Source organism: Bicyclus anynana, chromosome 27 (genome assembly GCF_947172395.1).
Source record: "Bicyclus anynana chromosome 27, ilBicAnyn1.1, whole genome shotgun sequence".
NCBI lineage: Eukaryota > Metazoa > Arthropoda > Insecta > Lepidoptera > Nymphalidae > Bicyclus > Bicyclus anynana.
This window is the reverse complement of record NC_069109.1, coordinates 6,732,600-6,845,228: the sequence shown is the minus strand read 5'-3', so window position 1 is coordinate 6,845,228 and position 112,629 is coordinate 6,732,600. Positions and strand designations below refer to the sequence as shown.

Here is a 112,629-nt window from a genome sequence, read left to right as displayed (position 1 = left end):
GAGCCACTTCCTGAGCCACTTCCTGAGCCACTTCCAGAGCCACCTCCAGAGCCACCTCCTGAGCCACCTCCTCCGCCACCTCCTCTGCCACCTCCTCCGCCACCTCCGTTTCCACCTCCTCCGCCACCTCCTTTTCCACCTCCATTGCCACCTCCTGCTCCACCTCCTGAGCCACTTCCTGAGCCACCTCCAGAGCCGCCTCCTGAGCCACCTCCTCTGCCACCTCCTGAGCCACCTCCGTTTCCACCTCCTCCACCACCTCCTTTTCCACCTCCATTGCCACCTCCTGCCCCACCTCCTGCCCCACCTCCTGCCCCACTTCCTGAGCCACTTCCTGAGCCACCTCCAGAGCCACCTCCTGAGCCACTTCCTCCGCCACCTCCTTCTCCACCTCCTCCGCCACCTCCATTTCCACCTCCATTGCCACCTCCTGCCCCACCTCCTGCCCCACTTCCTGAGCCACTTCCTGAGCCACTTCCTGAGCCACCTCCTCCGCCACCTCCTTCTCCACCTCCTCCGCCACCTCCATTTCCACCTCCATTGCCACCTCCTGCCCCACCTCCTGCCCCACTTCCTGAGCCTCTTCCTGAGCCACTTCCTGAGCCACTTCCTGAACCACCTCCAGAGCCACCTCCTGAGCCACCTCCTCCGCCACCTCCTTCGCCACCTCCTCCGCCACCTCCATTGCCACCTCCTGCCTCACTTCCTAAGCCACTTCCTGAGCCACTTCCTGAGCCACTTCCTGAGCCACTTCCTGAGCCACCTCCAGAGCCACCTCCTGAGCCACCTTCTTCGCCACCTCCTGAGCCACCTCCTCCGCCACCTCCTTCTCCACCTCCTCCGCCACCTCCATATCCACCTTCATTGCCACCTCCCGCCCCACCTCCTGCCCCACTTCCTGAGCCACTTCCTGAGCCACTTCCTGAGCCACTTCCAGAGCCACCTCCAGAGCCACCTCCTGAGCCACCTCCTCCGCCACCTCCTCTGCCACCTCCTCCGCCACCTCCGTTTCCACCTCCTCCGCCACCTCCTTTTCCACCTCCATTGCCACCTCCTGCTCCACCTCCTGAGCCACTTCCTGAGCCACCTCCAGAGCCACCTCCAGAGCCACCTCCTGAGCCACTTCCTCCGCCACCTCCTTTTCCACCTCCTCCGCCACCTCCATTTCCACCTCCATTGCCACCTCCTGCCCCACCTCCTGCCCCACTTCCTGAGCCACTTCCTGAACCACCTCCAGAGCCACCTCCTGAGCCACCTCCTCCGCCACCTCCTTCGCCACCTCCTCCGCCACCTCCATTTCCACCTCCATTGCCACCTCCTGCCCCACCTCCTGCCCCACTTCCTGAGCCACTTCCTGAGCCACTTCCTGAGCCACCTCCTCCGCCACCTCCTTCTCCACCTCCTCCGCCACCTCCATTTCCACCTCCATTGCCACCTCCTGCCCCACCTCCTGCCCCACTTCCTGAGCCACTTCCTGAGCCACTTCCTGAGCCACTTCCTGAACCACCTCCAGAGCCACCTCCTGAGCCACCTCCTCCGCCACCTCCTTCGCCACCTCCTCCGCCACCTCCATTGCCACCTCCTGCCTCACTTCCTAAGCCACTTCCTGAGCCACTTCCTGAGCCACTTCCTGAGCCACTTCCTGAGCCACCTCCAGAGCCACCTCCTGAGCCACCTTCTTCGCCACCTCCTGAGCCACCTCCTCCGCCACCTCCTTCTCCACCTCCTCCGCCACCTCCATATCCACCTTCATTGCCACCTCCCGCCCCACCTCCTGCCCCACTTCCTGAGCCACTTCCTGAGCCACTTCCTGAGCCACTTCCAGAGCCACCTCCAGAGCCACCTCCTGAGCCACCTCCTCCGCCACCTCCTCTGCCACCTCCTCCGCCACCTCCGTTTCCACCTCCTCCGCCACCTCCTTTTCCACCTCCATTGCCACCTCCTGCTCCACCTCCTGAGCCACTTCCTGAGCCACCTCCAGAGCCACCTCCAGAGCCACCTCCTGAGCCACTTCCTCCGCCACCTCCTTTTCCACCTCCTCCGCCACCTCCATTTCCACCTCCATTGCCACCTCCTGCCCCACCTCCTGCCCCACTTCCTGAGCCACTTCCTGAACCACCTCCAGAGCCACCTCCTGAGCCACCTCCTCCGCCACCTCCTTCGCCACCTCCTCCGCCACCTCCATTGCCACCTCCTGCCTCACTTCCTAAGCCACTTCCTGAGCCACTTCCTGAGCCACTTCCTGAGCCACCTCCAGAGCCACCTCCTTCGCCACCTCCTGAGCCACCTCCTCCGCCACCTCCTTCTCCACCTCCTCCGCCACCTCCATATCCACCTTCATTGCCCCCTCCTGCCCCACTTCCTGAGCCACTTCCTGAGCCACTTCCTGAGCCACTTCCTGAGCCACCTCCAGAGCCACCTCCTGAGCCACCTCCTCCGCCACCTCCTCTGCCACCTCCTCCGCCACCTCCGTTTCCACCTCCTCCGCCACCTCCTTTTCCACCTCCATTGCCACCTCCTGCTCCACCTCCTGAGCCACTTCCTGAGCCACCTCCAGAGCCGCCTCCTGAGCCACTTCCTGAGCCACCTCCAGAGCCACCTCCTCCGCCACCTCCTTTTCCACCTCCTCCGCCACCTCCGTTTCCACCTCCTCCGCCACCTCCTTTTCCACCTCCATTGCCACCTCCTGCTCCACCTCCTGAGCCACTTCCTGAGCCACCTCCAGAGCCACCTCCAGAGCCACCTCCTCCGCCACCTCCTTTTCCACCTCCTCCGCCACCTCCATTTCCACCTCCATTGCCACCTCCTGCCCCACCTCCTGCCCCACTTCCTGAGCCACTTCCTGAGCCACTTCCTAAGCCACTTCCTGAGCCACCTCCAGAGCCACCTCCTGAGCCACCTCCTGCGCCACCTTCGCTTCCGTGTCCAATTCCTTCACCAGCTCCTCCGCTTCTTGCACAGCCACCTACATGATGGGCGTATTTATGGTCGTGACCACATCCTTTTTCATGGTTGTTGCTTCCATGCCCGCATCCCTTGTTGTGGTCATGAGTGTGGCTGCATCCCTTATCATGATTTTTTCCGTGGCCATATATTTTATCGTGGCTATGTTTACCGCCCTGATAAAAATAGAGTTTATTGTTAAGTATTCTATATTCTCGCATATTCTATATAGCAGCTAGAAAGTAAGTTTTGTTAAGAAACATAGGCTACAATTTTGCTTGATGGAAGTCAGTAATGCAGGCTAAGTTGGAGCGCGCTTGCCTAGTCGATACCTATTCACTTTTCCCTTGACATTTATAACTTGGCATAGTGTGCCTCGGAGGGGTCCTGTATCAAACGTAGTTGGAGTTCAAATGGATTTCTTACACGAGTAATTTTTGACATAAAAATGGAACCGACTTCAAAGACGTATTTCAGTTATTTGATTTTAGAACAAAATTACTGCACTAATTCTCATGAAACTGAAATGGGACAAACCTGGATGTATACTCTTCCAAACAAAAAAAGTATTTTCAAAATAGAACCCCTAAAATCATCAAAGTTAGTCCCCCAGTGTAAAAAATGTCAAACTTATGGACATACGCAAAAATACTGCGCTTGGTAACCTAGATGCGTAAAATGCACTGGGAAGCACTTAACTAAAGACTGCAAAAAACAGTAGATAAAAATCCTAAATGTGTTCTATGCGGTGAACCACATCCAGCGAACTATAGAGGTTGTATGGTGAAAGAGATACTAAACCTCAAGAAAAACAATGTTAATAGAACAGTTGTATCTAACAAACAGCAACAGACTACCGACAAAAAACCATCACACTTAGTTACTAATAACAAAGGCGGCTTGAGCCGAAAAGGAAAAAGTATCAAAATACTTGGACATTGCTCACGAGATTACCGCCATGTGGAATGTTGAGTCAACTATTACTGTTCCGATAGTTGTTTCAGTCAATGGTCTTATAGCGAAAAGCTTCGACCAACACCTTAAGAAGCTTTCGCTAAACTGCTGGATCAAGAGTCGGATACAAAAGGCAGTGATCCTTGAGACGGCGCGTATTGTGAGGAGGTTCCTCACTCTGGAGCCCTGACCACCGGTTGCTTGGACACTCAAATGTCCCGCAGCGGGAGGGTGAATTTTTTTTATAAATTTTTAAAAATGTTTTGTATTTTATACTTATATTGTTAAAAATTTAAAAAAAAACGAATAAATAAATGAGAGATAATAATAAAAAGGCGGCTTGAGTAATTCAGCTACTAATAAAGCCACATATGCTGAATCTGTTTCAGGCAAACCTGAAGTTAACATGGTAAATACAAATGTTAGCTTTGAATCGAAATTAGATTCAATACTTGAATACATGTCTTCATTTGACGATTGACTAAAAAAGCTTGAAGGTGGCACCAAAAAACACAGGAAAATCGAAACAATGAATAACAAACTAAAAATCTTGGCATGGAATTCTAATGGACTAATTCAACACGGGCATGAACTGGAAGTAGACCTTAATATAGAAAATATTGATATTTGTCTAATTTCTGAGACACATTTAACTAACTGTCATACATCTACATCTATCATACATTAAATTCAAAGGATTAAAGTATACCATGCACTATATCCTAATAATACAGAGGTGGTTGTGCCATTAATTATAATTAAAGAAAACCTCAACCATCATGAACAAAGAAAGTGTATAGGACGAGATGGCCAAATAAAATCCGGTATCTTGAACTTAACTTTATTGGTGGTAATTACATATAAGTAACAAACAGAGACGCGTCTAATCGTGCCCAGTTAATAGGCCAGAATAAAACTATCAATTTATGACTTGCAAAAAATACTAATAACCCCTGTCCAGAGACTTTACGCTGACGTGCAACTGCGTGATTGCTCCATTATTTAAAACAGGCGTTTCGGTCGTAGACATGCCCCCGGGCGTTGATGTCTTGACATTCAACCAACTCAAACACTGTCACTGATCACGAGTGAAGATCACGAGACTCAAGCTATATCAGTATGTGTTAGAACAAAATTATATCCAATAATAATAGTAGCAATTTATTGTCCCCCAAGATACTTACTAAACAAACACTGATATCTCAGCTTATTACAGCAATATGGAAATAGATTTAAGAGCGCGCAGCGCGTCGGTACGATATGGATAAAATTCGAAGCGCAAGCGAGACGCCGAATTATGACTTACACGTGAGTGAAAAGCACGGAGCGATTGACGCGCGACGCAAATTTTATGACGTGAGCGCCAAAACCATTTTTACCTAATTGCAAGTAAATTAAACAACATAACGAAAAACAAAATGACCATGTTCAAGATATATACCTAATTTTCTATACAAAACAAAAATTTAAGAAAATAAGTTTGCTTTTCCAGAGATTGAAAGCAAAATGTGAGCAAAACATGTATTTTTCAAAAAAATAAACTATCGAGAAAAGTTTCACAAATTGTGTATTTTGTATAGTCATAACGAAGCTAACACTTTGAAATATCATTTACCCAAACATCAGGCTCCTAACTTTTCCAGAATCTGAGATCCAGAACCATTTGTAACCACCAAATTACATATTGCACACTCTTAATTAAATTAAATTATAAATAATAAAGACCCATTTTGGGACATGTTCTATATACAGATGAAACTTACTTTTGCCAGCAGACCATGAGGTTTTTTCTTTACTTTCAGCAAATGCGGCAATCCAGCCGCTACCACGACCTGGGTTGTCAGATAAATAAATTAAAAAAACCGGCCAAGTGCGTGTCGGGTCACGCGCAGTGTGGGGTTCCTTAGATTAAATGAATACTTTAAACCTTTTTACTGCAAAAATACCGATAGCCATACAAGACCATCACACTCTATGGTATAGACAAGACAAGACAAGATATATGGTTTTGACGGCCTCCGTGGCGCAGTGGTATGCGCGGTGGATTTACTAAACGGAGGTCCTGGGTTCGATCCCCGGCTAGGTAGATTGAGATTTTCATAATTAGTCCAGGTCTGACTGGTGGGAGGCTTCGGCCGTGGCTAGTTACCACCCTACCGGCAAAGACGTACCTCCAAACGATTAAGCGTTCCGGTACGATGTCGTGTAGAAACCGAAACGGGTGTGGATTTTCATCCTCCTAACAAGTTAACACGCTACCATCTTAGACTGCATTATCACTTACCATTAGGTGAGATTGTAGTCAAGGGCTAACTTGTAAAGATTTAAAAAATAAAGAAATAAATTATCCTCACCAAACATGGTTCTGCATTTATTCTAGGTATAGATGAATTTATATAGTTTTAGCTTGTATTCGGATCCCATACCTATCACAAATATATTCATAAGATTTCTACTATAGAAGGTCTGATAGAAGGGGATGAAATAAGGGTTGAAAAGGAAGTCACGTGTCCGCTAGTAAATTAATAAATAAATAGTAATAATTGGAAAATACTCACAAAAGCTGCCAGCACTAAAAGCTTCGTCGAAACCATTATCCACTTCGTACAGTTAAACTGTGATGTCGAAAATGCATTTTCAGATCGTTTTTATACTTTGCAATCACAAAACAATTTCAGTTATGAATAGAAACTTATGAATAGTTTGAACAAGTGCTTCTGAAGTTTTGATATTGTCTCGCAGTTAGATGCTAGCGACCTAACGTTCATTAGCAGTTCATAACATTGAAAATACTGGACAAGTGTGAGTCGGTCTCGATCACTGAGAGTTTTGTAGAGTCTTTTTTATGAAATAAGTCCTGCGGCTAAAACCTGAACTATAATTGACAGCACCTTACACAAATGAGATAAAAGTTGGAGGCCATTGGATCAGCTTCCACCTTCACACAAAAAGTAAAACTATAAGAAATTGTAATGATGTCATCAATTGTAAATAGGGATGATAAATTGTATATAAATTAAGAGTACGCTAATAGTAAAGCAATTTTGTAAAAGTAACAGGGTATCTGCGATCATTACTTTCGGAGCTACAGGGATTTAAAGGGTCAGATTTGCGGCGCTGCCGCGGATCCCTGAAAAACGACCCATATTTAGTGACGTCGTTGGCTCGCTGATCGTTAGGTTTGTATGGGCGTTCAAACAAGATTACTAATATCTTTGTTATTTGTGCGTTTATGTTTATAGTTCATATATTAAAAAAATGTCACATTTAATGTAAGGAAGCTAAAATTGTATGAATTTTCATCTAATTACGATAGAAGATTTTTAATAGATTTTGAAATTTTATTATCTCTTTTATTTTACAAATATCCAGACAATCTTTGCTTTTTATGTATAAATTAGTTAGCCTTATTTACCAGAATGTATTATAAAAATCAATATATTCAAACCTAGTCATCATCCCCATTGTAAATTATAATACTGTATGATTTTTTTAAAAGAGCAACTGTGACTTTAACAGATACTGTGCTCGCCTATTGCTGGTCGACCGGTCGTCCATTTAGGAGTCAAATGGCTAGCGCGTCGAAAGTATATATATATATATATATATATATACTTATATATTTTTTTTTAGATTAATCTATATACAGATGGAGCGCACGGAACACGACGGTGTCGTAGCCGTTCCAAATACGAAATTCAAAAATGAATACATTGTCGAGTCAGTACGACACGAACCGTCGCATCAGTAACTTTTAATAAAACAATATTATTCAATATTTTTTTTAATATTATTAAATGTCATTCAAGATTTTTTAATATTCTACCCCTAAATGGTTAAAAAGGGATTCTAGTTTTTTTAATATAAATATTTCATGTTTTGGGTTATAGGTTTGTAGCGCTTGGAGGCCATTGGATCAGCTTCCACCTTCACACAGGAAATAAAACTATAAGAAATTGTAATTGTTATCAATTGTAAATTATAATACTGTATGACTTTTTCATTTCAAAAGAGCAACTGTTGAGTTTCTTGCCGGTATCTTCTCAGCAGAACCTGCCTTCCGAACCGGTGGTAGAATCTTTACAAATAGTCAACTGACGTGTCAAAAGTGCTTGTAAACTGACTACTTGAAATAAATGATTTTTGATTTGATTTGATTTGATGTGAAAATATAAATAGAAGGGGGTGAAATAGGGGTTAAAAGTTTACAACAATTTCCACGCGTCTGCTATTAATAACTATTATTGCAGTAATACAATTGAATAAATATAAATCAAAAGTAATTTGCACAGCTGCTTAGTATTTGTATTTACGTATGTACGTGCTTTAACAAATGAAACAATAAAAATAAATAAATAGTTGATTGTTGACGACTTTGTCTACGTTGTTAAAGCTTTTGTTTTTTTTATTCTTTAAAAGTTAGCCCTTGACTACAATCTCACCTGATGGTAAGTGATGATGCAATCTAAAATGGAAGCGGGCTAACATGTTAGGAGGATGAAAATCTACACCCCTTTCGGTTTCTACACGACATCGTACTGGAACTAGTCTTTGTCGGTAGGGTGGTAACTAGCCACGGCCGAAGCCTCCAGCCAAAACACACAGATCTGTTGTGTATCAAATGCTTGTTTATTTCATTAATGAGGCTTCTCTGTTTGTTTTATGAGACTCATGTTAAAGTGTTGCTAGGCCCACCAACCCGCATTGAATCAGCGTGGAGGGTCCAATAATCCTCTCCTACAAGGATTGGCTCCTTGTTTATAGACCATTTAATTAGGCTGATAACGATTATAAAGAATATATTTTGTAAAACACGCAGAGAATTAAGAAAAATCTCTGGTATGCAGGTTTCCTTACGATGTTTTTCCTTCACCATTTAAAAAAAGTTAATTTTTTTTTAAATGCACATGAACGAGGTTCTAGGTGCATGCCACTGACCGGATTCGAATCTATGCCCATCTATCTAGGATTGTTTTAATATTGTGTTAATAGCTGTAGGTAAACACTTGTAAAAATACATTTATTTTCGAATCACGGACAGTTACTTCAATTTTATTTACATATATATGTATTGATAGTAAGTGTGATTGGATTAAAGACAATACATAATAAGTTAGTAACTTATTGAACATATACATAATAACTCTTTAAGTTCACTGTACTTGTTATTTACGTAAATGCAATAAATAATGGAGAGAAACAAGGTGTTATATAAATGAAAGTTTATATTTATTTGTTATGTTGATTGTTGACGATATATGACATACCATGATACAATACTAGAGCTGTGATAGCCCAATGGATACGACCTCTGCCTCTGATTCCGGAGGGTGTGGGTTCGAATCCGATACGAAGCATGCACCTCCAACTTTTCAGTTGTGTGCATTTTAAGAAATTAAATATCACGTGTCTCAAACGGTGAAGGAAAACATCGTGAGGAAACCTGCACACCAGAGAATTTTCTCAATTCTCTGCGTGTGTGAAGTCTGCCAATCCGCATTGGGCCAGCGTGGTGGACTATTGGCCTAACCCCTTTAATTGTAAGAGGAGACTCGAGCTCAGTAGTGAGCCGAATATGGGTTGATAATGATGATGATGATGATGATACAATACATAATAATGGGTGTTTTTTTTTCCTTAGGCTCCTTTTAATGGGTCCTTACCAGTACCACTGGGAGTTTTGGGAGAGTAAAGTCTTCGAACAGTGCGTGTTGCCAGTGATGACCTATGGTTCCGAGACTTGGTCGCTAACTATGGGCCTCATAAGAAGGCTCAGAGACACACAGCGGGCGATGGAACGAGCTATGTTAGGAGTATCTCTGCGTGATCGAATCAGAAATGAGGAGATCCGCAGAAGAACCAAAGTCACCGACATAGCTCAACAAGTTGCGAAGCTGAAGTGGCAATGGGCGGGCCATATAGTTCGAATAGCCGATGGCCGTTGAGGTACCAAGGTGCTGGAATGGCGACCCCGCAATACAAAGCGCAGTGTTGGTCGATCGGTTGGTTGGTGGTTGTAGTGTGGGGTCGCCAGACGAAGATTTCAGCACCTTGGGACGTCGGGGTCCCAAAGTCCACCACGCTGGCCCAATGCGGATTGGCAGACTAAATTCTCAGGAAATAAATAAATTCTCAGGAAGAGAATAAATTCTCAGATAAGCAGAGAATAAATTCTCAGGTAAGCAGGAGAATAAATTCTCAGGTAAGCAGGTTTCTCTTTCTTTTATTACTTTTTACCATTATATAATTTTTTAATAATATTAATAGCATAATTATAATTTTCTAACTATAAACACTACGATTTTGTTTACAATAGTATTATTTAGAATAGTACTTATATATTTAGGACGACTAAATCATTTGGTAGTCCAAGGCAGACTTCCGACTAACCGTCATGTCGTTAGTTAGCCGAGCCTGTGTCCATTGACTACATAGGCACCGCCGCCGCCGCCTAGTTCCGGACTTCGTATCTAGTGTTATTAGATTGATAGTGACAGAAATGTCATTATTTTAAGAAAGTAAGAATTGAATTTCGTAAGTAAATTACTTTTATATTATATGATTTGTGCAAATTTTGATATCATAATTACATTTTGTACATTTATTTATTTTCTTATACATGATTGTAATTTTTTTATCGATTTTAATCGAATCATTATCGTTAGGAAAGCAATATTCTTTAAAAGCTGGTCACATTATATTTACGTTTGACGTTTCTAATTGTCATTTTAGTCTCTGCATTATAAAAATAGACTTTAGTGTGCTTTAGTTGACAAATTAAGTGTATACGTAAAAATGTCATCCGGATAATGGATATCTATTAGTAGGTAGATGATATTTTGACATTTTGTTTGAAAGGTTGCGTCATGAGTGTAGGGATGAGCCAGTAACTTGCTTCTGTCACAGTAAGGACGAGGGTCCTTACAGACTATAAATAAAATTCAATATTTTTGTAATACACAATTTATTTGGAAACACATCGAGGTACGGTTGAGCTGGAGTAGTCTCAGATGAATCGACCGGAGTGTGTAGAGTGGTGGGGAGGTATAGTCTCGGGTTCGGTGCTTGCTGAAGTAACCTGAAATAATTATCATCATTTGCAGTAGAAGATGCGTATTAGAACAAGGACATTTTATAATATACGTAGACTAGAGAGACGAATATCTTAGCATTCCATGCTAATAAGCAGAGAACGGGGAGTGTTGATCGATCGTCAAGGAATTCCTTAACCCTACATCCAGTAGTCACAAGTCCGGGACTCTGCTCGGAGTACTTCTCTCTACCACGGACCCGGCATCAGCACAGTGAATCCATGGAATGCTAAGATATTCGTCTCTCTATAAATAGTTTTCATTGTAACAAACCTCGTGATCTTGATGCAGAGGGGTATGCTTCCCGGGATTCCCCCCAAAGGGCATGCGGGTAGAGACGGGCAGAGTGTCCCCTGGGGACATGTTCTGCAGCATGGAGTGGATAGCACGCCTGGTAGACGGATTAAAAAACAAAAGGTCCATTTCAGGTCCACTCAGACACAGGATTTTATTAAAATTTATTAAAGTGAATAAATCTAACTAAATAAAAAGAAATAAAATCCCAACTTTTAAAGTTATATCAAGATGGCGCACATAGAGCGACCATGACATGACAATTGACAGCAAACGTCAAATCGATTGTTGCATTGAAAACGTCATCTATCCGCCATTATTACCTATATTAATGTTGCAATACTTGGGAGATAATGAATATTATTTCGAAAGAATTGAAGTAAATTCGTAGATCTGTATAATCAAAAGTAGTTAAAAAAATATCTTCTTATATTTCCGCTAGGGTACAATCCTGGGCTCCATACAATTTTGAACCATCTCCTTTAACGAAATTTAAAAGGACGGGTTCGGCAGATTAAAAAAAAATAACCGACTTAAAAAAAAGGAAGAGGATCTCAATTGGACGAGTATGTTTTTTGTTTGTTACCTTATAATTTCGTCAATTATTGACCAATCTTGAAAATAATTTTTTTATTTGGAAAAGTGTACTTCCAAATTGGCTTCATTTAATTTTTACAAAAATCGGTTTAGTAATTTGGTGTTAAAATCAAAATAACTGAAATACGAATGTCCATACTGTAGCGTTCACGGTCAATAAGTTGGGATAAATATAAACAGAAAAATAAAATCTTTTTGACAAAAAAATTTAACCAACTTCAAAAATGCAAAAATGCATTTGTCTACAAAGTGACAAATAACATCGTGCTCTTTCTATAGATCAATTTGAAGGCGGTGCCGAAAATCAAAATGAGCTTTAAGAGCCTATTGGCCTTATAATGATATAAATTGATTTGAAATTTTGAGTTTTTCAATTATTTAGAATTTACAATTTATGAATTTAGAATGTTTGAAAAGTAATTGAAATACTGCCCAATGGGGATGATGACTAGGTTTGAATATACCGATTTTTATGATACATTCGGGTAAATAAGGTCAAAGTTAACTAATATATACATAAAAAGCAAAGATTGTCTGGATATTTGCAAAATATCCAGACAAAATATCCAGAAAAATTAGATGAAAATTCAAACAGTTTTAGCTTCCTCACATTAAATGTGACATTTTTTAATACATGAACTATAAACATAAACGCACAAATATCAAAGATATTAGTAATTTTGTTTGAACGCACATACAAATCTAATGATCATTACATTACCTACGACGTCATTAGTTCGTGCCATTTTGTATGGGGCGTTTTTCAGGGATCCGCGGCAGCGCCGCAAATCTGACCCTTTAAATCCCTGTAGCTCCGAAAGTAATGATCGCAGATACCCTGTTACTTTTACAAAATTGCTTTACTATTAGCATACTCTTAATTTAAATACAATTTAAAAAACTGTCATCATCCCTATTCTGTTTACTCGTACATACCCAATATATTCGTACCCCAGGTCCACCATTCGGTTCCTCTCCTCTAGAGTGAGAGGGGAACGCAGTTTTTTGTATTTGTCCAGCAGGTTGGGCGGCGAGATCTTGTCATCCTCACGAAGTTTCAACACCATGTGCTTCGGTCTTCTGAATATTCCCCTGAAAATGTATCTACTAGATACTAGCAGATCTACATAGGTTTACCCGCGTAGTTTCTAATTCCGTGAGGGTATAAGGCTATAATATACCTTATTTACTCTACAGAGCAAGTACACTTACTTCACAGAGCAAGTACACTTACTCTGTAGAGCAAGTATACACTTATTTTGTAGAACAAGTATACACTTACTCTGCAGAGTAAGTATACTTACTCTGCAGAGTAAGTACTACCTGTGCTTACTCAACACTTACTCTAGTCTGTAGCGATGCGTTCCCGCGCGAGCACTCGTCTGGTTGAGCCCTAGCTCGCTCACGACTCGATCGTACAGTTTCAGAGTGAATACATACACTGTGTGATCTTTCACTGACGTCAGTCGATTGCGCATTCCTGCTAGCTGCAAGAAATAGTACATTTATACTAACATTATAAAGCTGAAGAGTTTGTTTGATTGAACGCGCTAATCTCAGGAACTATTGGTCCGATTTGAAAAATTCTTTCAGTGATGGATAGCCAATTTATCGAGGAAGGCTATAGGATATATTTTATCCCCATATTCCTACGGGAACGGGAACCACGCGGGTGTAACCGCGCGGCGTCAGCTAGTCTATACTAATATTATAAAGCTGAAGAGTTTGTTTGTTTGTTTGATTGAACGCGCTAATCTCAGGAACTATTGGTCCGATTTGAAAAATACTTTCAGTGATGGATAGCCCATTTATCGAGGAAGGCTATAGGCTATATTGTATTTTCAAAAAAAAATTGGGATCCTTCCTGAAACTCCAATAATGTAACCCAAGGTGTACAAAAGTTTTGTTTTTATGGCGTGCGCTGCAAAAACTATTGTTGTTAGAATAAAATAATGTACTACAACTTTTCAGAACACATAATTTTCTACAAATGTGTCGCGACAGCATATATCTATCTTCTATATTTTAGCAGATATAGTACCTTTTGTACTTTAATAAATTATTAAAATCATATACTAAGGTTTACATCATGATTTACTCAACTAAACTTAAATCCTTATCAAAATAAATTACTTAATAATCAAGAGGATATTACAGAGATAAGATTTGCCTTTTACAGTATGTTGTATGAATGTATTAGTCATATAAAAGACCCAAAAATGCCGCTAGGGTAATTTAGGATTAGAGTAGGGTAGGGGTATGGTAGGGTAGGGTAGGGGTAGGGTAGGGGTACTTGAAAGTTTACATTGACTTTCACGCGGACGAAGTCGCGGGCGTCCTCTAGTTATGATATAAGTACAGTAAGTACAGTAAAATTACAGCCGAGGCGATATTGCAAGCTCGAGCCGTAGGCGAGAGCTATAGTCAGGAAGCAGAGGCTGTTATTATCAAAGCGCACGTAAATATGTCATACGATGTTTTAGACTAAACACATTTAAAAAGTACCATCCGTTTTTAGACGGATGATAAACGTTTTAAATAACATTACAGTCATAGAGGAATTAGAAAATGGAGATGCATCGCATTTAAATTCACGAACAAAATTGTCTGTCGTTTTTTAAGGGGGACGAGGTAAACTCACACATCGAAAATATTTAACACCATTAAAAATATTCTATGTCCATACACTACACACAACTACATAATTGACTCGCACCTACACACACGTGTAATTTTTACGCATACTAACAAACACATTGCTTAGACTATCCACAGATAAATTCATAAAATATTCGATTACTGATCGACGATGCTGTTTCGTCAAAAGAATCGATTCTTTTTATAAATTGTTTTTATTAATAATTTGATAAAATTAAGGTTTAAATACTTTCAAATGAAACATTACTCTATCTTTTACTAAACTGCACGTTTTTGACCGTTTTTATGCCATTTAACTACACAAACCGGCATTTTTAGGGAGCTGTTTACACGACGAAAACGATTACAACAATGAAACATCGATTCTATAGCAACAGTTTTTATAAACGCGTTAGATCATAGATTTTTGATCTTTGCCAGAGGGGTAACGGTTAGCGAGGCAGGTCCTGTTATTTAAATGGTCTAAGATTACAGCACATGTGCGTTTTACTTTACATTACGGCACATATGCGTAATGAAATACATTACAATAATGAAATTCGACCCCCCACCAGGTGGACTGACGACATCAAGCGAGTCGCAGACATTCGCTGGCTGCAGGCGGCTCAGTATCGTGATGTTTGGAAGTGCCTAAGGACTATGTCCTGCAGTGGACGTCCATCGGCTGATATGATGAAGGGTTTACTTGATCGTTCAATATAGTGAGGTATTCCGGAGTTCTCCGGAACCTCTGCAGCAGTAAGTGAAGGTCCTCTCCGTACAACTCTTGGGCCTGTTGAGCCACGTCATACTTCCGGCAGCGGGAGACAGTTAGAGCTGGAAACAAGTGATTCCTGATATAGGCAATGACGTGCAAAGGGTTTTTCATGATACCTACGAATTATACGATCTGGAAAGGAGATCGACCATTTTTTATACATTGTTGGGTGGACCCTTAAATGTGATTTGATGAACGTCTAAAATAGTGTCATTTATTAAAAACTAGCGGACGCCCGCGACTTTGTCCGCGTGGAATTCAGTTTTTCACAAAACCCGCGGGAACCATAGATTTTTCCGGGATGAAAAGTGTGTGTTAATCCAGAGTAAAATCTGTTTTCATTCCAAATTTCAGCTAAATCGCTTCTAAAGAGGAACGAACATACTTACACACTTACACACTTTCACAGATACACACAAACTTTCGCCTTTATAATATTAGTGTGTTAATCTAATTCTTAGGGGTATTAATGGCGGATAGATGACGTTTTCAATGCATTAATCGATTTGACGTTTGCTGTCAACTGTCATGTCATAGTTGCTCTATGCGCGCCATCTTGATATAACTCAAAAACTTGGGTTTTTATTTTATTTATTTCTTTTTAGTTAGTTACATTTATTCACTTTAATAAATTTTAATAAAATCCTTGTATTTTTTTAATTTTAATGATACGGGGTACAAGAGTGGACCTGATATGGACCAGCTCCTTTCAAAATTTTTCGATTTTGATTTATTATAAAATAAAGTATATTAAGTAATTTTTTATGTAATGTGCGTGTGCGTGGCCCAAAATAGTCGGTTTGCTTTTTATTTTTTTACTAAGGACTTTCAAAGCGTCGTTGTAGGCCAGTCAAATAAGGATTGTGTTATGCATATTTGCAAGTGTTACTTTGCTATAGGCGATTGGTTTCCACTTACGATCAAGAGTACCTGTATTTTTCATGTTATATAAAAAATGTATATATTAAAATAATGTATATATAAAAAATACTCACCTAATAAAATGCAAAAAGGGTATAATATCACATATTTATTTTTTGACATAGCTGCCTTCATACAAAATATGTAAAATATTCTTGCTTGTCGTAAAGCTGCAGTTAAAATGAAATTCAATACCTTATTTTATTTTGTTTTTATTCTTTACAAGTTACCCCTTGACTACAATCTCACCTGATAGTAATTGATGATGCAATCTAAGATGGAAGCGGGCTAACTTGTTAGGAGGAGGACGAAAATCCACACCCCTTTCGGTTTCTACACGACATCGTATCGCAATTACTTAGCGGTACGTCTTTGTCGGTAGGGTGGTTACTAGCCTCCCACCAGCCAGACTTGGACCAATTAAGAACCCCAGCCGGGGATCGAACCCAGAGGCTATAAGTCCAATATTTGCTTGGTACATGCAACACAATGCTGAGCTGGAACCTTTTTCAAGGTTGTGCCAAATATGACATAGTGATGTTCTAATGCTTACACTACTTTTGGTTTTTGACTTGCCTAAGTGGTCTGGGTAAGAAATGTTAAGAAATTAAATATAACGTGTCTCAAACGGTGAAGGAAAACATCGTGAGGAAACCTGCATACCAGAGAATTATCTTAATTCTCTGCGTGTGTGAAGTCTGCCAATCCACATTGGGCTAGCGTGGTGGACTATTAGCTTAAAACCTCTCATACTGAGAGGAGAACAGTGTATAATATTCCCGTATATGGGTTGATAACGATGAGGATTGTGTAAGAAACTAAATACATAATTAAAGTACAAAGAAAAACAGACAGACATCTTTATTCATCTTCATATATTCCTTTCTTCCCAACATAAGGTATCGAAGTGCGCGCATAAAGTGATAAACCCTTCTCTTCTTTATTTACTTTAGGGTTCCTGTAAACTATAGGTTTAAACTTTGGTTTGTCATTTACAATTTTTCTTTTATAATACTCTTTAGTTGTGTATTTATTAGTTTCTTTACTTTTCAATTCTTTGGTTCTTTTGATTTCATTCATAATTTCAAATTTACCATCACTCCTATCGAAATTATTAAATTTTTTTATCAAATTTTAGATTTTTTATTTCTTTTCTGATTTCAAATTTACTATCACTTTTATCGTAATCATCAATTTCTTTATCGAATTTATCATTTTTATCGTATTTATCAGTTTTAGCGTTTAAATGTTTGAGAGATTTCTTTTCAGATCCGATATTATCAGCATTTTCGTGTAGTTTTGAGTCGTAGTCTACGTTTTTCTCATACCGTTCGTTTTTCTCATCCCAATCTATTTCTCTTCTGAAGTCATTCGCTCGTATGTTATGCACTTTCTCATTATGTATTTCCAACGAATCTTTCGGGAGTTTGATTTTGGTCAGCGGTTCATCGTCAATTTCTGAAACAATTTTAATAGTTATTGGCCTGTAGGCCTTATAAGAAGGCTCAAAGTCACACAGCGGGCGATTGAACGAGCTATGTTAGTAGTATCTCTGCGTGATCGAATCAGAAATGAGGAGATCCGCAGAAGTACTAAAGTCACCGACATAGCTCAACGAGTTGCGAAGCTGAAGTGTCAATGGTCGGGGCACATAGTTCGAAGAGCCGGTGGAGGTTGGGGTCCCAAAGTGTTAGAACGGCGACCACACACTAGTAAGCGCAGTGTTGGTCGACCCCCCACCAGGTGGACTGACGACATCAAGCGAGTCGCAGGGATTCGCTGGATGCAGGTGGCTCAGTATCGTGATGTTTGGAAGTCCCTACAAAAGGCCTATGTCCTGCAGTGGACTCCATCGACTGATATGATGATGATGATGATGATGAATACCTGTGTGAGCTTCATCATCATCATCATCATTAACAACCCATATTGGTCTCACTGTTGATCACGAGTCTCACGAGAATTTAAGGTTTTATATGGTTTAGGAATAGGTAAAGAATATGGAGTTTAAACGCTGGCGCAACCAGTAGACAATAATAGGTATTATTTGTTAAAATCTTACAATGCGACTAAATAAAATTAAGACAATTAGCCACATTGTCCGCCTCAGTTTCGACGCGCTAGTGGCATATTTGATAGTATAAAATCTTTGGTTATTAAAATAAAGTAAATAAAAGGAAAACCTTCAGCGCTGAAGACAACCTTTCTTCTGAGTTCTTGCAGCCTGTTTTTGATGTTCCGTTTTATTGAGTCGTGACTGTTAAAAAACATAAATACTGAAAAATTATTACACTTTGGCAATCGATGACCTGATATAGTGCTAGTCGATCGGTCAGTGCGTCGTGCAATAATTGTTGATATTACTGTTCCACATGACGATAATCTGGTTAAAGCCGAGAAGGAACAAGTATCAAAATACTTGGACCTTGCTCACGAGATTACCGCCATGTGGAATGTTAAATCAACTATTATTGTTCCAATAGTTGTTTCAGTCTTATAGCGAAAAGCTTCGACCAACACCTTAAGAAGCTTTCGCTTAACTGTTGGATCAAGAGTCGGATACAGAAGGCAGTGACTCTTGAGACGGCGCGTATTGTGAGGAGGTTCCTCACTCTGGAGCCCTGACCACCGGTTGCTTGGGCACTCAAATGTCCCGCACTGGAAGAGTTGATTTTCTTTTTAATTTTTAATAGTGCTTTAGATTATAAAGAGCATTGCTCTGAAACTACTGAACCGATTTGGAAAATTCTTTCACTGTTGGGAAGCTACATATCCCCAAATGTTATATGCTATATTTCATCCCCGTGTTCCTACGGGAACGGGAACTACGCGGATTAAACCGCGCGCTATCTGCTAGTTTGTTAGTAAAACATGCATACCTTTTCTTCTCCTTTATATAATTTTTATATTCTTCTATAGCGTCAGGGTTCTGTATGAAGTACAGTCGAGCGCCGGCGTGCGAAGGGTTCCGCAGTAAATTGTAATGTTTCTTTGCGTTGTAGTTTTGTTTAATCAGTCTTAATATTTCTCGGAGTTTCTTTTCTTTCTCCAAGTCGCTTAATTCGCTTTCATCTAGCAATAAAAAGTGACTTATTGTCATTACGAGCCTGTTTAACGCCTATTTTACTACAGAACCACCAGCAATTTTGCCGGCTTTTATATTCACAAAAAAATATATATATTAGGCACTAGGAGATAGTGTAAACAAATGTCAACAGTAAAATAATTTTTCAAATCGGTTCAGTAGTTTCGGAATCTATTCAATGCAAACAAACAAACAATCAAATTTTTCCCCTTTGTAATAATATTATAGATTAGTTACGTACCGTCAGAAATCATTTCATTTTTATTTTTATCATTTTCGTGTAAACTATTCAAAGTTTTTATTATTTTTATCAAATCTTGTTTCTCCTTAACAACTTGTTGAGAAGGCAGAAAATCCTTTGCAGACACATTACAAAATGAAACAACTATAAAAATATACATTATTAATAACATAAAATTGATATTTTTGAAAAACCCCGAAGGTTTTAATTATACTATCGATCAAGTCATCAATATTCTCTTTCAGTGCGCTTTCATTTGAGACCCCACTCGAGTATATTTGCATACATTGTGTTGTTCATCCCCACTTTCACCCCCCACAACTTTTAAACCGATTTTCATCAAACATCAAACATGTTATGCCATATTTTTTAATGGTCATATTTAAGCTCAATCGAAAGGACATAGGTCGTTATCACTTTTCGGCTCACTGTTGAGCTCGAGTCTCCTCTCAGAATGAGTAGGTTTAGGCCAATAGTCCACCACGCTGGCCCAATGCGGATTGGCAGACTTCACACACGCAGAGAATTGAGAAAATTCTCTGGTATGCAGGTTTCCTCACTAAGTTTTCCTTCACCGTTTGAGACACGTGATATTTAATTTCTTAAAATGCACACAACTGAAAAGTTGGAGGTGCATGCTCCGGACCGGATTCGAACCCACACCCTCCGGAATCGGAGGCACATAGGTACGATGTTATTATTCGCTATTTTAGTGTAATGCATCATTGAAGTTAAATTATTTTGTAAAAAATGAAAAACTTCAATTTTTTTGTTAAAAATGTTTTGGTTTTCTGTTTTTTTTGTTTTATTTTTCTGTTCTGACCGTAAACGCCACAGTATGAGCAATTTCGTACTCTTATTTCAGTTTTTTCGATTTTAACACAAAATTACTGAACCGATTTTTGTGACATTTATATGGGACCAATATGGATCGTAGATAAAGCATATATTTCTAATAATCATTTACTTCAAATAACTATGCCCAAGAATTTCCAATGTCAAAATGTGAATTTACAATCCCATATAAAGTACCATTACATATTATTAACTATAATTATAAAAAAAAAACAAATTATGAATGTCCAGTGAGTAAAATAATAATTTGGGAATAAATCAAAAAATCTTACCGAATATAAATATACATTCGTAATAGAAAAACATTTTAGAATATTATCGAAGGCACATTCTAAGACCAATATTATATGTTTCTAGGCTAGGTTTTATTGCACGTAATAAAATTGTGATTACATTTTGAAAATGTCGTGAAAACCGATACCTATATACTACTAGGTAAGTACTTATTTTTATAATAATATTATAATGTATACAAAAAACATAAAAAAAACACAAAAATAATAAAATATAAATTTATTTTTAAGGATATTTTGAGCAATACGGTTATGTCTTATAATTAAACTTAATACAACATTAAAAAAATCATTAAAAAAATTTACAGACAATATTTAAAAAGTTTATTTGTACATTTAAAATTTCATTTCAATATAATATCTATTGAGCTAAATGTAATCTAATATTTTAAAGACGTCATTTGTTTTTTGTTTCTTTGTCATGATCTAAGTAAAACAACTCGACCGATTTTGAAAATTAGGTATTTTAAAATTAGAAAGCTGATACGTATTTTTATTTCTGAAAGGTTTCCGTAAGCATTTTAACACAAAACTTCTAAACGAAATTTTAAATGTAGTTTCTTTTATTTACATATTCCTTCAAAATGAAGCCAGAAATACAATTAAAAATAATAAAAATCAGTTCATCGTAATGTCAACATAAATCATTTGCATGATTTCAAAAAAAAATATGATTATAAAATTTTTTTTGATTATGTAAGGCTTCGTAAATATTATCGTCTAAAATGTGATTTTTCTAGTTAAATTTATATGGAATGTTATAATGATATACAAAAAGAAATTCATAAGAACACTATTGACACGTCCGGCAGTATGGCTAAGGATTTAATTTTAATAATAAATTACATAAATATTCTATGGCTGTACGTTGTAATGCATTTGCCTTTTTGCATACGAAAAAAGAAAAAGTGGTGACGCGAGAGGGAGTCATGAAATGGTGGACGACGAAATTAGATTTTCGATTTAATTACAAAATTAATAATCATTGCATGTAAATGAAATGAAAATATACGAAAATTAATTGTTACGAGATTTCGTGATATTGTCAATGTCGAGGTTTATTGTACTTATGGTGTAGATGGAATTAAAATGTATACAAGAGAAGTTGGACTTTAATTTCAATATCTATAAGTTATGGAAGCCCCGTTACAATTATTTGATTGTTGTTGATTGTTCCATTGATTTGATGGTTGATTATTCAACTGTTGGTTTGTTGGTGCTTTTGAGTACTTTTTTGGTATTCCACTGATTTCATGGTTGGTTCTGTTGTTGGTTGTTATTTCATTATCATCATTATCAACCTATATTCGTCTCACTGCTGAGCACGAGTCTCCTCTCTCGTGATCACGTGATTCAATTAATCAATTGAATCGCGTGTTTAATTTCTTAGTATTATTTATTAAAAACAATTATGAATTTGTAATTAATTATTGTTTATGACACCACATGAAACATAATTTTAGTAAGTACACATTTAAGTATTTTTTTAATAAATTAACATTATTTACGTTGTGACGTTAGCTGACGTGGTTCTTATACATAATTACTTAATTCTTTAAAATTAGGTACTTTGAAAATATTTACACAAAATATAGTTTAAAAATGTTTGGTTAGGTTCTCTATAATTCCTCTTATTATTATATTTTGTTCAGTTTTACATAATAATTATTTTAACTTAAAGAAAGTCGCTTAAAATTAAATATTTACATAGAGGTCTTAAGTTTATTGATTTTTGATTTATTGGTCCAATGGTCAGTATGTACATTAGTCATGAGATCCTGGGGTTGAGACCTGGTCTTGGTTTGGATTATCGTACTATATCTCTGAAGTTCGTTGATAACACTCCCATGATATGCGGGCGACGGGGAGAAAGACTGCGTGGGTGTGAAAAAGTGACGTTCATCAGTCGTGAGTTTGTCATTCATCGCTACACGCCCCCCGCCCCACACGGAACATAGGGAGTGTTACGAACGAAGTAGCTAAGCTATAATATTATAAACGCAAAAGTGTTTGGATGTTTGTTACTCTTTAAGGCCGCTACTACTTAAGCGATTTGGCTGAAATTTGGAATTTAAGTAGATTTTACTCTGGATTATTACATAGGCTACTTTTCATCCCGGAAAAATCCATGGTTTCCCGAGATTTGCGAAAACTGATGATTTTGATAATTTGAATGTTTGTTACTCTTTCACGCCTCGACCACTGAACCGAATTAGCTGAAATTTGGTATTGAGATATATTATAGCCTGGATTAACACATAGGTTACTTTTTATTCGGGAAAAATCTATGGTTTCCGAGGGATTTGTGAAAAACTGAATTCCACAACAAAGTCGCGTGCGATATTTTTACAGATTTATATTCTTTTCGAGAAATTCCAAGTAACTGCATGGTACACTACCGTGCTATGGCGAGCACGATATTAACTGTGAGATCGTTACAAAATCACCCGCTAACTCGCTCTGAAATAGCGTGGTGGGTTTTAGCATCTCTATCAGAAGAGACGATGCCGCAATAAAAGTGGGTTATTAATGATTTCAAGTCCACCACACTCTGTCATCATTCCGATAACCAGATGGTTCCTCATAACCGCTATAGTAACCACTTTGGGAATTGTAACCAGTTTTCGGTTTCTCTGTTGTGTAACCATTTTGTTGGTTATACACTGGGTTGTCTAAAGTATACGCATTATGTTGGTTGTATACTGGTTGTTCTGTATAACTGTTACTATAACCGTAGTTTTGATTATAAGTGGGTTTTTTTGTTGTATAAACATTACTCGATTGATCACTGTTATAATTACTTCCATGATTTTGGTTGTAGTTATTTTCATGTTGTTTCTGGACGTTGTATTCGTTTTGATTATAATAATTGTTTTGATCGTTTCTCTTTACGTTGTTATTGGTATATCCGTTGTTGGATTCTTGGTTGTAATTCCCTTGTCGATTCCAAGTCCAACTTTCTTCCTGATTGTTGTTCCAGTTTTGTTTATTGTTTGATTGTTGTTGTGTATTCCATTGGTTGGATGGTTGATTATTCCATTGTTGGTTTGTGATTTGTTTTTGAGTACTAGTTTGTTGTTGTGTATTCCATTGGTTGGATGGTTGATTATTCCACTGCTGGTTGTTCTGTTTTTGGTTATTCGTTTGTTGTGTGTTCCATTGATTTGTTTGTTGATTGTTGTTCTGTTTTTGATTATTCGTTTGTTGTGTGTTCCATTGATTTGTTTGTTGATTGTTGTTCTGTTTTTGATTATTCGATTGTTGTTGGGTGTTCCATTGATTTGTTGGTTGATTGTTCCACTGTTGGTTATTGTTCTTTTGGGTGCTCGTTTGTTGTTGCGTGCTCCACTGATTGTTGTTCGATTGTTGATTGTTGTCACCGAAGACAACAGCGGATACGAATGCTCTCGGTACTTTGGCGTAGAGAGCCGGGGTTTCCACGGCGCCGCACGATCTTCCCAACGAAGTGACGGCGACCACTCTCCATGTGCAGCCATCTTGTATTTGTGCCGGACCACCTGAATCGCCCTGGGAAAATAATATAATTAAATTATTTAACATACAATTACAGAGTAAATATAATTACAGAGTGAGTCTTTACAAGCAGCGTGGTGAAGCCGCCGAAACCTATAAAGACAAACGTCACGCGTCTCCTATCTCTATCTCGAAATCCGGATATACAATTTTTTTTAAAAATTTGTATTTTAAAATTTAAAACTAACAACAATTAAAAATTAAAAAAAAAAAGAAAAATAAATAAATGAGAGAAAATATCCAGCATTAGAAATGTAGGTACACCCACATTTGCCATTTAGTAGTGATAAGAAAAAAATATGGATAATATTCACAGTGACACATTGCAAATAGGTTGCCTATATAATTACGGCCAGACACATTTTTTATACAAAATCTAAGAATAAACTAGATGGAAGGCAAACTACTGCAGTTAAATTACTCGTGAGCATAAAAAAAGCTTTCATTTGATTAATATAATGATCATTAAAAAAATACTCTATCTTATTATAGAATTTAAAATAAGACGCCATTTTTCGTGAATAATATTGAAAGTTACTGATGCGACGCTTCGTGTCGTACTGACTCGAGATTGTATTTGTTTTAGAATCAGCGTTCCGGTACGATGTCATAAGGCAGGTGAGATTGCATAGCTATAGAAAAGAACGTACCTGACAGGTATCTTTTCCCCCTCTCCTCTCTCCCGCGCAGATCTGGCTGTCACTATCAGGTCCTTCTGGCAGCCTTCTAGAAGTTCCCAGAGCTTCGTAGCACTCTGTAATGTCCCATATCGGCAGAGACACGCTGCGCAGTTCTTGGGAGAGATCACCTCCTGCAAACATTCGTCATCAATAACCTATCAGCCTACTGAAGAGCCAGGCCTTATACTTAAAGTATAAGAAATATATACCTACCCTCATTTGGATTATTTATCTATATCTATATATCGTCATCAACCCATATTCAACTCACTGCTGAGCTCAAGTCTCCTCTCATAATGACAGGGTTTAGGCCAATAGTCCACCACGCTGGCCCAATGCGGATTGGCAGACTTCACACACGCAGAGAATTAAGATAATTCTCTGGTATGCAGGTTTCCTCACGATGTTTTCCTTCACCGTTTGAGACACGTGATATTTAATTTCTTAAAATGCACACAACTGAAAAGTTGGAGGTGCATGCCTCGGATCGGATTCGAACCCACACTCTCCGGAATCGGAGGCAGAGGTCATATCCACTGGGCTATCACGGATCTCCTATCTATCTCTATATACATATATCTACTAGCGGACGCCCGCGACTTCGTCCGCGTAAAAATCGATGTCAACTTTCAACCCCTATTTCACATTCTATTTTGCAAGTTTTATAACTTATACCTAATAAATAGTCCACTTATCATTTTACATTTACAAATGTACCTACCTAGAAAAATTAAGGACTTTCCGTACAAACCTACTTCTACTACGGGTAGGGTAGGGTACTTCCGTACCCTACCCTACCCGTACCCTACCCAACCCGTAATCTTCCCTTTCCCTACCCCTAGGATAGGGGTAGGCCCTACCCCTACCCTACCCCTAACCTAGGCATACACTCCCCTACCCTGCCCTACCCCACCCTACCTTTACCCCTACCCTACCCTTACACAACCCCTACTCTACCTGTACCCTACCCTACCCTACCCTATACCTTCCCTACCTTACCCCTACCCTTAGCAAAATCGGCCCAGCCCTATGAGCGTGGAGCGATGACAAAGGAAAATAGAGACTTCTATAGTAAAATTATAATCTTTGGATCTACTGGACCGATTTGAAAGATTGTTTTACCAATAGAAAGCTACGTTATTTGCGAGTGTCATAGGCTATGTTTGATTCCCATATTCACACAGGAACGGGAACTACGTAATTGAAAGCGCGGGGCGTCATGTAGCGGAATTTCTGCGTCTTTTAGAAATAACTACTACCTAACTAATTAACATACTATTAAGGGCAAATCTTATCTCCATAATATCCTTGTGATTATTAAATAATTTATTTTGATAAGGATAAATAATGACGCAAACCTAAGTATATAAAATTTATAATTTTTAAAACACAAAAGGTACTATATCTCCTAATATATAGAAGATAGATATATGGTGTCGCTGACTTTTTTGTAGAACTTTTAAAGATACATAAAGCCTCCATACATTAATTTCAATTTTACACAATGGTTAAGGCAGCGCATGCGAATAAGTCTGCTTAAGAGGATTTTCGGTCCGACCTGTATGACAAAAACTGTGTTAACTCGGCGAATATATATCATACTAATATAAAATATAGCCTATAGCACTCCCCGATAATGTAGCATTCTACTGGTGAAAGAATTTTTGAAATCGGACCAGTAGTTCCATTTAAAAAATGTGACAAACTTACAAACTTACAAACTTTACCTCTTTATAATATTAGTATAGATATCTATATATATAATCTATATATTGCGTTTATTACCGAACTCCGTCTTGCCCCAGCCGGTGGCGATGATAGGCCTCCCAGGCGCAGGCGGGATGCCCAGGCAAGCAGGCCTGATCAGGCTTGAAAATCTAAAAAAAAAGATTTTCATTTTACCTTTACCCACCACCACGTGACAGCCCAGTGGATATGACCCGTGCCTCCGATTCCTGAGGGTGTGGGTTCGAATCCGGTCCGGGGCATGCACCTCCAACTTTTCAGTTGTGTGCATTTTAAGAAATTAAATATCACGTGTCTCAATCGGTGAAGGAAAACATCGTGAGGAAACCTGCATACCAGAGAATTATCTTAAATCTCTGCGTGTGTGAAGTCTGCCAATCCGCATTGGGCCAGCGTGGTGGACTATTGGCCTAACCCCTCTCATTCTGTGAGGATACTCGAGTTCAACAGTGAGCCGAATGCTTACTGTCATCATCATCATCATCAACCCATTAGCAATGGGTTGATGATGATGATGATGATGAGCCATTGAGGCTTATCGTTTTCTATCTACTTACTTATAATAAATCTGTAGAGAGGTCAATTCTGTACATGAAATATATTTCCAAAATAACTATGAGGGGGTGATTGGTGATCGATACTGATGCCAAAAATGCAATCAGTAAAATTTTTGTCTGTCTGTATGTTCGTTATAGAAACAAAAACTACTCAACGGATTTTAACGAAACTTGGTACAATTATTTTTCATACTCCTGGGCAGGTTATAGTATACTTTTCATCACGCTACGATCAATAGGAGCAGAGCAGTGAAGGGAAATGTTGGGAAAACGGGAGAAGTTACTCCATTGTTACAGCGATACTACTGTAAGGGCTGGATTAAAGAGGTCTAAGGGCGGACGAAGTCGCGAAATAAATATGAACTCAATTTGTTTCAAAGTAAAGTGAACCCAAAACTACTATTTAAAGTTCATTTTATTTTAAAGAAAATTGAGGTTTACATCTTAATCCATGTTTTTGAATATGGCCAGTAGTTTAGTACCTAGTGATAGGGGACTGTTAGCAACGCAAATACCATTCTTATTATTTAAATTTGTGTCTTACATTAAAGAAGCAAAAACGCAGCGTAAATGGTGACAGCATACGTCATACCTTGACAGACTTTTAAATATACAAACGACTTTTACGCGAAGCGCCTAACCGTCGACACGTACGTTTCCGATTTAAGCCGTTCACACAAAGTAAAACATACATACAGCCGAACGTAGAACCTCCTCCTTTTTGGAAGTCGGTTAAAAACCGTGTTTTTATTAAGCCTGGCCCTTACAGGGACTATACTCACGAGATAGTGTGGGCCATTTTGACGAGAGCGATGTCGTAGTACGACTTGGGCACTTTGTACTTGGGGTGACGCACCACCGCCGCCACCTTCACCAGCGTCGCAGCGGGGTCGCCCAGCGAGCTAGAGCCGAGCTGGACCACCTTCGGAGGACCCCTGGAACGTACAATTTATTGTTAATCTTTATTCAGCATTGTCAGCCTCAGACCAATTATTGTATAGGACCTGCCTCGCTAGACGTTACTTTCTGTCAAAGTATATGATCAACGATCTAATGCGATTATAAAAACTGTTTCTATAGAATCGATGTTAAATAGTTGTAATTGTGTTCGTCGGTTAAAGAGCTCCGTAAAAATATATTTTTGTGTAATTGAATTCTGTAAAAAACGGCAAAAACTTCTAGTTTAGTATAAGATATATATATACCAAATCTAAGCTCGTTTTCCTCAGAAAATGACAGACAATTTTGTTCGTGACTATGAGTGCGATACAGGTCCTTCTATAATTGGTCTGACTTGTCAGCCGATGGACGTCCACTGCTGGACATAGGCCTCTTGCATGGACTTCCAAACAAAACGGTCTCGAGCCGCCAGCATCTAGCGGCTCCCTGCAACCCGCTTGATGTCCTCAATCCACCTAGCGGGGGGTCGACCAACACTGCGCTTTCCGGCGCGGGGTCGCCATTCCAGCACCTTGGGACCCCAACGTCCATCGACTCTTCGAACTATGTGCTGCCCACTTCCACTTCAGCTTCGCGACTCGCTGAGCTATGTCAGTGACTGGTTCGTCTGCGGATTTCCTCATTTCTGATTCGATCACACAGAGAAACCCCAAGCATAGCGCGCCCCATCGCCCGCTGAGTGACTTTGAGCCTTCTTATAAGGCCCGTAGTTAGCGACCAAGTCTCGGATCCGTAAGTCATCACTGGCAACACGCACTCTTCGAATCCACACAAAATAAGATTGGAAAATCCAAAAGTCTCGCATCATAATAATTTTTACAATAAAGTTGATTATTACAATAAAATTGATTATGTGTAAAAGTTTAGAATAAAATCTATTATATTACTTGTGGTTTTACCCGCGTGGTTCCCGTTCCCGTAGTAATACGGGACTAATATATAGCCCATAGCCTTCTTCGATAAATGGGCCATCGAACACTGAAATAATTTTTCAAATCGGACCAGTAGTTCCTGAGATTAGCGCATTCAAGCAAACAAAAAAACAAACAAACTCTTCAGCTTTATAATATTAGCATAGATTTACTACCAACTGCACTAGAGAGGACGTCAAAATGCTCAGACCAAATTACCATAGAACCAGCCTCGCTAGATGTTACCCCTCTCAAAACTAGGTATATGATCACGATCTAGCGCTTTCATACAGACTGCGTCTATAGAATTGATGTTTCGTTGTATTTTAACACAACGATTTCAAATTTAATGTTTCGTCTTTTTTTTTTTCTTTACAAATTAGCCCTTGACTACAATCTCACCTGATGGTAAGTGATGATGCAATCTAAGATGGAAGCGGGCTAACTTGTTAGGAGGAGGATGAAAATCCACACCCCTTTCGGTTTCTACACGGCATCGTACCGGAACGCTAAATCGCTTGGCGGTACGTCTTTGCCGGGAGAGTGGTAACTAGCCACGGCCGAAGCCTCCCACCAGCCAAATAAACTGTTATCACAACAAGCAATAATCCACCACACTGATGTGCTATGACATTATACTAATTAATCAGTATATATGTTACCGTTAAATGGGGATGATGACTAGGTTTGAATATATTGATTTTTATGATACATTCGGGTAAATAAGATCAATGTTAACTAATTTATACATAAAAAGCAATGATTGTTTGGATAATTGCAAAATAAATGAGATTATAAAATTTCAAAATCTATTAAAAATCTTTTATCGTAATTAGATGAAAATTCATACAGTTTTAGCTTCCTTACATTAAATGTGACATTTTTTAATATGTGAACTATAAACATAAACGCACAAATAACAAAGATATTAGTAATTTTGTTTGAACGCACATACAAATCTAACTATCATTACATTGCCTACGACGTCATTAGTTTGTGCCATTTTGTATGGGGCGTTTTTCAGGGATCCGCGGCAGCGCCGCAAATCTGACCCTTCAAATCCCTGTAGCTCCGAAAGTAATGATCGCAGATACCCTGTTACTTTTACAAAATTGCTTTACTATTAGCAAACTCTTAATTTATATACAATTTAAAAAATTGTCATCATCCCTATTGTAAAACATGTTACTTTATAGTCTCACTCGTAATATTATAATCTACCGTCATATTGTGAACTGAAAATACTGATTACAATTTAACGTGTTATTTTTCGGTATATTACTTCGGTATAGTCTAGTGTGGACACAATATATTTATTAGTGTTAGGTAAATGTTTCCGATGTGCGAGTTAACCTAATACCCCTCAAAAAACAGACAATTTTGTTGGTGAATTTGCTTGTATATATGTCTTCTGTGGCTATACTATACCTTTAGCTGGTGGGAAGATTCAGCCGTGGCTAGTTACCACCCTACCGACAAATACGTGTTGGATCCCTATGTTGGATGCCAATGTTGGATGTTGAATGTCGGGGTATTGGTAATCCACAATAAATAATCAGCGTATTCGATTGACTTTGCGGGGTGAGAAATAAGAGTCCTTTTATATTCACAGTAATTCACTTTATTGTATACTAGCGGACCCGGTCAAGCTTCGTTTTGACATAAGTGCACTTATTCTCTATCCCTACTCTACTCTTCTATACCTCTACCCCTACCCTACCCCTACCCTACCCTACCCTACCCCTACGCTTGACTCTTAAACGTTTGTATGGGAAATAAAAAAGGGCAGTTTTTAGGGTTTTCCCGGAAATTATTTGATTTTTTCTCACCTTTTAAACCTTCCCTATACCTCCACGAACATTTCAAGATAAGATAAATCTGTCAAGCCGTTCTCGAGTTTTAGCGAGACTAACGAACAGCAATTCATTTTTATATATATAGATAGATGTCTTGTGCGCACGCCGGTACGGTAAGGATTGACTCATAGAATTCCCGTCCACTCGCATTACATGGCGCTAATATAAACTAAGCGCTGCGTCAGCGTCTGCGTTCCGGTACGATGTCGTGTAGAAACCGAAAGGGGTGTGGATTTACAACCTCCTAACAAGTTAGTCCGCTTCCATCTTAGATTTCATCATCATCTTACCATCAGGTGAGATTGTAGTCAAGGGCTAATTTGTAAAGAATAAAAAAAATACTATACCAAAGGCAATTGGTATGAGTCAAAATGTTACGTGATGTCGCGTTACGTCTTCGTCTGCATGTTAGGCTTTCTGATAGCACTACCCCTACCCTGTATACGGTACTCACAAGGCGACGCTGTTGTCCCGGTCCTGGTACGCGCAGTGTCCCGCCGTCAGCACGAACCGATTGCTCACCAGCGAGCCGCCGCACTTCCAGGAGTAACCGCCGTGCTGGAACATACACAGCTCGTCATTCTTGTTATCGCCGTGTTGGCCACTTTTAAATTTACATGTTTTTAATAAATAGTGTAGGAATTACGTCTTTGACGGATATGACGTCGCTGTCGTCGCTCGATCTCGTGTTGGCTTCAGTGTGCTCGTGGCGTTCGAGCCGTCCACATCTCTTGTTGTGTAATTCTTTGTGGGTTACTTGGGATAGGCGGGGAGAGTGACTTGAGTGGAAAAGGGGTTCGTTAACAGTCAAAGGTATCTTTAACCCTACACGCATCGTTTACAAGTACGTGACTTCAGTCAGTCAGTCAGTCAGGTCATTCTCTGTCATTCTAGGGTCTTATTTTGGTTACAGTTTGATTTGTTAATTAAGTTGTCCTGACAAGTTTTGTGAATCATAACCTTTGTTCGACATTAGTTTTCTTATTTTGTAATCACTTTTAAGTCTGCTAAAATACTGAACACTATATTTGGGGTTACAGACTGCAATGTTAATCTCCGAAATAACATAAAATTGAAAATTTTGAAAAACTCCCGAAGGTCATGAAATTATTAATTACACTCTCGATCAAGTCATTCATATTCTCTTCAAGTGCGTTTTCATTTGAGACCCCACTCGAGTATATTTGCAGACATTCGGTTGTTCTTCCCCACTTTCACCCCCCACAACTTTAAACGGCTCAACGGATTTTCATCAAACATGTCTAATAACGCTCGCACATAAGTAACCTTTCATACAAAACAAACTAAATTGAAGTCGCTTCATTCTCTGCCGGAGATTCTTAACACCCCTTGCCCCGCCGTTACCTTAACCGCTGCCAGAGCCAGGAATAGCGGGGCTGCCGGGGACTAGGGGCTGTGTTTTGTTTTTGAGGTCTATATAAAGTTGTGCCCAGTACTGACCACGCTGGGCATGCGGGTTGGTCAGCGCAGTGCTAGATTACTCGCGCTGGTTCGCTGCTGCCCGACACCGGCCTGAGGCATTTCGTAATCTAGCCTTTGGGAATGGATATACCGCCATTCGTCGGTCGCCAGAGCCTCGTTGGTCCATCTGCAGTCCACGAGCAGATGAGGTTGGCAGTTGAGGAGGCTGGCTGGTACTCGCCTCCCCCTTACACCCCAAACTTATAATAACCCTATTCTTGCGGCAGGGGTTTATAAGCTGCAGGTGTTCTTACACGCAGGTCCTTACGCTAAAGTCTTTGCTGGATATAGTCTTCGTATGCATTACGAAATGCTGCTCTATTTATAGATCATATTTTTTAATTTAGTCTGGGAAACATTGTCGTTCGCTATGTTATCGTCAGGACTGTAAAGGACGTTTTTGGGACGTCTTGATCTGACGCACAGGGGAAGGAACAGTGGGTCAGGAGGACAATGAAAATATTAACTAGTAACTTAAAGAGTGGGACCTGGGAGAGCTGCTTGCAGTGCTGAACTTAGGCCTGTATGTGGAACCTGGGAAAGCTGCTTGCAGTGCTGATCTAAGGCCTCTAAGGAGGAGGTAGCGTAGTACTGTATGTCTCACCTGGAGGTTGGTCCAGCCCAGCAGCGCCATGTGGCGGAACTGCTGGATGGAGGCGACCTTCCCCCCCACTATGAGCGGCGTCTCCTGCGGCGCGCAGGTGGACACGTTGACGCGCACGGCGTCAGGGGACGGCAGCAGGGGGATGGCCTGCACCTGCTTGACGTCCAGTGACTTGTACCGGTCACACACTGGGGGCAAATGCAATTTTATAGCTTGGCAACTTCGTTCGTAACAATCTTCAACTTGCGCGCGGGTCGGGGAGCGTGTAGCGATGAATGAAAAACCCACGACTGATGCTTTAAGGGGGATGGTTTGCACCTGTTTGACGTCTAATGACTTGTACCGGTCACACGCTGGGGACAAATGCAATATTATAGCTTGGCAACTTCGTTCGTAACACTCCCCGTTTGCGCGCGGGTCGGGGAGCGTGTAGCGTAGAAAAACCCACGACTGATGCATTAAGGGGGATGGGTTGCACCTGCTTGACGTCCAGTGACTTGTACCTGTCACACACTGTGAAGAAATGGAATAATTATTACTCCAATGACCAATGGCCAATGCATGGACAACTAAAATATGATAACGCGATTGTTAAACAGCGAAGTGTTGCAAATACACGCATAAATGGTAAAAAACTTGATGAAGACAAGAGGAAAATTGGAAAAAATTAAAAGGAATATAGAGAATTCGCTAGAGGATGGCATGAGTAAAACTTAAAAGGAAGTTATAGAATTCGTAAGAGGATGACATGAGTAAACTCATTGGAGTAGTCCCTGTTTCATCTCTTTCGCCCAAACAGAGTGAAAGAGATAGCGGATAGCGATATTTCCGTCTCCGGGATATAGTTGGCATTTACATTTATCTACTCATCTTGTCCGTGTAGTGTGTTGTACTAACTAACGCTTCTATAGTTTATACAAACAAAGACTTTAGTATTATCAAATTATTGGTAGGTTGAAAGTCAAACCGTCCCTAAGATAAAATAACCATAACTCAAAAATAGCATATAAATAAACGTAGATACATACACAAAACAACGTATTGTTTAAATTAAACCTCAGGGTAATTTTCCAATCAACTTTACATACATTAGAACAATCGTCCACTGACACTGGGAAACTATTAATAAATTTAAATTACTGTAAAAACTAACTACATTTTAGAATTTCAACTATCGTGAGTGTTGTTCATATTAATTGATTATGAAACACGCCTCAGTTTGGATCGTGCCGCGATGCAAGAACCAGCTCATGACTAAGGGCCCCGTATGGGTTCGAAACTCGTCGGACATACTCCGACCTACTATCACGTGAGTTTTAGCCGTGTTTTATAATCAATTAATAGGTACTGTAAAATAAAAACTAAACTTTGTCTTTCTTTATCTATACTTATAATAAAACTGTAGCAGGTAGATTAGGGTCATTTCTAATTTGGATCATAGAATATTGTCTATTAATGGAGTGTAGTCATTTACCATAGATAATATATTTTAGCTTCTCTATAGCTTCGTGCTTTAGATGGACTAGAGCCTTAACAAAACGCCTTGTACACGATCTAAAAAATGTAAGAACGATTTATAATATTCCACTGCGGTCTTACGTACATTCATTGTAATCATAACTCAAATGAAAACCAATCTTATTATCAGATAGATAGAGTTAATAATTGCTGGTCTTCTAACGAAAGTTTGTATACAGGTTGTAATTTTATCAGCAAACGAAAATCTGTCTTATTATTAGATTGATAGGGTTGATAATTGAAGTATAAGTTGTGAAAGCTTCTTGGTACGATTTATATGATAATGCGTTACGTATAGAAAATAACAGGTGTGTTTATTTATAGATGTTATTTACTTATTTCAATGATTCACGATTATGTTATGTTAAGTTATATTATGTTATATTATGTTATATTATGTACATTGTTACTAGTGGACCCATAGACAATGATAATTTTATAGTATAGATAGGTTACGTGCCTACAAAACACCTCAAAAAGAGATCCGAATTTAGCTACACCACTGAGCGCACACACGCAAAATTTTGTCTTTAATTCCATTATATATTCATGTATATATAACTATATACTGTTATCGTCGTTATCAACCCATATTCGGCTCACTGCTAAGCTCGAGTCTCCTCTAAGAATGAGAGGGATCAGGCCTTAGTCCATCACGCTGGCCCAATGCGGATTGGCAGACTTCACACACGCAAACAATTAACAAAATTCTCTGGCAGGTATGCAGGTTTCCTCACGATGTTTTCCTTCACCATTTGAGACACTTGATATTTAATTTCTTAAAATGCACACAACTGAAAAGTTGCAGGTGCATGCTACGGACCGGATTCGGAACCCACACCCTCCGGAATCGGAGGCAGAGGTCATATCCACTTGGCTATCACTGCTCTGTTATATAAATAAAAAAGATATTTAGGTATTGTTTGTTCAAATAACGTTCGTTGTTTATTAAGCGACTAAATAAAATAAAGACATTAAAGTTTTTAATTTATTTTTCAAAACAATCAGAGCCTTACCTATAATGATTCTATTTTCGAATAAAACCTCCTCCGTTTTATAGTAGGCTAGTAATTGGCTAGTACTCGTAACAGACAAGAATTAAAAAAACAAAATTATTTTAGCCCCTAGAGGCTGAAATGCTTGTTTAGCCCCGCTATGGAGTGGTAATATGACTATTTTTTTGAGCAAGAGTGGTGAAAATATATTTTTTTAATTTTTTTTGTTGACCGGGCATCACGCTGAAACTATTAAATGAATTCAAATGAAACTTGGCACGATTTGAAACTGTAATACGAAAAAGGTTATAGGATACTTTTTGTCGTGAAAATTAAAACAGAAAGCTTGTATGAATAATGGTTATTAATAGTTTGGCCAAGAAATTTTCAGGCAACCTCTTCGCAATATATTTCTAACGCATTTTTGATATAAACACTTCTCATCCAATAAATAGATCGGTGAAGGTTGCTTCTAATTCAGATCTTCTACCATAATTAAATTAAACGATTTCTTAAGCGACTCATTCATTCTCTGACACCGGGAATCCTTTAACCGGTACATGTCATTAAAATTAAAAAAAAAAACCAATATTTAAACCTTAATCTTGTCATTAAGTTAAAATGTAATCTGTGACAACATTTAGTTAATTTGTTATGTATTTAGTATTTTTATTTGTCAAGACAATATCTCCTCATTAACCCAAATTTCTAAGATATTCTAGGAAATACTAGTTAGTTAGAAATCATCATTAGTTAGTTAGAAATCATCAGCTACTAGCTGACGCCACGCGGTATCAACTGCGTGGTTCCCGTTCCCGTAATAATACGGAGAAAATATATAGCCTACTAGCAGACGCCCGCGACTTCGTTCGCGTGAAATTTAGTTATTCACAAATGCCTCGGGAGTCGGAAACCATGGATTATTCCGGGATAAAAAGTAATCCAGGCTATAATATATCTCAATACCAAATTTCAGCTAATTCGGTTCAGTAGTCGAGGCGTGAAAGAGTAACAAACGTTCATATTATCAAAACCATCAGTTTTCGCAGATCTCGGGAAACCATGGATTTTTTCAGGATAAAAAGTAGCTTATGCTTATCTTAATCCAGAGTAAAATCTATTTCCATTCCAAATTTCAGCCAAATCGCTTCAGTAGTAGCGGCGTTATAGAGTAACAAACATCCAAATAAACATCCATACAAACTTTCGCGTTTATAATATTAGGCGTCCGCTAGTAAAAAAATAAAAAATCTGCTAATTAGGTATAACTAAAATTAAAAATCCAAAAAACTAAAATGCCAATCCTCGTTGGCCAGCGTGGTGGACTATTAGCCTAATTCATTTCATTTTTAAAGGAGACTCGTGCTAAACAGTGAGTCGAATATGGGTCGTTAATGATGATGATGATGGAAATAATAAAATACTTTGGCTGGTGGGAGGCTTCGGCCGTGGCTAGTTACCACCCTACCGGCAAAGACGTACCGTCAAGCGATTTAGCGTTACGGTGCGATGTCGTTTAGAAACCGAAAGGGGTGTGGATTTTCATCTTCCTCCTAACAAGTTATCCATTACATCTTAGATTTTATCATCACTTACCATCAGGTGAGAAGGACTAACTTGTAACGAATAAAAAAAAAAAACTTACTTTTCTCAAGTACTTCAATATGCCTTTTCTTGTCCACAGTGCTCATGAAATCCTCATTGGGTCCAATAATCAGTTCTGGAGTGACGTCATCGTCATGTGGACCGAAAAACGGCCTCTGAGTGACAGGCCTATTTGTTATTGGGGGGCCGTTGACTATCATAGGCTTTACACCAGGCCTGGCATAGACAATTTGATTCTTTTTGGTCACATCTTGGTTGATGTAAGATTTAGTCGTGTCATAGTTAATAACTGTGTTTCTTTTCCCATCATCAAAGATTAACCTATCATCATTATTACTATAAAGTGATTTAGATTTGTCATTATTAAATGCATTTACGTTGACATTTCTTGTGTTACCTATTTGTTTAGGTTTCTGTATGCTTCCATTGTTATTTCTAGAAGTTTCTTTACTAATTAACTTGGTATCTCTAGATGTGTCGATTCTTCTGGTATTTTTGGTTGTTTTTCTTGTAGGTTTCGCTGTTGTGCTGTAGAAAGAATTTTTAGTCTTTTGTTCTGTTGTTTGTGGTCTTTTTGTAGATTCGATTGGAACGAATATGTAGGGGGCCCTTTTTGTCGTAGTGGTAGGCCTTTTGGTGGTTCGTGCTCGTTTAGTTGTGATGTCTAGTTGGAAAAACGGACGTAATGTCGGTTGACCAACTGGTTGTAGCGCTGAGAAGAAATCTGGAATTAAAAGAGTTGGTTTTAGTTGTAGTTTATATAATCTACTTCCCTCATTGGTTAATTAATAGCATGGGTACGGTGACATCGCCTGTATGACGTTCTTAATACGTGCTATTATCGTGCATCGCGGCAAACTTTCAAGAGTGAAATGAACTGTCACCCGCACCATCCTACATGAAACAAACTGTAGTGAATAGAATATACTCAACTTAAAATTTAAAGGTTGCCTGCTTTTACATTACAACTGTGGGGTTGCCAGATATAAACAGTTGAGTAACGTTATATGTATAAATACCTACCCTTATCAGTTATTTAGTCGTCTAATAGGTATGTCAAATGAAAGCTTCTTTTTTGCTTAAAAGACCCGCGTGGTTCCCGTTCCCGTAGGAATACGGCGATAATATATAGCCTATAGCCTTCCTCGATAATTGGGCTATCTAACACTGAAATAATTTTTCTAATCGGACCAGTAGTTCCTGAGATTAGCGCGTTCAAGCAAACAAACAAACAAACTCTTCAGCTTTATATATTAGTATAGATAGTAGAATTATTATTTAAAAAAAGTAAAGCTTCCTCACCAAAGAACTGTGAGCTCGCCTGCGCGGTCACGGACAGTACAAGCAACGTAGCGTACACGGACCGAACCATCTTGTCATCTTTTATATCTGTAATGGAAAAAAATAAACGTATAGATACTTTTATATTCAAATACACAAAGTCACCAGAGTGAGTCTTTACAAACTGCGTGCTAAAGCCAGTGAAACCCATGCTAATTTTAAATTTACCTATTTTATAATTCATTATAATTTTTTTTTAATTGTACAAATTAACTGTAATAATCTCTTCCAATTGTATAAATTGACATTTTTTTAATTTTTAACTATTGATCGTATTTTTTGTTTTCTAACAAATTTACTATTTAATTCTTAATTTCTTTCATTCGTGCCAATTGTATTTTTTTTGTTTTATTTGCAACCTTAATTGTACCATTTGTCATTTTTATCATTCTTATCTTTTAATCATATTATATAACTGACATTTTGAAATTTAATTATTCTTAATTTTAATTATAATTTTACTTAAAATAGTATTTGGACTTCTCGTGCCAAACTTGTAATATATTGTACCTATAAATTAAATTATTTACCTTTTAATTAATAATTATAACTAAAAATTGTGAAAGTTGTGAAAATCTTTTAATAGCTAAGAATTAACCTAATTTATCAATGTAATTAAATGTAAGCATGAATTTAATGTATTAGCGGTTGATTTTCCATAATGAATAAATAAATAAATAAACTATTTGTCGGTCAGACGATCGGTCGGTAGGTAAGCAGGTTAACTGTCAGGTACAGTTAAATCAAACCAGTTTACAAGCTTCAGTTAGTTTTGACCGCACAATAACCGAACTTTAAAGTAGGCTGAGATAATGTTATCCATTACAATGATAATTTTATACTATAGATAGGTTACGTGCCTACAAAATCACCGCAAAAAGTGATCCGAATTTAACTACACCACTGAGAGCACACATGCAAATTTTTTATTTATTTATACTTTATTGCACAAAACAAAAACAACAACCAAGAAAACATAGAAAACAAGTATGTGCAAAGGCGGTCTTATTGCTTAAAGCAATATCTACCAGACAACCTTTGGATAAATGTAATTAAATGCGGGATGGTGCAACAAAAAAATTGTCTTTAATTCATATTATACATATATTTATGACGAGTTGCGAAGCTGAAGTGGCAATGGGCGGGGCACATAGTTCGAAGAGCCGATGGACGTCGGGGTCCCAAAGTGCTGGAATGGAGACCCCGCACTAGTAAGCGCAGTGTCGATCGACCCCCCACCAGGTGGACTGACGACATCAAGCGAGTCGCAGACATTCGCTGGCTGCAGGCGGCTCAGTATCGTGATGTTTGGAAGTGCCTACAAAAGGCCTATGTCCTGCAGTGGACTCCATCGGCTGTTATGATGATGATGATGATATATTTATGGAAATATTTAGGTATTATTTGTTTAAATAACATTCGTTGTCGACCACAACTAACATTGAGATGTGGAAATTTCCTCTTTTGAGCGAAATTTTTCATGACCTAGTAACACATCTAACAGTATTTAATATCATCATTGGGTATCATCATCATCATTATCAACCCATATTCGGCTCAGTGCTGAGCTCGAGTCTCTTCTCAGATTGAAAGGGGTTAGGCCAATAAATAGTCCACCACGCTGGAACAATGATTGGCAGACTTCACACACGCAGATAATCATGAAAATGGTATGCAGGTTTCCTCACGATGTTTTTCCTTCACCGTTTTGAGACACGTGATATTTAATTTCTTAAAATGCACATAACTGCATGCTCCGGACCGGACTCGAACCCACACCCTCCGGAATCGGAGGCAGAGGTCATATCCACTGGGCTATCACAGCAGTATACGACGAGTGTATTGTTATCTATTTGTATTTGAGCGTGGGTCGTAAACATCCTATAGTCAAGGATTCCAGTCATTTCATATTTTTTTTTAAATTAACCCTCGACTGTGATCTCATTCAGTGTTAAGTGACTATGCAGTCGCCATAATAAGAGAAAGAGAAGAGAGAAGAGAATAATTGACCATCAATGGCTGACTTTAATAAAAATACCCTTTTGAGTGTTTTAATATACTACGTGTGAAGTCTGCCAATCCGCATTGGGCCAGCGTGGTGGACTATTAGCCTAACTCCTCTCATTCTGAGGCTCGTTCTCAACAGTGAACTGAAAATGGGTTGTTAACGAACGAACCTCCAGCCGTTCTTGATATAAAGGCTCTTGACCTAAAGTGATTCTATATGGGTTTCATTTATTTCCTTTTGAGGCAGGGATCCCTAAAAACAAACACGTGTGAATACAGTATATAAAACCAGAAAGCGCTCTTTGTTGAGAAGCTTTAGTAATATATAAAAAAATCCACGTGCAGTTTTGGTACACGTGATATCCTATCTTAAAACACAATCCTTTACAAATACTTTTTGGCTGGTGGGGGGCTTTGGCCGTGGCTAGTTACCACCCTACCGACAAAGACGTACCGCCAAGCGATTTAGCGTTCCGGTACGATGTCGTGTAGAAACCGATAGGAGTGTGGATTTCATCCTATTCTTAACAAGTTGCCCGCTTTCATCTTAGATTGCATCATCACTTGCCATCAGGGGGGATTGTAGTCAAGGGCTAACTTGTAGAGAATAAAAAAAATAAAAGAAGTCTTAGAGTGGCATTTTTTTTAACAAAATACTCGTAGTATCCGAGAGACGACAAAAAATGCAATCATCACTAAAAGACGGGAGGATGAGATCCGACTCAATGGAATTTAGAGAAGGCCTTAATTAGAAGAAAGAATGAAAATAAAGGAGATGGTTCATTTCAGGTCTACTCTTGTACCCGTATCATTAATTTATTTAGGCCCATGTCCAGTTGTGAACATCCATCGGCTGGTAATAATTATGATTAGGCTACTCGCCTGCTGTGCAAAACTAAGAAGAATTTTTGCATAGAGGCAGTTTAGTTGCCTAGAAACTTTAATTTTTATTTGTGAAAAAATCTCGTAATTGTAATATTTTTATAAAACAAAATTGTATTTTTTCACGTCACCGCAAACGCCAATCATAAACTGTGACGTCATTCGCTACAAGGCATCGGTTTGTGATTGGCGCTTGCGGTGACGTGATATAATCACATCAATGCAAACGCCAATCACGCTGTTATCTCCATGAATGACGTCACTTGCGTGTTTCGGCGGCAAAAATTTTACGTAGATATCTTTTCATTTATATTAAATTTTTTACTGGTTATTATTGACGGGACAAAATAAAATATAGCTTATAATACTTCCATAATTCAGTTTAAACACTGTTTACAAAAGAGGCAAGTAGCCTATTCTGTAGAAGTGCTTACTACAACATATAAGACGTATTCTGCAAATGTACGTAATTTGCAGAATACGTCTTACTATATTGACTGGTTGATGATAATTTACATATTATACACATTACTGTACATAATAATTATTATATAACACGCAAATAGCTTCTCTAGTAGTACCAATTATTAACATTTACATTTAACGTACTAGTTGAGGATACAACTTGATTTATACGGCACATGTATGTCCTTTTATTATGGGAAACGTATGAGTATTTACCCACTTACACACCCAGGTATCACCCACGTAATTCCCGTTCCCATGAGAATACATGGGTATAGGGAAAAGGATGAAATATAGCCTAGAACACTCACAAATAATGTGACTTTATATTGGAGAAATCATTCTCAAAATCCGTTTAGTAGATCCAGAGATTACCACAACCTCACACAGTACCTATTTATAAACAATCTATCGTTATCAACCCATATACGGCTCACTGCTGAGCCCGAGTCTCCTCTCAGAATGAGAGGGGTTAGGTTAGTCCACCACGCTGGCCCAATGCGGATTGGCATACTTCACACACGCAGAGAATTGAGAAATTCTCTGGTATGCAGGTTTCCTCACGATGATTTCCTTCACCGTTTGAGACACGTGATATTTAATTTCTTGCTTTATTTTTTAAGCTTCCGTCGCGTGTGAAGCCTTAATTGATAGGGTAGGGGTAGGGTAGGGTAGGGTACCTACTATATTATTTTTTTAGTGACATCTGAAAAATACTACATTTTTCTGAAAAAAATTTATCAATCCTAGATGGACCCGGCATCCGCACGGTGAATCCATAGATTGCTAAAATGTTCGTCTCGTCTTATCTAGGATATTATCTATTTTAATTTTCGTTTTGGTGAAGCTCTTCTAATACGGATCTATGAAATTTTTTTAACTTTTATGACTATGTAGGTAAATCTTGGAAATGGCTAGACCGATTTTAATGGAATAAAGACGGTATGAAGTGTAGACCCACCTCACTACTTCGGAGTAACATGGTCTAAACTCGAACCCAGGACCACATAGGTTACCACTGGGCCCATGGGGCTGTTGTTTGTATCCTATAGGTAGAAATAATTTGAATTTGATGATTAACATAATACAATACTTAAGTCTGGTTTTTTGAGTTTTAATTAATTCAAAATGGTATCCTTATAGGTTATAGTGTTAGAGCCAGTGATGATTTACCTACCTTCGTCATTATCAACCCATATTCACCTCACTGCTGAGCACTAGTCTCCTCTCAAAATGAGAAGAGTTAGGCTAGTCCACCACGCTGGCCCAATGCGGATTGGCATACTTCACACACGCAGAGAATTAAGAAAATTCTCAGGTATGCAGGTTTCCTCACGATGTTTTTCCTTCACAGTTTGAGACACGTGAATTTTAATTTCTAAAAAACGTTTGTTCCCGTAGGAATACAGGGATAAAATATAGCCTATAGCAGTCGGGGATAGAGTAGTTTACACAGAGAAAGAATTTTTCAAATCGGTTCAGTAGTTTCTGAGCCTATTCAAAGCAAACAAACAAACATACAATCAAATCTTTCCTCTTTATAGTATAAATAATAAATATAAAAACTTAAACAATACACATCACTATCTAGCCCCAAAGTAAGCATACAGAGTAGCTTGTGTTATGGGTGCTAAGATAGTTGATATTATAATATTCATATACAATTATATACTACATATAAATATTTATATGTATAATGTATAAATACACACAGACACTGGAAAACACGCATGTTCATCACACAAATATTTTCCAGTTGTGGGAATCGAACCCACGGCCGTGGATGCAGAAAGCAGGGTCACCCACTGCGCCACGCGGCCATCATAGTATAGATTATAAAAAGATGAAATTTGTGTTGTTGTAGGGTATAATCTCTGGAATCTACTGAACCTATTTCGAAAAATCTTTTACTATCAGAAAGCCACGTTATCTGTGAATGTCGAAGGCGTCGCTAGTCCTTTATAAAACGACGAAAGTCTATCCACTGGCTCTTGTACTATTCTAATATGACAGTCGATATGTTAGTGTACTCGTGTAGAGCATGGCATGTTTACCGGTTATTCGAGTCTTGAATATCATATATTGACCTTCTCTGAATGTACCTAATGTGCTGCCACAAAGTCCAGCGTTCGATTTCTAGGTTTTAGAAAATTCAATACCTCAGGCTATAAAGTAAGGTACAGATGAGCCCAGTGGATACGACCTCTGCCTTCGATTCGGAGGGTGTAGGTTCGAATCCGGTCCGGGGCATGCACCTCTAACTTATCAGTTGTGTGCATTTTAAGAAAATAAATATTAATTGTCTCGAACGGCGAAGGAAAACATCGTGAGGAAACCTGCATACCAGAGAATTTTCTTATTTCTCTGCGTGTGTGAAGTCTGCCAATCCGCATTGGGTGAGTAATGGGAGTAATTTTTTTTTATTCTTTTACAAGTCAGCCCTTGACTACAATCTCACCTGATGGTAAGTGATGATGCAATATAAGATGGAAGCGGGCTAACTTGTTAGGAGGGTGAAAATCTACACACCTTTCGGTTTTTACACGACATCGTACCGGAATGCTAAATCGCTTAGCGGTACCTACGTTTTTGTCGGTAGGGTAGTAACTAGCCACGACCGAAGCCTCCCACCTTCCCCTCTTATATTGGGTTATTATGGGTTTCTAATGATGATGGGGAAGTACTAACAAGGAAAAGACGACCCAAGTGATGGATAGAGGATATACAAGCGATACCAGGAAACCAAAGCTAATGACAGAGAGTTCTGGAAAATTCTGCAGTAGGCCTTTACCCAAGAAGGGGTTCCGATCAAAGGTAATGAGTAAAGGCAACGCGTAAACTAAATCATTATTATCATCATCATATCAGCCAATGGACGTCAACTGCAGGACATAGGCCTCTTGCATGGAATTCTAAACACAACGGTTGTAAGTTACCAGCAAATATTGTGAGTGATGGACCTGCCAATGCATAGCTTTAAGCAATGTGTTAAAAAACATTTACTTAGTCGAGGTCACTACACCATTGATGAGTTCCTTAATGATAGAGATGCTTGGAGGCCGTTGGATCAGCTTCCACCTTCACACAGAAAGTAAAACTATAAGAAATTGTAATGTTGTCATCAATTGTAAATTATAATATTATATGATTTTTTTTTAAAGAGCAACTGTCGAGTTTCTTGCCGGTTTCTTCTTAGCAGAACCTGCCTTCCGAACCGGTGAATCTTTATTAATAAATCTTAAATATCCAATATATCAAAAGTGTTTGTAAAAGGAGCCTACTTAAAATAAATGAATTTTGAATCCCTGCGACTCGCTTGATGTCGTCAGTCCACCTGGTGGGGGGTCGACCAACACTGCGCTTTGTAGTGCGGGGTCGTCATTCCAGCACTTTAGGACCCTAACGTCTATCTTTAAACTATGTGCCCCGTTGAGCTATATCGGTTTGGACTTAAATAGTGAATTAAATATTCTAACTTCAGTGAAGTAGGTATGCAAAGGTACCTTATAGCGTCCTTGTCAGTATGTAAGTGGATAATTGCATAGATTGCTAGCAGTGTTGGTCCATCTTTAGATAATTTACTATTTTTCCTATTTACCGGTTTATTACCTTTTAGTACAACCACAGTACAACTAAACAATCTATAGGAATTAAATTATTATAAGTACCTACTACGAATACTAAATAATCTATAGGTAGTAGGTACTTATAATAAAACTGTTTATAAAGCTGAAGAGTTTGTTTGTTTGGTTAAACGCGCTAACCTCAGGAACTACCGGTCCGATTTGGTAAATTATTTCAGTGTTAGATAGCCTGTTTATCGAGGAAGGCTATAGGCTATATATTATCCCCGTATTCTTACGAGAACGGGAACCACGCGGGTGAAACCGCGCGGCGTCAGCTAGTATTAGTATAAACCATCATCCAGTCTTTAGCCTATATGGTTGCGGATGACGAAGTCCAAGGTTCGAATCCTGAATCGTGACATTGAGCTCTTCTTCTGAAAAAAATCTCAGCCCGGAGATGGGAAGTGTGGTTTAGGTAAAAATAAAATTTTCATTCCATATTTTTAAGTAGGTATATGCAAAATTTACGGAAGAATGTTCCCAAGGTTTAATAATCCGGAAATTCAATAAGTCAATACACATACTTATTTTTTAACCGTACATCCTATCATTATTTTTAAATGTCAACAGCTTGCGAATGCGTTGTGAAATTGCTTTGTGATATAATTAATGAATCATTATTAACAGCTTGATATAGCATCAAGCTTAAAATGACTTCTTTCTTAATAATTATAATTACCACCATGGTTTTTGTCACAATATCTATAGGTACAGATAATAAAGTTAATTTTGATTAATTGTTGTTAGCCTATTTTTAATACAGTTACTACAGTGCCAAGTCTCTACCACGTTGCTGTATTTGTGGGTTGGTGGGCTTCGACTCTATGTTTGATTGTGTCGATCGCTATCACATGACAAATATAATTTTAACTGTAATGTAATGTAATGTAAGATTATATGATACGGAGATACGAGAACACCACCAATTTCCAAAATCAAAATTCACTTATTTCAAGTAGGCTTAGTTTACAAGCACTTTTAAAACGTCATGTTTTACTATTTGTAGGGATTCCAGCACCGGTTCGAAAGACAGGTTCTGCTGAGAGAGCCGGCAAAATAGTCAACAGTTGCTTTCGAAAAAAAATCATACAGTATTATGCTTTACACTATACATAGTTTATACAAGTAGGTACATGGTTGAAATTATTACAATTTCTACTACCTACTTTTATTTTCTGTGTGAAGCTGGAAGCTAATTTAATGGCCTCCAAGTATCTTTATCATTAAGAAATTCATCAATGGTGAAGTAACCTCGAGTCCGAAGTTCAAGCTACTATTGAGAAGTTCTTAGAAGAAAACATGCTCAGTGTTTCATAGCTCATCCCAAGACTCATGTGTTAACCATTGGTGTATATAGGATTATTTCCTGGGGTGGGCCTGGGGTGATCCTACATATCACTGAACAGAGACACTCAATATAAAAATTTCGTTAGAAATATTTGTAGACGCAGACCTCTGAAACGGCTCGACTTATTTATTATTTTTTCTTTGTATCTATGGTAGGTATCAGAAAAGGTCTTAATATATTTTTCAAAATATTTATTACTTATATTTATTATCTTAATGGGGATGATGACTAGGTTTTAATATATTGATTTTTATGATAAATTCGGGTAAATAAGGTCAATGTTAACTAATTTGTATATAAAAAGCAAAGATTGACTGGATATTTGCAAAATAAATAAGATTATAAAATTTCAAAATCTACGTATGGGGCGTTTTTCAGGGATCCGCGGCAGCGCCGCAAATCTGACCCTTTAAATCCCTGTAGCTACGAAAGTAATGATCGCAGATACCCTGTTACTTTTACAATATTGCTTCACTATTAGCGTACTCTTAATTTATATACAATTTAAAAAACTGTCATCATCCCTATTCTCTGCGTGTGTGAAGTCTGCCAATCCGCAGGGCCAACGTGGTGGACTATTGGCCTAACCCCTCTCATTCTGAGAGGAGACTCGAGCTCAGCAGTGAGCAGAATATGGGTTGATGACGAATTACTTATAGGTTTTTCTTTATTATAAGTTGTAATTGTTATTACCTACTTGATATTTTAAATGATACTTTCTGTAAAATTATTAGTATTTCGGCGTTCATCATAGAATTTCAAATCGGTAGCCCAGTATCCTAGGGTGGGCACTGGACTATTCTAGGGTGGGCACTGGACTATTCTAGGGTGGGCCCGGCCAACCCAGCTCGCCCGCTATATACGCCTATGGTGTTAACAACTGAACTAATGAGGCAGTCCCTAACTTACTGATTAAATTCATAATACATACTCAACAACAGTTTTTGTTTTTAATTTAAATTTCTTCATTTTTAATTTACTGAGAAACCTATGTTCTTATGCACCTTAATGTTTCTAATGGCTTTAATTTATGATAGGTAGGTATCTAAACGAATATGTGATTCAAAAAATGGAAAAATTTGAGATGGGTTGGGTTGGGTGCATTGTATTTATTTTGTTTTGCTTTTACGTGATTAGTCATAATAAAATGCGCATAAACATTTTGCACACTTCAATGCACTGCGCAAAACATTCCGAGGACGAATTCGGTTTCTACACGACATCGTACCGGAACGCTAAATCGTTTGGCGGTACGTCTTTGCCAGTAGGGTGGTAACTAGCCACAGCCAAAGCTTCTCACCAGCCAGACCTGAACCAATTATGAAAACCTCAATCGGCCCAGCCGGGATAGAACTCAGTAGCTCCATCTTGTAAATCCACCGCGCATACCATTGCGCCACCCTACCAAAGACTATAGAAACTGAAAGGGATGTGAATTTTCATCCTACTCCTAACAAATTAGCCCGCTTCTATCTTAAATTGCATCATCTTCGTTCTCACTTACCATCAGGTGAGATTGTGGCCAAGGGCTAACTTGTAACCTATGTCGTTAGCCGCATGTTAGCGCCACTGGAATGCGATCTCACCTGATATTAAGTGACAAAGACTAATATGGTAGCAAGTTTACTGTTACTTGGAACAGGCACAAGTTTATTCCATTTAGACCTCTGACGATTCTAGCCTACCACCAAATCAGATCTGAGTCAATATACATCAGCATCATCATTATCCACCCATATTCGGCTCACTGCTGAGCACGAATCTCCTCTTAGAATGAGAGGAGTTAGGCACGCTGACTTAATGCAGATTGGCAGAATTTAGAAAATTCTCAGACACGCAAGTTTCCTCACGATGTTTTTTCTACACAGTTTGAGATACGTGATATTTAACTTTTTAAAATGAACATAACTGAAAAGTTAGAGGTGCGGAATGGATTCGAACGTACTCCCTCCGGAATTAGAAGCAGAGGTCATATCCACACGGCTATCACGATACATGTAAGATAAAAATCCTAAATTGACCCGAATTGGGAATCGAAACTAAGGCCTCGCTGTTGAAAACCACAACATTCTTACTGCGCCTACAAAATCATTAAAAGTTAGAAAAAAATAAGGTTTAATTTTAATAAAATTTTCACAACTAATTACTTTAAGAGTCATATTAAAATCTATAAACAAAACAAAGTTAAGAAAAAAAACTTTATAAAAATAAAACCTCAACGCGTTAACATAATCTAAGCTATCATAACTACATTTTAATTATAAATGTTATCATTAACCACATCTTCAATCATTTTCGTTCATACAAATTTGAACCTTAATTTTAATGTGACGAAGTTCATTTTGGCAGTAATGAAGATAAAAAGTTAATGTCATGATTATAGTTGCGATATGTTTAATTGTGGGAGTTTATCTTTTGTTTTTTCTTATACTGTATTTTTTTTATTCTACATCACGTCAAGACTCCTGGCGCGCGAATTATATAAATCTTTTTTACACTAGGACATGTGACAGACATTACACATAAGTTGGTGTTTCATTATTAATCATCATCACTAACAACCCATATTCGGCTCACTGTTGAGCACTAGTCTCCTGTCAGAATGAGAGTGGTTAGGCTACTAGTCCACCGCGCTGACCTAATGCGAAATAATATAATTGTGCCTTTTTAACAACCTCCGTTGCGCAGTGGTATGTGCGGTGGATTTACAAGACGGAGATCGTGGGTTCGATCCCAGGCTGGGCCGATTGAGTCCAAGTCTGGCTGGTGGAGGCTTCGACGAAATGTCATCTACCTACTGTATGATATCCACCAGTAGGCCCCGGATGACATTTGTTACACAGAATCTCAATTTCGTATATGTCAACTAGCATACCGGGAGGATAAGACCGGGGGGGGATGGGTGACCACCCCCGATCTGCTTAGTTTTTTATCCAATACTTATTAACCGACTTCAAAAAAAGGAGGAGGTTCTCAATTCGAAAAACCCAAGATTGATGCAACTCACTTCCCCGCGCGCACAATTTCACACCCGCAGTCTTTCTCCCCCCCCCCCCCCCCCCCGTCGCCCGCATATCATAGGAGTGTCATCAACGTGCTTGCCAGACTATAAAATCATTTATTTATTTACTTAGATGTTTATAAATTCTATAGTGAGTTTGTTTGTTTGTTCTAAACCGATTTTAAAAATTCTTACACCGATGAAAAGATACACAGTAGAATAGAAAACTGCGTAGTTCACCCAGTAGGTATATAATATAACTAGCTGACACCGCGCGGTTTCACCCGCGTGGTTCCCGATCTCGTAGAAGTACGGGGATAGCCCATAGCCTTCCTCGATAAATGGGCTATCTAACACTGAAAGAATTTTTCAAATCGGACCAGTAGTTCCTGAGATTAGCGCGTTCAACTAAACAAACAAACAAACAAACTCTTCAGCTTTATATATTAGTAAATATCAATGATATTTTATACCAGAGAAGGGATCAAAACTGAGGCAAAATGTGGAAAATTGACTTCATTTTATTTAGTCGCTTATTACAACGAACGTTATTTCAACAAATAATACCTAAATATCGTCTACAATGTCGAGTTGTGTGTTCAGGAAGTGTAAAAACTATATATACATAAATATATATATAATGGAATTAAATACAAAATTGTACATATGTGCGCTCAATGGTGTAGCTAAATTCAAATCACTATTTACAGTGATCTTGTATGGATGTAACCTATCTATAGTATAAAATTATCATTTTATAACATAAAGAAAAACTTACAAGTTTAGAAAACACATAGAACACACACGAAATAGACACAAAATGTTCACAGCTACACAAATACACTGCACTACACTAAATAACACGACCAGTTTTATGAAAATAAGCCAGTTTTGTGTGAAAATTGTAATATTAATATATTTAAATTATATAATGTCAATGTTTCATTGTCTCAACGGACGATCTGATCGAAGCGTGTAATGATACTAATAGCAGAGGCGGACTTGGTGAAGTAGTCCGACTGCTTCAGGGCTGTCCAAACATAGCCATTCTTTTATCAAGTACCTATATTTTTTTATTTATAATGGAGAATGTTTACTATTTTCAAATGTTAGCTTTCTGTATTCTCCGTTGAAAATAAAAAATTCTCGTGAAAGAATTATTTCGATACGTTAATTAATTCTCAAGATATGGAATATTAAAGTGTGCGCGCGGCGACAGCCCGCGTTTAATGTGCGTGACGTCATCGTACAACACTTGCACGGCCCGTTCAGGCAATTTCGTACTTCTGCCATACCTACTAACGAACTAATGGTTAGCCATTAGTCAAAGAGTAAATTAATATAAGGGCCATATTTTTTTCTTTATGACTGTTAGTTACAGAGATAAACGCATTTAAAAACAAACATATTATAAGCATACTCTTCCGCAATATAATATTATCCCGTTTTAGCCCAGTGGACATCATCTGATTCCGGAGGGTGTGGGTTCAAAGTCGGTCCGGGGCATGCACAAAAAAAAACCTCAAACTTTTCAGTTGTGTGCATTTTAAGAAATTAAATATCACATGTCTCAGACGGTGATGGAAAAACATCGTGAGGAAACCTGCATACCAGAGAATTTTCTTAATTCTCTGCGTGTGTGAAGTCTGCCAATCCACATTGGGCCAGCGTGATGGACTATTCGCCTAACCACTCTCATTCTGAGAGGAGACTCGAGCTCAGCAGTGAACTGAATATGGTTTGAAAATGGTGATGATGATATAATATTAGTATGCAGGTGACAACCCTACTGTAAGCGCCATTATAGAGTCTGTAGGTATTGGCGCGACCGGTAGGAGTGGTGTGTCACAGTGCATAAGCGGAGCGTTTATACTTTTTTTTAAAAGTATGAAAACAAGTGAATCGCTAAAGGGGCAGCTGCCCCCCTAGAGCTATAAATATTTAGCCAAATACAAAGGGTTCACTAGATCAACTACAAATACAATTGCTTTTCTGAACCTTTTTTTTCAGTGGCTATATAATAGACTAGCGGACGCCCGCGACTTCGTCCGCGTGAAATTCAGTTTTTCACAAATTTCGCGGGAACCATGCATTTTTTCGGGATGAAAAATATGTTCTGCAAGGTTGTAGTACATTATTTTATTCTAACGTCAATAGTTTTTGCAGCGCACGCTATGTAAACAAACATTTTGTAAACCTTGGGTTACATTAACGGAATTTCAGGAAGGATCCCTATTTTTTTTGAAAATAAAATATATAATAGCCTATAGCCTTCCTTGATAAATGGGCTATCTACTACTGAAAGTATTATTCAAATCGGACCAGTAGTTCTTGTTCCAAAATATTTAAAAATGCACAACGTTACGTTCAAGTTTTCATTTCTGCCGGTAACCCGTTTTTTTCTCACTACCCGCATAAAATAAATGTAAAAAAACAGACTGTTGTTAAATCGCTTGCGCTTGTAACTTGTGCCGCAGTCAATGAAAGCTGTATCATCATTCGGTTAAAGGTTTTTCCCTCCACTGCAGTTATGAACAGAATGCTTTCATATTAAAACTGTTTACTCACCGACCGCACTTCGATGTCCAATTCATACTTAATTAATAAATAATTAGGATTTTGTGTCCTATACAGGGTAACGACCTTTGACCGATACATTGGTACCAGCGGCGAAGAGTTTTTTTTTTATTCTTTACAAGTTAGCCCTTGACTACAATCTCAATCAATCAATCAATTAATTTCTTTGCAGATACATACATTATTTATACAGGTGGTCGGTAAATGTAGATGGTAAATGTATCTTGCCAATTAGGCATGCAAATTATTTAATGATTCAAATGACAATTTCACCATTTAAAATTTACATCTTTACAATTAAAATATGTATGAAAATAACAATAATATTAACTTAAATACTCATTTACACTGTAGAATGCCTGTTGAGTTAGGTATTTATATAAATTATTTTTAAAGCAATTTATATTCTTTTCTTTCCTAATTTATTTTGATAACTTATTATAAATTCTTACTGCCGCTATGAATAAACTATTATGGTACAGAGTAGTTTTATGTTGTACGCATCTAAATTTATCATTGTCGCGTTTATTTTCATAAGGTAAGTGATGGTAAGTGATGATGCAATCTAAGATGGAAGCGGGCTAACTTGTTAGGAGGAGGATGAAAATCCACACCCCTTTCGGTTTCTACACGGCATCGTACCGGAACGCTAAATCGCTTGGCGGTACGTATTTGCCGGTAGGGTGGTAACTAGCCAGACCTGGACCAATTAGGAAAATCTCAACCTGCCCAGCCGGGGATCGAACCCAGGACCTCCGTCTTGTAAATCCACCGCGCATACCACTGCGCCACGGAGGCCGTCAAGTATATAATAATAGAGATCTGTTACTTACGCGTAAAAACTGAGGCAAACAGAAGCGGTCGATTGGACCGCATTTCATTGAGTCGTATACGGTATGGTATAGTAGGTCAATAACGAAAGTTATATAAACAAATAACACCTAAATATACAAATACAATGTAGCAACTAAATATAATAAATTTAGCAACTTTAATCTCAGAATCTGCCTTCCGAACCGGTGGTAGAATCTTTACAAATAGTCAACTGACGTAACAAAAGTGCTTGTAAACTGAGCCTACTTGAAATAAATGAATTTTTGATTTTAAAATCCTATACCTACCTAGACATAAAATGTATATATTGGAATTAAACACATAATTGTGCATGTGTGCGTCTAGTAGTAGTAGCTAAAGGATCACTTTTTGCGGTGATTTTTTAATAACAGCCACCTAACATGTCTATAGTATAAAATGACGTTGGCCATGACCTCTAGATTGTTTGTTCTCGTATCGTATAAATAACTTTATACACTTGATAAAACAGCGTTTTGGGTTCCTTTCTTACTTGTTAATAGGGATGATGACAGTTTTTTTAATTGTATATAAATTATACTAATATCAAAGCAATTTTGTAAAAGTAACAGGGTATCTGCAATCTTTACTTTCGTAGCTACAGGGATTTAAAGGGTCAGATTTGCGGCGCTGCCGCGGATCCCTGAAAAACGCCCCATACAAAATGGCACGATTTAGTGACGTCGTTGGCTCGCTGATCGTTAGATTTGTATGGGCGATCAAACAAAATTACTAATATCTTTGTTATTTGTGCGTTTATGTTTATACGATAAAATATTTATAGTTGATTTTGAAATTTAATAATCTCATTTATTTTACAAATATCCAGACAATCTTTGCTTTTTATGTATAAATTAGTTAACATTGACCTTATTTACCCGAATGTATCATAAAAATCAATATATTCAAACCTTGTCATCATCCCCATTGAGAATGAATTTTTCATCGTTTATCCCATTTTATGGGGTATGGTTATCAGTATTTCTGTGCATTACATAGGGGATTAAAGTGCTAACTTAATCTACGGAATCCTAGACTGCGTGTGACACGCACTTGGCCGGTTTTGACTCATTAGTCATCATTTGACGTATAGAATACAACCTGAACAAACTCAAAATAAAAAAAAAATCAAAATTAAAAATCATTTATTTCAAGTAGGCTCAGTTTACAAGCACTTTTGTCACGTCAGTTGACTATTTGTAAAGATTCTACCACCGGTTCGGAAGGCAGGTTCTGCTGAGAAGAAACCGGCAAGAAACTCAACAGTTGCTCTTTTGAAAAAGTCATACAGTATTATAATTTACAATTGATAACCATTACTGTTTACATTTCTTATAGTTTTACTTCCTGTGTGAAGGTGGAAGCTGATCCAATGGCCTCCAAGCATCTTTACTCATCATCATCATCATCATCATATCAGCCGATGGAGTCCACTGCAGGACATTGGCCTTTTGTAGGGACTTCCAAACATCACGATACTGAGCCGCCTGCAGCCAGCGAATGTCTGCGACTCGCTTGATGTCGTCAGTCCACCTGGTGGGGGGTCGACCAACACTGCGCTTACTAGTGCGGGATCGCCATTTCAGCACTTTGTGTACACACACACTGTAGAAACTAAGTCTAAATCTATATATATAAAATAAAGTCGTGTTAGTTACTCCACTTAGAACTCAAGAACGGCTGAACCGATTTAGCTGAAAATTGGCAGGGAGGTAGTTTAGAGCCAAAAGAAGGACATAGGGTACTTTTTACTTTTTTTTTTGGGGTAGGGTAAGGGTATGGTAGGGGTAGGGTAGGGTAGGGGTATGGAATAAATAAATAGAAAAACTTTCCAACAAAATAAGATAATAAATTTATTACGAATGCCAAATCTTCTCCAACTTTTAGTTAACTAAAACTAAGTTTATTTTTTTTTTACAGACTAAACCGAACTAGTGTTAGTTTAGTGTACAACTTTACACTAAACTAACACTAATTTTAAAATATGTATAATATAATTAATTAATTAATCCGATTTGCAGTGTTTTCTTTTTTTAATTTCATTACATTCTAAAATATGTAGACACAGAAAGAAATAGACGAAGAGAGAGAGCTCTCAATTCTTATTTACTTATTTTTTTACAAGTTTACCCTTAGCTACATATCACCTGATGGTAAGTGATGCAATCTAAGATGAAAACGGACTAACTTGTTAGGAGGAGGATGAAAATCCACATTCCTTTCGGATTTTACACGACATCGTACCGGAACGCTACATGTAACTACTAACTAGTCACGGCCAAAGTCTCCCATCAGCCAGAACACTACCCTGAACCATTTTTTCATCAATATATTTTAACTAACTTTGTTGGTATAATTTGCAGTAGTATTGATTTAAAAAAATGTATTATAACAATATAAGTTTCTTACATTATGCCTAGTAGTTCAGACAGACAGACAGTGGAAAAGGCTGGAGTGGCTAACAGATATTCTGAACAATACATTGGACATAGTATTAGATATATCTATAAAAGAATGACATTAGTCAAACCTGTTTGGCCCATTGTTGGCTGTCTGAAAAACACGCTTAACATAACCCAATATGAAAACACCTTATCTTTTTTTATCGTCCACGCATTTTTATTTATGCTTTCAATTCGTCTATTACTTTATATGTCTACGTTAAAAATACAGTTCTGTTTTCGCATAAAATAAAACCAATTAATGACAAAACATGACAGCCTTGACAATTTTGAGTTTACTTTCCCGTTTTCACATAATATAAAACTAAACTAAAATTTCCAACAAATCTATTTTGACAGTAGTTACTAACTGACAATTTAACTTCATTTTATGAAAAATTAACTATTTTACTGTTAAATTGTTTTCCTACAAATTTTTTTGCAGTTATAAACCAGCAGTACTTGACAGTTTTACATAATATAATTCTGTTATTGCATATAATAAAAATAAACTACTTCGAAAACATATCATTGAGATATTCTACAATTCTCAATGTCTCGAGCAGTCGGTTTTGCTTTGCATTTCTGTCAATATTTTTTCAGTCACAGAAAGAAATTAAAACAATTGTTGAATAATAAATAGACAGAGAATTTATTAAATAAAAAAAAGTGCTTTAAACCACACAACTGAAGTAAAACATCTATAGTTCTCAGTGTAAACGTTCATTCGTCTCGCCGGATTACATTTTTCGTAACGCATTACTCCCCAAGTCAAGCGTGGGTAAAGAAGTTTTACTTGAAAAAAAGAAATCAACTATGGGAAAAACTCAGTATACATACTTGTATAAGTAGATACATAAGAAGTTCATTTATAAACGCACCAAAATTTTCAAAAAAAAAAAATTAATTTCCACAAAATAAAAACTTCATTTCAGTGTGTCGCGCAGCAAAAGTGGTATAAGTACATTTTTTTATATAAAAAAAAAATGTACTTTGAATTTTATAATCTTTAAAAAATTCATTATTATTATTACATAAATAATAATCAATTGGATTTACTTAATTAAAAAAAAATACATACAATTACGTGTATTGAAATACTTAACAAATATAAAAACAACTATATACTTATCAATAATAGTTATAATATTATAATAATAATAATAATTATAAAGAGCCAAATACCCAAATTTGTATTCGAAAATGCCGATTTTGCTAGGCGTGTGCGCGAAATATCGATGATTATTATATCGATAATTATTATTCAACAATCAAAATATGCGGCAACCAAAATGAATGTAGAAATGAATGTAGAATCTTTACAAATATTCAACTGACGTGTCAAAAGTGCTTGTAAACTGAGCCTACTTGATATAAATGATTTTTTATTTTGATTTTGAATGCTGATATTCTTGGCCACAACCACAAAACACCGCTAGGTTTGGTTTTTGGTTTTATTTTACGTTTTATGTCGCTGTGACTACGCACTTCCGTGGTGTCGCCTGGTTCAAGGTCTGACATGACAATCATCGCTGTATCTATACTAATACTATAAAGCTGAAGCGTTTGTTTGTTTGAACGCACTAATCTCAGGAACTACTGGTCCGATTTGAAAAATCATTTCTGTGTTAGATAGCCCATTTATCGAGGAAGGCTATAGGCTATATATTAACGGGAACGGGAACCACGCGGATGAAACTGCGCGTCGTCGTCTAGTGTCCAATATTTGCTTGGTACATGCAGCACAATGCTGAGCTGGATCCTTTTTCAAGGTTGTGCCAAATATGACTAATGTTCTGATGATTAGACTAAGCGGTTTGAGTATTGGGCACTACATTATTATTGTATTAAGTGGTTAAGTGTGGCAAAATTTATGGAATAAATGATTTTTTCTTCCTCTACCGGCAATTTCCAGTAGTTTTCATACATTTTATATGGACTCGTCTCACACTGTTGACGCCGGTGGCCGCCACACGATACCTCAGACCAGTTATTGTATAGGACCTGCCTCGCTAGACGTTACTTTTCTGTCCAAGTACATGATCAACGATCTAATGCGAGTAAAATGTCTCTATAGAATCGATGTTAAATAGGTGTGTAATCGTGTTCGTCGGTTAAAGAGCTCCGTAAATATACCTTTTTGTGTAATTTTTTATATTATATCTTTAGAAAACAGAAGTAAAAAAAGCAAGACATAAAAAAAACTATGAATAAATAGATTGTAAAGTATGAGAAAAATGTGGAATTTTCCAGAATTTGAACAAATAAGATAATTTCAATGTACTTACATATTTACATATAGGTATATTTATAAACATCGAACGATGTCAATTTTCCGAAATATTTATCGACGAAATCATACATCGATATAATTATCGATATGTCTCGCACACGCCTAGATTATACCCTTTTTATTTTTTCCTACTATTACTTTAACTATATTCATCATAAAATGTATCTAAGGCTGATTCTTTAAAAAAAATGTCCTTCCGGCATCATAATATATCATCTTTTATAACTAATTATGTTTCCGAACGTTTATTTACGATATGAAATATACTCAGAGGCAAAATTTTCCGCCCACTTTAATATACTCGCGTCATATTAAAGTGGACGGATAATTGTGCCTGTGATATATAAAGGGCTATTCTGTAGCAATAGGCTAGTTGACACGTTTTTTAAAATAATCTTAAATTGGTCTTTATCGTTCTACTCGATTAAAAAAAAATGTCATATATTTTTAAGGCATGATTTTTCAATATTTATTTGACAATACGATCCAAAACACTGTTTCATGACGTCACATTACTTAATCCTTTACCAAACGGAGCGTTTAACGAAAAAAAAAACAAGTTTGACGTTTACCACATCAAGTAACATTATGACGTCACAAAATGGACGACAGAGTTTGTAACGTTTGGAAAATTTGAAAAAATATATGATTTCTAAATAATATCTTATAAAAAATCCTCAATTTTTTTTTTAATAATATATTTTAAATTCGATATGAGTCAACTACCCTATTTTTTTGTAAATCTCTTGCGACTTTTGAATTCCCCTTCATCTTTCCCTTTCAATATTATTGTATTAGACAGAAAGAGAAAGAGTTAAATTCAAAACTTGCAAGACAAAAAGTTTGACTATAGATAGTTCGCAATAGACTGATAAAAATCTTACAAAATGCTTATTCGCTTTCACCAAATAGTCATTTCAATAAAATAAAAGAATATATCAAATTATAAAAAAAAAAACACAAAATTAAAATGTATTAAAAAACTTTGTAAAGTATTAAAGTTGATACAAAAAAAAAACACAAATTTTATTGCAAATGACGTCATTATTCGCGTTTCGAAAAATGCAGTCACATTCAAAAGCTGTATTAGAAACAAATCAGCATAATTATATACAATTTAAATTATTTTTAACTGGCACCTGAACATAAATGTGTATTAATATATTATTTATTTATAATATTGAGTTGAGATGCCAGGAAAAATAATTCATTTATAATAACTATATTATATAAGGAAAAAACTTCATTCAAATGGATATACAAATTTTCGACCCCCTAAAAAACGTCAAAAATTCGTCACAAACATAATGACAGATATAAAAATAAATGATCCAATATTTTTTATAAAATAAAAAAAAATACATTAGCATGTAAAGTCCATAATTCCAAATTAGTGACGCCATAATAAAAATGTACTCTTCAAAAATCAGAACTGAATTTGTTAAATTTATTATTCGCAAAAATCTCGATTTCTGAGTTATGTCACTTTACGTAAAAAAAAACACGTAGGTAATGCTTCAGACGATATTGCTAAATGCATATAAAAAAGAAAAATGGATCTTCATTATGCTCAAAAACCAAGATATTTGAGCATAATGAAGATCTAAAATTTTCGAGTTATTTACAATTTAAGTCAATTTACAAGTTTCAATAATAGAGAATATTTTAAAAGTATTGTAAAATACCGAAAGTTTTGTCTTGTACGAACCATTTTTTAACAGTACTGTATATATTACTGTAAAAATAATGCAATGTATGACATCATACTTTGAAAATGTTTCAGTAACGAAATAAAAAATACATAATTTACGAGTTGGGACACTTCAATGAAGCCGGAAGTGCATTTCTGTGTTAAAAACCATAATAATATAGTGAAAATACTTTCTAAGTAACGACCTAAGGGCTATTCGCCACAGTGTAGCAAATGTACAGTTGGGAAACTAACATGTTATAGATTATCATTATTATCACTTAACACCTTAAAACACTCACCGTTTCGGTATGCTTAAGACGCGTGCCACATAAATAATTCTTCTCGTCGACCAACAGCGGCAGAACCAAAAATATCGTTTCTCTTTCGTCGCCGCTATTGGTCTGCAATATGTCTTGTCTTCACGAGATATGTCGCGGCACGTATCTTAAGCCTACTGCAGTGTAAGTGTTCATTTACACGAGCGGCAGCTGCTACCGACGACTGCAGTCGACTGCCGTGGGCTGCCGCCGAGACGTCGCTGACTGCAGTCGTCAGTAGAGTTGCCGCTTGTGTAAATGGACCCTAAGACAAAATGATGTCGATCTGAAAAATTACGTTCATTCATAGACAAAACACAAGCACTGTGTAAATATGCTGAGATATATGTGAAATAGCAAAGAACAATATATAATATGTACACTTTGCTATTTTCTTAAATATATCTCAAAACTATGTACTCATTCTGTTGTGACAATAAATAAATATTTTCGATTTCTCTAATGTGGGTTGTTGGTTGTTAGATAAATGAAGATCGTTATTTACGTATTTAGTTGAAATAATCATGTTAGATGATCGTAAAAACAAAAAATAACTGACACTTGATGTAAAATGGCGTAGTCAAGGATATTTTGTTGAAATAACTATGTTAGATGATCACTAAATACAACGAAAAACGATGCAATGACTCATTATTTGAATAATACATAATAACCCTGCTGACTCGGCTATAAGGTTACACTACACCATACATATACTTTCCGTACTGTACGCTTGCTACACCGCGGCATACCGTATGTAGATTCTAGACTTTGGCGTTTCGGAACGCGGTCGCGGCGGTTGCACTACTACTGCTTGAGCCGCTTGTAGTTCGCCAGGTGGCTGTTGAGGTGTTGCGCCAGCTGGTCTGCGCGCGTGAACGACGCCTGAAAGAGACGAAATGATTCACGTTAAAAATGTTAGACAGAGATAGAATACATCACTAATAGAGATTATGAATAAATGTAGACCCAAAATTGTTCCCTGTGCAACACCTTTAAAAGTCTACACACACATTAGACACAGATAGAATACAGCATTAATAGAGATCATCAATGAATGTGGACCCAAAAGTGTTCCCTGTGCGATAGCATTAGAGTTTGCACGCGTGAGCCAGCGCAGAAGCATCGCCTGATGGGGCCCGAAAACTGAAGCAGAAGAGATGGGCGGTACAACTTTCTAGGGACGTCTCCTCTGAGACTCGGACCTCGGCTTAGACCCCATTTTGGGAGGGTGTTTTGGCTTGAGCGTATTAGTCCGGGGTGCCTCCGAGATCGTGAGTTGAAAACCCCCACGTCAAGTTGACGTCAGATATATGGACCTCCGCGAGGTTGCTTGTGTTCGTGTTTCCTAGGAAGCATTGTCGGTCGTTATGTCGTTGCAGGATCGTAAAAGAAACTAATATCGGCGTTGGAATCGGGGGTGTAGCTGCAAGCCTCAACCACTAGTTTGGCGGTACTCTCAAAATAAGTTTTCGAGAGTTATTTATTAATTTCATATATTGGGCTATGTGGGGAGATCTAGGTTTCTATGTAAATCGTTAATGCGTAAAAACCACGGAGCGCCCGTGGCCTGACGTATGAATCTGTAGGAAATTGCATTTAGGCATGAACAATGCCTGAGGATAGCGTGTAGATACTTTAATAGCAATAGACAGATATACATCATTATTAGAGATTATCAACAAACGAGGACCCAAAAGTGTTCCCTGTGCGACCCAAAGCACACATTGAAAACTATATTAAAATATGCAACTATAAAAAAGTATTTATGATTAAACAATACCCAATTACGATCCATTCTCTTTAAAATGTCGTGACCTAAGAATCTTTATTCGCTGTTTTCCAAAAAAAATATGCATTAGGTATCAATAATTGTAAAGGTCATTAATAGAGATTATCAACAAACGTGGACCCAAAAGTGTCCCCTGCGCGAACACTCACCTTGCACACGACGCATCTGTAGAGCTGCTTGGCGTGGTTGTGTATGTGGCGCGTCAGCGAGTGCGTGTGCGTGAACCGCTTGCCGCACTGCGCGCACACGTGCGGCAGACGCGACGGCGCCGACGCGGCGTGCGCGCTGGCGCGGTGCCGCCGCAGCTGCTCGTAGCGCCCGAACGAGCTGCCGCACTCAGAGCAACGCCCTGTAGAATTCGTGGAAGCGTTAGAATGGGGTAATGCTGCTGATAACAAAAGCGATAAAGCGATGTCGTGAGTGTGGTTTGCCTAAACAGCCAAAAACGCGAGGTTGTTGAAAAAAAAAAGAACAATAAAGAGGGTAGATCGATTCTGCCCCTAACAGCTGACTTCGCTTTTCATCTCGCAACTTCAGTCCCGTCGTGACCACGATCCATGCAACTGGGTCGAAATATCGACAATAAAAATCTCGTCGTTTTATCGTGGTATGTACCCGTTTAAATAACATTCATAATGAACAACCACGAAATAAGTTTAAAATCATTAATGCTGCTGATATTGGCATTGTATTTGTTTTTTTTTTTTAATGCAAATAGGCTCGCGTTTGACCATGATCTAACCTCTTGTTTTGAAGATACCCAAGTTATAAGATTCAGGAAACACAGACTTGGGAAGGGTATTCCAAACCTTAGCCGTGCGTATGAGGAAAGAAGACGCAAAGCGTTTTGTACGGGTCCTAGGGACCTCTACAACATAGGGATGAAAACCCACCCGATGTTGCGGTGCGATGGTGAAAAGGCGAAGGTGGTATGACATCGAATAGCTCCTGAGCACACTCTCCAAAATATATCCTATAAAACACTGATAAACTGATAACTGTTTAGGCCTTAGACCATTAAAAAGAAAGGTCCTGCCTCGTAAACCGTTAACCCTCTGTCAAAGATTAAGTATAAATTATCTAACGCGTTTATAAAAACTGTTGCTATAGAATCGATCGATGTTTCATTGTTGTAATCGTTTTCGTCGTGTAAAGAGCTCCCTAAAAGTGCCATTTTGTGTAGTTGAATGGCATAAAAAACGGCCAAAAACTTGTAGTTTAGTAAAAAATGGAATAACGTTTCATTTGTAAGTAGTGATGGGGTAATATTGCTGATATGGTCAGTGGATTTACTCAGTGTCATGTGATATTTCGTGATGGGGTAATATTGCTGATATGGTCAGTGGATTTACTCAGTGTCATGTGATATTTCGTGATGGGGTAATATTGCTGATATGGTCAGTGGATTTACTCAGTGTCATGTGATATTTCGTGATGGGGTAATATTGCTGATATGGTCAGTGGATTTACTCAGTGTCATGTGATATTCCGTGATGGGGTAATATTGCTTATATGGTCAGTGGATTTACTCAGTGTCATGTGATATTTCGGGATGGGGTAATATTGCTGATATGGTCAGTGGATTTACTCAGTCTCATGTGATATTTCGGGATGGGGTAATATTGCTGATATGGTCAGTGGATTTACTCAGTGTCATGTGATATTTCGGGATGGGGTAATATTGCTGATATGGTCAGTGGATTTACTCAGTGTCATGTGATATTTCGGGATGGGGTAATATTGCTGATATGGTCAGTGGATTTACTCAGTGTCATGTGATATTTCGTGATGGGGTAATATTGCTGATATGGTCAGTGGATTTACTTAGTGTCATGTGATACTTTGTGATGGGGTAGTCTTGCTGATGCTGACAATGTACCAAGGCCGCTTGTGCACTCACCGGCCCTCTCGTCGGCGGTGTGCGTGCGGTCGTGCGCCGCCAACTCCGCGTCGTCCTCGAAGCACTTCCGGCAAACCTCGCACCGGACCGTCATGGCGCCGCGATGGGCCTCCGCTCTGGAACAACATGCTCTCTTTTATTATCTACTAGCAGACGCCCGCGACTTCGTCCGCGTGAAACTCGATGTAAACTTTCAACTACCCCTACCCTACTCTACCCTACCCCACCCTTACTCCGTTTTCTAATTTTTATTAATATGAACTTTATACAATAACAATAAAGCTCAAATTGACAACATTTTAGCCAGAAAAACATTTGTATGGGAAAAAGAAAATGGCTATTTTTATGGTTTTTCCGGCAATTATTCGAATTTTTCTCGCCGTAAAAACCATCCTAAAACATCAACGAACATTTAAAAAAAATATTGGCCAAATTGGTCCAGGCGTTGTTGAGTTATGCGCTTACCAACGCATTTTGCGATTCATTTTTATATTATAGATTATAGGCGCTATTGGAGTCAAAAGAAAGGACCGAGTAAAATTAAAAAAGCAAAACTAATAAATTCATAAATGCATACGCAACTAACAAACAACTAAAGTGGAGATGGACAGGGCATATGATAAGAGAAAAGAAAGATAAATGGACCAGGACAAAAACGGAATGGTACCTGAGAGACAGCAAGAGAAACAGGCAGACAGACTAAAAGGTGGGAAGATGATATTAGGAGCATAGCGGCCAATATGGTCTCGTTTAGCAAGAAATAGAATAGAATGGAAAACTGTAGAGGAGGCATTTGTCGGAAAACAAGCTGCAGACTAATAACCAATTTGGCAATAAAGGCTATTTTATTTTTTATTTTATTTATTTATTTATTATGGGCGCTAAACAGGGCCCACAGGGTAGTCCTCAGAAATGCCAGAGGGCAATGGAGCGTAGTATGGTGGGAGTAAAGAAGAGGGAAAGAATAAGAAACATTGATATAAGGAAAAGGACCAGAGTTACCGACATTTTAACCAGGATGGACCAGCTTAAGTGATGGACAGGTAATATGCTTCGGGATCTTCAAGAAAAGTGGAGTACCCTTGTCACAAAACACAACAAAACACAATGGTGCCCTCGCAATGGGAGACGGAAAAAGAGACGGCAACATAGACGGTGGGATGGACCTGCCAATGCATAGCTTTAAGCAATGTGTTAAAAAAAATTTGCTTAGTCGAGGTTACTACAACATTGATGAGTTCCTTAATGATAACGTTGCTTGGAGACCGTTGGATCAGCTTCCACCTTCACACAGGAAGTAAAACTATAAGAAATTGTAATGTTGTCATCAATTGTAATTATAATATTATTGTATGATTTTTTTTAAAAGAGCAACTTGTTGAGTTTCTTGCCGGTATCCTCTCAGCAGAACCTGCCTTCCGAACCGGTGGTAGAATCTTTACAAATAGTCAACTGACGTGTCAAAAGTGCTTGTATACAAAGCCTACTTGAAATAAATGAATTTTTGATTTTGATTTTTGATTGGGAAGACGAGCTGAAGCTTACAGCTGGCCCATTCTGGAGAAGAATAGCTCTGGACAGGAAACACTGGCACAATGAGATTAGGGACATCATTTAATTGTACAAAATCTTCATTAATAAAAGCTATATTATTTTTGAAGTGAAACTTCTTTAGGCGCATGAGGGTAAAATTTTTACAGATGTAACGTCACGCCGGTATGCAACGAAGTGTCGAAAAAGAGAGAGAGAGCGATCGAAACCGATTGAGATAGAGTAAGACAGGGCGAACGTAGCATGAAGCAACTAGCCGTGGAGTGAGAGTAGGGAGCGAGCGAGTGAGAAATATTGAGAGAAAAAGTGAGACAGAGCGAACGTCGTATCACGCACAGTGCTATGGAGTGAGAGGTGGGACTTGGGAGAGAGCTGTAGTGAGAGAGATTGAACGAGAGAGAGAAATCGCGCAATGTAAATATTAAAGAAATAAATTGAAAAAAATATTTTTTTGTTTTTATTCTGTACAAGTATTCTTTACAAGCGGGCTAACTTGTTAGGAGGAGGATGAAAATCCACACCCCTTTTCGGTTTCTATACGGCATCGTACCGGAACGCTAAATCGCTTGGCGGTACGTCTTTGCCAGTAGGGTGGTAACTAGCCACGGCCGAAGCCTCCCACCAGCCAGACCTGGACAAATTAAGAAAATCTCAATCTGCCCAGCCGGGGATTGAACCCAGGACCTCCGTCTTGTAAATCCACCGCGCATACCACTGCGCCATGGAGGCCGTCAAATTTATAATTTACATTAATTTTTAACACTTTTTATATTTTAATGACAATTAAATTCCTAACCTATCTTCCTTTTTCCCTTCCTCTTAGTCTCGAAAATGTATAGTTTTACATTTGTATAAATATAAACAAGATTTATAAATTAGTTCGCCAAAGAAGTTTCACTTCTGACATGTGTACACAGTGCGCACGCATTTTTTTTTTCTTATCTTTGCAATGCTCAGACCAATTATTGTATAGGACCTGCCTCGCTGGACGTTACTTTTCTGTCAAAGTATATGATCAACGATCTAATGCGATTATAGAAACTGTCTCTATAGTATCGATGTTAAATAGTCGTAATCGTGTTCGTCGGTTAAAGAGCTCCATAAAAATACCTTTTTGTGTAATTGAATTGTGTAAAAAAACGGGCAAAAACTTCTAGTTTAGTATAAGATATATACTAAATCTAAGCTCGTTTTCCTCAGAAAATGAAAGACAATTTTGTTCGTGACTATGAGTGCGATACAGGTCCTTCTATAATTGGTCTGAGTTGCAATGGGACACGATCCTAATGGTACTGACTTGTGCTCGTATAACTTCTCGCGTCGGCTGAAGGTCTCGTTGCAGCAGTCACACTCGTAGCGGTCTGAGGAACGCGAGCGCGAGTTGGAGTTACCCCCACCCTTGTTCTGGTGGGAGCGCCGGTGGATTCTGGAGACAAAAACCTATATTAGAATCCTGTAATCAATATAAACTTATTGGTGTATAGGGGATTGATCATCATCATTATCATCATCACTAGCTGACGCCGCGCGGTTTCACCCGCGTGGTTCCCGTTCCCATAGGAATACAGGGATAATATATAGCCTATAGCCTTCCTCGATAAATGGGCTATCTAACACTGAAAGAACTTTTCAAATCGGACCAGTAGTTCCTGAGATTAGCGCGTTCAATCAAACAAACAAACAAACTCTTTAAAAAAATAAATAAAAATAAAAAAAACCATATTTGGCTCACTGCTGAGCTTTTGAGTGAGTCAGAATGAAAGGGCTTAATCCACCACGCTGGCCCGATAACTGTAACCGATAACTGTGTGACGTAGTTAACACTGATAGATGTGTGGCGGAATCAGCACCGACAGCTGTGTGATGCAACAAACACCGATAAATGTGTGGTGGAGTTTGCACCCGACAGTTGTGTGGCGGAGTCAGCACCGACAGCTGTGTGGCGGATTTAACATCAACAGCTGTGTGGCGGAGTCAATATCGATAGCTGTGTGACGTAGTAAACACCGATAGATGTGTGGTGGAGTCTGCACCCGACAGTTGTGTGGCGGAGTCAGCACCGACAGCTGTGTGGCGGATTTAACATCAACAGCTGTGTGGCGGAGTCAATATCGACAGCTGTGTGATGCAACAAACACCGATAAATGTGTGGCGGAGTTTGCACTGACAGTTGTGTGGCGGAGTCTGCACTGACAGTTGTGTGGCGGACTCACCATCGACAGCGTGTGGGGGAGTAAAGACCGATAGATGTTTGGCGGACTCTGCACCGATAGATGTGTGGCGGACTCTGCACCGACAGTTGCGTAGCAGACTCAACATCAAAAGCTGTGTGACATGTGTGTAGTAAACACCGATAGATGTGTGGTGGAGTCTGCACCCGACAGTTGTGTGGCGGAGTCAGCACCGACAGCTGTGTGGCGGATTTAACATCAACAGCTGTGTGGCGGAGTCAATATCGATAGCTGTGTGACGTAGTAAACACCGATAGATGTGTGGTGGATTCTGCACCCGACAGTTGTGTGGCGGAGTCAGCACCGACAGCTGTGTGGCGGATTTAACATCAACAGCTGTGTGGCGGAGTCAATATCGATAGCTGTGTGACGTAGTAAACACCGATAGATGTGTGGTGGAGTCTGCACCCGACAGTTGTGTGGCGGAGTCAGCACCGACAGCTGTGTGGCGGATTTAACATCAACAGCTGTGTGGCGGAGTCAATATCGATAGCTGTGTGACGTAGTAAACACCGATAGATGTGTGGTGGAGTCTGCACCCGACAGTTGTGTGGCGGAGTCAGCACTGACAGCTGTGTGGCGGATTTAACATCAACAGCTGTGTGGCGGAGTCAATATCGACAGCTGTGTGATGCAACAAATACCGATAAATGTGTGGCGGAGTTTGCACTGACAGTTGTGTGGCGGAGTCTGCACTGACAGTTGTGTGGCGGACTCACCATCGACAGCGTGTGGGGGAGTAAAGACCGATAGATGTTTGGCGGACTCTGCACCGATAGATGTGTGGCGGAGTCTGCACCGACAGTTGCGTAGCAGGCTCAACATCAAAAGCTGTGTGACATGTGTGTAGTAAACACCGATAGATGTGTGGTGGAGTCTGCACCCGACAGTTGTGTGGCGGAGTCAGCACCGACAGCTGTGTGGCGGATTTAACATCAACAGCTGTGTGGCGGAGTCAATATCGATAGCTGTGTGACGTAGTAAACACCGATAGATGTGTGGTGGATTCTGCACCCGACAGTTGTGTGGCGGAGTCAGCACCGACAGCTGTGTGGCGGATTTAACATCAACAGCTGTGTGGCGGAGTCAATATCGATAGCTGTGTGACGTAGTAAACACCGATAGATGTGTGGCGGAGTCTGCACCGACAGCTGTGTGACGTAGTAAACACCGATAGATGTGTGGCGGAGTCTGCACCGACAGCTGTGTGACGTAGTAAACACCGATAGATGTGTGGCGGACTCTGCACCGACAGCTGTGTGACGTAGTAAACACCGATAGATGTGTGGCGGAGTCTGCACCGACAGCTGTGTGACGTAGTAAACACCGATAGATGTGTGGCGGAGTCTGCACTAACAGCTGTGTGAAGCAACAAGCACCCGACAGCTCTGTGGCGGACTCAACATCAACAGCGTGTGGCGGAGTCAATATCGATAGCTGTGTGACGTAGTAAACGCCGATAGATGTGTGGCGGAGTCTGCACCAACAGCTATGTGAAGCAACAAACACCCGACAGCTCTGTGGCGGACTCAACATCAACAGCGTGTGGCGGAGTCAATATCGATAGCTGTGTGACGTAGTAAACGCCGATAGATGTGTGGCGGAGTCTGCACCAACAGCTATGTGAAGCAACAAGCACCCGACAGCTGTGTGGCGGACTCAACATCAACAGCATGTGGCGGAGTCAATATCGATAGCTGTGTGACGTAGTAAACGCCGATAGATGTGTGGCGGAGTCTGCACCAACAGCTATGTGAAGCAACAAACACCCGACAGCTCTGTGGCGGACTCAACATCAACAGCGTGTGGCGGAGTCAATATCGATAGCTGTGTGACGTAGTAAACGCCGATAGATGTGTGGCGGAGTCTGCACCAACAGCTATGTGAAGCAACAAGCACCCGACAGCTCTGTGGCGGACTCAACATCAACAGCGTGTGGCGGAGTCAATATCGATAGCTGTGTGACGTAGTAAACGCCGATAGATGTGTGGCGGAGTCTGCACCAACAGCTATGTGAAGCAACAAACACCCGACAGCTCTGTGGCGGACTCAACATCAACAGCGTGTGGCGGAGTCAATATCGATAGCTGTGTGACGTAGTAAACGCCGATAGATGTGTGGCGGAGTCTGCACCAACAGCTATGTGAAGCAACAAGCACCCGACAGCTCTGTGGCGGACTCAACATCAACAGCGTGTGGCGGAGTCAATATCGATAGCTGTGTGACGTAGTAAACACCGATCGATGTGTGGCGGAGTCTGCACCGACAGCTGTGTGATGCTACAAAAACCGATAAATGTGTGGCGGAGTCTGCACCGACAGTTGCATAGCAGACTCAACATCAACAGCATATGGCGGAGTCAATATCGATAGCTGTGTGAGGGAGTCCGTGTATATTTTAAATGTACAGAGGGTGAGACTCACTTGAGGGTGACTCTGGTGGAGTACCACTTCCTGCAGACGTGGCACTGGAAGCTCTTGTCAGCCGACTCGTTCTCCGACTCGCTGATCTCGTCCTGCGCGGGCGCTGGTCCGATGGCGGTCGCGGATCGCTCCGGATCCGAGTCGGACTCCGACTCAGAGTTGGTCCCCGACTGCGGGCCGTACGACCACGCGCCGAACGATGTGCTGTCAAAGACATTTTTGTTTATCAAGCTATTTTCCGGAGTCAGGAAATCAGTGTTATATTCCCCTATTATGGGTTAGGGTTAGGGTTATTGGTGTTATGTTGGTGTTAAAACAGGACTTTTATTAACATAATAGGGTAGTTGACTCATATTCAATATTAATTTTGTATAGTACTTTTTGCGTATTTAATCAGCTTTTTCAATAGCCAATAAAATAGATCATGATGACGATGATGATGAATGTTATGATAATGGTGATGATGATTATGATTATGATGATGGTGACGTAGACGATGATGATGATAGTGATGATGATGATGATGATGATGATGATGATGATGATGATGATGATGATGATAATGATGACGGTGTCGGTGTCAGTGACGATGACGGTTACGGTGAGGGTGACGGTGACAGTGACGGTGACGATGACGATGATGATGATAATGATGTGCTGGTGGTGGTGGTGATAGGCTCACCTATCCTCCTCAGGGTTGGTGACGGAAGGCGGGTCGGGGTTCTTCTGTTTGCTCTCATCATCAGACTCGCTGTCAGAACTGTCCGACGAGCTGGAACTGCCCGATGATGATGAGGAAGACGACGAAGATGAACTGCCTGTGGAAAGAAATTATGAAGGTTCCATAATTATCAATTGGAACAGAAAAAACAACAATCAAGTAATCAAATATTCTGTGTAGCAAAAAATTAACAAAAATGATGATGATTCACTACAAACTCATTTGATATTAAGTGACAATCAAAAATGTTAGAGAGCTTACATACAGGGTGTGCTGTAATGAATGCTACTACTACCTACAAAACATTATTAATAAAAATAGTATTTTAGTATATTGGTGATTTTAATTCGTATTGTTTAACAAAAATCAGACATTTCAAATATTAAACAGCAGCTACAGCATTATAAAAACTGATTTAAGATAGAAAAAATTAAAAAAATCCAAAAAAAAAAAAATTGTTTGAAAATTTTTTTCAAACTATTCAAATTAATTTTAGACAATTAGGGATTGTATCTGCCATTTGCATTTAATCCATTAACTAGCGGACGCCCGCAATTCTTCCGCGTGGAATTCAGATTTTCACAAATCCCACGGGATTCATGGATTTTTCCGGTATGAAAAGTAGCTTATGTGTTAATATAGAGTAAAATCTATTTCCATTGAAAATTTCAGCCAAATCGCTTCAGTAGCACACACAAACATTCACCTATAAAACATTAATGTGTGATCACGGAACACCCTGTATATGTTACCTGAGCCAGAGCTGGAGTCGGAGTCAGAGTTGGAACTGTCTTCCAATTTCTCTATCTGCGTATCCATGTCTTTCACTGAAGCACCTCCTGGAAATAATTATTATTTTATTTTATGTCACAGAATAAAGAATAAAATAAAAAAAAAAACCAATCGTCACGCATCACCTTGACATCCGCATATAAAAACTTTTTTCATAATTTGTATTTTAAAATGTAACACTAACGATTACGTAAATTATCACTAAAAATACTCAATCTTATTTATTTATTTACTGTGACAAGTTTTTAAAATATTTAAAAACATAAGAAGCCATTTTTCTTGAATAATATTGAATGTTACTGATGCGACGCTTCGTGTCGTACTGACTCGATAATGTATTCGTTTTTGAATTTTGTATTGTGAACGGCTACGACACCGTCGTGTTCCGTGCGCTCTATCTGCCTATTATTCTTTAATCTGTGTTCTTTTGATTACAAAGTTGTATAGAACCTTAGGTGAGCGAATCCTACTCACACTTGTCAGGATTTTTCTTTTTACCCTAATGTTAATGTTCTTACTTATCTTTGAAACGCTTAACATACAAAATAGATCAAATTGATTTTACCTACCATCAATCCTCTTTGCACAAACAGTTTCCTCTCTACCCTCATTATATTATACTAGCTGACACCGCGCGGTTTCACCCGCGTGGTTCCGGTTCCCGTGGGAATACGGGGATAATATATAGCCTATAGCCTTCCTCGATAAATAGGCTATCTAACACTGAAAGAATTTTTCAAAACGGACCAGTAGTTCCTGAGATTAGCGCGTTCAATCAAACAAACAAACTCTTCCGCTTTATAATATTAGTATAGATTTTTTGACGGTCTCCGTGGTGCAGCGGTGTGCGCGGTGGATTTACAAGACGGAGGTCCTGAGTTCGATCCCCGGCTGGGCCTATTGAGGTTTTCTTAATTAGTCCAGGAATAATCTTGGCATGATTAATGATCAATCATCAAGGCTGATCTTGGCCTTGGCCGTGGCTAGTTGCCACCCGACAAAGACGTACCGCCAAGCGATTTGTGTGGATTTTCATCCTCCTCCTAATAAGTTAGCCCGCTTCTATCTTAGATTGCATCATCACTTACCATCAGGTGACTTTCTAATCCAGGGCTAACTTGTAAAGAAAAAAAAAAGTATATACGTACGCTCGGAACTCCTAACAGAGAGCACCTCGTCGCTCTCGTCTCTAGTCAGTCTTTGCACTTGGTCCATGGGCGGCTTCTTGAACTGCGCCGCGAGGAGATGAGCGCCGTACAGATCGTCCTGGAAATTAATAAGAATAATAAAAAAAAAAAATTCTTAGTATTTCATCATCCATCTCCTATTAAAAAGTGGATGCACAATCAGGGACCAAAAAACGTCCCCACTCAGTGAGAGTCAAACACAAGTTCTTGGCACTCAATTCAAGTAGCATTTGCAAAATCAACCTTCACCCCTTACCGCATACAAAGCCACATATGGCTTCGATACTTTAGGATGTTTTTCTGTATATTAAAATCAGATTTTTATTGATCTACCTTCTTATGCTAATTATTCATTTATTCGTGTAACGATATGTATTATTAACCGACTTCAAAAAGGAGGAGGTTCTCAATTCGGTCGGTATTTTTTTTTTTTTTTATGTATGTACACCGATTACTCAAAGACGCCTTTACCGATTTCAAAAATTCTTTTTTTGTTTGAAACGGTATAGTCCCCATTTGGTCCCATTGCCATCATGTCAAGATCTGATGATGGAATCCTGGAGAAATTGAGGGGAACTTTCGAAAATTATATGGGTGTCTAGTGTGTTCGTAAACTTTTCAATTTAGTACTTTTAAGCACTACAATTTCATGAAGGTTTAAAGTCGATCTGATGATGGAGCCATAAAACAGACGAGGGAACTCCTCGGCGATTTACAGCAATTACCTTGTGTTTGGGCTTGATTAATTTGTATTAATGAGAACTTTCCACATAGATAGGTTGTGACTGTCATTTAGGGGTTTGGTGATGAAGACCAAGGACAATTAAGGGAACTCCTTAACAGTTTACAGTAACTACCTGTTGTGTTTGGCCTTGATTAATTTGTATTGCTGAGAACTTTCTACCTATATGAGTTGTGTCTGTTATTAGGGGTCTGATGATGAAGACCAAGGTCAATTAAGGGAACTCCTTACGGTTTACGGTAGCTACCTTGTGCTTGGGCTTGATTAATTTGTATTGCTGAGAATTTAGAATTTTTCATGGGTTGTGACTGTCATTAGGGGTCCGATGTATTCGTTTGAGATGAAATTTTACACTAAAAATGGAAAAATAATAAAATTTTTAATAAAAAAATACAACCGACTTCAAAACCTAAAAACGTACCCACTAAACTAAAAAGCGAAAAATAACTTGATAATATGTTCTACCTGCTGATCAGTATGAAGGCGGTGCTTAGCCGGTGAATTTTATAATTGAAAAAAAATTAGCAAAAACATTAAAGCGGTGAGTTAAAAAATTGAAATTTTTCAGAGGAGCTGTTTTAATAATTAAGAATAAGAAATGAATGTGCTTACTTAAATTTTTCCCATTTTCTTTTGTTTTTAGAGCAAGCTGTGTTATTGATCATATATGGCTTCGTATGCATTCAAGCAAGCTTTATTTTCTTTACAGATACATATAAATTCTTCTTGGTCTTATGGATCATCTAAGCATAAGAACTTCATTCAAAGTGATGTCTTTTTGAGTGATGACGATCATTCTTCAGACTCCAAATCTGAATACCAACCAAACGTTTAACGTAAATTCATTTTGGACTAAATGCATACGAAGCCATACATAGCTTCGTATACTATTTTCTAAAATAACATATATATATTCTAATTATGACTAATTATTGTTTAAGGTACATAAAATATATTTTCATCAAAAAACCATTTTACATCTCCTCATAATTCATGCAATAAGGGGTTAAGGTTGAGTTTGCTCTGAATTTGGGATTCTATTGAATATTGGACTATATTTAAAGGTCTCTAAGTATAATTTGCACTCACCTTGTCGATATTGGCGTACTTCTCGTGTATGTGCCTGAGAGCACGAAGATTTTCGTCCAAGCTCAACGAATCCGACGCTTGGCTCGGCGAACCTGAGGACCAATATTAATTTAAAAAAAAAAATTGTGTCAGCTCCGATGCACGAATGGAGTTTACTCTTTCAGATCGACTGTCTAAGTAGTGTATGTTGCTCCGCAGCGTACACCTGAAAAGTGAAAGGTGCGCAACCGAGGTGCAGCAGGACGCGGCGTGCGCGCCCGTCAACAGCGTGCCTGCGCCTGCGCCCGCACGAATGTGCACGCTGATAACGGCAGCGCACGGTGAAAGGTGCGCAGAATAAGTTGCGCACAAAAATGTAACGCTTGAAGGAGTAAACTCCAAAAACCGGCCAAGTCCGAGTCGCACTCGCGCACGGAGCTCTTTACTCTATAAATGGCAAGTACGTCTCAATACTACGCCTGAAAAGTGAAAGGTGCGCAACCGAGGTGCAGCAGGCCGCGGCGTGCGCGCCCGCACGCATGTGCACATTGTTGGCGGTCGCACACGGTGAAAGGTGCGCAGAAAGGTGAGAAGAAAAAACGATTCTTAAGGAGTAAACTCCAAAAAACGGCCAAGTGCGAGTCGCACTACTACTATAAAAGGCAAATAAAACACAATCATTTAGAAATCTCACACTTAAATTTTTAACCGACTTCCAAAAATGATGAAGTTCTATGTTTGGCTGTAATTATGTTTTTTTTTATATATACAGGATGCTCGGGAGTATTTATATAACTCTAGGGTTATATTCTTTAAAGAAAATTATTTAAGTATGCCTAAGGTGTTTGTCATTTATATCGCATCCGTATATTATGACCAATCCAAACGTATTCATTGATAAATATCATGAAGTAGCTTACTAGTGAAGTGCGATTTTATAATGCACTACGATTACGTATTTTCAAATGCGAGGATAGATAAAGGCGTGTGTTGCATGGATAGTCGGAATTTTTTGAATTACTTTGTATGAAAACATAAAAAGTTTTTTTTAATTTAAAAAAATTGAAGTTATGGGAAACTAGCAGACGCCCGCGACTTCGTCCGCATGGAATTCAGTATTCACAAATCCCGCGGGAACCATGGATTTTTCCGGGGATGAAAAGTAGCTTATGTGTTAATCCAGAGTAAAATCTATTTCCATTCCAAATTTCAGCCAAATCGCTTCAGTAGCCGCAGCGTAAAAGAGGAACAAACATACTTACAAACAAACTTTCGCTTTTATAATATTAGTAGGATACTCCCGAGCATCCTGTATATGTATTGACAGATGATGAGTAGGTACTCACCTAGATCGGGCTCGTCGTCACTGTCCACGGGAATGGGTTCCGTGTTCAGAGGCATCAAGTTGCTTCGTACACGGATCTCTGAAAAACCAAACACACACAAACTGTAATATTGAGTTTTTACGACTAATAGGGATGATGACAGTTTTTTAAATTGTATATAAATTATTAGTATGCTAATAGTAAAGCAATTTTGTAAAAGTAACAAGGTATCTGCGATCATTACTTTCGGAGCTACAGGGATTTAAAGGGTCAAATTTGCGGCGCTGCCGCGGATCCCTGAAAAACGCCCGATACAAAATGGTACGAATTAATGACGTCGTAGGTACATAATGATTGTTAGATTTGTATGGGCGTTCAAACAAAATTACTAATATCTTTGTTATTTGTGCGTTTATGTTTATAGTTCATGTATTAAAAAATGTCACATTTAATGTAAGGAAGCTAAAACTGTATGAATTTTTATCTTATTACGATTAAAAGATTTTTAATAGATATTGAAATTTTATAATCTTATTTATTTTGCAAATATCAAGCCAATTTTTGCTTTACGCTGTATCGCCTATGTTACTTCTATTTGAAACATATTGGACTGCAAAATTTACATGTACGAGGTAGTCTGTGTCGGTAGCTCTGAGTGTGACGGAGTGTGTGTCAACAGTTGTCTGACGGAATCTGCATCAACAATTGTGTGACGGAATCTGCGACAACGGCAGTGTGACGGAATCTGCGATAGCAGCTGTGTGACGGAGTCTGCGACAACGGCAGTGTGACGGAGCCTGCACCAACGAATGTGTGACGTAGTCTGCGCCAATGGTTGTGTGACGGAGTCTGCGCCAACGAATGTGTGACGTAGTCTGCATCAACATCTGTGTGACGGAATCTGCAATAACGGCTGTGTGACGGAGTCTGCATCAACAGCTGTGCGACGGAATCTGCGACAACGAATGTGTGACGTAATCTGCGACACCGGCTGTGTGACGGAGCCTGCGCCAATGGCTGTGTGACGGAATCTGCGCCAATAGTTGTGTGACGGAGTCTGCGACTACAGCTGTGTGACGGAATCTGCGACAACAGCTGTGTGACGGAGTCTGCACCTAGAGCTATGTGGGGTAGTCTCCGCTAAGCTTTGCTGTGTCAAATATATTGTAGCATAACTTACTGCCTTGCTGTGGCTGCCGCGGGTCGACGATCTTCCTCGGCCGGCCACGCTTGCCCTTGACTCGCTCGGGATTGGCCGCCTGAACACACACACAGCTATATAACCTACACATCTAACGACAACGTTAGTTCACCCACTGTCCACTTGTCATGAGTGACTTGTTTTTTTTTATTCTTTACAAGTTAGCCCTTGACTACAATCTCACCTGATGATAAGTGATGATGTAATCTAAGATGGTAGCGGGCTAACTTGTTAGGAGGCATCGTACCGGAACGCTAAATCGCTTAGCGGTACGTCTTTGCCGGTAGGGTGGTAACTAGCCACGGCCGAAGCCTCCCACCAGCCAAATAAACTGTTATCACAACACGCAATAATCCACCACACTGATGTGCTATGACATTATACTAATTAATCAGTATATATGTTACCGTTAAATTGTAAAATATGTTACTTTATAGTCTCACTCGTGATATTATAATCTACCGTCATATTGTGAACTGAAAATACTGATTACAATTTAACGTGTTATTTTTCGGTATATTATAATGTATCGGAAGCGAAACCGTTAAATTGCAATCTTAAAACGTCAACTTTCGAACTTGGCCCTGATTGGTCGGATTTCCAGCAAACCGTTCTGTGTTAGAGTTAGGAATGAAACACATAATTGTCAGTCAAGTAAAATACTTCAAGAATTTTAAGATATTAATTTTTAGATTTGACTGAATTATACTTATAATTAACAATACTAACATTTTACTAATGGAAGAACCAGCTGTTTTTTTTACTGTTGCTTAATTGATAGTTATACAACTTAACAGCCACAATGTTCTACAAATTGCGTGGTACATTATCTCGTTTCGAAGCTTAGAAATTTGTATTACCTGGTAGCCCAGTTAGCTACCAGAATCAATAAAAAAAATTGAACGTCTCATCAAGATAACTCCAAAGACCTTATACTTACTAACTAGACTGTGCACTATGGCGAAGAAAACGGTCCGAGCGAGAGGGCTCTCCATGGTTGTGTGTCCTTTTCTAATTAGGTAGGACCATGACAAAACAGGACACAGTACAAATTGCTTGTAAAAACGATTGTATAAGTATACTAATAAATATTGATGCTACATAACTATGCTACCTAAATCTACCTGATTTATTGTGAGTAAAAATATATTATTTTAGAATGTGCTTACTTGGATTAAAAGAAAGACTTAAATTGGAATATTTTTTTCATTTCTCATACTCGGAAAGTAGTGTTGTTTTGATCTGAGTATCGGGTGGAAAATGCTGCTTCCCACCATAGGGAGGTAATAACTCATACAAATTACTTCCCACCGGAATGAAGGTAATTAAGGGCCGGAATGAACTTTAAAATTAGAACTGCTGTCATCAGCTGTGAAGAGTTAAATATTTTTTTTTTAATTTTTCCCCAACTGAATTCGGGGACTGGCAAAGATCGTAATTTAATATTAAAAAAAAATCTAAACTGAATTTTGTCTAAAGTTATATTTGTACAAACACAAAACGTATTAATTTTCGAGTACAAATTATTATTAAAATTATGTGAAAAAGGCGTTGCAAGATTTAAATCTTCAAGGTAATTTAAAGTAAGTCGGTACTTATCTAGTATCTACCTAATTATTACTACGAGACCACAGTACGAAACTTGAAAAATCTTTGATCTACTTATTTCATGGTGACCCTAAAGAATATTATTGTTGTTTTCACTTTCCCGTGAAAAGAAAAGCTGCTACCAGGATAACACTCTTTTGTACACCCGGTCACAATATGAATTTACCATTTTTCATGAAAAACATACAGGTTAAATAAGAAAATTTATGAAATCGCAAATCAAAACACGAAAATTAACTAAACAAGGAAACAAAAACAAACCACCATCTTGCATTTAATATTACCAGTCTAAAACTTTTAAATATTACTTTTACTCAGTTTTAATAGAGTATGATTTAAATACAACGTAATAATTATTATTTATATAAACCGTATAAATATTAGAATAAGTTTCAAAGATTATGGATTGTTTGTTTTGGTAAATCATAAAGATGCAAAATATAAAATTTTCTACCATTTCTACCAAGCCCAATAATTAGTTAAGCTGGCAAGACGTCAGACAAGGACACAACCATTGGGAGCCCTCTCGCCAGGACCGTTTTTTGCTAGCTATCACCTATAAAGAAATAGCTACCTTAAGTCAATAACACTAGATTTCATTTTAGCTTAGCAAAAATTTTAGGTGCACAGTCTTGTTATAAGTATAAGGTCTTTGGATAACTCACGAAATAATTTTTCGTGAGTCATCTTGATGAGAGGCTCAATTTTTTTTAATAGTAGTCAAATGTAAAAATGTGCCACGGATCCTGGACTAATACAGCAAATATTCTTCTTAAAAAAAAATTAGGATCGAGTAAATCACTAGTATAAAGTTCAGAGGGTTTTCGAAATAATATTCACTGTTGATCTTCAATACTACACTACGTATTATTCACCAATACGACATATGTATATATTACACTTCACCGCAATCACTCGGCACTTGTTACCTATGCGATAGCAAACGAACGACTGACCCGCAAATAAGAAACTGATAGCTTTTATACCTCGATCATAACATTATCTCAATTTATTATTTACAATTTATTGTCAAGGTCTATTTGCTGTCATGATACTTCAATGTACCGGCGTATCATGACGTAGTATCATGACTTAGTAGGACCAATATTTAAAATTGTTAACACTAGTTAGTCTAAAATGTTTATATACTTACAGAGTCTTTCTTAGCGTTGGGAGTCCGTTTGGTGTATTTACGTTTGACTCGCGGCGTCGACTCGCCGGCGGACGACGACGCAGCAGAATCTATAGCAACATACAATAACATCATTATCCGCCTACATTAAAGGCCTATTACAGGACCATCATCATATCAGCCGATGGAGTCCACTGCAGGACAGGCCTTTTGTATGCACTTCCAAACATCACGATACTGAGCCGCCTGCATCCAGCGAATGTCTGCGACTCGCTTGATGTCGTCAGTCCACCTGGTGGGGGGTAGTCAATAATTTTAACATACAGGGTGTCACCATAATTAATGGACAAAATACAAATAGTAGATACACCACCTAATGTTTGAATAGTTTAGAATAAATCCCTAGGGTGACCAAGTTATATATTTTTTTCGGATTTTAAATTTTTTCATCTTCTCTCAATGCGGATTGACAGACTTCACACACGTAGAGAATTAAGAAAATTCTCAGGTTTGCTGGTTTACCCACGATGTTTTTCCTTCAGCATTTGAGACAAGTGATATATAATTAAAAAAAAAAAATACGCGTCGAATTAAGAACCTTCTCCTTTTTTTCAAGTCATATTAAAATAAAAAAAATGTTTTTTTTTTTAAAATACATTCTACATTCAGCAGGTTTCCAGACTTGGCTTGGATGGCTTGACACCTGCTTTCTCAAAAGCTCCAATTGCACCATACTTACCTATAGTACCTAAGAGCATCAGTTGACTCAGTTAAAATAAAATCACGAAGATCTGGCTATGACAGGTTCTCAGCTATTAATTATTAAATTTTTCGAAAAAAAAAAAACTAATTTCATAAACATCAATATCGATCAAAATTTCATTACAAAAACGCACCATGCACCACAATTTTAGATAAATATTTTTGCTAATATACTATTTTTCAATATTTATTTAACGAATGTGGTTTATAATTTGTTGTTATAACCATGCATTATAAAATTTTAACAAGTCAAAAAGTATATTCAACCTACTAAAAAATTCCCGAATTTTCTATTTTCAGAATAATAAATCATTATCAAGCCAGAACTGTAAGACAAAACATTCATATTTACCAATTATCTAAAAAAAATCTTAAAATATTCGCTCCATGCACCATCAATAATAAAATTCACAATTACTACAACCTATTTACGATGCGCTAAATATTTTCATTAAAAAAGTAAGCAATATAAATTGTTTATTTTTTTTAAATAACAAAGTTTTGCTATTTTTCGCAACACGTTTAAGAGCCCAAAGTTTAAGAACCAAAGATAATCCAAATTCTAAAATCTTTTGAAGTCTAAACCAATAAGGAGCTAAAGTTAAATACATTGATAACTTTTTGTTGAATTATCGCGGAAAATAGCAAAATTTACTATCAATCAATAACTTCCTCAAAGTATAAATTCATCTACCACTGAATTTGGAAAAAAAATTTACAAATTTTTCAAAAAAAAAAAGAATTTTTCTTTTCTACAACCATGCGTTGCTAACTACAACAGGTTTTTTTTTACCTTTGCGTTTAAAAAACTTAGCGTTACGACGCATTATGATTTTTTTATCTGTCACTTTGCGCACTGTCCCGATCTTCTGTGGCACCTTTCTCATGGCGACCATCTTATTTTTTGTTGCTACGTTTTTTTTAACTACCCTCGTCGGTGTTGACGTTGCTGCGTTTGACGGTCTGGCGTTCGACGGTCTGACGTTCGATACTTTCACGATTTTGGCTATTTTGAAAAACGATGTTTAGTAGACTTTTTAATAAAAAAAAAACATATCGTTGGTCATTTTGTAACATGACTCTCAGTCAAAACTCTTATTCTCTCTAAAAAAAATCAATAGTAAAAAAAAAATTTTGATATTAATTTTTCCGTTTTAAAAAAAAATTTGCCCATTTTAACATGGCTCTTATATTGTTTTACCTCAACAGAAAAAAATAAAGGTGAAAGAAATAGCATTATGAGAATTTTTTTTTATTTAAAGAAGAAAAATTCTCAAAATACTTAGCGGAACGGGACGGTCTACCGCGAACTTTTCTCATGGACACCCTATTTGTAACTACTCTGTGAATTCGAACAGACGACGTTCATGGCGATAGACATTAAAGATTTTGGCTGTTTTATAAAACTAATTTTAAATTACAGAAAAAAAAAACAGAGTAATATAATAACATGATTTAAAAAAATATATTAGGCCGTTTGTTTATTTTTCATGATTGTATTTGTTATTAATTCCAAAGGTTTGAGTTAACGAGTTTATATTATTATTTAACTCACTAATAAACAAGTCGTGTTGTAAACCACATGCAAAGAAAGATGATTCTTCTCCTTATTTCACCCCCTCAGGAGATTAAATAAGGGATGAAAATTTAACTCATTTGTAACTTAATATATGAAATACAGGGGATGAAAATTGATAACAAAAAGTCAATTTTATCAGAAAGCAACCCAGGCAAACCCCCCCCCCCCCCCCCGTAAACGCAATTGCGTTACTTTATCCGAACTGTTTGATAGCAAAAAATCTTCATTATATTTATAAGTTTTTTGGGGATCTGACATTAATTAGACATTTTTTTTATTAAATAACCCTTTCCGATCAAGTTACTCAACTTCCCACCAACTTCAGAGTAAGAATATGTAATTTTCAGACATCATTATTAATTAAAACTAGTACATATTTATTATTATATTTATGCGGTTAGTAATAACAAAACACGTTGTAAGTTTTACAGCACTTCAAAAAGGGGATGAACCTACTAAAGGGGATGAAGTTTTAAATAGTTCAAATCTACTCACCGCCTGTAGCACGCCTTCTATATTCCTTTTTTGCCTTCTTTTCCAGAGCTTCTGAAGATAAAAAAATCAATTATTAATTAAAATCTTTAATTAACCATTTCATCACGAATAATAAACTTTTTCTATATCTCTTCCTTGCCAGATACTCAACACTGGGCGGGTCTTTCCATATTGTGGACTATTCAATAAAGGGACTATTATTTGAGCACTTACCCATCTCCCACGCCAAATACTCTGCAATCTTTCTTTGCATTTGGACTATTACTTCCTTCCTTGTCAAATACTCGTCCTTGCAGTGGACTATTGAAATTGGACTATTATTGAATAATTTACCCATCTCCTTCGCTCTCTTCCTTGCCAAATACTCGTATTTGCAGTTGACTATTGAAATTGGACTATTATTGAATAATTCACCCATCTCCCTCGCTCTCTTCCTTACCAAATACTCGTCCTTACAGTTGACTATTGAAATTGCACTACTAATGAATAAAATTTACCCATCTCCCTCGCTCTTTTACTTGCCAAATACTCGTCTTTGCAGTAGACTATTGAAATTGGACTACTAATGAATAAAATTTACCCATCTCCCTCGCTCTTTTACTTGCCAAATACTCGTCATTGCAGAGGACTATTGAAGATGGACTATTAATAAATAATTTATTCATCTTCCTCGCTCTCTTCCTTGCCAAAGACTCGTCCTCGCAGTGGACTATTGAAGTTGGACGGTGGACTATTGAAGTTGGACTATTAGTAAATAATTTACCCATCTCCCTCGCTCTCTTCCTTGCCAAATACTCGTCCTTGCAGTGGACTATTGAAGTTGGACTATTAGTAAATAATTTACCCATCTCCCTGGCTCTCTTCCTTGCCAAATACTCATCCTTGCAGTGGGCTATTGAAGTTGGACTATTAGTAAATAATTTACCTATCTCCCTCGCTCTCTTCCTTGCCAAATACTCGTCCTTGCAGTGGACTATTGAAGTTGGACTATTAGTAAATAATTTACCCATCTCCCTGGCTCTCTTCCTTGCCAAATACTCGTCATTGCAGATGACTATTGAAGATGGACTATTAATAAATAATTTATCCATCTTCCTCGCTCTCGTCATTGCCAAATACTCGTCCTTGCAGTGGACTATTGAAGTTGGATGGTAGACTATTGAAGTTGGACGGTGGACTATTGAAGTTGGACTATTAGTAAATAATTTACCCATCTCCCTCGCTCTCTTCCCTGCCAAATACTCGTCCTTGCAGTGGACTATTGAAGTTGGACGGTGGACTATTAGTAAATAATTTACCCATCTCCCTGGCTCTCTTCCTGGCCAAATACTCAGGGCTGGTCTTGTCTACCCGCGGCCGGCCTCTCTTGCGCTTTTCCCCAGTATCTGGTCGGTTGTTCATAACCGCGGCTGCGTTCAGAGAACAGAGTTCATATGGGCACTAGATTTTTGGGCCATGGCCCATGCGGTATAGGCCCAAGCATGGGCCATGAGTTTTTTTCATCTATACTTATAATAAATCTGTAGAGGTTAATTCTGTACATTAAATATAAGGCCAAGATAGCTAACAGTAAATAGGGATGATGACAGTTTTTTCAATTGTATATAAATTAAGAGTATACTAATAGTAAAGCAATTTCGTAAAAGTAACAGGGTATCTGCGATCATTACTTTCGGAGCTACAAGGTTTTCAAGGGTCAGATTTGCGGCGCTGCCGCGGATTTCTGAAAAACGCCCCATACAAAATGGTACGAACTAATGACGTCGTAGGTACATAATGATCGTTAGATTTGTATGGGCGTTCAAACAAAATTACTAATATCTTTGTTATTCGTGCGTTTATGTTTATAGTTCTTGTATTAAAAAATGTCACATTTAATGTAAAAAAGCTAAGATTGTATGAATTTTCAGCTAATTACGATAAAAGATTTTTAATAGATTTTGAAATTTTATAATTTTACTAGCTTACGCCGCGCAGTTTCATGGTGGTTCGCGTAGGAATATGGGGATAATATTATCCTCGATAAATGGGCTATCTAACACTGAAAGAATTTTTCAAATCTACTACTGTTGTAAAGGTTGCATTAAAGAGGTCTAAGGGCGGACGAAGTCGCGGGCGTCTGCTAGTATTTAATTATTTTAAGAATAAACCTGGCTGAGTTTGTTGTGGGCTCTTCTCGGGCCAAGGCGCATTTGGAACCCTCGTAAGTTTAATTTTAAGATTTCGCCTAATTATTATCACCATTATCTTAAAATATGACTGACGTTTCGAAAGTGCTTGTAAACAAAGCCTAATTGAAATAAATGAATATTGACTGTTGAGAGTAAAAAACTTCCTATAATTACCAACCAATGTTCGGCTCACTGTTGAGCACGTGTCTCTAAGAATGCGACAAATAGTCCACCACACTGACACAATGCAGATTGGCAGACTTCACACACGAAAAATGTCTGGTATGCAGGTTTCCTCGCGATGTTTTCCTTCACCGTTTGAGACACGTGATATTTAATTTCTTAAAATGGATTAAAAGTATGCTAATAGTAGAGCAATTTGTAGAAGTAAAAGTGTATCTGCGAAGACTACATTCAGAGATACAGGGCCACGTTGATTCTATTTCTACGATCGCAAACGGTTCGAAAATTAAAAAAATGTATAAGAAAGACATTTGCTGTCGACAGGTCGCGTGTTCATGTTATCGATCGGATCTATTTATATATTTTTTATAGTTTTCGTAGCGTTAGCGTTTGTAGAAAGAGAACTCGCGAGCACGTAAAGCCGTCGGTCCTGCGATCTGTGATCTTTCTCAGGTCGTGTCTGCCGTCCCATCGGACTGTGAGAGTGAGCGAAGAGAGTGCACCTGTGCTTGCGCACACACTTGTGGACTATAACATCTCCTGCGTACATGGTTAATCTCACCATGACACTGGCCACCGTGGCCGACAAAAAAAATCGGTCAGAAGCACATTAATATATAGCTTGGCAAGATCACTCCCATGATATGAGGGCGACGGGGGAAAGACTGCGCTACCCCCCTCCCGGCCCGCACGCACCATCGGGAGTATTACGAACGAACCGAACGAATTTGCCAAGCTCAATGGGACAGAAATAAAGATGGCGATTCGCAGTGGTACTTCCCTGGATGGACTGCCACAAAAAGCTGTACAACAGGGTTTCTCAAAGTGGTTTACGCGAACCCCTAGGGATTCGCCATTCGACGGCAGGGGGTTCGTATTTACGTAATGGTGACTTATTAACTGATACCGAGTTAGAATTAAGGTTAAAATTGTCCAAAATTACTCCTAACATAGAATCCGTTTGCGACAAAAATGAAGGACACCCATCACATTATTATTACAAAGACATTACTTCTGGTACTTTTTTATTTTTTTCTTTTAAACCCCATCCCCCCCCCCCCCCCCCCCCCCAAGAAAAAAATTATTTCACTGTTGTATGCGTTCCGTTTTACTAAAATAAAAACCTTATCATGTTCTTTTTTAATTTTTACTTTGCCAGCTTCCCCCTCAAAGAGAAAAATTATTTGACCGTTCCATAGTTACTAAGGGGTTCGCTGTCACTTGATAAATTGTAACAGGGGTTTGTGATAGCCGAAACTTTGAGAAACCCTGCTCTACATGTACTAAAACTAATAAAAAAAAAAAAAAAAAATAATACGAAAAAGAAAAAAAAGCAAAAAAAAATCTCTCTCCTCTCTTACCCATCTCTCTCGCCTGTTTCCTCGCCGCCAAGTTTGCCAAGTACTCAGGACTCGTCTTGTCTATCCGAGGCCTGCCCCTCTTCCGTTTAACCGGCGGGGGGGTCTCAATAGAGGCCGCCGCTATGGGGGGGGTTTCAAAAACATTGCCCAAATAAACATAATTGCATGCAGAAATTAAAAAACAAAAAATTCTTTTTTCTACTAAATAAAAAGAACTATACTACGACAAAAATCTACTACTTACATAAATATTTTGTTACATGGGCGTAACCAGGATTCTATAGGGGGGGGGGGGGGGGGGCAGCTTCGAAGAAACAAAGTTTGTATGAAGCCTTGTTTGCGAATTATTAAAAGGCGTGGAATTTGGAAAAGAAGATGAATTCACTCACGTATTTAATACGAATACGTGAGAATCGTATTAAATACGTATTCGTATACGTATTTCTATTGCTTCTTAGTGCGTTTTTCTTTACAGGTCTGGTGTGTTCACCAGTACTAAAACCAGTACCAAAATTTCTTCTTTAACCGACTTCCAAAAAGGAGGAGGTTCTACGTTCGGCTGTATGTATGCTTTTTTTTTTTAATTAGCGAACGATGAATATGTCGACTAGTAAGCCCGTGAGCGGGACAGATATAGGATGAATGAAGGTGTTGGAAAGGGATAAGTGATGGGATTGCCTTTTGGCGTAAACAAGGCCCATAGACCGACCGCTCAGCTGCACCCCCTGTTTATACCTCGCTACGCCCATGATTTTTATATAAATGAAAAGAAAAAAAAAATTCACTATGCCAATGTACTGGTTGATGAAAATGTAGACACAGAAGTCAATAGACAAATGAATTAGGTGCCGCTATAAGTCAATAGATTAACATGGCCTAATTTTTTTTTTTCTTTACATGCTGGCTCTTGACTACAATCTCACCTGATGGTAAGTGATGATGCAATCTAAGATGGAAGCGGGCTAACTTGTTAGGAGGAGGATGGAAATATACACCCCTTTCGGTTTCTACATGACATCGTACCGGAACGCTAAATCGCTTGGCGGTACGTCTTTGTCAATAGACAAACTACTAACTAGCCACGGCCGAAGCCTCCCACCAGTCACTAAACCGTGGATATTGACAAATCGAGTTGCGGTCTTCCGCTAATACATACATACAGGGTGTCCCGTGATTAATCAAAACGCAAACGATAGATACAGCTAATTATCTAAAACCTATTTGTATAATTTTCCAAAAATCCCTAGGGCCAAGTTATATATTTTGTTTTTTAGAACTCGAACTCTGGTTTAATAAAGTTTAGCCCTTAGTTTCACACTTGTCCAATTGAGTCGATACGATAACATCGAAATGTGTTAACTTGATGCACGGCTTGGGTGTTAGGTTTATTTTCGTTACGGAATTTCTAGATTCGGTCGCCACGTTCAAATCCCGCGATAAAAGCTATGCAATAGAATACTTAAGACTTTAGACGTTGGGGGTGGACTCACCGACATTGATCTCGGGCTTGTGTCTAGCCGCGTACAGCTCTACGGCGGGGGGTACGAAGTGAGACACGGGCGAACGGTAGTCCACACTCAGCGGCAGGGGCGGGACTGCAACATTTAAAAAAAATGTTAATTTTTTTTTTTAAATTTTGAGGAAAATTTTTTTTTTTTAATTTTGAGGAAATTTTTTTTTTATTCTCTACAAGTTAGCCCTTGACTACAATCTCGGGCTAACTTGTTAGGAGTAGGGTGAAATCTACACAAAAAAGAAAAATTTAAATAATAATTAAAAAAAATTAAAAACATCTAACCTGCAGCCTAACCTGCTTGCATTCATCCGCCTCGCGTATTTTGTATCATCATTATCAACCCATATAAGGCTCAGTGCTGAGCTCGAGTTTCCTCACAGAATGAAAGGGGTTAGGCCAATAGTCCACCACGCTGGCCTAATGCGGACTGGCAGACTTCACACACGCAGAGAATTGAGAAAATTCTCAGGCATGCAGGTTTCCTCACGATGTTTTCCTTCACCGTTTTGGACACGTGATGTTTAATTTCTTAAAATGCACACAACACAATAGCGCTTAATAAATAATGTTTTTATAACTTTTAATTTTTTTTACATGGCCGTGATATACCATTTTGAAATCCTTTTGATGAGCCCTTGAATTTGATACCCATATCGCAATATTCCAAAAAAAAAAATTTGCTTCGAGTCTATAGCGTCTCAGTCTTCATGTTGTTTTTTTTAACTTCATCTATCTAAGAACACTTGGGTTATTAAGACAAATCTAAGGATATCTTAATTACGTAAATCCGTTCAGCGGTTTGGAAGATATGAGGTAATAAAAAATATTACATACATACATACATACAAGATACGCGCGAAAAACATAACCCTCCTCACAGTCGGGGAAAACTATTAAGTGTTGAAAAAATAAAAATAAAAATGTTAAAAATGAATTTTCAATACAAGAAAAAAAGTGCAAATTCCAGTTTTTTCTTCAAAATTTTGAACAATACCTGCCTACTTACCCAGTAAGATCTGGGTGACATTTGTTACATAGAATCTAATTGTCGTAAATCATGTCAACTAGCTTATGTCAAAGATAGTCAACAAGCCTGCTGGCATGGGCCGGTGCAGTCACTAACCGTATATATCTCCATTGCTCTCTCTCTTCTTGTCGGGAGAGCTTTGCTCCTCAGCTGACTCCGCTCCGTTGATGTGCATAGCAGACTCCAGCTGACTCTCGCACAAGGCCATCTTAAACCTACTTGTTGATTGCACTGGAATGAGACAATTGGAAGGGTCAAAACCATATATGTATAAGGTAATCCATAAATGCACATTTAAGGATAATGAAAAAAATGTTAAAAAGAAAATCAAAAATTAAAAAGTGTTAAAATAAAACAAAAAATAAAAAAAATAACTGACATGTGTAAAAAAAATATGATGATGATGATTAAATAAAATGTATCTTCCTACCACTCATTTTAGGTAATTTTTGTACACCTTGGGTTACATTATTGGAATTTTAATAAGGATGCCTAATTTTTGAAAATATAATCACTCAGAAATTCTCACAAATACCAAAAACAGGTTTCTTCACTTCCATAGTAGAACTTTTTAAAGTGTAGGTTAATTTTGATAATTAATTTTTTAAAAATAATCTTTTTTGAAAAAGTTTCTATTCTAAGGGTGGGTAAATAGTGTAACAAATAATGTAAAAATAGTAAAAGCATTTGTAAAACTTGGTTCAGTAAATCCAGAGATTACCCCATACAATACTCTCTCAATCTCTCTCTCTACAATACAAACTCTACCTATAATATTATTATAGATGTATAGATTCACAGAGATTAATGCTAATTGCTGAGTAGCATATTATTAACAAGAAAGCATTAACAGAAATTACGACTTTACTGTAGGTGTCCATACAAACTGGACAAAATGAATATTTATTTTAATTAGTGTAAGTGATTGTAAATATCTATACTAATATTATAAAGCTGAAGAGTTTGTTTGTTTGTTTGTTTGATTGAACGCGCTAATTTCAGGAACTACTGGTCCGATTTGAAAAATTCTTTCAGTGTTAGATAGCCCATTTATCGAGGAAGGTTATAGGCTACATATTATCCCCATATTCCTACGGGAACGGGAACCACGCGGGTGAAACCGCGCGGCGTCAGCTAGTACCTAATAATTTTGTATTCAATCCAGTAGTTTAACCAAACAAACAAACAAACTCTTTATATTAGTATAGATGAAATCTATGCCTTGAAACTGAATCTGATACATTTCAAATTATGGTAATAAGGTACAGAAATAAATTTTTCATTTTTAGATAGCGTATTTCATGACATAGAAAGGTTAAAGGTCAGTCAGAAGATGCAACTAGGTATGTAGGTTTAGACCAGTGTTTCCCAAAGTGGTCTATATCAACCCCTAAGGGGTTATGACAACCTCCAAGGGGTCCACGTCAGGGAAAAAAATTTGGGGGTCCATGAAATAAAAATGGGGGTCCACGATAGTGGATCTCAACACATACACTGATAGTACCTATTTACTTACATCATACTATCTTATAATATCAAAACATATACATATACAGTTAGAAATAAACAGGAAATCAATATCAGGCAAGTAGGGGGTATACCCAACACGGAAAACCATGGCAAGGGGTCTACGACACAACAAAGTTTGGGGAACTCTGGTTTAGACTATAGCTTGGCAACTTCGTTCGTAACACTCTCAATGATCCGCGCGAGCCAGGGGATGTGTAGCAATGAATGAAAAACCCACGATTGATGCACCTCACTTCCCCGCACGCACGATTTCACACCCACGCAGTCTTTCCCCCCCGTCGCCCGCATATCATTGGAGTGTCATCAACAATCTTGCCAGACTATAGGTTTAGATGGATACAGATTAGAGTTTTTATTTGACATTCCATATAAATAAAATTGTAGTCAGTCATTTATTTTCTAAATAACTGAGCGTTTATCAAGTGTGTGTATGTATGTATGTATGTAGTATATAGGATGTATATAGGATAGTAATATAGTATGTAGGACACTAAACCAGAAATGAACTTTATTAAATTTTTGTCTGTTTGTCGGTAATAATCTCTGAAACAGCTGAACTGATTTTAATGGCACATTCACAAGATAGAGCAGGTAATTGAACCACATAATGTTACATATATTCTACGACTTTCTATCCAACACAATCATGCTGTGTTTGGCTTATTATTTAGTACCGCTACTAAAAAACATAATTAAACCTCAAAATATTTGAATTATATATGATGATGATGTGACTTTTGTGATAAATAACCTTTTTTCCCTTATTCTTTACAAGTTAGCCCTTGATGTTAAATCTCTCTCAGCTGATGGTAAGTGACATTGCAATCTAAGATGGAAGCGGACTAACTTGTTAGGAGGAGGATGAAAATCCACACTCTTTTGGTTTCTACACAAATTTGTACCGGAATGCTAAATTGCTTGGCGGTACATCTTTGCCTGTAAGCTGGTAACTAGACCTGGTGGTAGCTAGACCTAGACCAATTGAGAAAACTTCAATTGGCGCAGCCAGGGATCGAACTCTGGACCTCAGTCTTGTAAATTCACTGAGGCCATCAAATCTGTTGTTTTATAAAAACAAGTTTAAGGAAAATGAAACTAATTTTAGATCTATTATTATTTTTTTTTTATTCTTTACAAGTTAGCCCTTGACTACAATCTCACCTGACGGTAAATGATGATGCAGTCTAAGATGGAAGCGGGCTAACTAGTCAAGGAGGAGGATGAAAATCCACACCCCTTTCGGTTTCTACACGTACCGGAATGCTAAATCGCTTGGTGGAACGTCTTTGCCGGTAGGGTGGTAACTGTGTGAAGTCACAAATTATAAATCAAAAGAAAATTAATAGGTTCCGTTTCCAGGTATTTAACTTAGCTTTCAGCTTATAATATAGAATGTTAGAATTTACTTTGACATAATTTATTTTAATATTGTCTATATCATCGATCTTGTTTTGGTCTCCTATTGCAGATTGGTTTATGATTATTTTAATTATTTTCATTTATATTTAATATAAATTATTTATATGTTACATACAACACTTAAATTAAAAGTTCATTATTCTTAAAGTCATTCCAATCTGTTTTTAGATGGTTTTACAAAGATTTATGTATAAGCAAAGATTACTTATAATTTCTATACTAATGTGATGGACTTGTTTGTTTATTTAGAAAGAATCCTGCTACACAATTCAACAGTTCATCATGAGTTCATCATATTGTCCAACATTAAAACTGCATATAATTATAGCCCTTATCGAAATAGCAGTAAAAAGTGGTCATAAAACTTACCTATTAGTTCGAAGAAACCATTTTGTCCATAGTGTAAAAAATATCTTGAACAACACAATCCAAATAACTATGCTTAATAACTAACACGGATGGGAACTTAGCACGCTAAAAACGTCACCAAAAGTTAATTATAAAGGGTGCGAGAGTTAAAAACAATAGGGGTAAGAAAACGATACACTTGATGGACAAATAATCAATTGAACGACGAAAAGCAGTCTGAAGGGGATATTTAGCAGAGGTGAAATCATGAAAAAGCCAACGTTTCAGCTGCCAAACTATACGCGCACCACATTATTTTTGTTTGGAAAAGATTTTGAAAGTATTCACAAAAGTTTACGAACGCGATCCACGGAAATATAAACAAATCTGCAAAACCTATGTACTGGCTGAACGTCCATTACTTCACCAAGATGGGGTAGCTACTGCCTTCGAAATGTGTGAGAAAGACAAAATTATTTTTTTACTGGCAACATTGTCTATACATCGCCCATTTTCTGTCAAATGCTGAAACCTTGCACTTGTAGCAATACAACATATCTGCATGAAAACCTCCAAACAGAATTGGACTTTATTGTAAGTAGCTAAGGTTGGTTTTCTTTTATTATAAAACTTATTTAACAACGATGACTCATTGGATCTGGTCAAATCCACTACTTCTCAACTTATTCGTATCACACACAAAACAACCAAATATCGTTAGCAAAAAAAATTAACAATGCAATTATTTTTATATATCATGAAAAAAATATTTGTATTGAATACAATAATTTTGGTAATTGTAAAAAATGTTAAATAAATAGACTTTTTGTATTTAACCTGCAACATTACGATGGGTGTGGGACGAGTCGAGCATTCAAAGGAAGCAGTGTAGAAAAATTGTAGTTATAGGTAGGTCGAGTGCTGAGTTGGCACTCGGCTTGTATTATTACTTCAACTTGATAAGCAGCCCGTGTTATCAACTCGTGCGAGGCGCTCATTTATGTGGCTTCACCTTGGACGTTTATTATTTTCTTGTTTTCTTGTAATTTTACTGTTTGCTTGTATTACAAAATTCTTTATTGTTATTTCGTTGTGCAATATTAACAATTTTTTTTGCGTAAAATTACTCGAGTATATCTAATTTGGATTGAATATTTAAATATATTGTGATATAACTTTATATTATCAGTTTTAATAATGTTCATGGATTATGTTGAAATAATAGGTAGAAATTTCTAGTAGGTAAATCCTTGAGGAAAGGCAATAAAAAGCCATGGAAGCTGAATTCTATTTTTAGAAATTCTTACTGCTCATAAACCTATACGACTATTGCTGCTTTGGTAACCTAAAAAGGTTCTTTTAGGATTCTTCGAATTTAATTTTTCGATCTTTTTTGTTTTCCTAATAATCTGCTAATCATGTAATTATCCATACTCGAGTTAGCATGCAATTATAAATGAATTTATTAAAATCACTTTCGTATGGTACCTATTCTACTAATATTTTTTATTATAAGAATATAATAATAAATAATAGGAAAGATTTGTTCATTTGCTAGCATCGAACAGGTTTTGCAGCTTCTGGACCGATTTAAATAAATATTTCACCAATGGAAAGCTACATTATCAGCCCCGTTCCGGAAAATCCGTTCTGTTGTCTTTGAGTTTATTGCGAACATAAAAACAGACAAATAGATAGGGTGGAAGACTTTGTTTGTATAGATAAAATATAAGCACTCTATCTAACAGTTTAACAATTTTTATTAAACACTAGCAGACGCCCACGACTTCGTCCGCGTGAAATTTGATGTAAACTTTCAACTACCCCTACCCTACCCTAAATTTTCGGTTTGTGTACCGATTTCAACAAAAAAAAAATACAAACAATGCCTGAAATTAGGTATCATGCATCAATTAAAACTGTAATCAAATTAGTTCAGCAGGTTCCTGAGTTTAGCGTACACAAATAAACTTTAAGAAGATTAAAGAACAAACGGACGAAAATTCTAAAAATATTTTTTTGAACTTACTAATATGACTATAATTAAGTTTTTTAATACTAAATGTACAGACACAGCGGGTGTACATTTTTAGTATATGAATAGATATCTCGTTATCGACCCTCCAAACAACATCTATTGTTGTTGCAAACAAAAATCGATCGTACTCAGTCCAATTAATCATTTAATAGTCAACTCTATTAATATAACCGTAGATTTCTATTTTGAATATCGCAGTTATCTATTGTCCCTCCCACAATCGATATTTTACAAAAGAGTGGGGGAGGTCAAACACTATTGTTGAGTGCTTTATACTGATGTACAAGCACTCACAATGGAAAATAAAGTAATCAGTAAAAGTAATAAGAAAATTACTTGACAAGAAAATTTTTTGCAAGCGATTCTAATGAAATTACATTTTTATTATTATAGAAGACTAATTTGTTTCAGAACACCCTTTTTCTAATAAATAAGGGTGAGTTCTAGCCACATTACAATTAGAAGTGTATGGAAATATTTCTATTTAAAAAAAAAGAAATATTACTATCTTTAGAAAAATTATTTATTTCTAAATGCGTCCGGTGCGACTTATCATTCTGGCAAGTTATCCTGTCTACGATTCTAATCAACCGTTTACTTGATGCTTAATTGTAATAAAGGTTGGGTGGATAAAGACCAAAAAAAAAAAAATTGGATAAAAACTATTACCATCTGAATCTAGAATCGAGCAAAATGTTTTCAAAACGTTACTAACGTCTACTGCTGGATAGGGCTATAGGCCTTCCACGAGGGAAGGACTTTCAAATGTCACTGTCTTGAGTCATCTGCATACAGCGGCTCCCTTTAACCCGCTTGATTTCATCTATCCACCTGAGGGATAGGGGGTCTTTTTGGTGCGGGGTCGCCCTTCCGGCACTTTAGGACATCGACGATCATCGACTCTTCGAAGTTCGAACTACGTGCCACACTTATTACTATTTCAACTTTGTGACTTTTGAGGTACGAGTACGTGGTTGCCTACCTACTCATTTCTGATTCTATTTTGCAGTTACCTACTCCGTGCAAAGATTTTATACTTTAGATATGTCACTAGCGCGTCGAAACTGAGTCGAACCAAAGTGGCTAATTGTCTTAATTTAATACTTTAAAAATTAATATTATAAAGATTTAATTTGATTACTTGTTTGTTACAATTTCACTCAAAAACTGTCTGGTTCTCAAAATTCTGTCACCATTAGACAACTACATCTTCACCAAATAACATCATAGGCTATATTTTATCCCTGCATAGATTAATAGGATACTATCCCCGTATTCCAATAGGAACTGGAATTACGCGGGTAAGTCTATAGAAGATATTTATGAGACAGGTGTGTAAGTACTGTGTAGGGCAGGTAGGTGTCTCAGTAAGTAAGTACGGTGACCTCATTGACTTGAACGCAGTAAAGAGCTTACTGTAAAAACGTTGCTCTAAATAACATAACTGATCGGATGCTTTCAACCTACATACAAACTTTTTTTATTTTTTGTTCATTTTTATGGTGCAAGACAATTCACAGATTTTGATGAAAACGTATTGATTGTCACTTTTCATGATGATCTTTTAATTCAAATTACAGCAAGAGGTCGACAAGCAAGGGCAAATAAAACTTATAAGGATTTTATATTATTTTCTAGATAATAATATTTTATGGAGTATTGTATGCATAGTTTGATAGCGTTTGTACATTGTTAAAAATTATAAACAGTAAAAATAAATAAATGAGAAAAAAAATGTATTGGGTCATTATAAAAAAAACAATATTTGGATATCTAGACTGGGCAAACAAAAATACACACTTATTTATTGTTTATATTCATAAGATATACACATTTTTGTTATAAGTACATTTTATAATATAGATGCGAATTTTGTTAAGAAACTTTTGGAATTAATGATTTTATCTAAAGTTAAAAATCTTAAAAATAATTATTTTAGAATAAATACTTTTTGGTTCAGTAGTAAAATAAGTAAAGCAAAATTCATACTGGCAACACCCAAGAGCATTTCGTTCCGAAGTCCAAAATAACGATAATTAACTAAGTTAAATAAAATAGATTTATAATGAGATATTTTGAAAATAAAACCATTTTATTTTATATTAAACACAGAAACATAAAAGCAAATTAATTTTGATTGAGTTTACTACCTCAGTTACCGGACGCAGTGGTAATAATTTCAGGCAGCTATAGTATAATCTGTGGCTCTGGCTTGACAGTTGACACTTGACAGCTTTAATTCGTGATTGACACTTGACATGACAGATACAAAAATAAATAAAATACAAAACGAAACGAATAAACGAAAGACAAAAGTCGAAAACATTGTTCAAAAAATAGCAAGCGATTCAACTTTGAACTAACAAATGTTTAATGTGTTAACGCATTGCAAAGATAACATAAGTGCATTTAATTATTGATAAGCATGTGTAAAGAAATCACAGCATAATAAAAATGAGTCGATGTGATTTTAAAATCGTACTTTTAGGAAGTGAACATGTCGGTAAAACGAGCTTGGTTTTGCGTTTCGTTAACTGTAGATTTAATTCAGGCACTCCTTACCAAAACGTGAGTAGAATTTTTATAATTATTATATTTTTAGGCTGAATACATTGACGATCTTTGTCTGTTAAATAGGTACTAAAAAAAGTTGCTTTTTTCATAAATTCCGCGCAGTTACCCTTTGTGACTTATGTGGGTGGATCTTTGTCTGATATATACTTATAGTTAATTGATATTCTATGAGTAATTTTTGTATTGAAGTATTCAAGAATCATATAAATGTAGGATATTCTATGAGTAATCTTTTTAATAGAGTTTTCAGAAATCAGATAAATGTATTATTAATATCAACCTACCTTAGAATATACATTACAATTTATAATGTATTCTTAATCAAATTTGGTAGTAACAATTTTACTTTGAGACTAACTATCCATATATGTTTAACATGAAATGCAATAAATACTCTTCCTTTCTGATCATTCTATTCATATAAATTTGTCTTTTACTCTTGACCTGGCTTTCATTGATAATGTCCTGGATTTTATCCTGGAACCTTAACTTATATATTCATCATCATCATGAATAACCCATAATCGGCTCTCTGTTAAGTACAAGTCTCCTCTTAGAATGAGAGGGGTTAGGCCAATAGTCCACCACGCTGGCCCAATGCAGATTGGCAGACTTCACACATGCAGAGAATTAAGAAAATTGTCAGGTATGCAGGTTTCCTCACAATGTTTTTCCTTCACCTTTTTTTCTATGTTATACATATATAATAATAATAATAATAATAATAATAATAATAATAATAAAAGCCTTTATTTACTGAATTTTATATACATAATATTATTGTAATATATCATTGACACTGATTCTTTTCTTCAGCTTGCCCTCGGGCATAGGCCTCCTTCAGACACTTCCATAGTTCTCTATCTCTTGCTTTCCTTCTCCATGTGTCTCCTGCTGTCTGTCTGAGGTCATCCTCCCATCTTTGGCAGGGACGACCTCTTTTCCTTTTTCCTACCCTAGGATACCACTCTGTCACATCCCTGGTCCACTTATCGCCTTTTATCGCGCATGAAGTGTCCTGTCCACTTCCACTTAAGCTTCTTAATTGTTACTGCCACATCTCTGACCTTGGTCTTGCTTCCGATAGTAGAGAGTCTGACTTTGTCTTGTTTTTTTATATGAAGCTTCTTTCTAGATTATTTTGGCATGTTTTCAGTGTCATAATATTTTTCTCAGAAAAAAAAATATTATACATATACCAAAAATTTTCTTAGAAGTCTAATCACCAAAACAAACCCGTCTTGTCACTAAAATCACATATTTCACTTACGTTATACGTAATTTCTAAAGAACAAAGTGTCTAAATCCTTTATTATACGCGTACAGTACGAATTACACCAAAAACTACACCGAATTTACGATTTATTCACATTTATTTTCTGAAAAACAAAATCACAACGAGATTAATTTGCACAGCTTAACTACGATTACGGCAATTTGACATTTCGTAACGCTAGATTGTCTATGAAAAGTAAGGATGGGTAAATAACATCGAGCGTTAACTTATCGATAAATGATAATGAATGATTCTTTAATAATTGATATGTTGTTAGTTTAAAGATGGGAAAATGAAATATTTTATAATCATTTTATTTTAAAAAATAGTTTTTTAATAAAAATGTTATACAATACATATGCTCACGTTATTCTATAGCGTAAAAGATATCTTACGAATAGTAGCATTATTCAAACACTGGTATGGATAACATTATCTCAATACGATTTTTAATAAAAATCGTCAAATCAAGATTTTAACAAAAACTAGCAATGTAAATTTAATTTGCAAAATGCGCGCGATCAGCTGTTTTCCAAGAGGTCAAATAGGCAGGTCACGACTAATAGGTATCTATCTATACAAAGTCACAAACAAACTGCGCGACGTTGTATTGCCGACCGCCGCCGGTGCCGAGGAAAATAATTGCTATCTCTCTCTAACCTAAGCCGCGTGGCGTGGTTAATAGGTATTTTCAAAATATTGAAACTAGGTCCTTTCGCTAGACGCTACGCTATTTTTTCTTTAGTTCGTGTTCGGCGGTCTGTTGACAAACAAACCAAAATTCAAAAACCTTTGTGTATGTTCTATGTTATGTTAGTAGTGATTTTCTGTAACGAATACTCATACAATTGTGTCGTTTGTATTGTGTGTGTTTGTGTGTGTTGACTGAGAAGTCTTGAAATGCTTAGATCAAATCAATTCAGTACTCATGAATATTGTACCTACTATGACGACAGAACGTCTCGTAAACGAGAAACAACCTGAAGTAAGTTAATTACCTGTAACTAGTTAAAAACTTGTAAAGTATAAAAAATAGGTATTAGATAGGTAAGTGTAGCCAGCCGATTTGCTGTCGATGCGTACGTACCTACTCGTACGTACACAGTAGATTGCGGAGCGTTGTTATCGCATTGTTCGCTGTACATTGCGTGCTCAAAATTTTCAAAATCTGAATTTTCTCATTTCCCACGTAATTGTTATTTAAAATATCGTTGTGGAAACTAAATTTAACCTCTTCACGCAGTTTTCGGTATCATGTCCCTTACACCCAGTATGTACGTGGATACGTGCACACTTTTTTGAAGTATAAGCAAATCTTGGACGTTAGTACGTCCCCAAAAGATTAAAGAAAGAGACGGCCGCGTGGCGCAGTGGGTAGTGACCCTGCTTTTTGCATCCACGGCTGTGGGTTCGATTCCCACAACTGGAAAATATTTGTGTGATGAACATGAGTGTATATAAGTATTTATATGTAGTATATAATTGTATATTAATACTATAATATCAACTATCTTAGCACCCATAACACAAGCTACTCTGTATGCTTACTTTGGGGCTAGATAGTGATGTGTATTGTTTAAGTATATTTATAATAATAATAAAAAAAGATTACCCCATTTCTTAACCACGCGTACCCATAGGCATAAACCGTGCACCGTTCACCGTTTGTGACACGTGATATTTAATTTCTTAAAATGCACACAACCGACAAACGTTACTATACGTTCCCTTTTAAGATAACGTTGTATAGTAACGGATGTTTTAGTTTAGGTATTTCAGTTATAACGATACCTACTTGATATCGTTCCGATGCCCGCCGTTAACTTCTCAACCCTACTGATTGTCTTTGATTCATAGTCGGCCATTATTGTTGTGTAAAAAAGTCATCTAAGTAAATTTCGAGTATATATAATAGCTCCATATTTTTCAGACAATTGGTGCAGCTTTTTGTGCTAAGCGCATGCAGTCTAACGGGAAAGACTTCAATGTAGGCATATGGGATACTGCAGGCAGTGAAAGGTTGGTAAATATGAATCTATATTATTATTATCAATCAATCAATTTATTTATTTGCAGATACATGCATTATATATATACAGGTGGTCGGCTGAAGAAATTTGTTTGTTTGCTTGAACGTGCTAATCACAGAAACTACTGGTCTGATTTGAAAAATTCTTTCAGTGTTAGATAGCCCATTTATCGAGGAAGGCTATAGGCTATATATTATCCCCACATTCCTATGGGAATGGGAACCACATGGGTGAAACCGTGCGGCGTCAGTAAACAAATAAATATTAATCTATTATATGAATAATATTATTGTACAAATATTGATTTGGACAATAATATTGTTCCAATTTACACAAAATCTTAACAAATTTTACCTTAACCTTCCACACAAATCATTCTATCTATTCTTTTTATTTTTATTTATTTTATTTGCCGAGAATACTCAAATTAACAAAAGCATTTGGCTATTTCTGGTATTGGTAAAAACATGTGAAAATCTGTTCTATAGTTTTGAGTTAAAGTTAGTTAGATTATGAGTGTCACGGTGAAACCATGGATTGCTAAGCAATCCATGGTTTCACCGTGCCGGGTCCATCGAGGTTTGATATTAGTATGTAGATATGAAGACGACGATGTTGATTGGTATATTCGCTTTACTTATTATAACAATTGTATATGGATATAAAATGAAAGGACTATCAAAGTGATGATGCGGTGTGGAATGGAGAAACGGTAAAGATGTAATGAATGGGTGAAACAATATATCCACACATGTGTGGTTGAGGGAATTCTAAATATGAAATTTTTTTTTTTAAATTCATTACTATTGTGCAATCAGCTGCAACAGCTTTAAGCAAATTGCTTGTGGGTACTACATGGCATGTGTAGCTGACCTTCCATTGAAGGCCATGCTAATTTATTTTATTTGTTAACTTTTTGTATTTCATTTGTACATTTGTACATTCTTATTATTTTGATTTTTTTTTTTTTTTTACAGGAGATCCCATATGTAGGCGCGCTTTAGCCTTCTAACATCTATTGGATGACCGAGGGCAGTAGCAAGTTTATTTTCATGGGTGTTTATGCGATTTTTATAGCACATTGATCTGAGTTCAACCTCTTCTTTTACTGTTTTTATGATAAGATACTCATGTAGTTCCGATATCTTAGTGAACCATGGAGCATTTGTGATGGTTTTTAAAACTTTATTCTGAAATCTTTGTAGTATTTCCAAGTTTGAGTTTTTGGCTGTGCCCCACAGTTCAATGCCGTAGGTCCACACTGGTTTTATTACTGTTTTATAAATGAGCAATTTATTACTGAGTGAGACATTCGAATGCCTTCCCATAAGCCAGTTAAATTTTCTGAAGGTTTGATTTAGTTCATCGCGTTTTTTTACTATATGCGTTCTCCATGTTTGTTTTTTGTCTAGGTGTATCCCAAGATATTTTGCGGTGTCACTATGGGGGAATATCAAGTCCCAGTTTAACAGGAGTACATTCGTCCATTCGCAAGGTAAATGTCACATGTGTTGACTTCGTGGAACTAGCTTTGATACGCCATTTAATCATCCATGAATTTATCTTGTTCAGGTGTACTTGTAGAATATTTGAAGCCATGTTTGCGTCTTTGTTATTACACAATACAGCTGTATCATCAGCAAATATAGCGGTGAGTACGCTGTTTGAGATAGGAATATCTGCAGTGTATAATAAATAGAGTGTGGGACCCAAAACGGAACCCTGGGGAACACCTGCTTGAATGTCATGGAAGTTCGAATACGCGTCATTGATTTTCACTCGAAATATTCTTTGATTGACATATGACTTCAGTAACATGAAGAAGTTGTGTGGGAGGCAATGTTTGGCTTTAAAGAGCAATCCATTGTGCCAGACCTTATCAAAAGCCTGTTGAACATCCAAAAAAACAGCAGAGCAATATTGTTTACTTTCTAGGGCTTCTCTAATTTGTTTGACTATTCTGTGTACCTGTTCCACAGTGGAGTGTCGGCTTCGGAATCCAAATTGATGCTGGGGAATAATTTCCCTTTCATGAAGAATGGTTTTGAGTCTGGACAGAGTTATTTTTTCAAATACCTTGGACAATGTTGGTAGTAGGCTTATTGGTCTATAAGATGTGACTAGATGCGGTGGCTTCCCAGGTTTCGAAATCATAATAATTTCCGAAATTTTCCAAATAGACGGGTAGTGGGATGTTCTCAAGATGCCATTAAAAAGCTGAGTCACAAAGACAATCGCTTTTCTTGGAAGTTGTAGTAAGACCTCTGCCGTTATTAAACAGAATCCTGGAGCTTTGTGAAGTTCAAGTTCTTTTATTACTCTCCAGACCTCTCTGGGGGTGCAGCTTTTTATTGGTAAGCTTAGTTGAAGGTCGCTATCCAGAAAATCTGCGACTTCTCTATCAGTGTCTGGGTCGCCGTTATTTGAAGTAAAAACTTCACTTAGAAACTTGGCAAAGGCTTCCGCACGTTCATTATCTTTCCTGGCCCAAGTACCATTATCTAGTTTTAGTGGGTGTTTTATGGTTACAGGCGAAGCTTTGTTAGTCTTTACGGCTCTATACAATGAATATTCATTGTTTTTCGAAGCAGACAGATTAATCAGTTTATGTTTCAATGTGTCATTTTCTACGTCTTTTAAATAGGATGTAAGTTCCGCTGCTGCCAGGTTTAGCGCCTTTTTGTCCAACGGATGACGACTAGTATTTTTTTTTTTTTTTTTTTATGCAATATAGGCCAGCGCTTGACTACAATTAAGCCTGATGGTAAGCATTAATGCAGTCTAAGTTGGAGCGCGCTTACCTAGAAGATGCCTATTCACTCTAGCTTTGAAGTATGCCAAACTAAAAGAAGCTAGTATGCCAAACTCTTCTGAGCCTCCTTTTCTCTAGTACCTTATTTTTGATATCCATGGGTAAGTTGTTACTACCTGGCGTGTATCTTATATCCGGTGTAGAAATCCATGCTGCAGTTTGTATCATGTTTGTTATGGTTTCTGCTGCTTCATCAATGTCGTCATTCGTTTTGAGCGAAACTTTTAGCGATAGATTAGTATCAATATATTTTCTGAATGCTGACCAATCAGTTTGTTTGTTGTATAGACATTCTTTGGCTTCTTTCTTTCATTTCAAATATGAAATGAATCTGGAATATGAATGTAGATGGCCTAACTTAAAGTGGGTGAACGAAAGAGTTCGTTCGCCACACATCGTAGAGAGAAAAATTCAGAGCAAAGTCCAGGACTTGTGATCTGGATGTAGGGTTAAGGAATTCCTTGTCAATCATATATATGTCTATATTGTGTATAGCTTTTTTTTAAAAAAAAGGCACACAGTCAAACATAATATGTATAGATAAAGTAGTATCTGAAAATAAACTATTAATATCACTTCATTTCCAGGTACGAGGCAATGACGAGAATGTACTACAGAGGGGCACATGCAGCTATAATTTGCTACGAGGCCTCGTCCCAGGCCTCGTGGACTCGTTTGAGGCATTGGTTACAGGAACTCCGCACTGTTGAAGAGGTATGAAACATTCATCATCACCGATAAAGTGCTTTTCAGATAGCATGGTGACAGTTTGTTTTGTTTTTGAAAGTTGGCCGCATTTCGCGATAATAGTACGTATTATGGGCGTCATAAGTAGAGTAGATCTTACGCAGATGAAGATGGAGGTCCTGGGTTCGATCCCCAGCAGGTTTGATTGAGGTTTTCTAAATTGCTCGAGGTCTGGCTGGGGGGAGACTTCGGCCGTGGCTAGTTACCACCCTACCGACAAAGGCGTACCACAAAGCGACTAAGCGTTTCGGTACGATATCGTGTAGAAACTGAAAGGTGTGTGGATTTTCATCCTCCTCCTAACAAGTGAGATTGTAGTCGAGGGCTAACTTGTAAAGAATAAAAAACTAAATTAAAATTTGTATTAATTAATATTCACAGGATTGCAAGGTGTACCTCTGCTGTACTAAGAAGGATCTTCTAGACAGTGGTGCAGCACAGAGGGAAGTAGACGAAGAGATAGTGGCCACTTACTCTCAGGGTCTGCGGGGACACTTCCTCACTTCTAGCAAGACGGGGGAGAATGTTGGTAAGACAATTTACACTCATTATCAGCATTGCCGTCCAGAGGGTACCTACACCGAAGGACCCATCAATATCAACCCATATTCTGCTCACTGATGTTTTTTTTTTTTTATTCTTTACAAGTTAGCCCTTGACTACAATCTCACCTGATGGTAAGTGATGATGCAATCTAAGATGGAATCGGGCTTACTTGTTAGGAGGAGGATGAAATCCACACCCCCTTCGGTCAAGTGAGTTCGAGTCTCCTGTCAGAATCAAGTTACATTGTGATGTCACAAAGTGGACGACAGCGTTTTTAACGTTTGGAAAATTTGAAAAAATACATGATTTTATAATTTAGTTTTATAAGAAATCCTTAACTTTTATTAATAAATATCGATATATTTCGGTCCCCAATTGTACTATACTATACGAAATTAATATTGTTTAGATTAAATTGGATGGTTTATGCAGATATTATTAATTTATCGATTACTCGAAGACACCTGAACCGATTTGAAAAAATATTTTTTTTGGGTATGCTTCTCAGTAAAAAAAATTCAAAAAAAAATTAAAATAAAAAAATTAAAGAAAAAAAATTAAAAAAAAATATAAAATAAGGGGAAAAAAACATATCACACGCGTAGAATTGAGAACCTCCTTTTCTTGAAGTCGGTTAATCAATAAAAATATGACAAAAGTATTTGATATGTGTCAACTACCCTATTAGCATTCTTTTAATTAATAACTTTAAATAGTTAAAAAAAAACTAAAAAACACGCTTTAGCACGCACTAAAAAATACAAATACCGGATTCAAGTCACGTGACTATTTTTTTTATATTCCTGACAGCAAACCCTATCATTTGATATCCATATCTTGGGGGTGGATTTCAAACAGACAGTCCGCCATCTTGAGGCCGCCATATTGGATTTACAATGACGTTTGTTAGCTAGTCATGTATTGTTATTTTAGATACATTAGATTCCAAGATTTTCTAACATACATAGTTACAAATTAAGATTCCTAGATTTTCTTACATACATAGTTACAAATTAAGATTCCAAGATTTTCTTACATACATAGTTACAAATTAAGATTCCAAGATTTTCTTACATACATAGTTACAAATTAAGATTCCAAGATTTTCTTACATACATAGTTACAAATTAAGATTCCAAGATTTTCTTACATACATAGTTACAAATTAAGATTCCAAGATTTTCTTACATACATAGTTACAAATTAAGATTCCTAGATTTTCTTACATACATAGTTACAAATTAAGATTCCAAGATTTTCTTACATACATAGTTACAAATTAAGATTCCAAGATTTTCTTACATACATAGTTACAAATTAAGATTCCAAGATTTTCTTACATACATAGTTACAAATTAAGATTCCAAGATTTTCTTACATACATAGTTACAAATTAAGATTCCAAGATTTTCTTACATACATAGTTACAAATTAAGATTCCTAGATTTTCTTACGTACATAGTTACAAATTAAGATTCCAAGATTTTCTTACATACATAGTTACAAATTAAGATTCCAAGATTTTCTTACATACATAGTTACAAATTAAGATTCCAAGATTTTCTTACATACATAGTTACCAGTGAAGCTAATAGAGAGTGTGTAAATTATAATTGAAAAAAACTCTCACTATCTCTATTATGAATTTTCAGATGAACTCTTCCAGAAGATAGTGGACGACTGCGTAGCAGACATGAGAGTGATGAAGGGAGTGGAAGAAGCGAGGGTGCAGCTACAGAAGGAAGACGCAGCGTACAGAGCGAAGCATAAAGACTATTGCTTCTGCTGATACCGGCTCATACTTCTGTGAATACTTCTTTGTTTAATCACAAGCCTCAGACTAATTAGATGAGGACCTTGCTAGTTACTTTTCTGTCAAAGTATGTGATCAATGATCTAATGCTATTATACAAACTGTCTCTATAATGTCGATGTTTCACAGTTGTAATCGTGTTCGTCGGTTACAGAGCTCTGTAAAAATACCTTTTTGTGTAGTTGAATGGTATAAAAAACGGGTAAAAAAACTTCTAGTTTAGTATAAGTTAAATACTGTAGGAAATAGTAGTCTGGGACGGATATGACGTCGCTCGATCTCGTGTTGGCTCGTGTCTACACTTCGTGGCGCGACTTGTATCAGTAAAGAGTAGGGAGTTAGAGAGGGGCAGCGTTCAGGCGTTAACAAATAAGGCGCTCGCCGTACGGTCGGCTGCAGTATTCTCGTGGCGTTCGCCGTCCACATTCTTGTTGTGTAATTGGTTACTTGAGATAGGCGGGTAGAGTGACATGAGCAGTGAATAGTGAGTGTTGGCATATCGGAAAGTATCCCTTAAACCTGCACCCGGAGTCACAAGCTTCTGGCACTGCTCAAGGTCCTGACCTTTGTTTGACATTGGTTATATGTAATTCACTTCTGCCGTTTATTGGCCGTGATAGCCCAGTGGATATGACCTCTGCCTCCGATTCCGGAGGGTGTGGGTTCGAATCCGGTCCGGGGCATGCACCTCCAACTTGTCAGTTGTGCGCATTTTGAAAAATTAAATATCACGTGTCTCAAACGGTGAAGGAAAACATCGTGAGCAAACCTGCACACCAGAGAATTTTCTTAATTCTCTGCGTGTGTAAAGTCTGCCAAATCGCATTGGGCTAGCGTGGACTATTGGCCTAACCCTGTCATTCTGAGGGGAGACTCGAGCTCAGCAGTGAGCCGAATGTGGGTTGATGATGACGACTGGTCCTTATGTAATTAGTCTGAGGCTTTCGATGACGGAGTCCTGTTATAAGGCTTTTTGTAACAGCCTGCAGGACTCTGTCCTTATAGGCAGTGGTGTGCATAAAGTTTTTAAATAGGGAAGGCTTACGTAGAGCTTGCCAGCCCAGCCCATAGCTTGGGGAGTTCATAATATTTTTTATTGACTTTATTTTGGTGGGAGGCTTCAGCCGTAGCTAGTTACTACCCTACCTACGATGCCGTGTAGAAAATGGGATTTTCATAATTGCTCCTCCTCTCTAACTTCTTCAACAAGTTTGCATAATTGCTCCTCCTCTCTAACTCCTTCAACAAGTTTGCATAATTGCTCCTCCTCTCTAACTCCTTCAACAAGTTTGCATAATTGCTCCTCCTCTCTAACTCCTTCAACAAGTTTGCATAATTGCTCCTCCTCTCTAACTACTTCAACAAGATAGTAATCAAAGGTTAACTTGTAAATAATAAAAAAAAAAAACTAGGTGACGCCCCGCGGTAGTTCTTATGTTACTCACTGAAGATATAGATTTCTGCAGGTGAAACAATTTTTAAAATCGGTAGTTTTTGTGTTAAACTGTAACAAATAAACGAACAAAAAATCAAATATTAGCTCTTTATATTATAAATATTACTTTAGATTTTGTTTATAAGTAGACACAATGAATCCTCTTGATTATAGTAGTAGATATGAGTTTTTTTATTCTTTACAAGTTAGCCCTTGACTACAATCTCACCTGATGGTAAGTGATGAAGCAATCTAAGATGGCAGCGGGCTAATTTGTTAGGAGGAGTTAGAGAGGAGGAGCAGTTATGAAAATCCACACCCCTTTTGGTTTCTACACGACATCGTACCGGAACGCTGAATCGCTTGGCGGTACGTCTTTGACGGTAGGGTGATAACTAGCCACGGCCGAAGCCTCCCACCAGCCAAAGTAGATGTAGAAGCGAGAGTGCAGCTACAGAAGGAAGATGCAGCTTACAGAGCGAAGCATAACTGCTTCTGGTGATATTGACTCTTCTGTGTATACTTCTGTTTTGTTTACATCATAAGGTGAATGAAGTATTACTGTAAAAGAATTTGTCATTTTTGACTGATGAACAAAAATTGTCATAAAATTGTTTGGTCATTAGATATTAGAGTCTCTAGCCATGTCGCACGTTTCTCTTTCTACAAACGCTGACGATTCGAATATTAAATAACGTATGGGAGTCGCTCAGCGGGCGATGGAACGATCTATGTTAGGAGTATCTCTGCGTGATCGAATCAGAAATGAGGAGATCCGCAGAAGAATCAAAGTCACCGACATAGCTCCACGAGTTGCGAAGCTGAAGTGGCAATGGGCGGGGCACATAGTTCGAAGAGCCGATGGACGTTGGGGTCCCAAAGTGAATGGCGACCCCGCACTAGAAAGCGCAGTGTCGGTCGACCCCCCACCAGGTGGACTGACGACATCAAGCGAGTCGCAGACATTCGCTGGATGCAGGCGGCTCAGTATCGTGATGTTTGGAAGTGTCTACAAAAGGCCTATGTCCTGCAGTGGACTCCATCGGCTGATATGATGATGATAGAAATGATAGATCCGATGGATAACTTGATCACTTAATCTATCGATAACGAATGTCATTCCCATAGATTGTTTAATTATCGAAGCGTTTGCGATTGTAGAAAGAGAAATATGTCACATGGCTACAGACTTTGTTTATAATGCTTTAAAAAATGGACTATAATTATATTTTATTACATAGTTAGTTTGACGACCTCCGTGGCGCAGTGGTATGCGCGGTGGATTTACAAGACGGAGGTCCTGGGTTCGATCCCCGGCTGGGCCGGTTGAGGTTTTCTTAATTGGTCCAGGTCTGGCTGGTGGGAGGCTTTGGCCGTGGCTAGTTACCGCCCTACCGACAAAGACGTACCGCCAAGCGATTTAGCGTTCCGGTACGATGTCGTGTAGAAACCGAAAGGGGTGTGGATTTTCATCCTCCTCCTAACAAGTTAGCCCGTTTCTCTCTTAGATTGCTTCATCACTTACCATCAGGAGAGATTGTAGTCAAGGGCTAACTTGTAAAGAATAAAAAAAAAAAGTGTGTCAGCTCCGACGCACGGATGGAGTTTACTCTTTTCAATAGCAACGCCTGAAAAGTGAAAGGTGCGCAAGCGAGGTGCAGCGCTGCGTGCGCGCCCGCCAACAGCGTGCACGTGCGTGCGGACGCGCTAGGCATGTGCACGCTATGGCGGCTACGTACGGTGAAAGGTGCGCAGAATAGGTTGCGCACAAAAAACGTACCGAGGGGTATAAATGAAAAATCGATTGTTAAGGAGTAAACTCCAATAAGTTATGAAATGACATGCGTTACGTTTTTTGTGCGCTGTGCATGCATGTGCACCTTTCACCGTGCGCTGTGCCGCCAACAACTTGCACATCGCACCCATGTGCACGCTGTAGGCGGGTGCGCACGCCGCGGCCTGCTGCACCTCGGTTGCGCACCTTTCACTTATAAGGCGCGAGTATTGAGACGTGCTTCGAGCTAACTTTTTGTTTTTTTTAACATACACACTTTTTTTTGTTGGTAAAAAGTGCACATCGAGTAGGGCTTTAGTAATACTTATGTTAAAGAAGACTAAATGTATAGAATTGTAAAATAACTAATAGACTTTATAATATACTTCACATTATATATTTTACTCTTACAATGATATAATCATTAAACAAACAAGCCCAATAACATATAGTATATAGGTATAGTCGCCTATACAGCATACCCTATGTACGTCTCAATACACTCACAGCTAAATTAGAAAGTTGCGCACTAAAGGTGCGCACCAAAAACGTGACACTTTTTCGTTAGTTCAGTTGGTTTTACCCCTCGGATTTTTCTCATACCGGGCGCCTTATATATAAAAAATCGATTCTTAAGGAGTAAACTCCAATAAACTCCAAAAAGTTTGTTATCTTTATGTCATAATTTGTTAACCATTAATATTAAGTTGTACATTTGCCATGTGAGCCAAAAATAAAATTGAAAATTAAAAAAAAATCCCGAATGTCATGAAATTATAAATTCATCAAGTCATCAATATTCTCTTTCAGTGCGCTTTCATTTGAGACCCCACTCGAGTATATTTGCAGACATTCGGTTGTTCTTCCCCACTTTCCCCCCACAACTTTTAAACGGCTCAACCGATTTTCATCAAACATGTCTAAGAACACTCGCACATAAATCACCTTTCATACAAAACAAACTAAATTGAAATATCTTCATCCGTTTAGAAGATATGGTGCCACAGACAGACAGACACGACAAACTTATAACACCCCTCTTTTTGTTTCGGAGGCTAAAAAAGACGTGTGTGTATTGCTAACTGCTGTATACGTGAGAGAAAGGGAAGCTAGACAGTAGCGCCGTAACGCGTTACGTTACGAAGCGGTTTTAACCTCCCATAAGAAGTTATTACTAAAAAAATTATCAATACATAATTAATTTGTTGCCTTAAAGCTTAAAAATATTTAATCCCCAGTTTTTGATATTTTAAATGAAACTTGAGCATTGTACAATTATTACAGTATATTGTTGTTTTTTGCTTATTAAGAAACTAGCTGATGCCGCGCGGTTTTAGCCGCGTGGTTCCCGTTCCCGTAGTAATACGAGGATAATATATAGCCTATAGCCTTCCTCGATGAATGGGCTATCTAACACTGAAAGAATTTTTCAAATCGGACCAGTAGTTCCTGAGATTAGCGCGTACAAACAAACTCTTCAGCTTTATAATATTAGTATAGATTTGTCGAGGTAAAATTTTGTTAACCAATTCTTTTACCAAAAATCGCCATGTCTAAATGTTGAGGCTTGAGCACTTATGTATTTTAGTTAATAAGATACTTTTGTTAAGTTGGTAAAAATTATTTCCTATATTATAACTTTAGGTCACAGATTGAAGAATAATAGGCAGATAGATCGTTCGAAACACGACGGTGTCGCAGCCGCTCCAAATACAAAATTCAAAAACGAATACATTCTCGAGTCAGTACGACACGAACCGTCGCATCAGTAACTTTCAATATTATTCAAGAAAAATGGCGTCTTATGTTTTTAAATATTTTAAAAACTGTTCACAAAAACTTAAGAAATAAAATGGAGTATTTTTTATTAGTAATTATTGATTATTACATTAATTTATGTAATTGTTGTTAGTATTAAATTTTGAAATACCAATTATGAGAAAAGTTTGTATATGCGGATGTCAAGGAGACGAGTGACGTTTGTTTATGGGTTTCAACGGCTTCACCACGCTGCTTGTAAAGCTCATTCTGGATATTCTTTATTCTGTGTTCCTACCTAATATATTTATTATAACTAAGTTATGAAAGTGTAGGCAAAAAGTGTATATTTTTTAAAATGTAAGAATTATACTCGTACCTAAGCAAAGTGTTTATTTATTTTTGCCAAATAAATGATTTTGTAAAAAATATTTTTTCTTTCATACTCTTATCCTACCTTACCAGCGCTACAGTCGTTAAATTTTAACTGAATAGTTAAACTGTTTAGTTAAATCGTCCGTCTGTAGTTTTTATAGCGAAATTTGTAAACTCTGTACCGACTCTTAAATCTATGGCATTAAGTATGTGTAGGAAATAGAAATCTGAGACGGATTTGATGTCAGGTGGCGCGGCTTGTTTCCATAAACAGTGGGGAGTTAGAGAGGGGTAGCGATCGGTTGGCGGGAACGACTTGCTATATAAGGCGCTCGTCGTACGGTCGCCTTCAGTATGCTCGTGGCGTTCGAGCCGTCCACATATCTTGTTGTGTAATTCTTTAAGGGTTACTTGGAATAGGCGGGGAGAGTGACTTGAGCGGAAAAGGGGAGTGTTTGTTATAAGTCAAAGGATCCCTCAACCCTACACACATCGTTCACAAGTGCGTGACTCCACTCAAGGTCATTCTCTGCCATTCTAGGGTCTTACTTTGGTTACAGTTTGATTTGAGTCTGCCAAATTATATATTTAGTTATTTATTTTCTGTTAGTATTTTTTGCACTATCCCGCATTTTAATACATGAATAGGGATGATGACAGTTATTTAAACTGTATATAAATTAAGAGTACGTTAATAGTAAAGCAATTTTGTAAAAGTAACAGGATATCTGCGATCATTACTTTCGGAGCTACAGGGATTTAAAGGGTCAGATTTGCGGCGCTGAAAAACGCTCCATACAAAATGGAACGAACTTATGACGTCGTAGGTAATGTTATGATCGTTAGATTTGTATGTGCGTTGAAACAAAATTACTAATATCTTTGTTATTTGTGCATTTATGTTTATAGTTCATGTATTAAAAAATGTCACATTTAAAGCAAGCTATAACTGTATGAATTTTCATCTAATTAAGATAAAAGATTTTTAATAGATTTTGAAATTTTATAATCTCATTTATTTTGCAAATATCCAGACAATCTTTACTTTATATGTATAAATTAGTTAACATTGACCTTATTTACCCGAATGTATTATAAAAATCAATATATTCAAACCTAGTCATCATCCCCATTGCTTTATCCAAAAGTTGTCTAGCAGATATTGCTATAAGCAACAAGACCGCCTTTGTACATAATATATGTATTATCTACTATTTTCTTTGTCCATCATTAACAACCCATATTCGGCTCACTGCTGAGCTCGAGTCTCCTTTCAGAATGAGAGGGGTTAGGCCAATAGTCCACCACGCTGGTCCAATGCGGATTGGCAGACTTCACACACGCAGAGAATTGTGAAAATTCTCTGGTATGCAGGTTTCCTCATGATGTTTTCCTTCACCGTTTGAG

General features: G+C 37.8%; 4 protein-coding genes across 10 annotated transcripts; 1 reads left to right on the top strand and 3 right to left on the bottom strand.

Moving 5' to 3' along the window:
- Window positions 1–10,881: 10,881 nt before the first annotated feature.
- On the bottom strand, window positions 10,882–12,964 carry LOC112046142 (uncharacterized). The gene is made up of 3 exons (XM_024082651.2): window positions 12,816–12,964; window positions 11,262–11,379; window positions 10,882–10,975 (listed from the first exon to the last, which is right to left on the bottom strand). Exons 1-3 carry the CDS (start codon window positions 12,944–12,946, stop codon window positions 10,904–10,906), a joined length of 321 nt encoding a protein of 106 aa, XP_023938419.2. The 5' UTR covers window positions 12,947–12,964; the 3' UTR covers window positions 10,882–10,903.
- A 7,930-nt stretch (window positions 12,965–20,894) lies between these two features.
- LOC112046141 (uncharacterized) lies at window positions 20,895–50,753 on the bottom strand. 2 transcript variants are annotated; one of them, XM_052890224.1, is made up of 10 exons: window positions 50,586–50,753; window positions 42,794–42,878; window positions 38,440–38,526; window positions 37,178–37,861; window positions 33,020–33,207; window positions 31,388–31,491; window positions 27,989–28,141; window positions 26,689–26,780; window positions 24,874–25,034; window positions 20,895–24,217 (listed from the first exon to the last, which is right to left on the bottom strand). In XM_052890224.1, the coding sequence occupies exons 3-10, from the start codon at window positions 38,507–38,509 to the stop codon at window positions 23,225–23,227; spliced, it is 2,445 nt and encodes an 814-aa protein (XP_052746184.1). In that variant the 5' UTR covers window positions 38,510–38,526; window positions 42,794–42,878; window positions 50,586–50,753; the 3' UTR covers window positions 20,895–23,224. The 2 variants fall into 2 exon arrangements, with proteins under 2 accessions (XP_052746184.1, XP_023938417.2); XM_024082649.2 differs by lacking the exon at window positions 42,794–42,878 and having other exon boundaries at window positions 50,586–50,752.
- A 4,311-nt stretch (window positions 50,754–55,064) lies between these two features.
- On the bottom strand, window positions 55,065–92,502 carry LOC112046166 (zinc finger protein 37). Of its 5 annotated transcripts, none has more exons than XM_052890227.1 (18): window positions 92,066–92,502; window positions 88,844–88,978; window positions 87,695–87,799; window positions 86,205–86,324; window positions 83,788–83,898; window positions 82,490–82,540; window positions 79,675–79,763; window positions 76,893–76,971; window positions 75,734–75,811; window positions 74,409–74,500; window positions 72,539–72,656; window positions 71,351–71,437; window positions 70,560–70,695; window positions 69,878–70,081; window positions 66,521–66,649; window positions 63,673–63,788; window positions 61,922–62,121; window positions 55,065–60,865 (listed from the first exon to the last, which is right to left on the bottom strand). In XM_052890227.1, the coding sequence occupies exons 2-18, from the start codon at window positions 88,953–88,955 to the stop codon at window positions 60,788–60,790; spliced, it is 1,905 nt and encodes a 634-aa protein (XP_052746187.1). In that variant the 5' UTR covers window positions 88,956–88,978; window positions 92,066–92,502; the 3' UTR covers window positions 55,065–60,787. The 5 variants fall into 5 exon arrangements, with proteins under 5 accessions (XP_052746187.1, XP_052746188.1, XP_052746190.1 ...); XM_052890228.1 differs by having other exon boundaries at window positions 82,490–82,537; XM_052890230.1 differs by lacking the exon at window positions 83,788–83,898.
- A 3,825-nt stretch (window positions 92,503–96,327) lies between these two features.
- LOC112046160 (ras-related protein Rab-24) lies at window positions 96,328–111,235 on the top strand. Of its 2 annotated transcripts, none has more exons than XM_024082679.2 (5): window positions 96,328–96,650; window positions 99,863–99,951; window positions 103,362–103,488; window positions 103,903–104,050; window positions 105,720–111,235. In XM_024082679.2, the coding sequence occupies exons 1-5, from the start codon at window positions 96,537–96,539 to the stop codon at window positions 105,854–105,856; spliced, it is 615 nt and encodes a 204-aa protein (XP_023938447.2). In that variant the 5' UTR covers window positions 96,328–96,536; the 3' UTR covers window positions 105,857–111,235. The 2 variants fall into 2 exon arrangements, with proteins under 2 accessions (XP_023938447.2, XP_052746199.1); XM_052890239.1 differs by lacking the exon at window positions 96,328–96,650 and adding an exon at window positions 97,815–98,917.
- Window positions 111,236–112,629: the final 1,394 nt, after the last annotated feature.

Coding starts and splice junctions, on each gene's coding strand:
- LOC112046142 (XM_024082651.2), bottom strand. CDS start 12,946: ATGGTGTTGAAACTTCGTGAGGATGACAAGATCTCGCCGCCCAACCTG. Junction 11,380..12,815: donor CTGGGGTACGAATATATTGG/GTATGTACGAGT, acceptor TCCGTCTACCAG/GCGTGCTATCCACTCCATGC. Junction 10,976..11,261: donor CTCTGCATCAAGATCACGAG/GTTTGTTACAAT, acceptor TAATTATTTCAG/GTTACTTCAGCAAGCACCGA.
- LOC112046141 (XM_052890224.1), bottom strand. CDS start 38,509: ATGGTTCGGTCCGTGTACGCTACGTTGCTTGTACTGTCCGTGACCGCG. Junction 33,208..37,177: donor TATTGAAGTACTTGAGAAAA/GTAAGTTTTTTT, acceptor ATTTGCCCCCAG/TGTGTGACCGGTACAAGTCA. Junction 26,781..27,988: donor AAAATGGCCCACACTATCTC/GTGAGTATAGTC, acceptor CTTTTTTTTTAG/ATTTTCAAGCCTGATCAGGC.
- LOC112046166 (XM_052890227.1), bottom strand. CDS start 88,955: ATGGCCTTGTGCGAGAGTCAGCTGGAGTCTGCTATGCACATCAACGGA. Junction 70,082..70,559: donor ACCAACCCTGAGGAGGATAG/GTGAGCCTATCA, acceptor TGTCTTTGACAG/CACATCGTTCGGCGCGTGGT. Junction 62,122..63,672: donor CACCGCCGACGAGAGGGCCG/GTGAGTGCACAA, acceptor CGAATTCTACAG/GGCGTTGCTCTGAGTGCGGC.
- LOC112046160 (XM_024082679.2), top strand. CDS start 96,537: ATGAGTCGATGTGATTTTAAAATCGTACTTTTAGGAAGTGAACATGTC. Junction 96,651..99,862: donor CAGGCACTCCTTACCAAAAC/GTGAGTAGAATT, acceptor CATATTTTTCAG/ACAATTGGTGCAGCTTTTTG. Junction 103,489..103,902: donor AACTCCGCACTGTTGAAGAG/GTATGAAACATT, acceptor TAATATTCACAG/GATTGCAAGGTGTACCTCTG.